This window comes from Magnolia sinica, chromosome 3 (genome assembly GCF_029962835.1).
Source record: "Magnolia sinica isolate HGM2019 chromosome 3, MsV1, whole genome shotgun sequence".
NCBI lineage: Eukaryota > Viridiplantae > Streptophyta > Magnoliopsida > Magnoliales > Magnoliaceae > Magnolia > Magnolia sinica.
Genome location: NC_080575.1, coordinates 48,307,245 through 48,451,423, shown reverse-complemented (window position 1 = coordinate 48,451,423; position 144,179 = coordinate 48,307,245). Strand labels below are relative to the sequence as shown.

The 144,179-nt window shown below is 40.4% G+C and overlaps 1 protein-coding gene and 1 long non-coding RNA gene across 3 annotated transcripts; both read left to right on the top strand.

Moving 5' to 3' along the window:
• The first annotated feature begins 77,130 nt into the window (after positions 1-77,130).
• Positions 77,131-125,830, top strand: LOC131239906 (zinc finger CCCH domain-containing protein 67-like). Of its 2 annotated transcripts, XM_058237837.1 has the most exons (7): positions 77,131-77,577; positions 77,608-77,790; positions 78,736-78,801; positions 111,957-112,076; positions 112,214-112,510; positions 124,526-124,804; positions 125,439-125,830. In XM_058237837.1, the coding sequence occupies exons 1-7, from the start codon at positions 77,380-77,382 to the stop codon at positions 125,646-125,648; spliced, it is 1,353 nt and encodes a 450-aa protein (XP_058093820.1). In that variant the 5' UTR covers positions 77,131-77,379; the 3' UTR covers positions 125,649-125,830. The 2 variants fall into 2 exon arrangements, with proteins under 2 accessions (XP_058093820.1, XP_058093819.1); XM_058237836.1 differs by having other exon boundaries at positions 77,153-77,790.
• LOC131239907 (uncharacterized) lies at positions 99,500-108,835 on the top strand. The gene is made up of 2 exons (XR_009168472.1): positions 99,500-103,240; positions 103,406-108,835. It is a non-coding gene; the product is annotated as an uncharacterized LOC131239907 (long non-coding RNA).
• Positions 125,831-144,179: the final 18,349 nt, after the last annotated feature.

Genomic DNA, 144,179 nt, shown 5'->3' with positions numbered 1-144,179 from the left:
GTTATTTTACATGTGATTGGTCTGTTCTTCGACCAGTCTTAGGTCTGCTTCGACTAGTCCTAGACTTGCTTCGACCAGTCTAAGAAAATCCTCGACCAGTCGTAAGTTTGTTACAAATTCCGGATAAAATCTATTAGCCTTCGACTAGTCACGGAACTGCATCGACCAGTCGTAGGAGCAGTGTTTCTGCATCTTCGACCGGTCGTAGAATCTACGACTCAAAGTCCAACGAGCAGGTTCTTCGACCGATCGAAGGAAACCTACGACCAGTCGTAGGTGACCTACGACCAGTCGTAGGAGGGCTACGACCAGTCGTAGAACGGTCAAAGCAAATCCCGCCGGATTTTTCAAATATCTGTTAGAGCTTCGACTAGTCGTAGAGCACTCTAGACCAGTCGAAGACCTGATCTTCTCACCTATAAATAGTGCACGAATCTCAGAAGAAATCATCGATTTAAATATAGTATTCAAGCCAATCTTCGTCGAACTTCTGAGAGATAATTCTGCGCTCCATCTAAGCTAAGTGTGCTTATTTAATATCTTCTTTCCTTAGCTTTATTTTAATTGATTTTGTTTCTTATATTCCAATCTGATTTGATAAAGAGGAATTGTTATTCCCTTTCTTTGGAATCAAAATCAATTAAGGCAAGCCCTATTTGGTTTAATTTAAAATCTATTAGAATTAGAACCATTGTAATCGAGTACTGGACATTGAACTTGGACATTCAATCATCTACTTTGATTTGGTTCTACCGGGCTGCTACAACGAAGAAGATATTCAGGTATTTTACATATTGTAAATTCCTTTCTATTATTTTGGTTTCTTTCAAGATTTGCCAGAAAAATCTTGTTATTTTGGTTATCTGAGGAAAGCCAGGAAAACTCAGAAGTGGGGTTTTTTTTAATTGTGTAAGCCCACATATAAAGACACAATTGTAAGGGTTTTGGGTGAACCTGGGAAAACCTATTTTTAGTGAACGCTAATATCCCCTGTGTGAGGATATTAGGAGTGGAGTAGCTTTTTGTGTGGCTGTTGTTTAACAGTTGGTGAACACACAGGCGAACCACTATAAACCCTTGTGTTGTGGTTGTTTCTTTTATTCTTTTAATTTTTTTTATTCTTTTTATGGGATGTATGTATGGTGGTGAATGTTGTAATTATTTCAAGCTTTGTGAGAATGTTGTAATAGCTTAGAATTTACTTTCTGCTATTCCTTTATAAGCTTGATTTTCAATTTCATTTTGAAAGTTGTTCCAGCAAGGTTGCCCTGCCATTTTTATGGTGTATGGCTGTCCCTAGAACAATACATCTTTAATTACAAGTTATTTCAATTCAGTTCATATTTGTTTTTGTATTCCTCTTCGATTTGAGACTTGATACAAAGACCTTTCTAGAAATAAGGTTGTCCTACCATAAACTCTGTTTTTGGCGTAAGGTTGTCCTTAGAATAACGTTTGTATCAACCTCTCAAGATCTGAATCTTGAGGTTGTTTTTCTTTCCTGCATTATTATTTAATTTGGCTATCATTTTCTTTATTATTCCGCTGTTATAAGTTTTTATTTGGCATTGTCCTATTCACCCCCTCTAGGACATATAGCTTGGCCTTTTCAAGTGGTATCGAGCCTAATAGCTCATTTTTAATTCTTGGATTTAATTCCCGAGCTAACGATTTAAGCTATTCGGATGTCAAATTTTGATAGCCTTTCATCACTAGGCCTCCACCCTTTGATGGCTCCAACTATGCTTATTGGAAAGCCGTAATGAGGATCTTCCTCAAATCAATGGATGAAAATGTGTGGCAAGCCACGGTGACCGAATGGAATCCTCCTATCATGGAAGTTACTGGGGTTGATGGTTCAAAGTCTATGAAAACCACACCATATTACCAATGGACCACCCTTCAGAAAAGTGAGAGTAGTGCAAATGCTAAAGCACTAAATGCAATTACTTGCGCACTATCACCGGATGAGTTCAAAAGAATCATCTCTTGTGATACCGCAAAGCAAGCTTGGGATATATTAGAAATGACACACGAGGGTACTACAATTGTCAAAAATCTAAAGTCCAACTCCTCACAAGCAGATTTGTAGAAATTGATATGGAGGTATTTGAGTTGTTTATGGACTTTTACACTAGATTGAATGACATTGTATCCTCAATGTGGGGTCTTGGCGATAAAATCCCTGTTAGTAAAGTATGTGCAAAAATATTACGCTCACTTCCTGAACGGTTCAATTCTAAAGTAACCACAATCCAAGAACTTCGTGATACGGATAATATGAGGGTTGAAGAACTAGTTGGTTCTCTACAAACCTACGAGTTAAACTTTAAAGCTCCTAAAGGTAAATCTTTCGCTCTAAAATCTTCTAAATGTAGTTCAAAAGAAATCTAATTCAGAAGATGACATGGCTCTTTTAGCTAAAAAATTTTACAAAATTTTCAAAAGCAAGAAAAGAGTTGATTTTCAAAAATCAAATGACAAAAAGAAGTTTAGACCCAAATCTCGAAAATCTTTGAAAGATAGTCAATGTTACAACTGTCTAGAATATGGGCACTTAGCAAATAGATGTCCTAAAAGGGACAAACCCAAGAAGAAGGGTATGTTGGCTACATGGGATGAATCATCTGATTCTGAAGGTTCTTCTGAATCAGAAGATTCTGAAACCAAGTCGGGCAATGAGGTCAAAGCTCTTATGACTCTAGCCAAATTCACATTTTCAGATAATGACTCTACAAGTGAAGAAAATCTAAATAGTGAATGTGAAAATGAAGATGATCTTCAAGATGCTTACAATGCCCTATATAAGGAAAGTTGTAAAATTGCTGTCAAACTTAAACTTCAAAAAGAAAAGTTTTCTAAACTCAAAAATTGTTTTGAATCGCTTGTTTTAGAAAAATCACAAATTTCAGATTGTTTTGAAAAATCAAAATGCGATTTGGAATTCAAAAACTCTCAAATTGTTGATTTAAAATTTGAAATTGAGAATCTTAAAACTGAAGTATCTTCTCTTCGAGTTTAAAGGACACATGGAAATATGCCCAAGGTGATCCAAAGTTAGAAAAACTTTTATCCGGATCAAGAAAATGTGGCGATCGATCCGGGTTGGGCTATGATAAAAATCAACCTCCTAAACAAAAGTATACTCCTCCTATGTTTGTTAAAGGAGAGTCCTCAAACTCAAAAGGGAAAAATACTTATCAAGATTTTTCTAAAAATTCAAAAACTTTTCAAAAACCTAGAAACAGCCATGTCAACTTTAATCAGAATCGAAATCCACTAGCTGAAAAGATAGTTGATTTACTCAAGGAGCTATTAAAATCTAACTCTATAGGTCATTCCTACAAATATACACAAAAGAAGACCAACTATGTTCCTAAACTCAAAAGCTTATGAAATGGGTTCCTAAAGTCACCGCTTGGTTGCTCACACCGCTTTCAAAGCAACAAGTCATTCAAAGTGGTACCTAGCGGTGGATGCTCCAGGCATATGACAGTGACAAAGCTTTATTCACCGATCGAAAGATATGACTGATGGGTCACCACATTTGGTGATGGTAGCAATCGCAAGATAATAGGCCAAGGTACGGTTCAACTTTTTAATCTTCCGTGTTTAAAAATGTTTTATACGTTGAAGGTCTAAAGCACAACTTGCTTAGTATATCACAAATATGAGATAAAAACCATAATGTTCGGTTTTCTAATCAAAGATGTGAGATATTAAATAATAAGGGTTCTGTAATATTAACTGAACGTAAAACGTCTGAAAATTACTATATTATTAGTGAATCAAGCTCATCTAATCAAACATGTTACATGGTCCATACAGACGAGACCGATTTATGGCACAAACGTCTTGGACATGTACATTATCGAAATTTATATCGATTGAGCAAACGAGAACTTGTAAGAGGTTTACCCAAACTTGAAATTAGATAAAATATGTGGTGAGTGCCGGATAGGCAAACAAACAAAGAACTCACACAAAAAGGTGAATTCAAATACCACATCAAGACCACTCGAACTTCTCCACATGGACTTGATAGGACCTACCATAACGGAAAGTCGTGGTGGTAAAAGTACATCTTGGTAATAGTCGATGACTTTACCACATTCACTTGGGTAGTCTTCTTAAGGGATAAATCAAACCCTTGAAGAAGTAAGGAAAGTTCTCAAAAGGATTCAAACGAAAAATCTTCTCAAATCAAGTAAAATTCGTAGTGATCATGGATCCGAATTTGAGAATAGCAATTTTGAGAAGTTCTATATCGACCAAGGAATATTACATGAATTCTCTGCTCCCAAAACTCCACAACAAAATGGAATTGTAGAAAGGAAGAAGAGGGTGCTTCAAGACATGGCTAATGTCATGTTGAATAGCCTGATGCTCTCTAAAAATCTTTGGGTCAAAGCAATCAACACAACTTGCTATATTATTAACCGAGTCTACACACAAAAAGATAATAATAAGACGGCTTACGAATTGTGGTTCAATAAAAAGCCTACTGTTAAATACTTTCGAGTTTTTGGCAGGAAGTGCTATATTTTACGTGATCGTGAAAATTTGGGAAAGTTCGATACGAAGAGTGATGAAGGTATTTTTCTAGGATACTCTTTAAACAATCGAGCTTATAGGGTCCTGAACAAAAGGATCGGTGTGATTCAAGAATCCATTAATGTTGTCATTGATGATCATTTAAACACACCAACTTCTAATTCAGATAATGATGAAGTACTAATCATTGATAAACCCGATACTTCATCAAATCAAACTGATTCTGAGTTGAGGACTGTTAAAGATCATCCAACCACACAAATTCTTGGAAACCCTCTCACCGGTGTTCGCACCGTAGACAACTTGAGGATATATGTAATTATGTATGTTTTACATCCCAAATTGAACCATCTAACGTAAAAGAAGCGCTTACCGATGAGAACCGGATTGTTGCGATGCAAGATGAACTCAACCAATTCATAAGAAATGATGTTTGGTATCTCGTACCAAGACCTAAAGATAAACACATCATTGGAACAAAATGGATTTTCAAAAATAAGTCCGACGAATGTGGAAATATAATTAGAAACAAGGCTAGACTGGTGGTACAAGGTTATACTCAAATTGAAGGGATTGATTTCGATGAAACCTTTGCACCAGTAGCACGTCTTGAATCTATCAGACTATTTATATCCATTGCATGTTTTAAAAAGATAAAGATCTATCAGATGGATGTAAAAGTGCTTTTCTAAATGGCGATTTACATGAAGAAGTCTATGTTGAACAGCCAATGGGATTTGAAGATTCCAAAAATATTGATCATGTATATCGGCTTAAAAGGCACTTTATGGATTAAAACAAGCACCTAGGGCATGGTATGAGAAACTAACGAAATTTCTTTTAACTCATAATTTTCAAATGGGATCTGTTGATAAAACTCTGTTTGTTAAAAAACAAAATGATCATATCTTAATGGTACAGATTTATGTTGATGATATCATTTATGGATCAACTTGTACTGACTTGACTACTGAGTTTGCAGATTTGATGAAATCATCGTTTGAAATGAGCATGGTTGGGGAATTGACTTATTTCCTTGGATTGCAAGTAAAGCAACAATCAAGGAATATTCATTTCTCAATCTAAGTATGCCTTGAATCTAATCAAGAGATTTGGATTTGAGAATGGCAAGAATTTCGATACTCCTATGAGTACTACCTTGAAACTATCAAAAGACTCTAATGGTAAAAATGTTGACTCAAAACTTTATCGGAGTATGATTGGTAGTTTGTTATATCTAACTGCTAGTAGACCTGATATTTCTCTAAGTGTTGGTATTTGCGCAAGATATCAATCTGATCCAAAAGAATCTCACTTGATTGTTGTCAAGCGAATTATTAGATATGTCGCAAGTACTGTAAATCTCGGTCTCTGGTATCCTCATGAAACCAATGTTCAATTAGCTGGGTACTCGGATGCTGACTGGGCTGGTAATCTAGATGATAGAAAATCAACCAGTGGTGGTTGTTTTTTTATTGGAAATTGTCTAGTTTCCTGGTTTAGTAAGAAACAAAATTCTATTTCACTTTCAACAGCTGAAGCTTATTGCAGCCGGTAATGCATGTACACAACTTATTCTGGATGCAACAAATGCTAAGTGATTATGGAATTAAACAGGATTCTATGTTATTACATTGTGATAATTCCAGTGCGATAAATATTTCAAAAAATCCTATTCAGCATTCTCGTACTAAGCACATTGACATTAGATTTCATTATATAAGGGAATTAGTAGAAGAAAAAGTTATATCTCTAGAATATATTCCTACTGAAGATCAACGTGCTGATATTTTCACAAAACCTCTTGATAAAAGCAGGTTCAAAAAGATGAAATTTGATCTTGGCATGTGCATTTTAAACTGATAATTTATGCCTTCTTGTATATTATTGTATATATTTGCTAGATTAAATTTCAATTTTTGTGTATATTGCAAGATATTGAATTTTTTGGGGTTTGTACGACCAGTCGTGAGTATACACGACCAGTCGTACTACGACCGGTCGTAGATACCCACGACCAGTCGTGGAGCACGGATTTCACTTCATATTGGGGATTTTTCACTTTCTTCCTCATTTCTTCTTTCTTCTCCTTGGAACCGAACTTCGACTCGTCGAACCCATCCTTCAAGTTCTTCAAGGTTAGTGTTCCAAATCCATTTTTTTTTTTTGCATATTTGTGTCAAGATTGCTTCCTTTTCTCTCTTGAAGCTTTCTATCTTGAAAATCATTGAGATTTGGGGTTGAGATTTTGAAAAATCTATTTTGAGCAAACCCTCTTCTCAATCCTTTGCAACTTCTTTATTCCTTTAAATCCTTATTGCAAATGGCTTCTAGAGGTAAGAAAACTACTTCATGTGGTCCTTCTTCTTCCTCCAGATCTACCCCTTTATCTAAACGTCATCTTCTTGTTCCCAATGATGATCCATCATTTGTTAAGGACATTAGATCTCGTAAGGTTATCGTTGAACATCCTGTTGATGCCAATCATATTGCTCCATTTGACATCCTTCCTATGCTTGAAGCTGTAGGTTGGACTAACTTATTGCATTGGGGTGGGCCTGCATACCGGTCCATTGCCCAATCCATATTTTCATGTATTAGTGCATTTTCACAGGATAATTTAACTTTTCAAATTTCTACTAGAGAAGGGCCATTTGACGTTGATCGTCATTTAATTTCAGCCCTTATGGAAATTCCTGTGAATGATGAGGGTATTCCAATTCATAATTTAACTGATAAACCCTCAATGGCTGAAAAACGCATGCTCACTAGAGACTTGTGTAATATGGATATTCAATGGACTCAAAAAGGGAATGCGCTCCCCGTAAGGTATTTGTTACCCAAATACAGAATTCTTCACAGAATCTTTGTGTCTAATCTGTATCCCCGATCGGGTAATAAATCTGATTTAACTTCATTTATGGTTCGTGTTATCCATGCTATCTCAAATGGTACTCAGATTTGTTTGCCTTCCTTAATCTGTCATTTCATTCTTCAGTTTCGACTCCATCCTGGTCATAGTGACATTCCATTTGCATACTTTATGACTGTATTGGCTACTCATATGTTAGTCGATATGCCTGTTGATGAAGCACCAATCCATCATCTGATCTTCAACAATACAAATATTAATAAGATGAAGTTGGATCTGCTTCGAACAAGGTGGTGGTGTTGATGGTGGTCCTGAAGAAGTGGTGTTGATATTAATATGGATGATATTTTTGAGGAACTGGATTGGACTCCGCTAATGATCCAGATTTTGTACCATCTGATGTTGAGGCACGTCAGAGTGCATTAGAAGGTAGAGTTGAGGATATAAATGTTAAGTTGGAAAACATGTCTGGTGCTCATGATTTGCAATTCAAGTATATGCGCAAATATCTTAGGCGCTTAAACAAAGGCATGCACCAACTTGATCCTTCTATTCCTGCTCCATCTTCAAGTTCTAATTCTGACTAGTTTCTATGAGACTTTTGGGTTGTAATAACTTTATTTCTTTGCTCTTGTTTGCTTGAGTTTGAGTTGGATTCTATGTTGGATGTTTGTTCTTAATGTAATATTTATGCTGGATATCTGTGATGCTATCTTGAGTATCTCTATGACTCTTTTGCTATACTCTATTTCCTCTTCATGTTTACTCTCATTCCTTTATTTAGTTCTCCTTTGTCATCTTGTGACAAAAAGGGGGAGAGAATGGTTTGTTGTTAATGTGATTGTGAGAGGCGTAGCATTGGTTATGTTACTCAGGGGGAGTGGGGTGTCAAGAAGAATATATGTTAATGTGATTATTTGCAGGTATTATCCAGTTGTTTTACTTTATGTTTATCTTGGTTATGTGTTTTGTCACTAATTTGACAAAGGGGGAGATTGTAAGTGCTATAGTTTATATCCCTGTTTATTGTCAAATATGTGGTGCCAAAATCACTGTTATGTTATATATAACCTGCTTAAGTGAAGCTCTCTCAAGGATCAACATACATGAACAAGCTAAGCTCACATCAAGCAAAGCTCTCAAGTACAAGACTCAAGATCTTGAATGAAAGAACTGATCACAAGACAAGACTCTTGAATGCAAGAACTGCTCACAAGACTCAAGCTGAAAAGAAAAAGAAAGTACAAGGCAAGACTCAAGCTAAACTCAAGACTCAAGCTGAAACTCAAGCCACTTTCATGATTGAGCTACTTCAAGGTTTAGTCTACATCAAGACTTCAAGGCTCATTCTTCATGGTCTCTTGTTTCAATGTCCATACTTCATGATTGAGGTTTGTTTGACCATAGGATGACCTTAGAAGTAGGTCATTTCGGATACATAAGTCGAATGTTATTTTACATGTGATTGGTCTGTTCTTCGACCAGTCTTAGGTCTGCTTCGACTAGTCCTAGACTTGCTTCGACCAGTCTAAGAAAATCCTCGACCAGTCGTAAGTTTGTTACAAATTCCGGATAAAATCTTAGCCTTGACTAGTCACGGAACTGCATTCGACCGATCGTAGGAACAAGTGTTTCGCATCTTCGACCGATCGTAGAATCTACGACTCGAAGTCCAGAGATTCAGGACCTACGACCGGTCGAAGGAAACCTACGACTAGTCGTAGGTGACCTACGAACAGTCGTAGGAGGGCTACGACCGGTCGTAGAACGGTCAAAGCAAATCCCGCCGGATTTTTCAAATATCTTAGAGCTTCGACTAGTTGTAGAGCACTCTAGACATCGAAGACCCGATCTTCTCACCTATAAATAGTGCACGAATCTCGAAGAAATCATCGATTTAAATATAGTATTCAAGCCAATCTTCGTCGAACTTCGAGAGATAATTCGCACTCCATCTAAGCTAAGTGTGCTTATTTAATATCTTCTTTCCTTAGCTTTATTTTAATTGATTTTGTTTCTTATATTCCAATATGATTTGATAAAGAGGAATTGTTATTCACTTTCTTTGGAATCAAAATCAATTAAGGCAAGCCCTATTTGGTTTAATTTAAAATCTATTAGAATTAGAACCATTGTAATCAAGACTTGGACATTGAACTTGGACATTCAATCATCTACTCGACTTAGTTCTACCGGTCTGCTACAACGAAGAAGATATTCGTATTTTACATATTGTAAATTCCTTTCTATTATTTTAGTTTCTTTCAAGATTTGCGAAAAATCTTGTTATTTTGGTTATCCGAGGAAAGCCAGAAAACTCATAAGTGGGGTTTTTTTAATTGTGTAAGCCCACATATAAAGACACAATTGTAAGGGTTTTGGGTGAACCGGGAAAACCTATTTTTAGTGAACGCTAATATCCCTGTGTGAGGATATTAGGAGTGGAGTAGCTTTTTGTGTGGCTGTTGTTTAACAGTTGGTGAACACACAGGCGAACCACTATAAACCCTTGTGTTGTGGTTGTTTATTTTATTCTTTTAATTTTTTTTATTCTTTTTGTGGGATGTATGTATGGTGGTGAATGTTGTAATTATTTCAAGCTTTGTGAGAATGTTGTAATAGCTTAGAATTTACTTTCTGCTATTCCTTTATAAGCTTGATTTTCAATTTCATTTTGAAAGTTGTTCCAGCAAGGTTGCCCTGCCATTTTTATGGTGTATGGCTGTCCCTAGAACAATACATCTTTAATTACAAGTTATTTCAATTCAGTTCATATTTGTTTTTGTATTCCTCTTCGATTTGAGACTTGATACAAAGACCTTTCTAGAAATAAGGTTGTCCTACCATAAACTCTGTTTTTGGTGTAAGGTTGTCCTTAGAATAACGTTTGTATCAACCTCTCAAGATCTGAATCTTGAGGTTGTTTTTCTTTCCTGCATTATTATTTAATTTGGCTATCATTTTCTTTATTATTCCGCTGTTATAAGTTTTTATTTGGCATTGTCCTATTCACCCCCCCTCTAGGACATATAGCTTGGCCTTTTCACCTTTATGTGAGGCCATTGGCCCACTATATGTTTGGTCGTTGGGAGCAATGTTGGTTAAATGCCCACATTGATGAGCAATGATGGTTAAATGTCCACATTATGACCTTCCCTTAGGCCCTTTTTTAGGTCGATTGTTGATACCGATTATCGATGCCAGTTATTGATACCGGTTATAAGTATATGACAGCATAGCATCATGATACATGCCCATACACATCATCTGCAAGTTTGTTATGAGACGTGATTGACCATTGCATATGCCATAGGGCAGGTTGTTTATGGAACTCCCTGAGAGACGGAGTTGCCGACATAAGCGCACGGTACGCACAGGATTGCTGCATGACTGGATGGTATGACTCATGCATCTCGCATTTTGTATATGACCACCGTACGCCCTAGCGACATCAGGGTCGTGGCCTCCATAGGCATATTATGAATGGCCAGATGGGACACCAAAATGTTTGGTTATAGTATACGGGTGCCATAGATGTCCCTGGGTGAAAATTCCTAAACCTCCGTGGCCAGGAGATGCCCCAACATCGAGACCAAGTGGATATATATATAAGCGCATAAGGGTCGTATACAAGTACGCCGCGTCTCCCACTATGTCATGATCAGTTGGAAGGGGATGTGACCTTACCCGCCTGAGTGAGGAGGCAATGTCTATGTTAAGTTTGACTAGCTTGAGGAATGGGTCCGCTATCGACGAGCCAAGCCTGATATTGGCAGGTGGATCGTCAGGTCTCTTCCACTTACCCAGTTGTGCGCTCGGATAGGGACGACAAGCTGGCGTAGAGTGTCATAGACCCCAGTGATGATCCGAGAGATGTATGGTACTGATATGTGGACTTATTAAGCAGGAGTTGCATACTCATTCATTTATTCATTCACTATCCACTTGGGCTGGTGGTGCGTAACTATTTGTTACGTGTACCTTCGCAATGGCCTAGATTTCGGTTGGGGTGCGCGACTAACCTGAGATCAGGTGTTTACCACATTGAGTCTGACTATCCAAATTTAGGTATGGGACTGGTTTGGATAGAAGTCCCTTGTGGTGGACCCCGTAACCTGTGATACTAGGTATTATCATCCCGACTTCACACTCCAGCTTGGTCATTTCATTCGCATCGCATATTGCATTGCATCCTCAACGCATAGCATTTGGTTTATTGTGCTTCTGTATTGCATAACCTAATTAAGGTTAACGGTATTCGTAAACTCGGTATCTGATGTTTGGCTTACTATGTCTCCACATTGCATAGCTGATCTACATTGCTTCCTTAGTATATGATATTGGCTTAATATGTTTTTGCATTGCATAGCCTGGATAAGCTGATAGTATTTATGGATTGCTAGTATTTTCGCTTGCTCTAATATCTATATGCTTGGCACATGCATCGCACATGCATCGCACACACTTATACCACCCTCAAAGCTTTCTATAAGCTTATGTACTATAGATGAGTACAGGTGGCATTAGGTCGAAGCAGCGTTGAGCTTAGAGCGTGCGGTTGTCTTCTGGAGCTTCGATTTTTGATATATGTATTTCCCTTTAACACTGTATTCAACTGTTTATATTAGTGGATATGTGATGATGATGTTACCTTTGTGATTTAAGTAAACTTGTGGTTATGCTTCTTATGAGATAAATGTACGTTGGAAAAAATCCTCCTTGTAGGATCCTATGATCGAAATCCAGCGTATGGGTGCTGGGAGCCGAGAATGGGGTACTACGGAGGCTGTCAGCACCAAATTCGGTGATCGAGAATTTTGTGAGCCCAGTTTCCGAGTTTGGGGTGTGACACCAAACCCAAACCAAAAGAAAAATGGACAGCTTTTGAAAAAGAATGTAAAACATATGAAGCGAGAGCTATGAATGTCATTTATTATGCGGTTTCTAAAGAGGTATTCAACCAAATCAGTATGAGTAAAACCTCTAAAGAAGCATGGGATCTATTAGAAACCACCCATGAAAGAACTAGCATAGTAAAAATATCAAGGTTGCAGTTCTTGACGACTCAATTTGAATAATTGAAAATAGAGGAAGATGAGACCTTCATAGAATTCTTTGCAAAACTAAATATCATATGCAACTCCATAGGTGGACTTGGAGAATCAGTTCTTGTACCTAAAATCTATAGGAAAATCCTAAGATCACTCCAGAACGGTTCAACTCTAAAGTAACCACCATAGAAGAATATAGGAACATTGATGAGATGAAAGTAGAAGAACTGGTTGGTTCTCTACAAACATTTGAACTACATCTTAAAACACCCATAAAATCCAAAAATAATCTTCTCAAAACCTCTAAAAACATGAATACATTAGAGGAAGAAGATAGTGAGAACAAAGATGGAGATGAGGAGGTTGCCCTTCTAGCTAAAAAGTTTAAAAGATTCTTTAATAGGAACCATGGGAGGCCATACAATAACAAAGGAGTTCAACTGGACCACAAGCGCCAAACCGGCAAAACCTTTAATAAATCTAAAGAACTTCAATGCTACAACTATAGAAAATATGGTCACATCTCCACAGAATGCCCTACAAAGTAGTCTAAAGGGAAAGCTATGGCAACTACTTGGGATGATACTGAAGACTCTAATTCAAATTCAAGTGAGTCAAAAAGTGATGGAGACAAAAAATCATTAAAGATTCTCGTGGCCTTCACCACTACAATCATTCCCAAGACTCTAGAAGAGGAAGAAGAACTTAATCTTGAGAGAATTAAAAATGGGAGAAGAATTGTTGCTAGAAGTATAACTTTTGATAATCCGATCAAGAAAATTGAACTTTTAGAAATAAAAATTGAAAAGTTAAAAAGAGAAAACAAAGAGTTAAAACTAGAAGTAAAAAATTCTGATCAAGCAGTAGAACTAAACCGAAAATTCACTCAAAGCAATGAAAAGTTTGAAAAACTCTTAGGCATGGGTAGAAATTCCAAAAATATGACAGGCCTAGGATATGAATCAGATTCTTCCTCTACTTCATTAAAAATGACAAATTCAACTACTTCAAACTAGAAAAAACAAGTTAAATTGTCATGTCACCATTGTGGAAAGATAGGACACTACAAGAGTGAATGTCTTATATCCAAAAATCCTCATACTACTTCCAAGACAAATCTGAAAGATACATCCAAATCGTCTGGAAGTCACTTAAAGAAATATTCTTCTAGCTCAAGGAAAATGGTTACCAAATGGGTAACACAAAATAGATGCAAGTGCCCTGAAATCAACTCGAGCTCTTGTAGCCATTACTCTAAGTAGATCAGTTTGTTATCTTGACCCATATTTTGATACTTTTTGTAATGGGTCAAGTACTGTATAAGGGAGATGTTGGAAGTCAAAAGAGAGCCATAGAATTTTCCGAGGAGTAATTAAAGATATTGGCCAAGAAGTAAATCATAGTTATATAAAGTTAATTCAAGAACATTTAAAATGAGATTTTCTATTGGAATCAATTTTCAATCTATCTCTTAACTAATAATTCTATCATATATGGAGTTTATTGAGACTCATACATCTCAGTAAAAAGGCCTTCATAATAAGCATCTCCATATAAAACAAGTATCATGCATAATTTTGAAATCATTCTGAAAAACATTATGTATGTTATGATACTCATTTTCAATCAGAGAAGGTTGATCTACAATTCAATACTCTTCAGAAGATCAACCATCTCTACAAATTGATAGCTAATTCAATGACAATATTTGAGGATACATTGCCTCACCATCCTTTTGAATATGTGTAATTTTTTTAACTACTTTTTGGATATACAAAATACATACATACTGATAAATATATGTGTACATCACTTGAAAAAGGCTAGCTTATCTAAAATCAAAAATGAGTTGTTTCATTAGTATCGATATCAATCGAACCACCTTCGATAACATCGAAGCATTGCAAAAATGCCCTGACCTATCTAGACTAAAATTGAAGTTTCACCTTCCATATCATCGAAAGTGTTTCAATAGAATCAAAGAGTCGTGTCCTATATATGCGACACGGATGTGAAATTTCATTTTATTCACTCTTCTTCCCTCGTTCCGCAACCTCTCGACTCCCAGACATTGGTGGACTTGCATTCGATCCATTTTCTTGAACATTTGAGATTGGTAAGTCATTTCTACTCATTCAAATTTAAATCTCATCATTCAAAATTGGCTTGTTCATCTGTTTTGGGTCTCCTTGTCTCCAATCCCTAGTTTTCCTTTTCCCTATAATACTTTCGAGTTTCCTTCTTCCAAATGGGAAAACACAAGAGCAAATCATTTGTGAAAGGAGAATCTTCTAATCACAGGGAAAAATGAACCAAAAAAGTTGCCAGAAGAAAATCAGCTCATCCACCAACCCAAACGGATTCTCCATCGCAAAGGAATGATCCGACCCCTAAAGTTCAAATCCCCATTGAGCCACCACCGCCTGAAACTATATATGAAAATTTTAGAGTAAGGAAAATGGTGTATGAAAGACAAATTGATAGAACCTATCTAACACCATATGGGATTGAACCAGTGCTTGAGGCCATTGGGTGGTCACGTATGCTTGAATTTGGTGGAATGACATGAAACGAACAAATATATAGGTTTCTAGCCTATTGTCACTCACCCGTGTCTGACCCGCCTTCCATAGAGGTCACCATTGGGCAAACCAATACTCACATCACTCTAGCCATTATTAGCCAACACATCGGAATTCCCACCAAAACTCAAGCTTTTGCAGAGTATGACTTCAACTTACTCAAAGTTCGTGTAGAAATCACTAAACATCTCTGCTATGGGAAAAACATTCCTTGGCATGAAGGTAACGCACTGTGTGGATCCCACATGTCTCCAAAATTTCATATTCTTCATACAATTTTTTCTACAAATGTCATCCTCATGGCACTAAGAAATCTGATCTTGCCCCATTTATGTTGGGAATTCTCTATGCCGTCAGTCAAGGAGTAGAACTGTGTCTACCTACTCTTATTTTACATCAATTGGTTATAGCAATCCAAGGGACTAGATATACCTACATTCCATTCCCTTATCTCATATGCCTTTTGTCCCATCATGTGGGATTACTTCCCACCACTGACCGTCCTAGATAGCCTCACAAGTGTACCAAGTCAAATCTTAAGAGAATGGGTCCACTTGATATACCAACTTTTTCTTCCGCACCCCATCATGATGATACCATGGGCGAAACAGAAGCTAAAGGAGCTGAGACTGAAGCAATGGAGACCGAGGCAGGAGAAACAGAAGATGAAAGACAATAGGCCAGTGACGCCCCGTTCACACCGGTCACACACATCCATCGTCATGGTGGCCAACGCGAGCGCCAAGCCTCAATCATACATCAACTTTGCTAGCAAGATGAATGGTTGTCACAGCTTGAGCAGATCACAGGAGCGATATAGAAAGGATTAGAGCGAGTGGAGAAGGTGATGCAGGATCTGATATCAACCATCACATGCAGACGTGATCACACTGTGCAACATGGAGCCGATCCTCCAACCTAGCATGATCTATAGAAGTGGATATATGGTCACTAGCTTGCTTATTAGTTATCTTTTTGAATAAGCAAGCCAATTTGATCAAATCATAATTCTTATCTATATCAGATTAAAGTGTCCCTTTGTTGAAAGAAAAATGTTGTTCAAGATTATGTTCTTTCTTTTTGGATATTTTATGCCCTTAAGGGCTTGCTTTTTGGATGATGATTATGAAATTGCGGTAATGACTTCTTTAGTAGAAGTAGGAATAGGTCAAAGTGTCCTAAAGGGGGTGAATAGGAATTTATAATATTTTATGACAATTTAAAATCCCATTAACCTAATCTTGATCTAATAAGGAACTATCAAGATATCTTCAATTTAACTCCAATAGCTTCCAAGCTAAATAGAGGATCTAATCACAAGACTATTCAATATTTAACCAATATATAAACTTAGTCTATGATGGATGAACTATGTGACTGTGTGTGGGATGTGATTCTTATTAGTTCTATATAATCATGTTAACATGCTTCATGAGAACATTCAAAGTAAACACAATAGAGTAATATGCAAATAACAATCCCAAACATAGTCATTTATAATGGTTCGGCTACGTGCCTACTCCACTCCCGGCGGACGCACTCAACCCTTGAGTATACCGGATTTCACTAACGGAGGTTTCAAATCAGGTTCACCTCAAACCGTTACAACCTATATAAGGTTGGCTATAGGACCTATAAAAGGTACTTAAGGCGTGCTTACACAAGACACAAATTTATACCCAACACAAGAGCAAAGGTCAACACAAAGCACCTAAGTTTTATGCCCTACACAAGAGCAAGGGATCCACACAAGGAACCTCTGTTTTAGGCCACACAGGCTAAGGATCCACATAAGGAACCTAGAGTTTATGCCCTACACATGAGCAAGGGTCAACACACAACACCCACATGTACTCTCTTGTCGGAGGCCTCCTATGAGGACTTGAAAGGGGTGGGAAGCACCTATGACCCAAACTTATACAAGGAATGATCAACAGGGTCTCTGGACTCTAATGACTTACAGAAAGTACGTGAACCCCATTAAGCACGTGGATGAAGATCTCCTCCTTGATGATGAAGATTCTTCAGCTCCCTTGATCTGCAACACTTGATGATGTTCCAATAAAGGCAACGGGTTGGGTCAAGGTTATATTAGAATCCTACTCTAATAAATGTTTTCCTATTCTAGAGGAGTGATTCTAAGCATTCAAGCATTCAAGATATCTCAGCTCAATGATTTGCCATTAAGATAGTAGCTGGATGATCCTTGAATGGGGGAGTTCATTCCTCAATCCACTCTATTGAATATCAATAATGAGGGTGGATTGAAGGATGAACTTCTATGAGAAAATGAGCTTAGGGTAGGTAATATGCAAAACTCTCTCAAAGCTCTCTCTATTTTTCTCACTACAGCAACCAAGAGCAAGCTTCCTATATAGAGGCAAAAAGCCCCAACGGTGATAAATATGTCAAAGTCTGACTGAGTTCGATCTCATCGGGCCTGACTCAATGTCATCGAACATATACTTTCGATGCCATCGAATCAGGTTCGATGATGCGAACTCAGCTAAAGCACATACCCAGAAATTTTTTACTGAAGATCGATGTCATCGATCATGCATCAATGTTATCGAATTTTGAATTCCGATCCCATCGACATGATTCGATACAATGATCTTTTCAAGGAATATTTTGAGAAAGCTTACTGGACACTTTTTGACCCAATTCGATGATATCGATTTCATCAATTTTTGAATTACGATCATATCGAGACAATATTGATTCCTTGATCATTCACATAAGATTTTCCTTTTCAAGTTTGCTAGAACAGTTTTATCCCGATTCGATCGCATCGAGTCTATATCGATATTATCCTGACTTGAATTTCGATGACATCGATGTGGGTTTCGATTCCTCGAATATTTAGATGTTTTTCTTTCAAAAATTTACTGGACACAACTTGTCCCATTTCGATGTCATCGATACCGTGTCGATAATTAAGATTTGAATTTCGATGATATCGATTGTCTTTTGATTCCTCGAGAAATATCAAGAATATTTTCCAAGCCTTTGCTGGATAGAGCTCTGAGACTTTCGATATCATCGACTATCCTTTGATATCATCGACTATCCTTCAATATCATCGATATTTGAAATTTGATGTTATCGAAGTTACTTTTAATTTATCGAATATTTTATCCAAAATACTTTGTGGTTGCTGGACAGAGAGAGGATTCAATTCGATGTTATCGAGACCAGTTCGATTCATCGAGACTAACTTTTCGATTATATCGACCAAGAATCGATGATATTGAACTTAGCTGAAAACTTAGTGAATTTTCCATTTTAAAACCAGGTTTTCAGACTTTTAACCCCTATGTTGTTCTAAGCTTTTTAAGGAGTTATATACCTGGGTGTTTTGGGACATGGGATGTGAGGCTAAGTTTACCTATGACGAGCTCTGAACATACATCCGGTTGAGGCAATATCTTGAACGATCTTCATATGGGCCCACTTGACTCATCGACTTAACACTCACACTAATTGACAAACCAGGGCACTTTCAAATTATACTACCCAAGCTTCAGGTAGTTATTTTGGTTACTTTTTAGTGAATGAATGATGATATCTAATCACCTTCTTCTTGCTAATGCTCATGCCATTTCTGTACTATCTTAGCATATTCTTAAAGTCATGTTTAACTCATATCTAGTTCTTAAGTTTTATTCCTACATTTTATGAACTTATGTGATTTCTTAGTCTCTCCCTCTAGCCTTGACTATTAACATACTTCAGTTGTATTGGTTTATTTCTAACCCTTTGCCAATCACTGACAAAAAGGGGGAGAAACATATTATGCTCTAAGTTTTTCTGTTGTTTTGTATTTCGTAAAAACTTCATACAGAAACTTAGGGGAGCATAAAGGAGAGCATGAACAATGGGGGAGCTACAATCAACTCAAGAATAGAACTACTTGAAGATCTCTATGTATTATGTTGATTGTAATAATCTACGGTTTGTTAGTTTATTTTTGTCACGTAATTGACAAAGGGGGAGATTGAAAGTGCCCTAGTTTGTCAATATACATGAGTGTTGAGTCGGTCAATTCAAGTGGACACTTAAAAGAAGACATCAAGACCAAGCCTCAACAAAAGATGAAGGCCATGTTCAAAATCAAACCTGTCAGCCATAGCCTCATCATCCAACAAACAAACCTTAGAAGGTATACGACCCCATATAATCCCAACTTACCCTTAAAATGATTTGAAACATCTTCTGGTAGAGTTGGTATATATAGCACCAAGAGTATAAAGGGAAGAAAGAAACAAAATCTGAAAAATCATAAGTCCTGGTCAGTGCATCGAACTGCAATCGAAGAAGTCTTCGATTCATCGAACATCGTTCGATATTATCGAAGATTCACTCATTATGTCCAGCAACAAATTGAAAGAAATGCTAGAATTATTGATTGCATCGAGTACAATTCGATATCATCGAACTTCACACTTCGATGACATCGAACAGACCTCGATTACTTGGACCTTGAAAATCTTCCAAAGAAATAAAAAATACCCTAAGTGCTCCTCGATGACATCAAAGCCTCCTCGATGAAATTGTTATTGATAGTATCGAAGTCTATTCGATCGTATCGGAACTTACTCAGTTTTGTCCAATAAGTTTTCAAAGAAAAACTATTTTCTTCGAGTATATCGAAGATCATTCGATATCATCGAAATTCAAACCCTCGATGAACAAAGGGGTCCTCAAGTATATTGAACATGAGACAAAATTATCCAGCAACCTTGTGTATTTTATTAAAGAACATATCGATGAATCGAGAGTCCCTTGATGAATCGAAGTGCACGTCGATATTATCGAAGGATGCTCAATGAAACACAGTCAGAATTTTTCTTGCACCCAAATATAAATCTTGCGTAGGAAGTCGATGTAATCAAAGATGGTTCGATAATATCGAAATTCAAATTTCAATAACATTGAACACCCTTCGATGGCATCGACAAGTTTAAAATTCAGCCCGTTTTTCGACCGTTGGGATTTTGCCTCTATAAATACACAAGTGTTGTTCTGGTTAAAATGAGCTAGAATCCAAGAGAGTTTGAGCCTGCTATTCCAAGATCTATCTACCCTCATACTCACTCTCTCCTTCCCATTAAAGTTCATTATTTAATCCCTTGCTTGAGCATCAACTCATATCATTCATGCTTGGATTGAATTATGAACTCTAGCATTCATGAAGTTTCCAACTAGTCATACTGTCTTTGGAACTTCTTAATGCCTAGCTAATGGGAACCTTCTCTATTGATTTAAACTCCATTTAATTAGAGAAGATCAACAACCCTAAACCTCATAACCTTAGAGACTTCGTGAAAGCATCATCAGCAGGTTCCAGTTCAAGAGAGCAAAAGATTCTTCGTCATCATCGAAGATCTTCACTGTACGAGAACGGGACTCACCAACTTACTTTGTAAGTACTTAGAGTCTAAAAGTGTCTGAAGCTCTCTCCTTGTGTATGATTGGGATTTAGAGTTTGAGAGTCAAACTCGATAAGTCCTAGTTGTAGGCCTCTGACGGGAGAATATGTTTGTGTCCTTATGTAGGCTCGTGTCGCCTTGTGTAGGCTTAGCTTGCCTTGTGTATGTTCCCTGTGTTGTGTCCTTAGGTAGGACGTGTTGCCTTGTGTAGCCATCTAGGAACCTTGTGAAGGTGTCCTAGTTTAACCTTGTGTAGGTTGTGAAGGTTCATGGTTAACCTGATTTAAAACCATTGGATAGTGAAATTCGGTACACTTTAGGAGAGAGTGCGTCTACCAAGAGTGGAGTAGGCAAGTAGCTGAACCACTATATATGATTGTGTTTAGGATTATTTTGAGCACATTTATCTAATTATGCTTATATTCAACATATGTTCACAACAATACATGATTTCATTAATGTCATGCCCCAAACTCGAAAATTGGGCTCATAAAATTCCCGATCGCCGAATCCGGTGTCGACAGCCTCCGTAGTACCCCATTCTCGGCTCCCAGTGTCCATACACCAAATTCCAATCCTGGGATCCTACAAGGAGGATTTTTCACTGTACATTTTACTCGTAATAAGCATAACCACAAGTTTACACAAATCACAAAGGCAACATCATCATCACATATCCACTAATATAAGCATTTGAATACAATGCTGAAAGGGAAATACATATATCGAAATCAAAGCTCCAGAAGTCAACTACATGCTCCAAGCTCAATGCTTCTGCAGCCTAACGCCACCTACACGCATCTATCGTGCATAGGCTTATAGAAAGCTTAGAGGGTGGTGTAAGTGTGTGCGCAAGATAAGTGCCAAGCACACAAATACAACGCCATAATCATACAATGTCGGAAATACTGGTAAGATTATGAATCATAAGATATCAGAGTAAGCGGAATCATACTGGTAAGATCATGAGTTATATAATATTAGAGTACGGAATGCAGATCATAATGAGCCAAACATCAGATACCGATGATGCAATGCAATATGCAAATCCTGAAGAGACAAATACCATCAACCTCGTCTAAGCTATACATCAAACCTGTGCGTATCACGTGATCATGTGGGGATAACTCCATTTCACAAGGAGTCCCATAAACATCTCAGCCCAATGTTATCTTCTTTAATCAATCATCCATCATAACATGCATACGAATGATGGGGGTCCACAGATGGATGGCGGATCTACTCCAAATATAAGGATAGGCTCACTGATTTAAAATGTGTCACGATAGTTAAGGAAAGAATCCAACTTATAGCCACCACAACATCGGATGATGCTCCCAATGTGGGACAAAGTTCTGCCTTTACTCTGTCCATAGTAGCCTGCTGGCACAATAGCCTGCCAATCACTAGTAGCTCGCCCAGGTCCTCATGTCCCGCCCACTCAATGTCCGCTCACGAGCCCCGCTCACATGTGATCACAGTGATAGAACGTCACAATATCCCCCACCGAGGGCAGATCCGAGTCTAAGTGCAATAACTGGGCTTCCTTACCCTCTCTACACACAATAAACTGGACTTTCCTATGTGCCCAATATATACACGAGGTGGGCTCCAAGGTGTAGGTATCATAATGCTATGCTGTCATATACTCATAATCGACATCGACCTCAATAATCGGAATCGGTCTCGATAATCAGAATCTCCCTTGACATTCAGAATTGGCCTCGACAATCGAAATTGGCCTCAATAATCAGAATCAGCTTCAATAATCAGAATCGGCCTCGATAATCGGAATCAACCTCGACAATCAGAATCATCCTCGACAATCAGCCTCGATAATCGAAATCGGCCTCAACAATCGGAATTGGCCTCAATAATCGGCCTCATTAATCAAAATTAGCTTCGACAATCAGAATCGACCTTGATAATCAAAATCAGCTTTGATAATCGGAATCGGCCTCGATAATCGCCTCGACAATCAGAATTGACCTCGATAATCAGAATCAGTAATCGGCCTAACAAAGGGCCTAAGGGAAGGTCATAATGTGGACATTTGACCATCATCGCCCATCAATGTGGACATTTAACCATCATTGCTCCCAAGGAGTGGCCCACATAGAGCCAAACGTATCGTGGGCCCATGGCCTCACACAAGGGCTTAATATACATCAGAATGGGCCTCACTCAAGGGCGTAATACACATCACGATGGGCCTCGCACTTGGACCTCATGTACATCACAATGGGTCGTAATACATGGGCCCCATATATGTCAATTGGGCCACAATTTATGGGCTGAAAAATACATCACAATGGGCCTTGGATACATCAAGTGGGCCGCATCAATGGGCCACACCAATGGGCCTCATATACATCAAGTAGGCCACATCAACGGGCCATATCACATGGGCCTAAAGGGCAACCCATGATTTAGAAAATGGATGAATGGTGCGTACATAACACATACATCACGGTGGGGTCCACGTCCAGGGATAAATGGCCTAGATAAAATAGTACAGTATGGTAGGCCCACATCTAGCCCAATGGACGGTGTGAATACATCACATACCTCAAGGTGGGCCCTACCTACCCAGAATTTAGATAGACGGTGAGGCTGAAAACACATACATCATGTGGTGGGCCTCACCGTCCAAAGGATGGACAGATGGCTAGATTTACAGCACATACATCAAAGAGTTCCCCACCCAGCAAAATGTCCCAATGGACGGCTGGATGGAACAGATGAACAGCATGGATTCAAAATACATACACCAAGGTAGGCCGCATGGGTGGGCTGTGTAGGTAAAACACTTACATTATGGTGGGCCACATGCTGTCAGCACATGCATCTGGTGAATCCCCACCGTCCAAAAACATCTGGACAGTGAGTATACATCATGTACAATAAAGGTGGTCCCACCATCCATACCACTGGATGGTGAGGATGATAGAGTGCATACATCAATGTGGCCCATCTCCACACGTATAGCATGTGTGGAGTGGGACCACAACGGATGGAAGATGTAAGATATAATACATACCTTATGTTCAGACCCATAGTCACGTGTGGAATTCACACGTGGATGGACGGTTTGGATATAACAATACCTTGTGGTGGGATCCACCATCCACATGGCTGGACGGTGTGGATCTCACATGCCTCGTGGTGGCCACATCGAAATGGATGGACGGTATGCAATGCACAACGAGTGGGTCCCACCGTCCCATGCACTGGACGGTGGGGATGAAACACATATCATGATGGGCTCACCGTCCCATGCACTGGACGGTGAAGCTAAAACACATACATGGGCAGGCCCCACCTGTCCAAATGGACGGATGGTGTAACATAGCACGTGTGCACCCCATAGGATTTCACGTATCAATGTTGAAGAAATATGTTCCTAACCCTACCCACATTATCAAATGGGAGCAAGTACAGTTAAGTGAAGATGCTACCTATGTACCGCGACCAACACATGTACTTGATAGGAAGGAACAAGTACTAAACAAGTACTACACAGCAAAGTGATCCCACTCGTGAAGGTATTGTGGATGCACCACACTGAGGAAGAGGCTACTTAGGAAATGAAAGCCGAAGTCCGTAAGAACTACCCTCAGATCCTCGAGGAGTACAAAAAGGTACTAATTTCGGGGACGAAATTCTTCTTTAAGGGGGGTAGATTGTAACGCCTCGAAAAAATTCATACAAAGACCCGAGTACCATCTCAAGCAGAAAGACCTAAGGACAGTATTCTGTAGTAATTTAGATAGAAATTAATTAAGTACTAAACTAAATTATTCAGTGGATTTAGCTAAAACCACCATTTCTGCAAATGGCAAGACCCAAAACCATCAATATCGCTAACTCAACACTACTTAAAAACCTAGGAGAAATCATGTGAGCCTGTCGCTCTCGGGAGTACATTGAAACTTCGTATCAAAAGTCCAATGACTGCAAAACTATAGGGTTATATCCGTCCTACTGGGCTTGACAACCATCGCGGGAATCAAGCCCAGATTATGTCCAGAAACGCATAATTTGAGTCTTGAGTAAAGTGTGTGAGAAACGTGAATATCTTTAGAAAACATAATGAAACTTAAATAAATTGGGCCATTCTCTTACGTGTAAAATTGAGGATTTCAGACTATCAGTTTCTGACCAAACTTCACCCATGGGAAAGGGAAATTTCGCTGCATGCATCCGTATACTTGTGGCCCCGATTGAGTAAGTATGACCGTTGATCTGACACGGGTCCTCCACGGTCGATCGGCCTATCCAATCATGATCCTGACATAGATCTAATGTCAAGGAACTTCCCCTATGATGTAAGTGAATAATGGACCTTCCTGTGAGCCCCGTTTGTCGAAAACAACTGCCCAAAGGGTGAAATCCATGTATATGGTGACCCTAGGGCCATTTACATCACTACTAGGCCTATATAAAGCCCTTATTTCACCCCACTTCTATCCCATAAGAATTTCTCCAAACCCTAGGAGAGAGAGAAGGGAGAAAAGAAGAGAAAAGAGTGAGGAGAGAAGAGAAAGTTTAGGAGATCATTGCTGTGATTCTTTCCCATGACTCCACCCACTGAATCACCTTCCTATTACGCTACACGATCTATTACAGCTACGATTTGGGTAAGAAAACCTAACCCTAGTATCATTGTAGAGATCTAAATTGAGTAATCGATAAACTAGCTAACCTATTTCACAATTTAGGTACCCAACGTTCCGTTTTCGGGAACGTAGAATTCTAACTGAGTCCGAATCTAGTATTTCGACGAAAGGTGCGGACTATAAACGCTTTGGTTATAGTTATAAGTGCTTTCAATGTCAGCTAATGATTTATGTCTGACCTGATTGCTGCCATGTTAACTTAGATACGCCATTTTTGATATATTTTATATGTATGAACTATATTGAACAGAATATGAATCTTGTGTGTTTGTTGAAATGTTTGAATGACTTAGTAAACGTGATTGAGGCTTGTCATGACTATTAATCTAGGATTCATGTTTGGCATATGCATGATGACCTCTTTGTGTAAACAATTGCCATAATATATGTCGTAACTAATCTAGTCTATGTATTTTGGTGAAGTGTAACCTACATGTTTAAGAAAATGTTTGAATGAGAAATTGTGATAATTTGTATTTATTAGGAGTATTAGAATAGGATTCTCTATCACTTTATGCATATGTATAGTTTTCTTCATGTAATTTTAATTTCATCTACGTGGTTTATGATAAAATGCAAGTTTTAGGTATATACTTAATGTGTATGATGAAATGCTCAAATGAGATATTTGTTTGGATTGATTTCCAAATGCTGAAATTATTATTACATGTGTTTACTTACTGCACCTGAGTATGATTGGGGCTATAACATAGTTTAAGCAATCAGTAACCGTCTCTATTCGGGTGGCTGAACTATTCTTGCCACATTGGATAAATTCGACGAATCCGGGTCGCATGAAGATTATCGACAGTGGTTAGGCCACGAGGGGTGCTTATGCACTCCATGTCGATTAAGTCGGTGTGTGCTCGTACCAATTGAACATGTCTAATAAACCGATTGGCCCATTATGTGTTTACCATGTATGGACACCACTACTTGAATCTAAGGTACCCCTTCCGATGTAAAGGCCCGCCCTAACCATGGTACCACGATCTGCTAAGACTCATGAGCTGAGCATGGTGGTATAGGACACTGTGTTCGAGCTATCAGCCTACACCGAGGTGATTAGCCACCCCGTAGTGACTAGTGAGCAAACACAGACTCATGAGCCGAGCATGGTGGCATGGGACACTGTGTTAGAGCTACCGGCCTACGCCGAGTTGATTAGCCACCCCATAGTGACCGCGAGTATAAACTTATGAATTTGCCTATCGATTGTTTTCCATTAGGAGTGATGACCCCACAACTTGCCTTTCGTATGTGATTGACTAGGAGTGATGAACCTAGATAGATCCTTCGGTTCGGGTTAATGATATAAAGCGAGGTACCCTAGCTTTCCAAATCTACTGTACAAATCAACTTAATTAATTACTAGGCTAACATGACCATGCATTGCACTACATTAGTTAGGACGTATTTTAAAAGCATAGAAGTTGCACAGGAGGCAGTGTTGTCATATGCGATATTGGTGTCGGTGTCGCTTATTGAGGGAGCTTTGATGTGAGGGCATGCATCATTACTTGCACTTCATTCTTACATTAATAAGAGTAGTTAGGAAGTGATTGTTATGTTGCTTTATGATTACTGCTTGATTGATTGATAACATGTTAACCTTTGCCTTATAATACCACTAAGTTGATCACTCACTCCCATTCTGGTACGGTGTTTTAAAACACCAACCAGACACTAGTTTAGATGCAGGTGATGATGAGGTCTATGAGGTAGAGCAGGATTTCATGGACGAGGAGTTCTCCTATTGTCAGCCTTCAGGTGGGTCTACGTAAACCTAGAGCTGATTCGTCGGGATACCGGGATACTTCTCTAGTTGGACATCCTACATCTTCCCATTTTGACTATTTTGAAACAAATATTGTATATATTAAACCCTGTTACACCATTACACTCTAAAAGTTGTGAATTGCTCACTTATTTTAATACATAACCTTCAGACTTCCGTATGCTATCTCTGGAGTATGATATATTGCTTTACTATAATCTCACTCATGTTTAGTGCATTCATATGAACGACATCTAAATATCATTATCCATGTTGTATAAGTGATGTGTTGGATCTCAGGAGTGGAACTTTGCCCGACCCTCGAAATTCATGGTGTTACAAGTTGGTATCAGAGCGTGATTTGGATTAAACTGGACTAGGGTTAAGGTAATGTGATGCACTCTGATGCACTCTGACTTAGGAAGGGGGCGATGGAATTTAGAAACGATCGTAGGATTCTAAAGTTTCGCCAATGGGTAAGATTGACTACTGAAGTGTAGCCCATACGCGTCCTAGATCATGTGAATTGATCTCGGTCACATTTAGGTCGTCAATCGACGGGTTAGAACCATAAGTCGATAAATTTAAAACTTTAAATACTCAAAAAGGCGTGAATACACGTTTGTCAGATCGAGAAAGTGAAGCCTATGGGCCTAGGGACCCAAACCACAAATTTTGGTGGGCCCAGGGGTTCCCACGTATACATACGGCACCCTAGGACGGGGTGACCACCACCCCAGGGAGAAGCTACCACTGGACACCCCAGGGGGGCACAGCTGTCACCCCCCAAACTCGGAAACTGGACTCACAAAATTCCCGATCACCGAATTCGGTGCTGACAGCCTCCGCAGTACCCCATTCTCGGCTCCTTGCGTTCATACGCCAGATTCCGATCCTGGGATGCTACAAGGAGGATTTTTTTTTGTACATTCAACTTATAATAAGCATAACCACAAGCATACCCAAATCACAAAGGCAACATCATCATCACATATCCACTAATATAATCATTTGAGTACAATGCTGAAAGGAAAATACATAAATCGAAAATCAAGCTCCAGAAGACCGCTGCACGCTCCAAGCTCAACAATGCTGCAACCTAACATCTCCTGCACGCATCTATCGTGCATAAGCTTATAGAAAGCTTAGAGGGTGGTGTAAGTGTGTGCACAAGATAAGTGTCAAGTATTCAATACAATGCCATCATCATACAAGACCGAAAATACTGGTGATTCATAAATCATACAATATCAGAATAAACAGATATACGAACAAGATCATGAATTATCAGAGTAAATAGAAATACTGACAAGAGCAGGAATTATCAGAGTAAACAGAAATACTGACAAAGTCATAAATCACACGATAACAGAGTAAGCGGAAATATTGATAAGTGCATAAATCATACAATATTAAAATACACAATACAAATCAGTATGCAAATGAAGAGTCGTAGAGAGCCAAATATCAGATGCAGAGGATGCAATGCAATATACATTCCTGATAAGTAAAATGAATAGCGTCATCCATACCATATGCTGCGGATGTAATGCAACATGCAGTGCAAATGGAATGACCATACTGGAGTATGAAGTCGGTATGGTAGTACGTAGTATCACAGGCTATGGGGTCCATCATAATGGACTTCTATCCAAACTAGTCTCATACCTAATTTGGATGGTTAGACCCAATGTGGTAAACTCCTGATCTCAGGTAGTCGCGCGCCCTAACCGAAATCCTGGCCATTGTGAAGGTACACGTAACAAATAGTTGCGCACCACCAGCCCGAGTCGATAGTGAATGATGAATGAATGAATGAGTATGCAACTCCTACTCACTAGGTCCACATATCAGTACGGTTCATTTCTAGGATCATCACCGGGGTTTAGTACACTCCAAATGGCACTGCCGCTCTCCCAACCGCACAGTCCAAGTGAGCGTAAGAAACCTCACTATCCGCCTGGCCAATAGTCTGTCAATACCTATCCTGCATATCGATAGTGGACCCATTCATGAGTTGATCAAACTCAGCCTAGTATTGCCCCCTACCCTCGGGCGGGTAAGGCCACACCCCCTCCCAACCGACCACGACACAGTGGGAGACGCGGCCTCCTGGTATTCGGCACTCTGGCGCTCATGTATCCACTCGGTCTCGACGTTGGGGCGTCTCCTGGCCACGGAGGTTTAGGCATTTTCACACAGGGACATCTATGGCGCCCGTATGCTAGAACCAAACATTTTCGGTGTCCCATTTGGCCATCTACGATATGCCTGTGGAGGCTACGACCCTGATGTCGCTAGGGCGTACAGTAATCATAATGCGAGATGCATGAGTCATACAATCCAGTCATGCATCAATCCTGCGCACACTGCGTGCTCATGTGAGATAACCTCCGCCTATCAGGGAGTCTCATAACAACATGCTCAATGACATATGCAATGATCAACCACATCTCATAACAAACATGCAGATGATGCGTATGGGCATGTATCATGATGCTATGCTGTCACATACTCATAATCGGTATCAACAACCGGCATCAACAATTGACCTCGACAATGTGGACATTTAACCAACATTACCCCCAAGGAATGGCCCTCATGGATCCTAACATATAGTGGACCCATGACCTCACACAAGGGCCACATATAGAACACCATGGGCCTTATATACATCACAATGGACTCCATCGCCTGAACCTCAAATGCATCACAATGGACCTCAACAACGGATCGCATATACATCTATAGGTCTCGACAATCGGCCTCGGCAATCAAAATCGACCTTGACAATCGAAATCGGTAATCAGCCTCGATCGATAATCAGTCTCGATCGATATTCTGCAATCGGTCAAGATAGATCAAAATCAATAATCGACCTCGATCGATAATCAGCCTCGATCGATAATCAACAATCGACCATGACAAATAAGAATCGGTAATCAGCCTCGATCGATAATCAGCCTCAATCGACAATCAATAATCAGTTGCGACAAATCAGAATCGGTAATCGGCCTCGAATAATCAGCCTCGATCGGTATTAGGCAATCGGCCAAGACAAATCAGAATCGATAATCGGCCTCCATCGATAATCAGCCTCGATCGACAATCAACAATCAGTTGCGACAAATCAGAATCGGTAATCGGCCTCGATCAATAATCAGCCTCGATCAGTATTAGGCAATCGGCCAAGACAAATCAGAATCGGTAATCGGCCTCCATCGATAATCAATCTCGATCGGTATTAGGTAATCGGCCGATCAAGGCCTAAGGGAAGGTCACAGTGTGGACATCTAATCAATATTGCTCCAAACGAGTGGCCCACATAGGGCCAAACATATAGTAGGCCCATGACCTTACACAATGGTCTCATAAATCAAGTGGGTCGCATCACATGGGCCTAATGCACATCGCTATGGGCCGCATCATATGAGCCAGAAATACATCTCGATGGGCCTCATCACATGAGCAGGAATATTTCACAATGGCCTCACTAAATGGGTCGGAAACACATCTCAATGGGCCACGACGTATGGGCTGAGTATATATCACAATGGGCCACGACCCATGGGCCTCAAATACAAGTAGGCCACATTAATGGGGCCCATATATAAACCTCAGGTGGGCCCTGCTCATGGGCTTCAAATACATAATATGTGGGCCCTACCCATGGGTCTTATACGCATCAAATGGGTCACGCGTCATGGGCCCAATACATGTCACAATAGGCCTTGCATCAATGGGCCGCACTAATGGGCCTCGTACACATCAAGTGGGTTGTATCAAATGGGCAGCACTAATGGGCCTCGACCCATAAGCCCTGATATATATCATCATGGGGTGCCTACCCTAGATGGCGTGGATAAAAATACATCAAAGTGGGCCTGACAAATGGGCCACAAAATACATCAAAGTAGGCCTCATAACATGGTCATACGTACATCAAATGGGCCACACCAATGGGCCCCATGTATATCAAATGGGCCACACTCAAATATAAGTGGTGATAATGATTTCCACTACTAAAATTTCCAAGGCCCGCTATAACATTTATTTCCCATCTAATCTAATCATAAGGTCTCAAGATTTCAAAGATAGTCGTTCAATCCACACCGTGCACTATGGTCCACTTGATAAATAAATCTGTATTATTTTCATCCTAAACCATAAAATCATTTTCCAAAAATGGTTGGACGGTTGGATGAAACACATGCATCGTGGTGGGTCCCATAGGGATGGAAGGCATAAATAAGTTACATATTCCGTGATGGAGGTCCACAATTGTGGACACGACACATACATAAACGAGTCTTAAGTAAGACCCACTAAAATGTTTATTTTCCACCCATCCTAGGGTCCAACATACTGTCCATCCAAACTGGGGCCAACATGATGTTTATTTTCCATCCAAACTGGTCTGGTGATAAGGTCACATGGGCCTAAGGCCCGCTATAATATTTATTTGCATCCAACCTGGGCCACTATAATATTTATTTGCATCCAACCTGTTGATAAGGTCATAGAGACCTGGGGCCCACTACAATATTTACTTATTTATTATTTTTTTTTTAACCTATTGATAGGGTCACACGACATTGGGACCCACTACAACATTTACTTGCATCCAATCTGTTGATAAAGTCACATGGGCCTGGGGCCCACTGCAATGTTTACTTGCCATACAACCTGTTCATAAGGTCACGTGGGCCTGATAGGGCCCACTGTAATATTTATTTTTCGTCCAAAATGGGCCCACTGTAATGTTTATTTGTTTACCATCCAAACTATTCATGGGTCGTGTGGACCAGGGGCCCACGGTATTATTTATTGCCATCCAAACTGACCATAAGGTCACAGTCAGGGGCCCACCGCGATGTGGTCCATAGATCCAGCCCACTCATTGGGTGAGTCCCACTTGGCTGACCGTTCAGACCAAGTTTCAGCTTCATCCAAATTTCAGGTAGGCCCCACCAAGTGTTTTTATATGTTTAGGCATGTCTTCACATGATTTTAAATGGTGTGGCCCACCGGAGTTCTGTATACAGCTGATTTTTGGGGTGGACACGTGGTCTGAGGGGACCCATCAAATGCATGGTGTTGATGGCCGAAACACATTACAATGGGGGCCCACAGCTGGATCCGTGAGGCCCAGCTGGTCGTCGGCCATCGGCCAGCGCAGGCGCTGCCTGCGCCTTCTGTTAGTGGCAGCAGCAGCGTTGCTTTGTGGTTTTTAGTAGATGGGGCCCACATCAGTAAGATCCACTCCAGCCATTGGATTCCTTGGTCCAAGACCGACCAAAAGAATCCAATATGCGGCCCGTTTTTGGCGAATAGAAGGGTCAGGATGGATTTTAATGGTAACACCGCTACTTCCTATGGTATGGCCCACCAGAAAATGGGATCAGCTTCATTTCTTGGTTCAATGCCTAAAATGAGCTGAAGAATGGAATGGATGGCGTGGATTGGCCCCATACATCAAGATGGAGCCTACATGGGTAGGCTATTTCAAAAGCAACCCCCTTTTTTTTGTTACCTTCATTAGTACACACCCATGTCAGTACATACACACTCCACGCCTTACCCGTCCAGCGTCCAGTGACGCTGGATGGCATGGATGAACACATGCATTGTGGTGGGTCCCACATGGATGTGGCCCACCAACTATATTTATATATACATGTATATTTATATGTATTAGCATGATACTAGTATAATATATCACACACATATATATATATATATATATTTCCACCGGATAGTGTATTTTACCTAAAAATGTGGTGGGCCTCACCATTGATGAATGGAGTGAATTTAACATGATGTGGTAGGGCCCACTTCATTATAGGGAGGGGAAAGAAAGAGAGAGAGAGAGAGAGAGAGAGAGAGAGAGAGAGAGAGAAACACCCACTTGATCTTCTCCTTCTTCTTCTTCCCATGGGTTCATAAGCCTTCCAGGACTCCTTCCAATGGTGGAGATGGGCTTCTAAGGGTTAGATTAGGAGGGATCTAAAGGTAAGAGAGTTGGAAATGGAGCTTGCTTAGGATGTCCATGGCTAGCAATGGAAGTGAAGAAGAAGAGAGAGAAAGTGAGAGGATAGAGAGAGTGAAAGGATGGGTTGTAAGAGGTGTAATAATGAGTTTTGAAAAAAAAAGAGAGCATTTATGGGGTAGGCTAGGTAAGGGGGGTAGGTTAGGTTGTAGAATAGGGTGATGTCACCCCTAGGATGACATCATCCTCATTATGATTATGGGGAAACGTGTACACCATGGCCCGCAACGTGCGGTCCACCGCTATGATTGTACACGGGTCATATCTTAAGATCTAGACGTCGGATTGACGCACGAGACGCGGCATCGGAATCGTAGCGATGACATGGTCGCAATGGCATAGGTCTCAGGTCGAACCGACTCGGGTGTATAGGGTGTGACTCACGGTCAAGCGCAAATGAAATCTACAGGTCGCGGGTCGCCAGAATTCGACCGGGAGGACCGTAGAAGCCAACAGAACGGTACAGACTTGGACACGGGTCTTACAACGGCGGCACCGTCGGGGCGACGGCACACCGCCCGCCTCTACAGCAGGGCACGATGGTGCACCGCCAACCAGCCAGACATGTGGGGCCCCTCCTTTAACCCCTTTTCTTACCCCTTTTGCTATTTCACCCCCCTTTCACCATTTCTAACCCTCCAAGCACCCTTAAACCCATTAAACACTCTCTTTCCCTCTCAAATCTCCTTCTCCATACACTCAAACCTCTTAAATCTTCTACATCTTACACCCATCCACCACCATTCCCCTAAAACTATATCTTACAACTCTCCATCTTCATTATCTCCACTCCTTTGAGCACAAAACCCACATTTTATGTCTCATAACCTTGAAACCTTCAAGTCCACTCCATTCTCCAAGATTTTCCACCTCCATGGCTCTCTTTGAGCTAGTCACCGCCATTTTCTCCATCTCAACGCTCCTTTCCCTTATGGGAAAGAAGAGAGCGGCCATGGATAAGGCCGGGCCCAGACGTCCAAGCTGCTCTAGGAAGCAGACGAGTGCCGAGACAAGGGCAAGCACCGAGCAAAGGTCAAAATGAGACCTCGACCCTCGAATCCTGATAGAAAGATCTCTACTGGCAGGTTCTGAGCTTGGTAAGTTCCATGATCACAAAGTTGTAATTGAAGCTCATGCTGATGAGAAATTATTTGGGTTGTATCCTGTAATCGACCTTCTTCTGGAGACCAGGTGGGGTCCCATATTCAAAGGAAAGGCCTGTGCGAGTGAAGGCACCGTACGAGCCCTCTATGCTCACATACGGAACCTAACTCTAGAGCCTCTCCAGTTCACTATTCCTTTGGGAAGGCATGAAACCAAAGTCGATGTGGATGTTATGGCCCGTATCATGGGAATAAAGCGTGGTGTGGTACATGCTAGTGAAACTCATCTCGCTAGTGGACGAGAGAAAGATCGCCGCACGCGTTTCCTTTACGGCTAACCGGTTCATTGGAGGTAAGAAAATAGCCTCGCATGGACACGTATGATGGCAGACTTCTGCCTGCTCCACCACATATGCATGTATAATGTGTATCCTAGGTGGAGTAACCGCACAGAATGCACTTGCTTCATGGTGGACTTCTTGTACAGAGTTGGACAAGGGGAAAAAGTGTGCCTGCCTATTCTTGCCTTGCTCAAATAATCAGGATTGCACGATCTACTCGGGCAGATGCATCCCTCCCATTCGGACTACTCATCTGCTAGATTGCCCCCAACTTTGGTTTCAAACTTCATATAGATAATCTTGCAACTATCCACTTCATCAGTGAGACTACACTCAATAATATGGGAATTGGCCCTAGGCAACGTCAAGCCCGACTCGATAAGTACGGTGATGAAATAGAAGAAGAAACTGAAGAGGAAGAAGGTAGTGAAGATGAGGAAGGAAATGGAGAGGAAGAAGGCAGTGAGGATGAGGAAGGAAATGGCGAGGAAGGCAGTGAGGAGGAAGAGGAGGAAGAAGAGGAGGAGGCCTGAGACTTAGATGGGGGACCTCCTACTACACATGGAGACCGCCATGATGGAGCTGCCTGGAAGCCCGCATGGCCAAGTGTAAGACCCCGTACTTTTCAATACTCGGGTGTTACCATAAGAATCTAAATCAGTTTACATGTGTTTGATAAACACACGTAGCTTTCCTTACACATCGACATCCAGTGATCCTCAAATCATCCATCTCAACCGTCTAGTACAAAATTCAGTCATATGACAAGCTGTTCACCCGATTGATTTTCAAATTTAGTCCATCATATCTTCTGAAACGTCGATTTTAGGATCTCAATCACTTCAATAGATCGATTAAACCATTCATCATCGATTGCAAACCCGAGACCTTAAGACTCACTGTTCACCAAGTTTGTGGCACCTTATTCAATGATCAAACGCCCAATCATGTGAAACCGACTGTCACATGGTGATGCTAACTATTAGGGTGCACCAAGGCTAGTTTAAGACCCATGATATCATTGAGAGGGATCTTCATCCTTAAATAAGGTGATCCATCCAACAACTTTAAAGATGGACCATCTCACCTTGGTGGGATCAATGATAAACCTCAAAGGACCCAATTATGGGGATCTAATCGTGAAGAAACTTCTCATAACACTCTGTCAGAACAGTTGAACCACACACACCAGTATCGGTACCCAACTTATTAAATCCATTCATTAGATCCACAACATCCAATTTAAATGGTGTACCACTCGATCATTACACTTAGGCCATCTGACTACTAGCCCAACCAATAAATTTTATCCAGGCGAACCCTAGAGCTCTGGTAGCCGTTAATGATCAGGTTGAATGAAATCTGGCCATTGGATCAGTACAAATCTATAAAATAAATGACAAAAACCTAGATGTATGGCCCACCTAAACTTTAGATCTGCCTGATTTTTGTCAGAAGACCTGGTTAGAGTCTCCAAGGTAAATGAACGGAGTGGATTTCGTCTAAACGCCTCAGTGGACCCCATACAGGAGTAGTGTGCACATTGGTATTGTTACACCAGACGTACACCGGACCGCCAGCTCGGTCAAATGCTATTTGACCCAAGGCTTTTTGAAAAAGAGAGAATTCTCTTTCTTCCAATCTCACCAGCGGCGCATTTGAAAAATGTCGTCCATGCGTTGATCTGTGGCCCACCATGAAGGACCATAGCGATGATCCAAGACATCCATCTTGTAGAGCCCTCAGGGACGACCAAAACCCCCCGTTTTAGCATGTTAAAATCCCCCAGCATGCACACAGTTTTAGTCAAGCTGACGTTCGATCGAGGGTGTGCTTCTTGCCTCTCCGAGATTGATCCATCGTGATCAAGGTGGGCCACCTTGAGTCAATCCAAACCGTCTATCACATGTGCAATGTGAGTCTAATCAAAACCACATCACCCATGCGAGTTCATGCACGCATGCATGTGCACAAGCGTAGGCCCAAGCAGAGTTGTGTGCAGCTCGTTCCGGGAACGGAATTTCTCTTCGTCTTTCCCTGCCACGCTGGCGATCCGCACCCTAAAATTGCAGTAATGACCACTTTAGTTGAAGTGGGAATATGCCAATATATCCTAGAAGGGGGTGAATAGGACTTTTTCAATATTTTTATAGTATATTTAAAATCCTGTCAAACCTATCCTGAGAAAATATTCATAAATCAGGATTTCTTCAAAGTAACTCTAACGGCTTCCAAGCTCATTAGAGTATCCAATCATAAAACCAATTTAATGATAAACATGATGCAATTCAGAGTTTTATGATGGATGTAACTGTGTGTGAGGTGTGATCAAAAATAAAAGCATTTAATGAAATCACACAAGTAATCAAAGACAAACATCAATCACAAACACAGTTATTTTTATAGTGGTTGGACTACTTGTCTACTCCACTCCCGGCAGACACACTGAACCCTTGAGTGTGCCGAATTTCACTAAGGAGGTTTCACAGCAGATTCACCTCAAACCGAAAGTTTTAAATCAGGTTCACCTCTAACCAGTACAACCTATACTTAGGCTGACAGTTTATGCTCCCACGAGCAAGGGTCAACACATAGCACCCAATTTTAGGCACACTGGCCAAGGATCCACTCAAGGAACCTCACTTGTTTATGCTCCCATAAGCAAGGGTCAACACAACGCACCCAAATTTTAGACCACCTTGGTCTAGGACCTATAAGAATGACCTATCGTTTATGCTCTCCACAGAGTAAGGGTCAACACAAAGCACCCACTACGTACACTCCCGCTAGAGGCCTCCTACGAGGGCTTGCAAGGGGTGAGAAACACCTTAGACCCAATCCTACAAAGGAATGATCACAAGGGTCCTCTGGACTCTACTAACTTACAGATAAGCAGATGAGTCCCTTTCAGCGCATTTGTTGATGATCTCCTCCTTTGATGAAAAACTTCAGCCTCCTTGATCCGCAACTTAGAAGATATACCAATACATGGCGACAGGTTGGGTCAAGGTTATAATGGAATCCTACTCTATTGAATATTTTCCTATATGGTATATAGAGCGATTCCAATCATCTATGCATTCAAGGCATCCCAGCTTAATGATTTTCCATTAAGGTGGTATCTATAGGATCCTTGATTGCGAAAGTTCATTCCCCAATCAACTCTATTGATGAGGGTGGATTGGAGAATGAACTTCCATGAGAGAAAGGGCTTTAGGTATAGATTTAAGATTAAACACTCAAAAGCGCTCTCTTCTTTCTCTACCAGCAACTAAGGACAAACTCTCTATAAATAGGCAAAAGGTTCCAACAGATATAAAATGGTCACATTTATGACAGAGTTCGATATCATCAAGCATATACTATCGATGACATCGACTGGTCGCTCGATGACACAAACTCGAAGGTCAAACGCTTTTAAAACTTTTTACCAGCTGGTCGAGGAAATTGAACATGCATCGATGTTATCGGATTTTGAACTCTGATATCATCGACACGAGGTTCGATTCCTCGACACTTTGAAAAATGAGAGAGACATGCCTTTAAAATATTTCAGGTCAAGGATATGATTGAGGTACACTCGATATCATCAGAATTTGAATGTCAATGAGATCGATAGTCGTGTTGATGCATCGGTAAATCTAAAGGATTTTCCAATTAAGCTTGCTGGACAGTTTATGTCCATTCTCGATGCAATCGACCCAGCCTCAATATCATCGATATTTGAATATCGATTCTATCGAGTGACCCTTGATCCAAGATAAAACCCACCTAAAAATATTGTTGGTTAACTGTGTGTCCAAGACCGATATCATCGAAGGCCTTCCGATATCATCGTCATTTGAATTCCGAGGATATCGAGGAGAACTTCGATATATCAAAGATTTTATGATTTTCCATAGAAAAACAGGGACACAATATCTCTGCTGTCGATTTTATCAAGTCAATTTTAATAGACTCTAGATTCAAATTTCGATGATATCGATACTGCTATCGATACATCGATAATTCCGTCCAGAAGTAAATGCGGTTGTTGGACAACTTATGTCCTCATTCAATACTATCGAGTGAGCTTCGAGGACATCGATAGCACTTCTCAATTATATCGATCATTCTATCGATAAATCAATAGAGGTAGAAAACTTAGAGATTTTCTGAAATTGTGAAAAAGTTTTCTAACCCAAAAATCCTAAGATATTCTAATCAATTTTAAGGGTTTTAATTACCTGGTGTTTTGGGACATGGGATGTGAGGCTAAGATTTACCTGTGGCGAGTTCGGGCAGACATCCGGTTGAGGCAGACGGATTGATTGATCTTCCTATGGAGCTTCTTTGTCTAGCTGACTCAACACTCACGCTAATTGACAAACCAGGGCACTTTCAATCTCCCCCTTTATCAATTACGTGACAAAATACCAAAACACCCTAAAACAACTTCTATACTGACACCCTAAATTGTGTGTACATGAACTTTACACAATTATACAATGCTATCTAGTTCACATACACAAACATTCAGAAGTTGCTCCCCCTAACTGCAAACTCCCCCTTTCTTGCAGGTGCTCCCCCCAACACCTGCATCAAGATTCACACACAATTTTCCTGTGGCGGGTGTAGATTTGTTCTCCCCCTTTTTGTCAGTCATTAGCAAAGGGAAATATAACAGTTGATATTGACCGAAGTATAGAATATGGGAGAACCAGATTTTAGGGATCATATGCATATAATAGATAGATGTAAGATTAACATCGCATTATAAACACCATGTATGCATAGCAGATCAAGTAGAGGACAGTGAGATACGCAGATAATATAAAGACAAAGCATCACACACATCACATCCCATGGATGATATAAACTAGGGGATCTCAAAATGTAAAACATGGCAGTAAAGATCGATGATTTATAGATTACCATAACAAAAAAGTATCCAAACTATACATATACTGCCCAAGATTGGCAATAGTATAATCATTCATCCCATTCCAAAATAAAATTCACCCCATCCATGGGCACCCAAAAAGACCAAAACAACCACCAGTGTTAAGCCCATCCATGGCCATAGAAACAACACAACAACAAAAAAAAAAAACTGTTAGACTCTGCAGGTTAGGAAGCCATCACATACACTCATGTAAACATAAGGCATACAAAAAGATACCCATGCCCTAACATTGAGATGAGAGTAGGGTATATGTGACGGCACAGAGACTGTCTTTTCATGGTGGAGGTGCAGAGGAGGATGGTGCAGTATCGTCGCGTCGGCAGGTGAGAAGATCCGCCAATTGTTGTACCATTTGTTGCACTCCATTTACCAGGCGTTCTAAGACAGTAAACCGTGTATTCACTAACTCCTTTAGCTGGGTGACATCTCGCTGTATTGCTCTAATCCTGTCTTAATGGAGCTTAAACCTTTTCGCATGCCCGGGCTCTGATGTGGATGGAGCTTGATGGGGTGCAGGGGGTTCATTCCCAACCATTCCAGCCCCTTCAGCAGGAGCATCACCTTCACCTCCTTCTCCTTCTGCATGAATTCCTTCCTCCTGTGGATCCTTGGGAAACTTGTGGAATTGTAGATCCATCCTTCGACTGTTGTTTTTGTTGAAGACATGAAGGGGAAGTTCCGGATCGTTGGAAGGTGAAAAGCCGATGGCATTGCACATAGTGTGTATAATCCAGGGATAGGGCAAGTGAACATCCTGAGATGTCTGAATGGCATAGACTAGCTGATGGACAATAAGGGTAGGGAGGCAGACATTGATCCCTGTGGTTATGGAGAAGACTATCATGGTCATAAACCCAGTGAGATCGGAACGGTTGGTACTTCTGCGATAGATGTTTGACACGAAGATACCATGCAAAATCTGAAACCGTGGTTCTATGAATTTGGATTTTAATGCATTTCTTTGGTACCAAGGAATGTCACGACCATGGCAGAGAAACTTACTAACCATGGATCAAGTTTCAATATTTTTAAAATCCATATCTGGAAGACTGACCGGTGACAAGGTAAGACCAAAGATTCCTGCAATAGACGCAGGTGTGATCTCCACGTCATCACCATCGACAGACACAGTAATGGAAGGTGGATCAGACACAAGAGAATGACAAGAGGTGAAAAAATTGTACATCCGTTCATAGTGGCATGGCCCACCAAAGTCAAGAACAGGCAACCAGTCAATATCAGCAAAAAGAGATTCCAGATTATACGATAGTAGATAGTCCCTGTCAACCTTTCTCTCATGAATAAGCTTCCTACCGGTATATTTGGATAAAGCTGGATTCACCTTAGGTGGAGGAGGTGTCTGTGCCTCGGATTGGGACCCGCCACATGTGGTCGGTCGTGTTCACTGCCGAGTGGGTGTCCTACGATCAGTAGCTCTTGCTCTTTCTTTTGAAGCAAGAAATTTCTATCGAGATGATTGCAAAGATTCCCCAAGCTCGGTTGATTTCCCCTTGTCCTTCCCCATTTTTGACATAACAGAGATTTGAGAGTTTTGGGGAATGATCGGACAAAATTTCTTCTCAAGAGTCTGAGAAAACCCAATCCAAAAACAAGATGGAATCTTGGAAAGAAGGAATGGAAGGGGTAATACCAGTTTAGAGGAACTTTGATGACTCTTGGATGAAGTTTCGTGCGAACTGATGAAAAGAGACGAGCAAGAAGAAGGTCAAACGATTTTTAGATGAAAAAAGTGATTTTTCCCGCTCGGCCGCCTTATATCGGGCAGCAATCTTCGATATCATCGACCAATGTTTTGATGATATTGAGAGACCCCACTCGATGTTATCGAAACTATCTTCAATGTCATTCTCGATCATATGACTCGTCCCATTCCAAAGAGGCATCAATGATATCGACATTTGATCGATTAATCAAGAATCCACACGACTTATCGACTGACATATTGATGGTGAATAATTTTCATTTTTCTGCAGTACTTCAATAAACACTCATGTATAATGTAGTATATCTTTGAATCAATAGTATACACAGCAAAATTTTGTACAAGAATTGTACAAATCAAAATTATAAACATTAGAATGTTTATATACAAAAAGATTGAGGTGAGGGACCTCAGATGTATCATTAGGAACTTAGCAAAAATTACATCATTTCAGCAAATATCTAGATCTTGATGCATGACCTAGACTTATTTTTCTATGCTCAATATCTCTAGGCATAGGCATCAGCTTTTCCTTTTCCTTTAATAACATAGCAATGGTTGTTTGTATGAGAACCTTTTCATTACTGATCTTCCTGAAAGGTCTAGGATCTCACATGTTTATTTATTGAATGTAACCACATGCTCATTGTCACATATTTGAGAAATGCTTAAAAGATTATGTGTTAATCTTTTTATGCAAAAGGTATTCTCATTTTTTAGCAAATTTATTCCTATAATTATCCCTTGTCCAATAACTCTAGCGGTGCTACCATCTCCATAAGTGACTATCCCATTATTAAGATCTGAATAATTTGAAAGGAGGGATTTGTCAGTTATGACATGTCGTGAGCAACCGCTATCCAGGTACCACTTAGTATCATTGCCCGTTATATGATTTGAATGAGTAATAAAGCAATTTTTCTTTTCTCTCACAACCCATTTTGTGACAGGATTATTAATTGTGGTAAATTTAGTTTTCTTGTTTAATTCAACCACTTGATTCAATAACTCCTTCATTCTGTCATTCATTCTAGGTGGTTATGGATGTCTTTTATCCATATTCCTAGGTGGACTCTTGTCGTCTTGTAATTTTTTGGTTGGTTTGAATTTACCAAAATGATTTTGACCAGAATTATGTTGCGTCCTCCTAGGTGTTAAGCATTCAAACTTATAATGACCCGAATCACCGCATAAATGACAGACTGGAGTAGTTTTTGTGTTACTTCCTGAAGCAATAGGTTTTCCAACAATTGGTGCTGCATTTCCGGTTTTTGTTTTAAATTTATCATATCCTAAGCCACTCTTGTCCTTTGCAGGTCTTCCCATACCTAAGAGTTTCTCTAATTTCTCACCACTCTGGGAAAACTTATAGTTTAGCTTAGCAATTTTTCTGGATTCTTCTAAATCAAACAGGAGTGTATGATTTTCATTTTGAAGGAGCATGTTTTTGTCTTTTAAAAGCTCAACCTGTTTGTTTAGTTTTTCAAACTCGGTTTTGAGGAAGGTGTTGATTCTTTCAAGTCTAGCATTATCTGAATGATATTGTTGTAAATCATTGATTAGATGTGTATTAATTTTTAAAGTTTTATCTAGATCTTGTTGCGGCAATTCCTTTTTGTTTTCAGATATTCCAAGTCTTCTAACAATATTGATGCTATGGATGTAGAGTTGATTGTAAGCATTTTGTAGTTTATTCTTTTCTTCTTCTTCTTCCTTTTCAGTTTCCTCATTATCTGATGGAAATGATTCAGTGGCTTGCGGTTCTCCTCGTTCTCAGTTTCAATGGGAATGATTGGAGCAGTGGAGGCCTAAGAATTTTTGAGGATTTCTGGTCTCCGTCGCTCTCTAAGTCGCTAGATTCTGAGTTTGAATCTTCTGTATCATCCCATGTGGCAACCATTACCTTACCCTTAGTTTTTCTATTTGGGCATTCAGTAGATAGGTGTCCAAACTTCTGACAGGAATAACATTGTGGTTCTTTGGTCTTTTTACCAAATTTACCTATAGAATATCTACTGTCCACCTTTCTTCCTTTAAATGGACGGCCGTGATTTTTTTGAAAGAATTTTCTAAACCGTTGAGCCAACAAAGCCACTTCTTCATCTTCATTTTCTCTTTCACTTTCAATGTCCTCATTTTTTGTAATCTTTAAAGTTTTGAGGACAGTGGTTTTGGATTTTGGGGTTTGTTTAAAGTGTAGTTCAAATGTTTATAGGGAACCTAGTAGTTCTTCTACTTTCATTTCATCTATGTTTCTACATTTTTCAATGGTTGTTACTTTAGGATTGAACCGTTCCGGTAATGATCTTAGTATTTTTCTACAAATTTTTGGGACCGGAACTTTCCCACCTAATCCAACCATGGAGTTGCAAATGATATTCAGTTTTATGAAAAACTCCATGAAGGTCTCATGCTTTTCCATTCTGAGACTTTCGAACTGTGATGTCAGGAGTTGCAGTTTAGATCTCTTCACAGTGCTTGTTCCTTCATGGGTTGTTTCTAACAAATCCCATGCTTCTTTGGTTGTCCCACACATACGGATTTGATTGAAAATATCTTGAGACATAGCACAGTAGATAGCATTCATTGCTTTAGCCTCAGCAGTTTGATTTTTCTTATCGAATGCTGTCCATTTTTCTTTGGATTTTGGTTTGGTGATAGTTGTGCCATTTTCAAGTACTATTTGTTTAGATGGTGGTACATATCCTCTTTCAACTATATCCCAAACATCATGATCCAAGGATCTCAGAAAGTAGTGCATTCTAGCCTTCCAGTATGCATAATTTGATCCATCAAATATTGGAGATCTAGAGACCGATGAGCCCTCTCCTTTGGCCATATTACTAACTTCAGTCAAAATCACTCTCTAGGGGGTGAAGCCCTTTAACAAAGACCCGCTCTGATACCAATTGAAATTGTGGTAATGATCGCTTTAGTTGAAGTAGGAATATGCCAATATGTCCTAGAGGGGGGTGAATAGGACTTTTTCAATATTTTATAGTTTATTTAAAATCCTATCAAACCTATCTTGAGAAAATATTCATAAATCAGGATTTCTTCAAAGTAACTCTAAAGGCTTCCAAGCCAATTAGAGTATCCAATCATAAAACTAATTTAATGATAAACATGATGTAATTCAAAGTTTTATGATGGATGTAATTGTGTGTGAGGTGTGATCAAAAATAAAAACATTTAATGAAATCATACAAGTAATCAAAGACAAACATCAATCACAAACACAGTTATTTTTATAGTGGTTCAACTACTTGTCTACTCCACTCCCGGCAGACGCACTCAACCCTTGAGTGCGTCGGATTTCACTAAGGAGGTTTCACAATAGGCTCACCTAAAACCGGAGGTTTTAAATCAGGTTCACCTCTAACCAGTACAACCTACACCTAGGCTAACAGTTTATACTCCCACGAGCAAGGGTCAACACATAGCACCCAATTTTAGGCACACTAGCCAAGGATCCACTCAAGGAACCTCACTTGTTTATGTTCCCACGAGCAAGGGTCAACATAACGCACCCAAATTTTAGACCACCTTGGTCAATGACCTACACAAAGGACCTAACGTTTATGCTCTCCACAGAGCAAGGGTCAACACAAAGCACCCACTACATACACTCCCGCCAAAGGCCTCCTACGAGGGCTTGCAAGGGGTGAGAAACACCTTAAACCCAATCCTACAAAGAAATGATCACAAGGGTCCTCTGGACTCTAATAACTTACAGATAAGTAGATGAGTCCCTTTCAGCGCATTTGTTGAAGATCTCCTCCTTTGATGAAGAACTTCAGCTTCCTTGATCCGCAACTCAGAAAATGTACCAATATATGGCGACGAGTTGGGTTAAGGTTATAATGGAATCCTACTCTATTGAATATTTTCCCATAAGGTATATAGAGCGATTCCAATCATCTATACATTCAAGGCATCCCAGCTTAATGATTTTCCTTTAAGGTGGTAGCTAGAGGATCCTTAAATGCGAAAGTTCATTCCCCAATCCACTCTATTGATGAGGGTGGATTGGAGGATGAACTTGCATGAGAGAAAGGGCTTTGGGTATATGATTCAAGGTTAAACACTCAAAATCACTCTCTTCTTTCTCTACCAGTAACTAAGGACAAACTCTTTATAAATAGGCAAAAGGTTCTAATGGATATAAAATGGTCACATTTATAACAGAGTTCGATATCATCGAGCAGGGTCGATATCATCGAGAGTATACTCTCGATGACATCCACTGGCTGCTTGATGACACGAATTCGAACGTCAAACGCTTTTGAAACTTTTTACCAGTTGGTCGAGGAAATCGAACATGCGCCGATGTCATCAGATTTCGAACTCCGATATCATCGACACGAGGTTCGATTCCTCGACACTTTGAAAAATAAGAGAGACATGCCTTTGAAATATTTCAAGTTAAGGATATGATCGAGGTACACTCAATATCATCAGAATTTGAATGTCGATGAGATCGATAGTCGTGTCGATGCATCGATAAATCTAAAGGATTTTCCGGTTAAGCTTGCTGGACAGTTTATGTCCATTCTCGATGCAATCGACCTAGCCTCAATATCATCGATATTTGAATATCAATTCTATTGAGTGACCATCGATCTAAGATAAAAAAAAACATCTGAAAATATTGCTGGTTAACTGTGTGTCCAAGACCGATATTATCGAAGGCCTTCCAATATCATCAACATTTAAATTCCGAGGATATCAAGGAGAACTTCTTTATATCAAAGATTTTATGATTTTCCTTTGAAAAACAGGGACACAATATCTCTGCTGTCGATTTTATCGAGTCAATTTTGATAGACTCAAGATTCAAATTTCGATGATATCAATACAGCTATTGATACATCTATAATTCCGTCCAGAAGTATATGCGGTTGCTGGACAACTTATGTCCTCATTTGATACTATCAAGTGAGCTTCGAAGACATCAACAGTACTTTTCGATTATATCAATCATTCTATCGATAAATCGACAGAGGTAGAAAACTTAGAGATTTTCTAAAATTGTGAAAAAGTTTTCTAACCTAAAAACCCTAAGATATTCTAATCAATTTTAAGGGTTTTAATTACTTGGTGTTTTGGGACATGGGATGTGAGGCTAAGATTTACCTGCGGCGAGTTCGAGCACACATCCGGTTGAGGCAGACGGATTGATTGATCTTCATATAGAGCTTCTCTGTCTAGCTGACTCAACACTAACGCTAATTGACAAACCAGGGCACTTTCACACCTGCAGCCTTCCATCAATCCCAATTGTTCCTCCCCACTTCAATCACAGCCCTGCCTCTAGCAACAGGAAAGAGTAGACAACCTTCTGTCGGGTGGAAGGCTGTCGAGTAGTTTCCTCTTATGGAAAGCTTACTGACTCGATCCAAACCATTGGACAGGCCACGTGGAGAAACCTCAACCACTCCCTCTAGGGTGGCATCGGGTAGAAAGCCAAGCGTATCTCATCTCACGAGAAGACCATACGAGGTGAAAAAACTCGTGAGGCTTGGTGAAACGCCGATGATAGGCCTAAAAAATGGGCTCCACCATGATCTAGGGTCCCATCTGACCTGTTCAAATGGACTATATCACGGAAAAACACCATGGACAAAAATCCACCATTAATGGCTACACAATCTTCTTCGTCCAATCTGATGACCCATCATCATAGCATGAGCCCCATTGGCTGATTAAATGTACTTTTCCAGTGGGCCACGGGGGCGACATTCCATCCCTCATGGCTAATCAAACCCATGCACATAAGATCAGAGATGAGACCGTAAGTATGGTCACACCTATCTGGACCGTTCGTTGTAACGGTACAAACGAACCCTAAGTTTGTAAATAGGAGTCGTTTCTCTCTGGATTCTCACCACCCTTTCAGGGAAGAAAGGAAAGAAAACGGGAGAAAGAAAGAGGGTCGATGTTGGGTTCGGGTTGGTGCTGCACCACATCAGCGGCCCGAGTTAGCTCAAAACTCGGTCGAGTTGGGGTGGCCAGTAGCCGATTCTGAGAAAGATGCAAAAAAGAGAACGAGAAGAAAGGAAGAAAAGAAGGAGAAAGGGAGAAGAGAGAGAAAGAGAAACACGAACGAGAGGGAGGATGACGTCCTCTTTCTGTTAGTCGTCCCATTGCCGAGTTCAGCCTGAGTTGGGTCTGGGCTAGGCTAGGGACCCTGCTGGTGTGTTGGTTCGAGCATTGTTGGGCGTTCCAGCATAGTAGGAGGAAAGAGAGAGGGAGTGATGGAAGAAGGAAGCAAAGAGATGAAAGAGAAGACGAAGGAGAGGGTGAGTGCGAGCGGGAGTGTTGCACACGCTACCAAGTCCAAGCCGATTCGGGCCTAGTTCGGTCCGATTCATCCCAGGGAAGAAAGAAAAGAAAGAAAAGAAAGGGAGAAAGAAAAGAGAAAGAAGGAAGAAGTGTAGTGGGTTGAGCCGAGTCAACTCGGTTTGAAACCGAGTTAGATGGGCTGAGTCGAGCATGGGCCCTCGGTTTCATACTCAAGGAAATGGAGGAAGCAACGTGCTCATTTAGTGAGAGGAACTTGCTCGGGAAAGGAGGAGAATCAACTCACTCGACTCTAACTGAGTCGACTCATTGTCGAGTCAACTTACATGGGTCAGCTTTCTCTCCCAACATAAATTGTTTGAGTCACTATTATCATTAGTGTTATTATAACTATTGCGGTTATTAAATGTGATTAGTTACTAGAAGGTTAATTTGTGCTAGTACTAGTTACTATAGAACTACAACGGTTGGATGTTAGATATTAGTATTTATTCCTAAATATTACCATTGATAATAGTCCACACTATGTATTACCATTTTTGCCACTATTCTATGAGGATTGATAACATTAGATATGATTAGCCATTGGAAAATCATTTGTGCTCAACCTAGTTATCATAAACAAATCTTAGTTATTACATAGTAGAATTCCATTTAACTCTCTTAAATGTTAGTCTCAATGGTAGATCATAGTATTTATTATCATGACCAAATCCATTATGGATAGCCATTATTATTATCATTAGAAAATATTTATCATTTTCCTTATGGGATTAGTATAATCCTTATTAATACGATTATAAGTGTAAATCCTTATTATATTATTGTTAGTAAAAGATCTTATTATTATTACTGGCATTATTAGTCATTTAAAAGAATAATGGATAATATCGGTATATTTAAATATGAACTTGTACACCGTCATTATTAATATGATGGATTAATACTCCTATCATGAATATTATTTGGTCCATGGTACAATAATAATAATAATAATAATAATAATAATAATAACATTAATAATAATCTAGAATTCAAATCCTAGAATCTAAGCATTTAACAAAACCCTAAGATGAAACCCTAAAACTTAAGTAATCCAAACCCTAGGTTAAGACCCTAAATAGGGTGTAAGCTTGGATCTAATTTTACAACTTCACGATTGATGGTAGGGAACATGCATTTTGTAGCGATGGTGGAGGAGAATCAAACATAAGGTGATGATTCTTCCCCTTGAGCTTTCCATTTTCTCATTAGCTTAAGTTATAGATTTTTTTATTTTAATTTATAATTGATATCTCCATTTTAGAATTACATGTGTTAGCTGGTGAAAATTGAATTGCTATATTTCATGCTTAATGTTTATCCTGCATACTTATTTCATACTTATAGATTATTTGTGGATTGATTATGGAACTTAAACTGGTACATCAGTGTGAAACCCCCACCTATAAATGTACACCCATGCTTGGGATGTAACTTGACTGGTTGCAATTGAAATGGACTTTCGGCTTAGTGGTTATTGAGTTGTCGTCTAGATGGATCACTAATGTGGGCCTACCATCCAGGGTTGTTGTGTCTAAGTGGTTTTCAATGATGGTATTTATTGCATGGTTTTGATGCTCTCCCTATGTGGCTTATTTTGATATTTGCCCTATGTGGCTTGTTCTGATATTGGCCCTACGTGGCTTTGTTTTGGTATTTCCCCTATATGGTTTCGATGTTTTATATCGTGTAACCATGCGATGGTAAGCCCCATATACTGAATAAGATTGGCCACTAGTCGATTGGGATTCATTAAACATACTAAGGTGGTAGCCTAATGAGCTAGGGATGGTGGAATGGGGCACTATGCCTGCGCTGTCGGCCTACGCTGGGTCTAAGCTCCCCGTAGTGACCTTTGAGCTTATTAAACCTGCTGGTTGTAAACGGACTAATAACGGTTGGGCTAATCATGCATTTTCATAACATATGGTCTTTTCGGGTGATTAATTCTCCTTGGGCGATATATACTTTATGGTCTTTTTTGGGTGATAAATTCTCCTTGGGTGATCTATGGTCTTTTCCAGGTGATTAAATTCTCCTTGGGCGATCTATATATTATGGTCTTTTCTAGATAGCTGGTTCTCCTCGGGCGTACCTTTTGTGTATTTTTCCAGGTGACTAGTTCTCTTAGGGCAACCCTTTATTTCGATAGCGGGATCTGCATCCTCAGGTCAATGGTGCATTCATGTATCCCTGCATTTAATAAGACTGCATCATGTATTGTTTTATATGACTTGCCATGTTTTTATAACTATGCTTACCTAATGTGACGGTGTGTAATCTTGAGGGGAATTTACACTGAGTTGGCCACTCATCCATCAAATATATAACCGTATAGGTAGCACAGCTGGCTTAAGTGATTTTCAGGTTCGGTCTGATGAAGATCAGAGTACCACTATTGAAGATGCATGATTGTATGGCCAAGAGTGGCTATGTGGTCTTACAGCCCCAGATTTATTATAACTTGCTTTGTTTACATGTAACATTATTTCACTTGTAATTGTAAGTATTTGGGACATTCGTTTGTATAAATCATTATCGGCAACCTCTTATATATTCTAAATGTGATTGCAATCTTCCTTTATGCTAGTTTGTCCACTCTACACTCATTTGTCAACTCTGATGAATGAATGAAAAAAATATTTATACTCAAATTTGACCACCTTTTAAGGTTAGCACTCGGGTTTTTAGGAAACGGGTCATGTACTCGGGTCCTGAAAACACGGGGTGTTACAGTTGGTATCAAAGCATAGTTTAGACAAACTAGGCCTTGGAAAATGATCTTATATAAACATTAAATGTCTCAAATTAAGATGTTTGAAAGTAGAAATTTGAACATTAGGTGAATTTCCCTTAGACTCAGAAGAATGGTTGAGAACGTAGAAATTCAAACTTAGATCCCCTTGAGAATTATTAGATTAGCCATTTGAATGTATGCAGAATTCCCTTAGAATAAGAGAAAATTAGAAACATAGATATTTCAAATTCTAGACTCCCTTGAGAATTTTAAGTTAGACCCTGGATCTTAAACTCATGTAGAAATTCCTTAAAGATGCTTAGGATGGCCATTTGAAATCAGGTGCATTTCCCCTAGAATTTAGGAAAGTTGAAAATATAGATATTCAATATTTTAGGTTCCTTAGCACATTGTTTGGATAACCTTAGAACTTAGAAATATAACTTTAGTTCCCTTGAAAACTACTAGAATTATTATGTGAACTTAGAAATTAAACTCATGTATCGTGGAAGAACAAATACCCACTATGACGTATTTGAGATTAAAAAAAAAAAAGCATTCCTTAGACTTGACTCTCAAAGAACATTTTAGAAATTTAAGATTCAAACTCTTGCTATAACTTCCCTTAGTGGACCCACAGCCCCTGCCCCTTTTATTCAAAAGCAGCTAGACCCTGCTTGCTGCAGCGTCCAGCGTCCATTCTCCTTTTTTTAAAATTTATTTATTTATTTTAAATGTGGCGTGTGTCACATGTGTGTATGTGTGAGTATGTGGCCAGCCCAATGGGCCACACTTTGGACAGTTTGGATGGCCTACAAAATTCTGGTGGGGCCTACAATCAATGGATCCCACATAGAGTCTATAAAAAAAATATTTTTATTATTATTTTTTTATATGTATTCTCCCATGAATCCACACCATTAAATGCATCATTATCATCATATCATCACCATTATTGATCATCTTTTTATATGTACTCTCCTATGTATCCACATCATTGATCACATCAAATCGTCACCACTAATAATCATACAAATAATCAAAAAGGAAAGAAACCAAGAGTGGAGTGGGTGTACTCACCTTGATGGATTAAATGGATGGTTGAGATGGATGGAAGGGATGGGATTGATGGAGTTGATGGCCCACCAAGATCACTCCTCTCTCTCTCTCTCTCATGTAGGAAATGGGGAAATGCTAAGGGATGAAGGACTATTTGTAGAGAAATTGTTAAAATGTGGTTAGATTCAATTAATGTGATCTTGGTTAGCTTAGATTAGGATTATGACAATTAATTCATGATTTGCAATTAATGGTGGGTTAAAGGAGCATGGGATAGCATGGTGTGATGATGTCATGCTTAAGGTGTGGCATGGAAAAGAGTTGACTTGAGGTGTACATGAGAGAGGGAGGGATATGAGTGTGTGACATCACACACATGGGTAGAGATTCTCTCACCCATGTGTGGCATGTACATGTATGCATAGCATATGTTGTGCACATGTGTGGAATGGAGTACATGGCACCTTGCCTACATGATACACTAATGATTCTTCACGGCGTATCTCACTAATGGAGTATCGTACAGACGCACGGGTTGTACCTCCACAATCACGGCGACGGGGCGGTTGATATGAAATAGGTTTCGAGGTCTTGAGGTCCCAGTCAGTTGGGTGTATACTATGAACGGCCAATCCAGTTCTAGCTAAGGGTGTCGATCATCGTGCACATATGCATAGAAACTGGTACAGAATGGACAGGGTGTTACATGATCCGTACAAGAACTTTAAAGATGGACCATCGCACCTTGGTGGGATCAATGATAAACCTCAAAGGACCCAATTATGGGGATCTGATCATGAAGAAACTTCTCATAACACTCTATCAGAACAGTTGAACCACACACACTAGTATCGGGACCCAAATTAGTAAACCCATTCATTAGATCCACAACATCCAATTTAAACGGTGTACCACTCGATCATCACACTTAAGCCATCTGACTACTGGCCCAACCATTAAATTTTATCCAGGCGAATCCTAGAGCTCAGGTAGCCGTTGATGATCAGGTTGAATGAAATCTGGCCATCGGATCAGTACAAATCTATAAATAAATGACAAAAACCTAGATGTATGACCCACCTAAACTTTAGATCTGCCTGATTTTTTGTCAGAAGACCTGATTAGAGTTTCCTAGGTGAATGAACGGAGTGGATTTCATCTAAATGCCTCAGTGGACCCCACACAGGAGTAGTGTGCACACTAGTATTATTGCACCAAACGTACACCGGACCGCCAGCTCAGTCAAACGCTGTTTGACCTAAGGCTTTTCGAAAAAGAGAGAATTCTCTATCTTTCATTCTCGCCAGCAACACATTTGAAAAATGCCATCCGTGCGTTGATCTGTGGCCCACCATGAAGGACCACAGCAATGATCCAAGACGTCCATCTTGTAGAGCCCTCAAAGACGACCAAAACCCCCCATTTTAGCACGTTGAAACCCCCCATCATGCATGTAGTTTCAGTCATGCTAACGTTCGATCAAGGGTGTGCTTCTTGCCTCTCCGAGATTGATCCATCGTGATCAAGGCGAGCTACCTTGAGTCAATCCAAACCGTTCATCACATGTGCAACGTGAGTTTGATCAAAACCACGTCACCAATGCAAGTTCATGCACGCATGCACACGCACAAGCGTGGGCCCAAGCAAAGTTGTGTGCGGCTCATTCCGAGAACGAAATTCCTCTCCGTCTTTCCCTGCCACGCTAGCGATCCACACTCGCTACCTTCCATCAATCCCAGTCATTCCTCCCCGCTTCAATCACATCCCAACGTCCAGCACCGGGAAAGAGTAGACAACCTTTTGTCGGGTGAAAGGCTGTCGAGGAGTTTCCTCTTATGGAAAGCTTGCTGCTCGATCCAAACCATTGGACAGGCCACGTGGAGAAACCCAACCACTCCCTCTAGGGCGGCATTGGCTAGAAAGCCAAGCGTATCTCATCTCGCGAGAAGACCGTAGGAGGCGAAAAAACTCATGAGGCTTGGTGAAACGCCGATGATAGGCCCAAAAAATGGGCTCCACCATGATCTAGGGTCCCATCTGACCCGTTCAAACAGACTATATCACAGAAAAACACCATGGATAAAAATCTGTCATTAATGGCTGCACCATCTTCTTCATCCAATCCGATGACCCATCATCATAGCATAGGCCCCACTGGCTAATCAAATGTACTTTTCCAGTGGGCCTCGGGGGCGTCATTCCATCCTTCATGGCTGATCAAACCCTTGCGCATAAGATCAGAGATGAGACCGTAAGTGCGGTCACACCTATCTGGACTATCTGTTGTAACGATGCAAACGAACCCTAAGCTTATAAATAGGAATCGTTTCTCTCTGGATTCTCACCACCCTTTCAGGGAAGAAAGGAGAGAAAACAGGAGAAAGAAAGAGGGTCGATGTTGGGTTCGGGTTGGTGTCGCACCACATCAGCGGCCCGAGTTAGCTCAAAACTCGGTCGAGTTGGGGTGGCCAGTAGCCGATTCTGAGAAAGATGTAGAAAAGAGAACGAGAAGAAAGGAAGAAAAGAAGGAGAAAGGGAGAAGAGAGAGAAAGAGAAACAGGAATGAGAGGGAGGACGACGTCCTCTTTCTGCTAGCCGGCCCACTGCCGAGTTCGGCCTAAGTTGGGTCTGGGCTAGGCTAGGGACCCTGCTGGTGTGCTGGTTCGAGCATTGCTAGGCGTTCCAGCATAGTAGGAGGAAAGAGAGAGGGAGTGATGGAAGAAGGAAGAAAAGAGATGAAAGAGAAGAAGGAGAGGGTGAGTGCGAGTGGGAGCACTGCACACGCTGCCAAGTCCAAGCCGAGTCAGGCCTGGTTCGGTCTGATTCATCCTAGGGAAGAAAGAAAAGAAAGAAAAGAAAGAAAAGAAAGGGAGAAAGAAAAAGAGAAAGAAGGAAGAAGTGTGGTGGGTTGAGCCGAGTCAACTCGGTTTGAAACCGAGTTAGATGGGCTGAGTCGAGCATGGGCCCTCGGCTTCATACTCAAGGAAATGGAGGAAGCAACGTGCTCATTTAGTGAGAGGAACTTGCTCGGGAAAGGAGGAGAATCAACTCACTCAACTCTAATTGAGTCGACTTGCTGTCAAGTCAACTTACTTGGGTCGACTTTCTCTCCCAACATAAATTGTTTGAGTCACTATTATCATTAGTGTTATTATAACTATTGCGGTCATTAAATGTGATTAGCTACTAGAAGGTTAATTTGTGCTAGTACTAGTTACTATAGAACTACAACGGTTGGATGTTAGATATTAGTATTTATTCCTAAATATTACCATTGATAATAGTCCACACTATGTATTACCATTTTTACCACTATTCTATGAGGATTGATAACATTAGATATGATTAGCCATTGGAAAATCATTTGTGCTCAACCTAGTTATCATAAACAAATCTTAGTTATTACATAGTAGAATTCCATTTAACTCTCTTAAACGTTAGTCTCCATGGTAGATCATAGTATTTATTATCGTGACCAAATCCATTATGGATGGCCATTATTATTATTATCATTAGAAAATATTTATCATTTTCCTTATGGGATTAGTATAATCCTTATTAATATGATTATAAGTGTAAATCCTTATTATATTATTGTTAGTAAAAGATCTTATTATTATTACTGGCATTATTAGTCATTTAAAAGAATAATGGATAATATCGGTATATTTAAATATGAACTGGTACACCGTCATTATTAATTTGATGGATTAATACTCCTATCATGAATATTATTTGGCCCATGGTACAATAATAATAATAATAATAATAATAATAATAATAATAATAATAACAATATTATTATTATTATTATTATTATTATTATTATTAATCTAGGATTCAAATCCTAGAATTTAAGCATTTAACAAAACCCTAAGATGAAACCCTAAAACCTAGGTAATCCAAACCCTAGGTTAAGACCCTAAATAGGGTGTAAGCTTGGATCTAATTTTACAACTTCATGATTGATGGTAGGGAACACGCATTTCGTAGCGATGGTGCCGGAAATTCAAACATAAGGTGATGATTCTTCCCCTTGAGCTTTCCATTTTCTCATTAGCTTAAATTATAGATTTTTTTATTTTAATTTATAATTGATATCTCCATTTTATAATTACATGTGTTGGCTAGTGGAAATTGAATTGCTATATTTCATGCTTAATGTTTATCCTTCATACTTATTTCATACTTGTGGATTATTTGTGGATTGATTATGAAATTTAAACTGGTACATTAGTGGGAAACCCTACCTATAAATGTACACCCATGCTTGGGATGTAACCTGACTGGTTGTGATTGAAATGGACCTTCGGCTTAGTGGTTAATGAGTTGTGGTCTAGATGGATCATTAATGTGGGCCTACCATCCAGGGTTGTTGTGTCTAAGTAATTTTCAATGATGGTATTTATCGCATGGTTTTGATACTCTCCCTATGTGGCTTATTTTGATATTTGCCCTATGTGGCTTGTTCTACATGGCTTTTTTTTGGTATTTCCCTTATATGGTTTCGATGTTTTATATCGTGCAACCATGCGATGGTAAACCCCATATACTGAATATGATTGGCCACTAGTCCATTGGGATTCATTAAACATTGTAAGGTGGTAGCCTCATGAGCTAGGGATGGTGGAATGGGACACTATGCCTGAGCTATTGACCTATGCTAGGCTCTGAGCTCCCCATAGTGACCTTTGAGCTTATTAAACCTAGTAGTTATAAACGGACTAATAACCGTTGTGCTAATCATGCATTTTCATAGCATATGGTCTTTTTCGGGTGATTAATTCTCCTTGGGCGATTTATACTTTATGGTTTTTTTCAAGTGATTAAATTCTCCTTGGGCGATCTATGGTCTTTTCTGGGTCATTAAATTCTCCTTGGGCGATCTATATATTATGGTATTTTTTGGATAGCTGGTTCTCCTCAGGCGTACATTTGTGTATTTTTTCAGGTGACTAGTTCTCTTAGGGCGACCCTTTATTTCGACAGCGGGATCTGCATCCCCGGGTCATTGGTGCATTCACGCATCCATGCATTTAATAAGACTGCATCATGTATTGTTTTGTATGCCTTGCCATGTTTTTATAACTATGCTTACCTAATGTGACGGTGTATAATCTTGAGGGGAATTCACACTGAGTTGGCCACTCATCCATCAAATATATAACCGTACAGGTAGCACATGTGGCTTAAGTGATTTTCAGGTTCGGTATGATAAAAAGCAGAGTACCACTATTGAAGATGCATGATCGTATGGCCAAGAGTGGCTACATGGTTTTACAGCCTCAAATTTATTATAACTTGCTTTGTTTACATGTAACATTATTTCACTTGTAATTGTAAATATTTGGGACATTCATTTGTATAAATCATTATGGGCAACCTCTTGTATATTCTAAATGTAATTGCAATCTTCCTTTATGCTGGTTTGTCCACTCTACACTCATCTGTTAACTCTAATGAATGAATGAAAAAAATATATACTCGGATTTGACCACCTTTTAAGGTGAGCACTCGAGTTTTTGGGAAACGAGTCTTGTACTCGGGTCCTAAAAACACGGGGTGTTACAGTTGGTATCAGAGCATAGTTTGGACAAACTAGGCCTTAGGAAATGATCTTATATAAACCTTAAATGTCTCAAATTAGGATGTTTGAAGTAAAAATTTGAACATTAGGTGAATTTCCCTTAGACTCAGAAGAGTGGTTGAGAATGTAGAAATTCAAACTTAGATCCCCTTGAGAATTATTAGATTAGCCATTTGAATGTATGCAGAATTCCCTTAGAATAAGAGAAAATTAGAAACATAGAAATTTCAAAATTTAGACTCCCTTGAGAATTTTAAGTTAGACCCTGGATCTTAAACTCATGTACAAATTCCTTAAAGATGATTAGGATGGCCATTTGAAATCAGGAGCATTTCCCCTAGAATTTAGGAAAGTTGAAAATATAGACATTCAAGATTTTAGGTTCCCTAGCACATTGTTTTGATAACCTTAAAACTTAGAAATATAACTTTAGTTCCCTTGAAAACTACTAGAATTATTATGTGAACTTAGAAATTAAACTCATGTACCGTGGAAGAACAAATACCCACTATGACGTATTTGAAATCAAAAAAAAAAAAAAAAACATTCCTTAAACTTGACTCTCAAAGAACATTTTAGAAATTTAGGATTCAAACTCTTGCTATAACTTCCCTTAGTTAAAGATAACATTGTCTCAACGTTTTGTGAATAAAATGAATTTACGCTTTGTAGGAACTTCCTTGATCACTAGATTGTGTATTTGATTTGACACGAGTGCTCTCTAAACTCAAGAATCACACTAGAAATTATAGTCGAAATCCCCTAACACACATCCTTACTTAGATATAACATTTCCCACAAGTTTCAGCACGTAAAGAGTAATTAGAGGTGAAATTATAAAATCTTAGGTAAATTTTCCACAATAGTCTAAGCATGTCGAGACTAGATTTGAAACCCTAGGTGAATTCGGCAAATTTCAAACTCAAGTTTCCACGTAGAAATTTTTATCGTGAAATTCTCTTTTTAGTTGGGCATTAGGTGACTAGAGTGCGCACTGGAAGTGTGATGGTCGCTCGCGCCTATTCAAGTAAATATTCGGGCGCTCTCATTGAAAAATTTAAAGATCACATGATATTTCCCATGAGTCTAGAATAATCGGGATCACGAGTTGATGGAACCATACTTAAGCGATGTTGCGCTGTTTAACTCAAAGTTCTAAGCACTAGCAAATCTTAATGATCTCAATGCCCTGATCAGGTAGAAGATTGAGATTTAACAGGATTATGAATTAATACCAGTAGATCCTTTGTTTTTCGTAGGTAAATGATCAATGTATCAGGCTCAAACCTACTACGACCATCTACTCATGTTACCCTAAACGCCGAAAATAGAAATTGGTGATAGACTTTGGATATAGAATTCTTAGTCGTCACCTAAAGAAAGTTGTAATCCTAGTAAATACCATAGGATGTCACGATGTTGTTAGACATTAAACCAAATCCCTAATTCTTGTAGGTCTTGAAATGGTTTCTGATAATCTGTAACACCTAGTAACATTATTCGATCCGCTAGGCAAAAGATAAAATGGTTGTACAAGACCTAGATATAACCTATCGAATCCCGATGGAAATTTTTTTTAAGGGGGGTAAATGGTGATGACTCCTGTTCTAATAGTAAGTCATGAGGGCTTGCACTTACAAATAAACTTAGTGCGGAAAACTAGCAAATGCATACGGATACTATAAGATAGATTGTTGTTCACATTCATAAAGGAAGTGCTGAATTTCGGGGGTAAAATTCTCTCTAAGGGGGGTAGTCTGTAACACCTTATACTTTTTGGTACTCGGGTGTTACCATAAGAATCTAAATCAGTTTACATGTAACGCCCCATGCTTTGGAGTACTTGGGTATTACTATTATAATCTAGATTAGCGTAATTGTTTGAAGATATAAATAACGCATATTGTTCACGATCATTTGATAAGTCACAACCCATTGCTAAATTTCAATGGTCGGAATGCCAACATCTCATACCCAACCATTAATTTAAATAAATTGATAACTAAACGTAAAACCCATGGATTTTGGCCCACTTACAAACCCAAATAACTTAATCTTTATAGTCAAGGACTTATAAGGGACTAAATGAATGGATAAATGGCCCTAATCAGGCTGTGACCCACGTGAACGATTTAGAAATATACATATATTTGTATATATATAAATCTAAATACATACGCTATGAAATGTTACCTGTACACTTCGTAAATAGTTAAAATTTCATAATACGTTGATGTGTAATTACAATCCACATTATAATTATATACTTGTGACATTATTTATATGAATTTCAATCGTAAAAATCCATCTTACATAAATTAATAAAATTTATAATAAATAACACGTTTCAAGCAATTGGGATCTTATATAGAATTTAAAACTTAAAACATATATAACCACACATAATATACAAATAATATATATGTATATATATTAATCTTTACTTACTTATGTGCATATAAATTATATTTATTAACAATCTATAACAATATAAATTATATATGACAAAATATATAAGGTAAATAATTACTACTAATAATAATTATTATAATTATAATAAAGTAAAAATAAAGCATTAAAACAGTTGATTGCTTACGAACATGTTATGAGGGTCTTGGATATACATGTGGTCTATTAGCACCTTTTAACCGTTGACGATCGAATTGGAATCAATCCGACCATCGGATCGACGCAATCGGCACAAAGGACACTAGTTTCATTAGTATGGCCCGCCTAAGCGTCGGATCTGCCACATCTTCAGTCATGACAGCCTAATTGAGCCGTGGAACATCACGGATGGTGGGGATTATGTAAAACAATCTCATGGGCCCTACTTTGAGGCAGTGCGTGTGCACAAAGGTCGTGCACTTGAGATGCACTATACCAGTCTGCACGATCAGCATGAGCTGACCCGTGCTTCTCCAAAAAAAGGAAGAATTTCCCTTTGCTTCGGCATTGGCAGCGGATGGAGGTGCGTCTATTCTCCTCGATCATGGCCCACCATCTGGGCCCCACCTTAATGATCCAGACCGTCCATCGTGCGCGCGGCATGGGCCTGACAAGAACCACGTCTCTCATGCAAGCCCCTGCACACATGTGCTCACACAACAACCGGCACAAGCAAGCCCCAAAAACATAAAAATTCTAAAAATGGAAACTGTTGCAACCTGCTGGCACGATCCGCGTGGGGGGTTTTTAGCTGATCTCAGCCGTCCGTTTAAGAGGATCTCCTTCATCCAATACGAGTGGTTTAAGCATTTCAAGCAAAACCACGACTGGTTTTCCCCTACCCATGGTATTTGAAACAGCTTCAGCTAGGACAAATCTAGACCGTATATCTTCGATCTAACGGCTCTAGGAGATCCAGGGCTTACAATAAAGGGGGAAAAACCTAAACACCAGGCCATGACTCCACTCATTTGCAACCGCTTGAGGAAACCCACCGAAATCGTCTACCTTCAAACCCACCGACTGAATCCCCTCAAAGCTTCGATGAAGCTTAACTGTAAGCTCTCTAAGGTCCTCACGGACTGTTTGATGGGGTCAGATACCAAGAAAATGTAGTGATGGTGAAAACGCCATTAATGGCCATTGTCCTCCCCCGGCGTTCAAAACTGAGTCGGGACCGGTTCGGGCGTGCCATCTTCAGCATCTCACTAGAGGGAGATGTCCCTGGTGCTAGAAGGAAGAAAAGAAAGAAATAAAGAGAGACGTGAGGGGGTGATCAAGCCCCTAACTTCACCAAGACTCGATCTGAGTCTATCGAGTTGCTAGGCCGAGTCACGTGCAGTGAGCCATCTGGCAGTCATGGTGCGGGTCCAACCTGTTGTCCTATTGTGAGGAAGGCAGTGGAAAGAAATAGAAAAGAAGAAGGAAAGAAAAGAAAGAAAAAGGGAGAAGAATGAGGAGGAAGAAGGGAGAGAGAGGGTTGACGTGGTGCAGCTGCACCACGTTGCTGACTCGAACCGAGTCGAGGCTGGACCGAGTCGGGCTGGGTTTAGTCCATCTGGATTCACTGCTGGACATCCCAGTAGGGAGAAAGAAAGTAGAAAAGAGTGAGAGAAAAGAGAGAAAAAGAAAGAAGAGGGCGAGGGAGTGAGTCAAATCGGTGGGGTAATGTAATGGCCTAGCTGAGTTAACTCAGCTGATAACTCGAGACCAAGGTTGATGTGGGGATGATGGTCATGTGTTGCTAGGAGAATGAGAAGAGGAAGGAAGAGGAGAGAGTGGGAGGAAGCCGAGTCAATTCGACTCGGACCGAGTCGATAAGGTGCGTCCACATTTACTTTTAGGTTTAATTGCTACTATTATTACCATTTTTTGGATTATTAAAATTAGATATGATTGACCATTAGTAAATTAGTCATTCGGGTATTAGTTGATGTATAAAAATTATCATTATTAAAATATTAATATTTTACCTTGTCATTCTCGAAATATTATTAACACTAGAACACACTATTTATTTTCATCAAAATAACTATTAGCATCACGTTGGCTAAATGTTAAGTATATTATTAATATTAATAATTGTTTTGGAATTATTAATATTATTATTCATCGTGGCTTGTATTAGATAAATTAATATAATAGTAGCTATTGGTAATACTCCTAAAATTAATAACCAATTCACCTAATTAATTTTATTCATTTAATTCCTTCCGTTGATAGTATCATACCACACAAAATAGGGTTCAAATCCCATAACCAAAACCTAAGTGATCCAAACAAATGGTTCAAACCCTAACCCTAAATAGTGTGTAAGTTTGGACCTAACTGTATAGCTTTACAATTCGTGATAGGGTTTGATTCTAAGGAAACTCGCACTCTCTAGCAGCACTGGTAGGCGATTCAAAGTATAAGGTGATGATTCTTCCCCTTGAGCTTTCCATCTTCCCATTAGCTTAAGTTATAGTTTTTATTTTAACTCGTAATTGATATCTCCTTTTTATAATCATGTGTTAGCTGGTGGAAATTGAATTGCTATATTACATGCTTAATGTTCATCCTGTATATTTGTTCATACTTGTGGATTATTTGTGGATTGCTTATGAAACTTAAACTAGTACATTAGTGGGAAACCCCCACTTATAAATGTACACCCATTCTTGGGATGTAACCCGACTGGTTATGACTGAAATGGACCTTCGATCTAGTGGTTATTGAGCGGTGGTCTAGATGGATCATTGATGTGGGCCTACTTCCAGGGTTGTCATGTCTAAGTGGTTTTCACGGATGGTCTTTTATCGCATGGTTTTGATACTCACCCTATGTGGCTTATTTTGATATTTGTCTTATGTGGCTTGCTTTGATATCGTCTTATGTAGTTTTGTCCTAGTATTTTCCCTATATGGGTTCGATGTTCTATATTGTGCAACCATGCGATGGTAAGCCCCATATATTGTAATATGATTGGCCGCTAGTTAACAGGTTTCCATTAAACATCCTAATGTGGTAGTCTCATGAGCCAGGGATAGTGGTACGAGACCTATGCCCGAGCTATCAGCCTACGCTAGTGACGAGCCCCCGTAGTAACCTTGAGCTTACCTAAATTGGCTTATTGTAACTGGACTAATAACGGTTTGGCTAATCATGCATCCATAGCATATTGGTGATGATGGGTGGCTAATTCTGGATGCTGTAGAACGTGCCTTTAGGATCATCGGGGATCATTTCGCTAGCTCCCATACCACCAACTATCAACCCCTGTTCCAACTGGATGATTTTCCCAGGTCGATGATTTACATGGGTGACGAGCCCAAATTCCATATGGATGAGCATCCCCGGGGCGATATGCATTCACGCATCCATCCATTTAAAAAGACGGCATCATGTGTTATTTTAATTGCCTTGTTGTTTTATAACTATGCTTACCTAATGCGACGGTGTGTAATCTTGAGGAGAATTCACACCGAGTTGGCCACTCATCCATTAAATATACAACCGTACAAGTAGCACAGGTGGCCATGATGACGTTCACATTCATATTGGTGAGGAGTAGGCTATAGTTGACAAGGGTGAATGATTATATTTGTTAAGGCTGCTACAGGATTTCACAGCTCAAGATTGTTGCAAATTTGCTTTGTTTCACATGTAACGTTATTTCATTTTGTATTTGTAAGAATGAAGACATTGGTTTGTATAAGTCATTATGAGCAACTTCTTGTACATCCCAAACATAACTGAAATATTCCATTATGAATGATTTGTCCATTCTACGCTCATCTGCTTACTCTGATAGTTGAATATATATATATATATATATATATATATATATATATATATATATATATATATATATATATATATATATATATATAAAATCTAATTTAATCATCCTTTAAGGTTAACACTCGGATTTTTGGAAAACGGGTTGTGTACTCGGGTCCTAAAAACATGGGGCATTACATTACATGTGTTTAATAAACACACGTAGCTTTCCTTACACATCGACATCTAGTGATCCTCAAATCATCCATCTCAACTGTCTAGTACAACATTCATTCGTACGACAAGCCGTCCACCCGATTGATTTTCAAATTTAGTCCATCATAGCTTCTGAAACGTCGATTTTAGGATCTCGATCGCTTCAATAGATTGAGTAAACCATTCATCATCGATTACAAGCCCGAGACCTTAAGACCCACTGTTCACCAAGTTTGTGGCACCTCATTTAATGATCAAACGCCCAATCATGTGAAATCGATTGTCACATGGTGATGCTGACTATTAAGGTGAACCTAGGCTAGTTTAAGACCCGTGATACCATTGAGAGGGATCTTCATCCTTAAATAAGGTGATCCATCCAAGAACTTTAAAGATGGACCATCGCACCTTGGTGGGATCAATGATAAACCTCAAAGGACCCAATTATAGGGATCTGATCGTGAAGAAAGTTCTCATAACACTCTATCAGAACAGTTGAACCACACACACCAGTATCAGGACCCAACTTAGTAAATCCATTCATTAGATCCACAACATCCAATTTAAATGGTGTACCACTCTATCATCGCACTTAGGCCATCTGACTACTAGCCCAACCATTAAATTTTATCCAGGCGAACCCTAGAGCTCTGGTAGCCACTGATGATCAGGTTGAATGAAATCTGGCCATCGGATCAGTACAGATCTATAAATAAATGACAAAAACCTAAATGTATGGCCCACCTAAACTTTAGATCTGCCTGATTTTTTGTCAGAAGACCTGATTAGAGTCTCCAAGGAGAATGAACGTAGTGGATTTCATCTAAACGCCTCAGCAGACCCCACACGGGAGTAGTGTGCACACCGGTATTATTGCACCAGACTTACACCGAACCGCCAGCTCGGTCAAACGTTGTTTGACCCAAGGCTTTTTTAAAAAGAAAGAATTCTCTCTCTTTCATTCTCGCCAGTAGCACATTTGAAAAACGTCGTCCGTGCGTTGATCTGTGGCCAACCATCAAGGACCACAGTGTTGCACCCTATGTTGTATATAGGGAATGCCTCCTAAAACCACTCAGAATATGGCATGTCTCCCACTTGGTGAATCGATTGATGGATCACCTCCCCTGAGCGATAGCCATACGGACCTTAGTTTGGGCCCGAATATTGAGACAATGCCGGATTCACAGCCGGCCACTGGCCCCACCAATGGGCCAACACCTAGTGCACCACCGGTTCTGGGTCAGAACCGTGCGTCTACATCGACGCCACACGTGCCTCAGGTGGCCTCTCCCCCTGATAGGTTAGAGCAGATGATGCTCATAATGCAGCAACAACAATAAGTTTTGGCTACTATTGCAGGGGCCATTGCCCAAAACATGAATGTGGTCCCGCCTATGCCACCCATGCAGCCCACTGGAACTATGAATACAAGTGGCTTATTTAAGCACTTTCAGCGCTCTCGTCCTCCTACTTTTGTGGGTACTCACCAACCCGAAGAGGCATAGTATTGTTTGGATCGTATATCCAAGATGTTGAAGTCGTTGTACTGTACTGAAGCAGAGCAAGTTGAGCTTGTTACTTATATGTTCGAAAAAGAGACTAGTCTTTGGTGGGATAGCATCCTACGAACCATCCCCGAGAGATATGTGTGGACGTGGGACTCGTTCGAAACTCATTTCCATGGAAAGTATTTCCCCCTCACTTACCATAATGAAAAGGATGGTGAATTCCTCCGCCTTCGACAAGGGGGCATGACAGTGGTTGAATACAAGAACTGCTTCACGGAGCTGGCCAGATATGCTCCATTGATCCTAACGAATGAACCAATGAGAATGTGGCAGTTTTCAGAAGGTCTGTGACCTGATATCCGCACTAAGATGTGTTACGCTAGCATTCCCAACTATACGGAGCTAGTGAACATGTCCCTATGAGCTGAGTAGGATGGTGAGAGATTGTCTCGGACACGTATGCCAATGGGCCCAAGGCCTCAGCCGGAACTACAAAACCGGCCAATTCTTGGCAAAAGGCCACGTGTGGATTCGCCTCCCAAGCTAATGGCTCCACTGACCCACCAGAGGCGAACTGACCATTGGTGTACTTATTGTAAGAAGGGGAGACACACTAACCCCTTTTATTTTACCAAGATAAAGGACAACGGTTTCACGCCACCTCAGAAGGTCAACCGCCAACCACCGCGTGTTATCGCAGCTCCACCTTTACGATCTGCACCACTGACATAGTCGTTCTACCGACCGCCCGTACCTCGAAGCAGGCCACCTCAACAACCTATGGCAGTGCAAGCAAATTGTCCACAACAAGCTCGTGTACATGCACTTGCAGCTGAAGCATCTGCGTCAGCAACTGCAGTGTATTTAGCCTTAAAGTCACTTCCTGCATTCAAGGTACACCCGTATTTCTGTTGGTGGACACCGAGTCCATTATTTCGATGATATCATACTCTGCAGTCAAGCGTTTAAGGCTGAACACTACCCCTATGGTTGGGGTGAGAGTCATTGCGGCTGCAAGAACCTTCACAGACGCCACTAAACTTTGTAAGGGTTGCTTGATAGACTTAGGAAGCAAGGTGGTGTGTATTGACCTGATTATCACCACAATATATCATTACGATGTCATCCTCAGTATGGATTGTCTCATCGAAATAAAGGTAGAGATCGACTACGATACCAAATTGGTGACAGCCCATGGACCTAAGGGCATGACTTTCACCTTCCCCATTCAGGTCAGTTGTGCTTACCGCATTCATTGTTATGCCTCCCTGTTGGAAAATTTTGATAGTCCAACGCTTGGGAACACGCCAGTAGTCCAAGATTTCACGGACGTGTTCAGAACGATCCCTGGACTACCTCCTCAATGCGAGATCGACTTTACTATCGACCTTGTTCCAGATGCGACGCCTATTTCCTTACCGATATACCACATGCCTCCGTGTGAAATGGAGGAATTGAGGAAGTAGATATATGATCTGTTGGATTCAGGTTTTATACGGCCTAGCATATCTCCTTAGGGAGCTCCTGTGTTGTTCGTGAAGAAAAAGGATGGATCACTATGGTTATGTATAGATTATCGTAGGTTAAATCACGTCACGGTGAAGAATAAGTATCCTTTGCCTAGGATAGATGACCTGTTTGACCAATTGAAGGGAGCGCAATATTTCTCTAAAATCGACCTACAGTTCAAGTATCATCAGTTGCGCGTCAGGAATGAAGACGTGTAGAAAACAGTATTCAAAACTAGCTTCGGGCACTACGAATTCCTCGTGATTCCATTTGGACTTACAAATGCACCGACTGTATTCATGAATCTCATGAACCGAGTATTTTGGCCGTATCTTTACCGATTCGTCATCGTGTTTATAGATTACATTTTGATATACTCCAAGAGTCGGAAGGATCACGAAAAACACCTGCAAGCAGTCTTTGATACCCTCAGGCAGAATTAGTTATTCGCTTAGTACCGAAAATGCAACTTCTGGAAGGAAGAAATCAAGTTCCTGGGACACGTGGTTTCCAAGGAAGGAATTGCTATAGACCTTACCAAGGTGACCGCGGTACAAGACTGGGAGCAGCCAGGCTTAGTTACAGAAATGAGGAGTTTCCTCGGACTTGCCAGCTACTATCGCCGATTTATTGAAGATTTTTCTAAGATGGCCCGACTATTATCTCAACTCACTCGAAAAGATCTTAAGTTTGCTTGGAACGAGAAAGCAGAAGCAGCCTTTCAGGAATTAAAGGACAAGCTAACGTCTACACCTGTACTTGTATTGTCAGAGCAAGGGGTCAAGTACACTATTTACACCGACGCCTCTAATGTTCGTTTGGGATGTGTACTGATGCAGAAGGATAGGGTGATCGCCTATGCCCCGTGACAGTTGAGGAAGCACGAAGAAAACTACCCCACGCACGACCTGAAATTAGCGGCAGTCTTCTTTGCATTAAAGCTCTGGAGACATTACCTCTACGGAGAGGAGTTCGAGCTCTTTTATGACCACAAGAGCCCCAAGTACATTTTTACGCAGAGAGACCTGAATATAAGGCAACGACGTTGGATGGAGACCTTGAAAGACTTTAAGTTTGAGGTCTCCTACCATCCTGGCAAGGCCAACCTTGTGGCCGATGCATTAAGCCACAAGAAAATAATAGAATTTGCAGCTCCGCTGATGATAGAAGAGTGGAATATGGTAAAGTTTGTGTGAGATTTCGAACAAAAGATGACAGTGGAGGAGCCATTTGAGAGTGTCGCACACATCTACGTACAGCCACTTATTGATGATCGAATCATTGTGACTCAGAAAGAAGATGAACTGTTAGTGAAGATGAGTGAACGAGTAAGTGACAGTGAAGAATCCGAATGGAGAATTGGTTCGGATGGGGGTTTACGATATCGTGGCTGCCTATGCATCCCGAATCTCCATGACTTAAGAAGGGAAGTCCTAGAAGTCGCGCACAATTTGAAGATGGCGATACATCCGGGCAGTATGAAGATGTATCGAGACATGAAGCGTTCATACTGGTGGGACACCATGAAGGCCCAGATAACAGATTATGTATCCCGTTGTCTCACGTGCCAGTAAGTTAAGGTCAAACATCACCGACCCCCTGGTTTACTTCAGCTCATGCCCATAACTGAATGGAAATGGGACTTTATATCCATGGATTTCATTTCAAGGTTACCCAAGATGAGAAAGGGGCATAACTCCATTTGGATGATTGTTGACTGATTGACGAAATCGGCCCACTTCCTCCCAATTAGAGTTTCTAATTCGGCTGATGACCTAGCCAAGATGTATATTAAAGAGATAGTGCGATTGCATAGAATTCCTATAGAAATTGTGTCAGACCGAGACACATGATTCACATCTATCTTTTGAATTCGAATCCAAGAAGCAATGGGTGTAAAACTGAAATTTAGTACCGCGTTCCACCCACGGATCGATGGGCAGACGGAACGGGTAAATCAGATACTTGAAGACATGTTGCGAGCTTGTGTTCTTGATTTCAAGAATAGTTGGGATGACTGTCTCCCCTATGCCGAGTTTGCTTATAACAACAGCTTCCAAGCGAGCATTAGCATGGCTCCCTACGAAGCTTTGCATGGGCGCCCATGTCGAGCTCCAATTGTTGGGCAAAGATTGGCGAGAAGAGTCTGGTTGGCCTAGATTTGGTACAGGCGACCTTAGAGAAGATTGATATTATTAGGCGTCGACTTCTTGCAGCCCAGAGTAGATAGAAAAGTTACGCCGATACGAGACGGAGACAACTGGAATTCGATGTTGGAGACCACGTATTTCTTAAGGTTTCCCCAATGAAGGGAGTCCTTCGTTTTGGCAAAAAAAGGAAACTTATGCCGCGAGTTATTGGCCCATTCCAGATTCTAGACCGAGTGGGTGTGGTGGCATACCGCCTCACTTTACCCACACCACTCGTAAGCATGCACAACGTATTTCACGTATCAATGTTGAAGAAATATGTTCCTGACCCTACCCACATTATTAAATGGGAGCAAGTACAGTTAAGTGAATATGCTACCTATGTACTGCGACCAACACATATACTTAATAGGAAGGAACAAGTGCTATGCAGCAAAGTGATCCTGCTCGTGAAGGTATTGTGGATGCACCACACTAAGGAAGAGGTTACTTGGGAAACGAAAGCCGAAGTCCGTAAGAACTACCCTTAGATCCTCGAGGAGTACGAAAAGGTACTAATTTTGGAGATGAAATTTTTCTTTAAGGGGGGTAGATTGTAACATCTCAAAAAAATTCTTACAAAGACCCGAGTACCACCTCGGGCAGAAAGACCTAAGGACCGTATTTTGTAGTAATTTATACAGAAATTAATTAAGTACTAAACTAAATTAATCAATGGATTTAGCTCAAACCACCATTTACACAAATGGCAAGACCTAAAACCATCAATATTGCTAACTCAACACTACTTAAAAACTTAGGAGAAATCCTGTGAGCTTGTCACTCTCGGAGTACATTGAAACTCCGATCGAACCTACATCGCAAGTCGAAAGTCCGATGACCGTGAAACTATAGAGTTATATCTGTCCTACTGGGCTTGACAACCATCACGGGAATCGAGCCCAGATTGTGTCCAGAAACACATAATTTGAGTCTTGAGTAAAGTGTGTGAGAAATGCGAATATCTTTAGAAAACGTAATGAAACTTAAGTAAATTGGGTCATTCGCATACACGCGAAATTGAAGATTTTGGACTGTCAGTTTCTGACCAAACTTCACCCATGGGAAAGGGAAATTTTGTTGCACGAATCGGTATACTTGTGGCCCCGATCGAGTAAGTATGACCATTGATCTGACACGGGTCCTCCACGATCGATTGGCCTATCCAATCGTGCCAAAATCACATCCTGACATATATCCATTGTCACGAAACTTCCTCTATGACGTAAGTGAATAATGAACCTCCTTGTGAGCCCCATTTGTCGAAAACAACTGCCTAAAGGGTGAAATCTATGTATATGGTGACCCTAGGGCCATTTACATCACTACTGGGCCTATATAAAGCCCTTATTTCACCCTACTTCTATTCCATACGAATTTCTCCAAACCCTAGGAGAGAGAAGGGAGAAAAGAAGAGAAAAGAGTGAGGAGAGAAGAGAAAGTTTAGGAGATCGTTGCTGTGATTCTTTCCCACGACTCCACCCACTGAATCGCCTTCCTGTTACGCTACACGATTTATTTCAGCTACGATTTGGGTAAGAAAACCTAACCCTAGTATCGTTGTAGAGATCCAAATTGAGTAATCGCTAAACTAGCTAACCTATTTCACCATTTGGGTACCCGAAGTTCCATTTTCGGGAACGTAGAATTCTAACCGAGTCCGAATCTAGTATTCCGATGAAAGGTACGGACTATAAACGCTTAGGTTATGGTTATCAATGCTTTCAATGTTAGCTAATGATTTATGTCTGACTTGATTGCTACCATGTTGACTTAGATACGCCGTTTTCGATATATTTTATATGTATGAACTATGTTGAACAAAATATGCATCCTGTGTGTTTATTGAAATGTTTGAATGACTTTGTAAACGTGATTGAGTCTTGCCATGACTATTAATCTAAGATTCATGTTTGGCATATGCATGATGACCTCTTTGTGTAAACAATTGCCATAATATATATCGTAACTAATCTAGTCTATGTATTTTGGTGAAGTGTAACCTAAGTGTTTGATAAAATGTTTGAATAAGAAATTGTGATAATTTGTATTTATTAAGAGTATTAGAATAGGATTCTCAATCACTTTATGCATATGTATAGTTTCCTTCATGTAATTTTAATTTCATCTACGCGGTTTATGATTAAATGCAAGTGTTAGGTATATACTTAATGTGTATGATGAAATGCTCAAATGAGAAATTTGTTTGGATTGATTGCCAAATCTAGAATTATTATTACATGTGTTTACTTACTGCACCTGAGTATGAATGGGGCTACAACGTAGTCCAGGCAATCAGTAACCGTCTCTATTCGGGTGGCCGAACTATTCTCGCCACACTGGATAAATTCGACGAATTCGGGTTGCACGACGATTATCGATAGTGCTCAAGCCACGAGGGGTGCTTATGCACTCCATGTCGATTAAGTCAGCGTGTGCTCGTACCAATTGAACGTGTCTAATAAACTGATTGGCCCATTGTGTATTTACCATGTATGGACACCACTACTTGAATCTAAGGTACCCCCTCCGATGTAAAGGCCCGCCCTAACCATGGTACCACGATCCACTAAGACTCATGAGCCGAGTATGGTGGTATGGGACACTGTGTTCGAGCTGTCGGCCTACGCCAAGGTAATTAGCCACTCTGTAGTGACTAGTGAGCAAATATGGACTCGTGAGCCGAGCATGGTGGTATGGGACACCGTGTTCGAGCTATCGGCCTATGTCAAGGTGATTAGCCACCCCGTAGTGACCGCGAGTATAAACTTATGAATTTGCCTATCGATTGTTTTTCATTGGGAGTGATGACCCCATAACTTGCCTTTCATATGTGATTGACTAAGAGTGACAAACCTAGATGGATCCTTCGATTCAGGTCAATGATATTAAGGGAGGTACCCTAGCTTTCCAAATCTACTGTACGAATCAACTTAATTAATTACTGGGATAACATGACCATGCATTACACTGCATTAGTTAGGACGTGCTTTAAAGGTGTAGAAGTCACACAAGAGGCAGTATTGTCATATGCGACATTGGTGTCGGTGTCGCTTATTGAGGGAGCTTTGATGTGAGGGCATGCATCATTACTTACACCTTCATTTCTGCATTAATAAGAGTAGTTAAGAAGTGATTGTTATGCTGCTTTATCATTACTGCTTGATTAACTTGATAACATGTTAACCTTTGCCTTATAGTACCACTGAGTTGATCACTCACTCCCACTCCGGGACGGTGTTTTAAAACACCAACTAGACACTAGTTTAGATGCAGGTGATGATGAGGCCTATGAGGCAGAGCAGGATTTCATGGACGAGGAGGAGTTCTCCTAGTGTCAGCTTTCAGGCGGGTCTACGTAGACCTAGGGCTGATTCGTCGGGATACCGGGATACTTGTCTAGTTGGGCATCTTACATCTTCCCATTATCTATTTTGAAACAAATCTTGTATATATTAAACCCTGTTACACCATCATACTCTGGAAGTTGTGAATTGCTCACTTATTTTAATACATAACCTTCAGACTTCTGTATGCTATCTCTGGAGTATGATATGTTGCTTTAGTATAATCCCACTCATGTTTAGTGCATTGATATGGATGACATCTAAATATCATTATCCATATTGCATAAGTGATGTGCTGGATCCCAGGAGTGAAGCTTTGCCCGACCCTCGAAATTCAAGGTGTTACAGCTTCGACTCATCTAAGACAGCCTTTTGACTCGTCTAAGGACCGGATTCCATTCCAACAAATTTTTAAATTTTGATCGTGATAAGATAAAACAGATTTTTGACTGGTCGAAGGCCCTGCTCGACTGGTCGAGGGCCCTGTTAGACTGGTCAAGCAAGGTCTTCGACTAGTCGAGGGTGCAGGAAATCCAAACTGATTCGGTTGCTGGACTTCGAGTCGAGCAACCCTCGACTGGTCAAAAGGCCACCTTCAACTGGTCATGCAGCTTCCTCGACTGGTCAAAGATATAACAAAAATTTTGTTTTACTTCAATTGGAACTAAGACTAGTAAAAAATTTCTTAGACAAGTCGAGCCACAACTTACATTAGTTGAACCTTAACCAACTATAAGCATAAAAACTCACTTAAATTATATTTTCAAAGTACCTCATCCTAATGTCTTTCTAGGATTTATTATACCTGAAATGATTGAACTTTTGAAGTAGATTGGATGCTTGAACTTCATGGAACTTATTCTTCTACTTGGCTTAAACTTTAGTAGAGTCTTGAACTTTCCATCTTGATCTTCTACTTGATTTGAACTTTAGTAGAGTCTTGAACTTTCCATCTTAATCTTCTACTTGATTTGAACTTTAGTAGAGTCTTGAACTTTCCATCTTAATCTTCTACTTGATTTGAACTTTAGTAGAGTATTGAACTTTCCATCTTGATCCACATTAGAAGGCCACTTCATAAGTTGTTTTGTCTAAACAAAATTTGACAAACAAGGTGTGCTTTATTCACTATAACACTTACAAATCCAAGCAATGAAGTTGTGAGTAAATGCTTGTGTAAATGATTGAATGATAAACTCTAATGGGAAAGAGGGAATGAGGATTTGGGTATTAACTCTTGCAACAACTATCTCAAACTCTCTTAAATTCTAGCTCCTTTTACAAGAGGCAAGCCATGTGTATTTATAAAGTTGAAATCCCAACTATAAAAATAAAGGGCAGAAATCCGACATTGTCGATGTCATCGAAGGGTATTTGATGCCATCAAAATTTGAATCTCGATGTCATCGAACCTTCTCTGATTGCATTAACCTCCTACACAAGATATTTAGTTGGGTATAGCTCTAATTCTGTCTGATCTCATCGAGCACCCTTCAATGTCATGGATGTGTACTTTGATGTCATCGAGGGGTGTTTCAATGACATCGGGATTTCCTTTGAAAAATATACAATGGTTGCTGGATAGTTTTATCCCTTGTTCGATGCAATCGATCAGTCATTTGATGTAATCGAAATTTGAATTTCAATGCAAACGAACGGTATTCAATGTGATTGAACATATTGCTTTTACTTGAAAAGCTTGCTGGACAAGCGGTCCTCATTTCGATGCCATCAATCAGTCTTCGATGCCATCGATAACTTGCTCTCGATGGTATCAAAGGAACTTCGATTACATCCAGGAGCACTTAGAGTATTTTTTATTTTGGAGGAAATAAGCACAAGGTCGATTCAATCGAAGTAAGTTCGATGCCATCAAAGCTTAAGTTTCGATGTTATCACACTATATTCGATGCAATCGACAATTCCCAGCATTTATTCAGTTTGTCGCTAGACTATGTGGACTTATTTTTTGATGCAATCGAACCAAGTTCAATTCCATCGAAGATGTTCTCGATTACATCTCGATTCAATCGTTAGGAACTTTGTTTTACCTATTCAATTCATACTTCCTCTAATACTTAAAGTGTTAGCAACCTAATCTTATTAGAAGATTTTCAAAGTAGTTAAGGGTAAGTTAGGTTCTTTTAGGGCATATACCTGCCAGGGTTTGTTTTGGGTAGATATGGCTTACTTTACCTTTTAAACATGATCGTATGCCTTCATCTTGATGAGTCTTGAGCTTGATGTCTTCATCTTGGGACTCACTTAACTGGCAGACTCAATACTCACGTATATTGACAAACAAGGACACTTTCACGACTTAATTCAAACCGAACAAGTATGACCCCAAGTGCCAAGATAGGTAGATACATAGTAGGTGACCGATATAAAATAAGATCGGTCATCTATTCAACCACTCGCATAGTATTTTAAAATTATCATGTGATAGTCAAATGGTAGGTTTCATACTCTGATAATGGGTTACACATTTGTCTTCCTTATGAAAGGACTTTTCAATATAGACAAAAGAGAAACAGGAAAGGAAACCTTATAGTCGGCCATGGAGAGCAGCTGTAAAACACCTTCCTGAATGAAGAACTCTAATTAATGCTCAAACTGAATTTAACATATGAACTTATATCCAAATTAGTACTAAAGTGAACAACTACTTGATTAACACTATAGATTACACTAAGAAATGTAAACAACAAGCCAAAGTAAAGGATTACACTACAAAATGTAATTGACTGACAGAAAAGTAAAGGGATTACACTAAGGCATGTAAATGACGAATAATTAAAATATAGATTTGGTTTGATTGGGTTGGTATGAGCCAATTTGCTTTGCTGAAATCCTTCGCTATTTATAACCTTAACCCAAACATCTATATGCTTCTCACGTTTTGACGGTTGTTGTAACCATTTTAGCACAACTTAACTCCCTTTGCTTCTAAACTTGCCATTTATCCTGTAACCGTTTCTACACGATCACTCTTCACTTAATCGCTTAGTTGATGATGTGGCATTGCTTGATGCACTCCAGCTATATTACTGTAGAATCTTCTGCATATATCCCCAAAGATCTTCAAATACACCATGCAAATCTATCCAGATCACCCACAACCCGCTTTAATAGGCTTTCACAGAAATTGACGACAATGGGAATGAACAAGCACAACATCACAATTCTACGTACATCACATTGCATGCATAACAATCAACACCTAGTCTGTTCAAACACATGATTTATGGCTTGCCGACATAGTCAGATCCTGCCCATCAAAAACTTAAACTTATTGGTTTAACGCACATCCACATCATTATGTATTTAACACAACACTACATACACACCATCGCATCATTAGTGCGCAAGAACTAATCTCAATCCTCAGAAGTTAGTTAGATCTTGTGAAATAGGAACCGTACATTTGTATGAGCAGAGTGGGTGCCTAACACTTCCCCTCTCTGTAATTGGGGTCCCTTACCTAGAATCTTTGGTTGTAGATCTAAGAGTCGTCTTAAGGTTGAGAATATTCAGGTTTTCATTCTTAAGTGTTTCTATAGTGGTCTAGCTGACTATAGGATTAAAGTAATTGTCTAGTGGCGACTCTAGTTAGCCCTTTACATGTATTAATTCAAAAGCTCTTGAAAGAGGCTACTCGTGGAAGCCGCGAGTCGATTTCGTTTGGGATCCAGCATCCACAACTACTGTTAATCATACCAAAAAATCCCCTCCTTATCGCACTCTAAGAGTGGAGTTAGGGGCCCATGCATCGTTTTTTTAGGGCATGACAATTGGACTGATTTCTTATGACAACACACAATTTTTTACCCCCATTAAATGGAAACTTATTATGTATATATTCTTTTTGTAATTTTTTTTTAATCATTGAATATACAAAATGCATGTATTTCAACATTTTATGAAGTTTCACTCAAAAATTCCACCATTTTCTCATGTTCCCCTAATGCTTCCCCACATTTTCCGGTTATCAACAATATTATCAATGATATTGATATTGTTTCCGTATCCCGGCCAACGAAACTTGTAGGGATATCGATACTTCAAATATTGAGTACAATAGCTGTCAAAGCTATGTAGATTAAAGAATTCATAATTGACTTGATAGTAAAAGAATTTCCTAAACAACCAATAGAAATTTACTGTAATAATCAAGTTGTAATAAGTGCGATTAAAAATGAGATAATAAGCTCAAAAGAAAAACATATTAAAGTACAATATCATTACATATATTCTCTTTAGAAAAAAATTGTAAATTTCTTACCATCTAAAGAAATGGTACTAGACTTATTAACAAAAGTTGTGATTAATGAATATTTTGGAAGACGTGTTTGTTATGGATTTGAAAGCTGAATAATAATTAGCTAAATAAAACAAATTAGCTGGTACAACCGCAAATAACGAAAAATAAAAATAAAAAAATCCTCACACCATAAGATAAATGAAAACAGATAACAAAGTACAATCCATGGATGATTGGAAAAAGATTCTTATATCATAGGATAAAAAGGAGAGGCACTATTAAGTAAATAAGAATTAAATTATCTCATAAAGATTAGAAGAATAAAATATCATATTTGTCGGGTAAGTTAATGGATCGATCAAATCTTATATTAGTGAACGGGAGTATCAAAAAGAAAAGAAATGTCCATATTAGCCCGGTGAGAGATATTAGCCCATAATACTGAGTGGAAGTGTTGTGGCCACATGGCCTTAATTTATTTTCTCAAGGAATCCCCCACAACAATGGTGAAAGATTCAGTCGTGTAGAGAACAGTCACACTGAGATGGCCAAATGAAAGAACTTCAACGGCTAGAATCCAATGAACTTGTAAATAAGTACATATACAGTCAACATGATCCGTTTGTAACGGAGAAGCGATATAATCCAATACAGAAAGGAAAGTGTTAATTGTGATTGATATACTAGTCCCAAGAATCAATACGAAGCAGGCACGGCAATGGTAGATAAGCCTAAGTCAATTGTTGATCTTCACGCGGGCTATCTTCACTGATCTGCCATACAAGTGTCAATCAATCAGAAACAATCTAATCTTCGCCTGTGGCTTCACACGACTGTGGCATACACCATCGGGTCGATTTCATTTGAGTTGGTATATGCCACGCGTGCAATTCTTGAGTGCCCCAGTATCAAAGGTCATTCCAACTACAGTATACCTCATCATACAACAAAGACCACATTTGAGAAAGAAAATGCCGTAATTGGATGGCAAAGATCTGTCTCGGAGGACACTTCGTCCCATCAAATCAACGGTTTCAATCAATAAGCCACATGCCCGCTTGTAAAAAAACCAAAAAACAAAATCCATCGTAAAACTCATCTTTCCTCTTCAGGCTCTCGTCGTCTCTGTAAGAGAGAGCAACTAATTTTCACTCAAAAACGTATATATCCACGTATTATTCTCTGCACGTTAAAAAACGTATAATCTATATATATATATATATTGAGAGAGAGAGAGAGAGAGAGAGAGAGAGAGAGACCTATTTTTCGAATTAGGGTTTTGAAATGTGGAGGGATAATGGGAGATTGTGAAGAAAAAGGTATCTCCTTCATGAAAGCTGAGGAATCTCCTTCTTCCAACGTCAATGCTGTCCAAACCGTATATGGAAATTTTCAGAATTTAAAGCTAGATGACACCGAGAATCCTGAAGTGAACCTAGATGACACCGAGAATCCTGAAGTGGACCTAGATGACACGGAGAATCCTGAAGTAGACCTAGATGACACGGAGAATCCTGAAGTAGACCTAGATGACACCGAGAATCCTGAACTCGACCCCGCTCCAAAGGAGGAGTGGAACAGCGGCGGAAGATCTCACCATCATCCCTTAAGACCTGGCGAGCCGGACTGCAGCTTTTATCTGCGGATGGGGATGTGCCGATTCGGATCCAACTGCAGATTCAATCACCCGCCCAGAAGGAAAAACAAGGTATTTTCATATCGGCTCAATTGTCGGGAATCCAAGCATTCTCGTTTTGTTATATGCATTCACCAGTCCTTTTCCTTTATTGGGGAAGAAATCGCATTATAGGGTTTTAAGTTAGTAAAATTCGTCTAATTTTTGTGGCTTCTACATAATCACGAATTTGATATTTTGTTGGGGAAATGGCAGTTTTTCTTAGGACTGAAGAAATTCAATGGGGAAGTCATTATGTTCTCAAAAGATGGTTTAGTAGTGTAGCATCTTCTTTAAAATTCTCAAAAAGTTATGATTGCTTTTGATCCTCGTTGTTATGTATGTGAATCATCATCATTAACCCAAATACTTTGGTGTTGGTTTATTAATCATGTTTTGTCAGCAGACTTTATCCAATGACCTATTCCTGGCAAGTTAGCCTTCATATCCTTTCTCACCACCTCAACCGCTTTTCAGGCCCTTTAACTGTGATCAATATTCCAAGCATTTCGGTATTTTTTGCACATAACCAAACCATCTCTCTCTGAGAAGAATGACCAAAATATCTCAATGTCTTTTCCATTGCTTTATATATTATTGTGACCACGCCTAGGCTGCTTTGAATGAACTCATTCTTAATTCTATCTGTCCTACTCTTTCCATACATTCATCTTTGCAACACTCAAATATCTTTTGATGCTGCTTCCCAACTGTCTCCACTCTGGCCCATATGGTATAGCCGGTCAAATGGGTGCATACTTGAATATTTTCCAAATCACTGAGCCTCACAACCTCTGTTTTTCTTTTTCAATCTTTTTATTTTAGTAAATTGTAGATAATTTCGTATAGTGTAACGACCCCTTTGATATTTCTGGACTTCCTTTTACTTCTTCTTTTGAACTAACTGCTTTGATTTGTTAGTGCTTTATGTCTGTTCTTGATAGTTCATCTTTTGGGTATTCTATATTTCTTCCATAGGTTGGTAAGGACAAGGAAAATGAAAAGGAAAATGAAAATGAAAAGGCAGGGCAGCTAGAGTGCAAGGTTTGCAGTTTCTCTATAATGATTATTTTATTTGCTTGAATTTACTTACTTTTTTCGGCGAGGAAGAATTGACTTTGTTTGGTTTTCTACCTGTCACACGACTACTGCTTGTTGCATTCATATTTTATTAATAGAACTGTAGTTGCTGCAAAGTATTGGGTTTTTGGATTTTACTTTGCTTTTATTTTGCCAAATACCAAGTTTTATAGTTTTGGTTTGAGGCTCTACTATACTCTTGCATAGACTCAATTTTTCTTGGTCTTTTGTCATCCAAATGAAACTTAATTACTCCGAACATGAGATGTCTATAAAAATTCTTGTTGCACTTTTTTGTAAAATGTCATTTCTGCAACATCTATAACCTGTTCAGTGTTCTCCTTCTTCATGCAACTCTTTTCTTATCAGTCACAACAGACATTTTAAGTATTTATGTTCTTAAAAAATTTCTAGTAGTGAAATGGGCATTTGTCTAACTTTTGCATTATAAGATCAATGATTACTGTAGTAAAAGGAAGTAACTTGCAAGTATTAGGCTTTAAAAAATTGACAACCATGAACCTATTAAAAGGGAGATGACAAAACAAGAGAATAGCAAGAAACATGGGAAGACTGCAAGACTGTCCAAAAAATGTGACCCTCACATCACTCATCCACCTCGAGAATGATTCCCAAAGGCCAAAATGCGAAGACAAAGGAATACAATAGAGATGGGGGAAGTCAGGCATCCAAAGCCTCTCCTGCAACAACCATATTCCACTCATGAACAATCTATAAGCTGAGATGCCTTGAAATTTTGTTCTCATTGAAGCACATTCTGTCAAAAGGGGGCGGTTCTTCTTGCAATAACAGTGCATGACAATGTCTTATTTTGAAAATTCCTCACATCCCTTTCCTTCCACATACACCACATAATGGCATTTGGAAGTATACTCCATAAGTTATTGCCCTTGATAGGCAACGGGTGGGGCCCGCCTCACACGAGCCACCAGCCTCACACGGGCCGTCCACCCCAAGTGTGCCCCTGCATCCCACAGGCAACCCCACTCGAGCCTGGTGTAAAAATGCCCCTGCATTAATTACCCCCGGTGAGGAGTCTCGAACACGAGACCTCCCGCTCTGATACTAATTTGATGCAGGACAATTAATTACTTGCTCTAAAAGCTCGAACTGATAGAGCATGGTGAATCAATCCCTTTATCTTATAGCCCAGGCCCCACATCGCATGGGTTAGGACATCGGCCGAACCCCCCTCGTGGGCCCCAAATCACATAGGTACCGCCTCACACGGGCCACCCACCCCGAGTGTACCCCTGCATCCCACAGGCAACCCCACTCGAACCCGGTGTGAAAATGCCCCTGCATTAATCACCCCCGGTGAGGAGTCTTGAACACAAGACCTCTCGCTCTGATACCAATTTGATGCAGGACAATTAACCACTTGCTTTAAAAGCTCGAACTGTTAGAGCATGGCGAGCCAATCCCTTTATCTCATAGCCCAGGCCCGACATTTCATGGGTTAGGACCTCGACCGAACTCCTCTCGTGGGCCCCGCATCACATGGGTACCGCATCACACAGACCGCCCACCCCGAGTGTGTCTCTGCATCCCACAGGCAGCCCCACTCGAGCCCGATGTGAAAATGCCCCTGCATTAAAGTGTGGCTCCAAACTTCCCTCATGAATGAGCAAATGCTTTCACCTTATGAGTGATTGGATTGATCCACACTCTTGGCCAAGGGGAAACTCACCAATTTTGTGGGTACATTGGCATATGAATAATTTCTAAGCTAATTGTCTGTTATGAGCTCAACCTCCAAATCCTCTGATTGGGTTTAGTCACATACAAATGCAACTTATCCAACATGCTTATTAGATCTCTAAATCTACTATTCTCCTTGTCACTAAGATTTATGTGAAAAATGTTGTTCCAGGCCACCATGTCCACAAGAATATCATAGAACTCCCTAATAAGACCTGATTAAAGTATGTCATTTGTGAGAGAGAATAGTGCAAGAAAATTTGAAGGAAGATTAGTGCAATAGAGTAGTGAATCCAACTAGAGAAAATATGTGAAATCTAACTCGAAGAAGATGGAGGAGAAGGATTCAGAGTGAGTGGTGAATCGATGAAGAAAGACCCTAGATCATAGAAATCCGACTTCAGCTGTTTGTGGGAGGATTTCTTGAAGAATGATCGGAATAAAATTTAGAAGGGTTTTCAGTTCAGGAAGATTTCCAAAATTGTGATTTCGTGACAATGTAATTCGGTGATTATTAGGGGTTTCACTTTTGTTTGGTTCCCATCAATCAATGAAGCTAAGGAAGCCTTTGAAGGCTGAATGGAAGGTGATCAAGAAGTGAACAAAATGGTTGTTCAGTAGGCAAAATCAGTGTATCAAATAGCATCCGTGGCGTACGCTACTTAGCGTAGCATACTCAAATAGCATACACTACATCTACGTAGCATGTAGCGTACACTACGATGCACCATTTTTTTTTCTTCATGTAAAATGGTTTAAAACTCATATTTTAAAAAATCTTATAATGTAAAATGGAAACTAAACATTTCTTTATTGATTTTAATTGGAAACAGTGGTGTTTTTTTGTGTGTTAAAATTGGTGTTGAACTCGCACCATAAAGAAATTTAAAGAACTTGAGCTAAAAGAAAAAAGGCTCAAAAGAGAGTTTTTTAAAACCCCTCTTTCAAATCCTAGCCTCCGATGCAAGCCCTCCTTCACTTCTTCAAATCTCTGATCTAGAAGGCCATTGAAGGGGATATTTCGGCTGATCATTGGAGCTTGCGAGAAGGTCCATTTTCTGTATATTCAAGAGCATTGGAGCTTAAATGAAGGAGAAATTAGATTTCCCTCTTTCTGCATTTGTATGGCTACAAAGCTGCAATTTTCATATTTTTGATTGATTGAATCTCTTCTTGAGCCTGCAAGAGGTATATTCTTACCCCTTAATGAGTTCCTTTTCATTTAGAATGAAGATTTATTAGTTATTTCGGGATTTTTTTTTTTTTTTTTTTTTAAATGCCGATTACTGTGCAATATTTGTAGGATAGGGGTTGCTATGCAATTTTTTCATTTTAAGGTGGTTTTTTTACGGGCGGCTATGCATTGTTTTTTATGGTGTGGCCTATGTGGGCTCTACGTGGTTTGTGTATGAGTGGCTATGCATTGTTTTCTGCGTTGTGGTCCACGTGGGGCCTTCTAAAGTGTATGGGTGGATGTGCATTGTTTTCTATGGTTTGGCCCATGTGGGGCCCACTAAGGTGCGTGATTGGTGTTTGTGTATTGTTTACTATGGTGTGGCCCATGTCAAGTCCACTGTGGTGTGTATGGGTGCTCGTGATTTATTTTCTATGGTATGCTCCACGAGGGGACCGCTATGGTGTGTTTATGGGTGGTTGTGCATTGTTTTCCAGTCCATCGTGTGGGCCACCACTCTACGATGGTGGTTTTTTACATTTTTGTATTGCTCTTTTTGATTTACTGATTTGTGAGTTTGTGACTTCATTTGTGATTTTTTGCAGTGAACTAAAAGAGAGATGTTTGAAAGAAAAAGTGAGATTTTGCTTGGAAATATGTGGCCAATAATCCGCTCGGACAATCTCATAGAAATTATGTGCACTGTAAATTTTGTGGTCAAAGGTGTATAGGAGGCGTGACTTGCCTAAAGCATCACCTGGTTAGAACCCATAATGGGATAAAGCCGTGCCCAAAAGTGATAAAAGAAGCAAATGAGGAGTGTAGAAAAGCTTTAAAAGGATATCATGATGGAAAAAATAAAAGAAATGAGGTGTTCTTAGATATAGGGAGGGGGATCGACATATTGTTACGATTCTGCGAGTGATAGTATCAATGTGGGTAATGATGTGTTTGTTGGCAGCCAACTTGGTGGCATATCTTCTAGTAACCAACCTGATGCAGGACAATTAATCACTTGCACTAAAAGCTCAAACTGATAGAGCATGACGAATTAATCCCTTTATCTCATAGCCCAGGCTCCAAAGTCATGAGTTTAGGTCCTCGGCCGAACCCTCCTCGTGGGCCCCAAATACACGTGTTCTGCCCTACACAGGCCCCAAATCCATGGGTTATGCATGCCATCCCCTGAGTGTGCCCCTACATCCCACAGGCCACCCCACTTGAGCCCGGTGTGAACATGCGCCCGCATTAATCACCCCCGATGAGGAGTCTCGAACACGAGACCTCCCGCTTTGATACCAATTTGATGCAGGACAATTAACCACTTGCACCAAAAGATCGAACTAATAGAACATGGCAAATTAATCCCTTTATCTCATAGCCCAGGCCCCAAATCCATGTATTCCGCCCTACACGAGCCACTCGCTTCACACGGGCCCCAAATCCATGGGTTATGCAGGCCACCCACCCCGAGTGTGCCCTTGCATCCCACAAGCCACCCCACTTGAACCCGATGTGAAAATGCCCCTGCATTACAACCAATGACAAGAGGGTGATCGGAAGATTTATAAATTTTTTTTTTTTGGGAATGCTTTGTCGTTTAACTAGTGTAATAACCTGCACTTTTCAGCATTGTGTGAGGCTATTGGAAAATTTGGGCCGAGATTGAAGCCACCATCCATGCATAAGATGAGGACATGGATACTAGAGGCAGTTGGTAATATTGATAATTTAATGAAAGCATATTAGAAAACTCATGGATGTTCAATTATGTCTGATGGTTGGATGGATGGAAAGAATAGAACTATCATCAACTTTTTGATTAATACTTTGGCCGGAACAATGTTTTACTAGTCTATTGATGCTTCTGATTCAATAAAAGATAGAAATTTGCTATTTAAATATCTCAATGAGATTGTGGAAGAGAATGGGAAAGAAAATGTGGTTCAGGTTAGTACGAATAACCATTCGATCTATGTGAGTGTTGGGAAGAAGCTGATGGATAAGAGGAAAAATATATATTGGACTCCATGTGCTGCACACTGTGTAGATCTAATGTTGGAGGATATCGGAAAAATGAAAATATATTATGAAACGCTCGAAGAGGAAATTATAGTGACTGAGTTTATTTATGGGCATGGAATTGTACCGAGCATGATGAGAAGCTTCATGAATAATAATGAGCTTCTACGACCGACAGTGACATGCTTAAAACATCATACCTAACCCTCTGAAGTATTACAAGCAAAAGAAGGGTCTTCAAGCCCTGTTCACATCGGAACAATAATGTTCATGTTCTTGGGTTAAAAGATCAGAAGAAATACTCGATAACTGGGTTGCACAATTTTGGTATCAGAGCGGGTAATCGTTGGGGGATGTTCGACTCTACACCATCTCTTAATGGCTTTGAAGGGGTGACACATGAGGAGTTTGTGCAAGTAACCCAATTGATCTGTTCACTCATAGAGCTAGTAGATCAACTGATGCATACGGTAGACAATTTCACTGATAAAGCTGGAGAGCTCTAGTGCGTAGGGGAAGGTTTGCACCAAGGTCCCAATCAACAAAGGGTGGCCTCGGTTTGTGAAGACGCCAACAATCGAATCCTTCAATTATTGGAACGTGATAGAATTAAGCTAAAAATTTTGGAATTTCATGGTTGGTTGTATGTTGATGACTTCATCGATTGGCTAAGTGAGGTAGAAAAGGTGTTCGAGTACAAGGAAATCACGGACAATTTGAAGGTTTAAGTTAATAGCTATGAAGTTTTCTGGTTATGCATTCGCATGGTGGGACGATCTCCAAGCCGAATGAATTTGTCAAGGTGAGGAGAATTAATTTCTTGGGAAAGGATGGAAAAGAAGTTAAAAAAGTTCCTACCCATGACTTATGCCCATGACCTTTATCAAAGATGTCTCAATCTATGTCAAGGGAACAAATAAGTAATGAATACACTAAGGATTTTCGTACATTGACATCACAAGTAGGGTTTCATGAATATGAAGACCAAAATATTTCAAGATGCTTTCCAAAAAAGAAAAATTAATTAATTCAAGATATCTTAAAGTCTTAACTTAGACCTAAAAAACGAATTAGCTTTCAAAGATGTATTTTAGATGTCTGATGCATTCACACTTGTATTAAAAGCCAAGGAAATAATTAATTGGGGACATGGGAGACAATTTGGTGCCCCACAAGGATTGTCGTGAATGGTGGGGCAACATGCAAACTTACCATGGAAAGCAACCAAAGGGCCTCCCATAGGTCGAGGATGATGGGCCAATGTCCAAAAATGAAGTCAAACCCCAATCGTTGTTCAGAGTATCCCCAATATTATCAAAATATCCCTGATATTATCCGTATCTCTAGCTCGGTGATACTGATAACACTGGTAGTGATACCAATAACACTCGTAGTCGTAGAAATTCCAGGCATCGACGATGTATTGCTAAGTATTGCCAATGTATCAATATCGCTAATGTATTGCCAATATTTTCGATTGTGTAAATTCTAGGTGTCACTCGTACCATCAATGTATTGACATTGCCAATATTTTCGATTGTGTAAATTGTGGGTATCGCTTGTATTGCCGGTGTATCAACGATATTTCGATAATATCGCCAATATATCAATATCACCAAAAATATGTTTATTAAAAAAAATTCCATTTCAAAATTTTATATGGGAACACTGTTCAATTTTTATATATATATATATATATATATATATATATATATATATATATATATATATATATATATATATATATATATTTTTTTATGGGCGTATGGTTGTATGCAGTGTTCAAATTGTCATCAATAATATCGATCATATTGTGATATTATCATCAACGCAACACGGGCAGTATCGAAACATAATCTTTCGTTTTCTTTCTAGTTGACGATTTCTTGGTGAAATATCGTGCATTGTCGATATTCTGAAATGTCGATGGATGTTTGGATGGATGGATGGGATATATGGGATGGTTGGACTGGTTTCTTATGACAACTCATGCTTTTAGTACCCCTTAAATGAAAACTTATTATGTATGCATTCTTTTTGCAAATTTTTGATTCCTAAATATGCAAATATCTATATTTTAGCATTTTCTGAAGTTCCATTAAAAAATTCTACCATTTTCTCTATGTTTTCCCAATGTTTCCCCACATTTCCGATTGTTGACAATATTATTGGCAATATCGATATTGTTTCTGTATACCCAACCAGTTAGCGATACCGATACTTCGAACATTGACCCCAACCCAGGGGGAGGTAGTTGTGGACAACGGGCTGGTACACTCATGACAGGGCAGAACAATACTCCTTTCATGTTCTTTAAGTGTGGGCAACTGAGACATTGTTCCTTTTATTGTCTTGAATATCAGTCCATAATTAAAATAATTTGGCCGATGAAGGAGAATATGTTGAAGAACCTTCCGATCCCGTGCAAATGAAAGTTGAAGATGCTATACAATATGAAGAATATGCTTATGATGATAGGGTGTATGTTGGGGAAGATGTAACAATGGGGCGAGTCATTGGCTATGCAACTAACTATACTATTGACACCTTGGGTGATTAATGAGGGGTGATGGTTATGACACTATCTTCCGCACGCTTACACTTTTGGTGGAGAGAGATGCATGATTTTGGTGGACGGGGAGAGTTGTGAGAACATTGTCTCACAAGCAATGGTGGATAAATTAAAACTCAGAGAACATAAGCATTCACACTCAATACCATATTTAAGAAAGGAGAAGTTTCTATTACGTGCAGGTAGAGCTATACATGAGCCGAGCCAAACCGAGTTTGACCCAAGTTTGGTTTGGCTTGTTTATGTGACACCCCCTGTTCGAGCTTTACATGAGTCGAGCTTTGAGCCTATCCTTACAGTTTGAGCTTGGTTTGGTCTAGATAATACGAGGTTGAGCTTGGTTTGGTCCAAGTATCTGAGCCGAAAGTTCAAACAGGGGTCGACTCATTTTTTTATTGTTTTTTTTTTTTTTTTGTTAAATAAACAATATACATAATACGAACTTGTTTTTATACAAAGATAACCCTACAAAATAACATTAAAAAAGACTAATACAAAAGTAACAACACTAAAAAATAACATAAAATTTAATATCCTCCATAGGAAAATAACAATGAACAAAAAGTTATGACTTAAAACACATGCACATATGAGTCTCAAAGTTCCTAATCATTGAAGGCCATGACCAAAGTAATATAATTACATGGAAGGAACATCTTAATAAGTAAAAAATGGACTTCATGCAGACGCAGTCTCGCCTTAACCCTCGTGCTCGTCCTCATCCTCCTCAAAATCATAATTACTACCTGTTGAGGCATAAAAAATGAGAAAGGATTGAAGAAAAGAAAATGAAAAATAAGAAGGAATAAAGGAAATGGAAGAAGAACAAGAACAAGTGTCTTTGGGGTGGTTTGCACGGGTCCGCGCAAACGATATCAGTTGTGCGGGTTCGCGCAAACCAAATACTAGTTGCGCGGGTTCGTACAACTGATTTCAGGATATGTTGTCCATGAACGGTCAAGATTGATGGAAGGTGGGTCCCATGGCACCAAGATTGAGGTTTCGCACGAGTGGCCCCCCCCTTTTCATTTGGACCGATTGAAGATTTTGGAGAAGCAGAGCAAGAAAGAAGACTGAAGGTAGGAGTGAGGAAGAGCCAGTGGCTTGTGCGGGCCCGCGCAAATCATATCAGTTGCGCAGACCCGCGCAACTAGACTGCCCTGCAGTCTATGATGATAAGAAGCCAATATGTTGCTGAAATGATCAATCCCCAGATTTTCTTCTGTCCGAGCTCCAAGAAGAGAAATCAGTTGATGATCAAACCACAAGTCGAAGCGCTACCGAATTTGACATCCGGCTTGGGTATTTGAACTTTGTTAATTCCTGTATTTCTAAATAATCTATCTTAGAATCAAGGGATATTCGAGGATGTAAATGAACTCAGTATTAATAATATGATAATTGTTTTAAATAAACTCTTTCTTTGTTATATTTAAATAAGATAATCCCCCAAATCATATGCATTTGTTTCTTGTTTGAAACACTACCTCCCCAAACCAGATGCAACCGATCTTGGCAACATATGAGGGCCTCAATTGTTTTTGGTTTATGTGAGCTACGATGCTTGCTTGCGACCCTACTCCCTGTGTAAACTTTGTGGGCCCACCGTCATGTATATGAATTGTCTATGCCATCCATCCGTTTTTACATATCATTTTAGGACATGATCCAAAATTGAGTCATATCCAAAGCTCAAGTGGACCAAACCACAGGAAACAGTGTGCATTATCCACATCGTCATGTATATGTATTATCCACGCTATCCATCTGATTTTACATATCATTTTAGGACATGATCCCAACATTGAATCATATCTACAACTCAAGCAAATCACACCACAGGAAACGTGTGTATACAATCTACAAGCTGAATCAAACCGAGCTGAATCAAGCTGAGCCGAGCGGATACTACCCTAGTTTGAGCTTGGTTTGTTTTTTTAAACGAGCTTGACTTCGAGGCTTGGTTTGGTTTGAACTTCTATTCGAACCAATCTAAGCCAAGCTTTTTCAAACCAATTTGAGCTGAGCTTTTGAGCTGGCTTGGTTTGTGTCCAACTCCAAGTCTAGGTGCTTAATTTCATTCTTTATTGGATCAAATTTCAAAGATGAAGTGTGGTTTGATGTGGTCCCCATGGATGCATGCCACATTTTGTTAGGGAGACCGTGGTTGTGAGACTAAGATATTGTGCATTTGACTCGTGCTAACACCCATGTATTTTCAATGATGGTGTTAATATCATGTTGCACCTAATGAAACATCTTCCAACACCCAAATTTGATAAAGAGAAGGGTCAGAAATTGCTAAATGTAGAAAAGTTTGAAGAGGAAAGGAAGGAGAATGACATCATATTTGTCTTAGTTGCTAAAGAACAAAACAATCAGATGTCCTGCCTCCTATGTAAGAGCTCCTTTATGAATATGAAGACTTGGTTTGGTGCTTGAAGAACTCTCAGCTGGACTTCGTCCTATGAGGAATGTGGAAACCAACAAGAATGGGAAGGCGTGAATGAGATCAGTGAGAGAGTAGTGTTAGAGATGAAGAAGAGAGATAGGGAAGGAAAGTAATGTGCTAAGGTTTGCATGTTCTTTCAGTCCTTGTTAATAAAGGAAAACTTTTAAAAAAGCCATTGGGCCAGTTGGGCCTAAATATAACACAATCCAAACCTTCCAATAATAGACCTTTAACAAGGAACATCAACAACCCATTGATTTATTGTTGTGTTCAAGTCTACCGAATCTTGCCTAATGAATGAATCCAATCGAATGTGCCAAGCTCCATAGAAAAGTTACTATGTTGCTATAGAAGGGTTTAATTCGGGAAAGCATCTTAGTTTGTTGTTCTTACATTATTAACCCCTAAAAGAGATGTGGATCTTGGAGGATGTGTGTGGACAGTCATGAGACCAACCGGATTGCAATCATGTACCGGTTTCCCATTCTTTGCTTGGATGATATGTTGGAGATGTTGTATGGAGCAAAAGGTCTTTTTAAAGATTGACTCGAGGAGTGGATATCATCAAATACATATCCGGCCTGGGGACGAGTGGAAGACTATGTTTAAGACTTGAGACGAGCTGTACAAGTGGCTCGTCCTGCCACTCGGCCTTTCAAATGCACCGAACACTTTCATGAGGTTGATGATATGGGTACTCCACCCCTTATGGGAAAGTTCTTAGTTGTTTATTTTGATGATATTCTTATTTTTAGTCCTAATCTATCTGTTTACCTTCATCACTTGCGACAAATATTTGATTAATGATGAAGGGAGTCATTATTTGCTAACTTGAAAAAGTGCTCATTCCTTGTCGTTTGTGTTGTGCTTTTGGGGTATTATGTTTGTAGAAGGGATCAAGGCTGACAAGGAGAACATAAAGGCCATTGCAGAGTGGCCAACCCCACTAACTCATTCGAAGGTATGTTTTTTCTATGACTTGGCAATATTTTATTAGAGATTTATGTGAAAGCTTAGTACAATTATTGCACCCGTCTCCAATTACATGCACGGAGGTAAGTTTGAATGGACTAAAGTGGTGGACCAAAGCTTAAGTACTACAAAAAAGAAGATGGCAAATACTCTAGTTCTTGCACTTCTGGACTTCAATAAAGTCTTTGAAGTGGAAAGTGATACATTGAATATTGGCATTGGCGTAGTGTTGTGTCGAGAAGGAAAGTTGATGGCTTTCTTTAGGGAGAAGCTTAATGATGCATGAAAGAACTACTTTGTGTATGATTTCGAGTTCTATGTAGTCGTCCTGGCACTATGACATTGGAGGCATTACCTCATTCATTAAAGCTTCATTCTATATTCTGACCATGAGGCGTTGAGATATTTTAATGTAAAAGAAGTTGAGTGCTTGTCATGCGAAGTGGATGACTTTTCTACAAGAATATACTTTCTTTTTGCATCACAAAAGCTTGAAGTTAGAACAAAGTGGCATATGCTTATGACCACTTACTGTGGAGGTTGTGGGATTCGAGGCATTAAAAGAACAATACAAGGACATCCATTTTTGGCAAAGTGTTTGAAAAATTTGTGGATGGCCGAGATTGAAAGTTTGAACTCATTTTACACGATGGTTATTTATTCAAGGGTTCTCATTTATACATTCTTGAATGATCATTGTGAGAAGAGATCCTATTTGAGCTACACGGAGGACTGAGTAGACACTTTGGAAGAGATAAAACATTGGTCGTGGTGGAGGGAAAATACTAATGGCCTTGTATGTGCTATGATGTTGAACAGTTTATGGCACAATGTTGCCGATACTAGGTCTCCAATGGTCATGTGCAGAATATTGACCTTTATATGATGCTTTCCATGCCTGTCGCACCATGGGTGGACATTTTCGGGGACTTCATTTTGGGACTTTCTAGGACTCAAAGGGGAGTAGATTCAATTTTCGTTGTGGTGGATCATTTTTCGAAGATAGCCCACCTCACTCCTTGTAAAAGCACAATGGACACCACGCATATCGCCAGCATATTCTTCACAAAAATTATGCAACTTCATGGGGTACCGAAATCAATAATTTAAAACTGTGTTTTGAAGTTTGTAGGACAGTTCTGGCACATATTGTGAAAGCGGTTGGGGACTAAGCTTCAATCCTCTAGCCTATATCATTCTCAAACAAACGGGCAAACAAGTAGTCAACAAGAGCCTTGGTAACCTCTTGAGGAGTATTGTAGGCAACAATGCATCTCAATGGGACTTGGCTCTATTCCAAAGCTGAGATTGCCTACATTAATTTGATAAATCATACCATTGGAAAAATCCCCATTTGAGATTGTTAATGGGAGAAGTCCACATCATGTACTTAGTATTATTTTGGAATAAGATTAAGTGAGCGAAGATGCTGATGCTTTTGCTAAGCATATCCAAGAATTGCACGCTTAGATGAAGAATAAGATTGAAGAGAGAAACACCGACTCGGGGTGTTCGGTACGGCTGATACGTAACGGTAACGGCCAAGACTGTTACGCGTTACGGGGTCGTAACGGCCACCCCCTCATTTTTGTATCCGTAACGGCCGTTACTGGCCAGTAATGGTCAGGGCGTAACGGTCAGAAAACGTTTTTTTTTTTGGCTTTTTAAGCTCCAATTTTTTACATTTGTAGATACTTTTCTCTTCCAAATTCTTCCTAAACCATTCTATTGCAAATTCTGACCACCCTTAGCTTTGAAATTAAGGATCAAAACAAGTTATATTAAGGATTTTCTTGATTCGAAGCTCCGTGGGCCATTTTTCAGAAATTCTTCAAAAATAGGTATTTATACGTTTTATTCAATGTATTGTTGTTTTAATGGTAGAATATGTTGTGTTAATCATAAAAGAACATATTAATGTCCATTTAACAAATTATGGTTATGATTTTATATTTTTTTTCTATTTACGCATTATTTTCGGCCATTTTTTTAAAAATTCGAGAAATTATTTTTTATTCAATTTATTGTTGTTTTAATGGTAGAATATGGCGTGTTAATCATAGTAGAATATATTAATGTCCATTTAACAGATTATGTTTGTGATTTTATATTTTTTTTCTATTTACGCACTATTTTTGGTGATTTTTTTTTTAAAATTCGAGAAATCATTTTTTATTGAATGTATTGTTGTTTTAATGGTAGAATATGTTGTGTTAGTCATAGTAGAACATATTAATGTCCATTTAACAGATTATGGTTGTAATTTTATATTTTTTTCTATTTACGCACTATTTTCGGCCATTTTTTAAAAAAATCGAGAAATTATTTTTTATTCAATGTATTGTTGTTTTAATGGTAGAATATATTGTGTTAATCATAGTAGAACATATTAATATCCATTTAACAGATTATGGTTGTGATTTTTTTTTTTTATATATATATTTTTTTATATATACGCACTATTTTCGGCCATTTTTTAAAAAATTCGAGAAATCATTTTTTATTCGATGTATTGCTATTTTAATGGTAGAATATGGAGTGTTAATCATAGTAGAACATATTAATGTCCATTTAACAGATTATGGTTGTGATTTTATATTTCTTTTTCTATTCACGCACTATTTTCGGCCTTTTTAAAAAAAATTCGAGAAATCATTTTTTATTTAATGTATTGCTATTTTAATGGTAGAATATGGTGTGTTAATCATAGTAGAACATATTAATGTCCATTTAACAGATTATGGTTGTGATTTTATTTTTTTCCTATTTACGCACTATTTTCGGCCATTTAAAAAAAAATTCAAGAAATCATTTTTTATTCAATGTATTGATGTTTTAATGATAGAATATGATGTGTTAATCATAGTAGAACATATTATTGTTCATTTAACAAATTATGGTTGTGATTTCATATTTTTTGAATTTTTTCTATTTTTGGATTAGTGACTTTATGTTTATATTTTCTTATTTTGGATAGGTTTTGGAGCTTCTTAGGGTTTAGAACATAAAATCATCTTTATTGATTAGATTTAGCAGTTCGAACTTTCTGTTATTATTCTATTTACATTAGGTTTCGAGATTTAAATTAATTAATTCATTCTCCTATAAAAAGTAAAAACTATATATAAATTTAGAGAATCGAGTAAACTCACAATCTCGCATAGACATAGGTCATATCTAATCTACCTAAGGAAATGTCTGGGTCTGGCCAACAAGTGGGGATATTGGATGGCTGCATTGTCAGAGGGTTGGTGGTACTAGGCACCAAATGAAGTGCAACTATTGTGAGAGACTAATAACTGGTGGAATTACGCATCTCAAACACATTTGGCACACCAAAAGGGTCAAGTTGCGGTCGAAGGGTAAACGTGTTGCTGGACAGAAGAAGAAATATGAGATTTTGGATGTGGCCCGACCGGAGGTGTTTGATCCTAAATATATGGGTGTTCGTGATGAAGATATTATTGATTCTGACGAAGATTCAGATTGGGAGTTAACTATAGCTAAGATAGAGAGCTTGTCTTGCTCGTGAAGAGGAAGAACGCTGCCGCATGTTTGGTGCGAGTGGGTCAATACATGGGCAGTAGGAGTGCAGCTGGGAGTGCGACTGCTTCTACAAGTGGGGGTGAGGGGGTAAGGTTTGGTTGGTTACGACGTATGTTTGGGAGCCAACAACAAGCATCTTCACGTGATGCCCCTATACATTTGGATGAAGAAGTAAATGAGCCTAGGAGACCCTTTATTGATCCAATCCTGTTTAGGAAAGAATCAACTAAACAAAAAATAATAATAAATAAATGTGGAGTAGAACTTTCGTTGAGAAGTTAGGTAGGGCAGCAACAAAGTTATTTATACATGCCAACATACCTCCTAACACTGTCAATTCTCCAAATTGGCAGGTGGTAATTGATGCAGTAGCAGAAGCAGGTGGAGGAATTAAAGCTCCCACGGCTAGGGAGATTAGGGGGAAATGGACAAATGCAGAGTATGTGGATGTGAAAGCATATGTGGCTACCTTTAAACCTGTATGGTAGGCCAGAGGATAACGACACACTCTCAATCTCAAGATTCTCAACAGCCTGAGTATGAGCACCAGTATGGCTATTCGATGGGCACTGGTGGATATCCTTACTAGGGGTCAGAGTCGTTGCCTAGTTAGGATCAATCATCCTCTGGTTTCATTAACCTGGTATTTCCTTCTGGCATTAGATATTATGGATATGCAGTGCCTCCACCTATTGGACAGCCGCAGCCCGATGATGTGGAGGTCAAGCAATCACAAAAAAGCAAAATTTCATTTTAGTGGTGACTTGTGAATTTTATTATAGTAATTGAAGTATATATTTGTATTAAGGTAAGTATTGCAGCAGTACTATTGCTTCCACTACCCACACATTCACCAAGAAAGCACACAGTTGACACTGCCGAACTTGTATTTAAAAGAACTTCCCTGACAACCAATCAAGTAATCCTTAATTAAGTTGTAGGAGAGTATATCAGACACTAATTTTTTTTTTTTAATATTCTTAACTTGAGGATGACAGGATAGGAATCACAGCTACATGATAGAAGTCTCTGACATGTTGAAGAATGAAGACTTTAAAATATAATGAACATTGTAATTTATGCAAGTCTGGACTCTAGTCTAGACTCTAGAGTAGAGAGTAGGGTCCTCACTCCTCAGGTATGTTAATAACTTAATATAGAATAAATTATGAAAAATAATTGCAAACACCTACACATGTAAGATATTTTGATATTACATTCATTCTAATATATCTATCATTGATAGTAGATAGAAAATTAAATATATGAGTTTTGCAATCAAATCCAAGTTGTCTAGTTCATAAATTCATCAGACTGTTCGATACAACTTCTCACCAATGAGTGGACCGTTATGCCACCATAAACATGTTCCAAATTATAAATGAATGCATATTTGGAATATTTAGAATATTTCGTATTTAATGCATATTTTTTCATAATTTTTTGACGAAAATTTTTTATTACCGTTACGGAACCCGTATCGGCCCCATATCAGCCGATACGGGGCGCATTTGTATCGGTAACGATGGGCACCATTACGCTCACTGATACCGATACGGAACACCATGGACTACCGAGAAGCTGTGAATTAACATTGATGGGATAGGATATATAAAGAAGGTGACTTACTAGTAGAAAACAGGGTAGGTGAAAAGCAAGCTTCAAGCGTGAGAATAGTCCGTTTAGCTAGTAGTAGGGAATAAGTTCTTTTGATCAAAGGGTAAGAAATATCTCCTAGCATTGTCAGTATGGGAAATTCCTATGAGCAAGTTCGGGAAAGGGGGATCCAAAATCATCCAAGGGGGGTATTTTGGTCTTTTTGCCTGCATGTAATCATGGTTCTGGAGGCATTCCTTTATCCAGGGGCATTATTATCCTTTCACAACGGAATTTTAGCTATAGTCGCACGTTCTTGAGAAATCATGGCAGCAATAATATCTCTATGAGGGCGGGATTGGTACTGTTTCTAAATCCCAGGGGTACCCACAAAAATGCTTGGAAGTTGAGCTATGACTCACCATCTCCCAATTGGGTAGCTTTAAACCTAATTGAAGATTCGAATGCTAGCAAGTTAGTTAGCATCAACTAGAGTCATGGTAACAATGGTTTGTATCTCAATTTACAAACCGAAGTTGAAGATTGAGAGTAACGAGTTAGGAGATTGTCATTCATCAAAATCTAGATCTAGAATCCAAATCGTAGGACTCCTTTTTTCAGGACATTAATGACATCATCGAAGCCACCCCAATCAAAGCACAAGTCATCTGGCACCAAACTGTACAAAGAACTCAGATTCTATCATGGGCATGTGATGCATCATTGGAGGAGGTAGAGGCAAGAGAAGGATCATCCCTTAATGGTGGAAATAAACTAGGATCTAGTTGTTAAGTCTAATTGAAGACGGTATTGTGGACATCACTAAGCAGGTGCTCACAAAGGTGGGACTTTTGTTCCACGAGGTAGAGAAAGGACTAAGGGGATCTAATCCGACAACTTGTGGTGCGTGACTGAATGGATATAATCCCTCCAAAGAAGACAAGCTCAAGGGGCTAAGAGAAGCAAAGGTAACATCGAACTTATGAACTTGACGTAGGAGAGGAGGATGAAGGCACTGCTATGGTATTTGAAATTGCATGTGGCGGGTTCACGGGCTATACATGCGGAAGCTTGGCGGAGCTAAGGAATGATGGCTATGTCCTAAAGAGGGGATGATTAGGACCAATTAAAAATTATAATTGATTAAAAGACAATTGCTTATTTAAACTGATATGCAAATTAAGCTAAGTAGGGCAATTAACTCGTAAGGCTTCCAAGCCATTAAATGGTCCACTCACATAGACTACAATGGATGTGACAAATAAGCAACTAGTCTATAAACATATGTATATGTGTGTGTGGGATGTCCTACTAACTCCTAATATTCATCTAATCATTCATACATATAATTAAATATTCATCACGCAAGCATAATTAAACAAGTGCTTAAATAACAATCCTAAACACAAGCATGTATAGTGGACACACTCCCGACGGACGCACTCAACCCATGAGTGGACCGGATTTCATTATCGGAGGTTTTAAATTAGGTTCACCTCTAACCTTTTCAGCCCTACACAAGGACTTTAGCGTACAATCCCGACAGAGGCTCTCGTAAGAGACTTTAGTTTTCTATTGGCTAACCAACAACCTCGGTCCTAATCTAAGGAACAACCTCGGTCCTAATCTAAGGACCTACGTTTTCTCCCGCAAGAGGCTCTCTCGGAAACTAACACATACGCACCCGTATCCGGTGGCCTTATACAAGGACTTTGATTTAGGCCCTACACGAGCTAAGGATCTACATAAGAACATAAGGAGTGTAGACAGACTCTTACACATGACAACTTGTCGGATTGAGCCCCTTTTGTAGCGCCTTCTCGGGTTGCTTGATTGATGCTCTCCCGTACTTCCATCAGCTCCCCTTTGTTCCCTCGATCATGATGCCAATGCTTTACCAGGGCTTCAACTCTAAGATCAAACACCTTGCATGTGATGCTTCGACGCAGTGACCAGGGTGATAGGAGGTTGGGTAGAATATCCTAGAACTAATGGGAAGTTGTAAAGCCTATGGGATTTTATTTGATGGACACTTTAGAGGTTGATAAATAGTTGTATTTGCCAAGAAAGATGATGTCTAAACTTTGGAGAGGGCTCAAGATCATGGTCTTCTTGTAGAGGAGCTTGGAATACTCATTAGAGTGAAAAATCACTAAGAAGAGAGTATGAATCTCATTAGGATGGAGCGTAGGAGGTTCAGTAGAGCTTGGGTTGCACCGGGGTCTCTAAAATGCCAAAATCCATAATATACACAAACATTCGGTTGCTAGATTTATAAGAAAAATGCTTCAACGGATTTATAATGGCTAGTTTTCGATCGCATCGACTGTATGTTCGGTCGCACCGATTTTGAAGTTCGATCGAACCAAATTAAACAGGAAAGCCACTGGACAGATTTGGACACTTTTAATCGCACCAAAGGTGGTCTTCAGTCACATCAAAAGTGGTCTTTGGTGAGACCGAATGTGGCACTCGATTGCGGCTGAATAACCTGGAATTTTGTCCCAACACGTTGTCCTGTTTTAGCCGTTTTCTGTTGGACCAAAGGTGGGTTTGGTGGGACCGAAGGTTGCTGAAATTGTGCAATTTTTCTAGCAACACAGGACCTCTAAATCCAATCTAAGGATGGTCAATTTAGGCTCATATGACTCAAGGGATGATAAATAAAAGGTTTTCCTATTAGGTTTAAGATCATCTGGATGTTTAGGTTGTTTCGGGTCAAGGGTTAGGGCACCAAGGCACCATATTTACCCGTTCTTTGCTCCTTGATGCTCCACCTTCACTTGTGTCTTCGGTCTTCAGCTTCCAAGAGCTCAACCGACTACATGACACAAGAACTCACATGATTGACAAATAGGGTGCATAAATCAGTGCACTAACAGTATTAAGTAAGGATTGTAAAGGAAAAGGGGTATGTATAATATCCTAATGTTAATTCTATCTTAAAAGTTTAGGGGGGCTGAGGTGACCAAATAAGGGGCCCATGTGAAAGGAGTGTGGAGATGACAAAATCAAAGGCAGTGATGCTCCAGGAAACGAACAAAATTTGGACAATAGTCTTACTCGATCGATTTGGTACGGTAGGAAAATTGCTTGGCTCAAATTGGAAGCTCAAGGAGCCTCTAGGGGAGTCATTTTTCTATGGGACGAGGCTTTTTTGACAAAATTGGATGGTCGGTAGGAAAATTTACTGTTATGGCATGCTTTAAAGATGTGGTGAAGGGAACCTTGTGGATCTTAGCCTCTGTTCATGGCTCAAACAACCGAACATCCAGGAATGATTTGTGGGCAGAACTTAATTCAATAGAAGGCAAATGGAACCTTTTGTGGTGTATAGAGGGGGTGACTTCAATCTAGTTCAATTTCCTTCTGAACGTAGTACTGTTGGTCCTATCTCCAAAAGCATGCATGGATACTTATCATGTATCCAACTTCAAGTTGACGGGAAGGGTTTTGTGCAATCCATTCAATGCAACGACAACAAAAGATTGGGTTTGAAGTTAAAGCACATGAAGCTAAAATTAAAAGAATGGAACAAGGGACATTTGACAGAATATCGATCAAGGCACTACGCTCCAAAAAGATGTCACCAGGGAAGGACTTACAGGAAGAGTTCAAGTTAAAGGCTTTAGAAGAAGAAATGTGGAGACAACGGTCAAGAGCACAACTTTCTTCCATTGTGTGGCAAATGCACGAAGGAGAGTGAATAGAATACAATCCTTAGAGATCAATGAGATTCAAGTGGAGGACCCACCCACTTTTTGTGCTTTGATTGTGGATTGTCCTTTGCCCTTAAGAATGTGGGAATTTTTCTCTTTAAACATGCTAGACCACACTAGGAAAACAAAGCTTGCCCAAAAGCGGTTCCAATTTTAGAAGAACGTTAGGAACATAATTGGTGATCTTGTTTATAATGCTATTTGCTATAGAATTGCTAAGGTCAAATTTTGATCTAATGTGTTCCTGAATCCACCTTGAGTACTTGCAAGTGTTTAGAGTGTCAGTATTGTTACACGTATCAGTTACGGGGGATACAAAAATATGTATTGATATTGTTGATATTATCGTTAATACTTAGGAAAATATCATTGACTGAGGTAAACATTGGGAAAAAGTTGAAAATTTTCATTGTAACTTAAAGAGAGATTAAACAACATGCTTACACGTTTGGTAATCAAAATGTTAAAAAACAACTATACATAACAAGTCTCCATTTTATAGGAGAATAAATCAAGTTCTATAAGAAAAAAGTAGTGCAATTATATCCAAATGAGTTCATATCATTTGAATAATACATAAATACATGCATCCCTCCATCTAATGAATACATGCATACATAGATACATAGGTACCGTCATACATCTTCCTCGATACATTTATGAAACAACTTAGATTTTTTTTTTCAAAATAAATAGATTTTTTCTTCCATTTTCTTAATTTAAAATTAAAAAATATATTTATATTTCAGAAAATGAAAGTTGTAGCCAATTGATGGATCAACCAACACTTATAAATACAAAAAAAATAACCAATTGATGGATCAACCAACACTTGTAAATACAAAAAATATATATATAAATAAATAAAAATAAAATAAAATAAATCCACATTGATTAAAAATGGAAATTAAATAGAGTTTTTATTTTTCATTTTCAAATAATTTAAAAAATAAATTTTCTGAAAAAGAAAAATCTATGGCTAATTAGTACATTGGCCTTCCCTGATGAACATTTCAAAATTTGCGCACATCCATTCTTAATAACGCAAATGTTAATTTATTCGCCACAAAGAGAACCATGTGTAAACACGATTTCTATTCCAATCTGTGCTAACAATTTAAAAATGATGAGGTTTCTATGAGTATTTTGTCACCTTTTAGTTTTGGCATGTCTTTGCTTTTGGTTGAGATTTCTCCCCCAAGTCCAAGCTTTTATTCAACGAAAACCAAGAGTGATTGAAATCACCTAAGGAACAAAATCCCTAAGAAAAATCCTAAAAAACGAAGATTTTTTTCTTTCATTTTTTGTTTTTTTTTTCCCTTATTCCCACTTAATTTTCTGACGATTTACGAAACTATCCTTGGTATCAACAATATTATTGCTAACATTGATGATGCCAAAGAACTTTTATGTTGGAGGCTGTTAAAAATTTGCCAATATACACAAGAAGGATGTCGCGAACTTTACAGAAGAGTTCTGGGAGAAAGGTTGGTTACCCAAAGGTATGGGGGCATCATTCATAGCACTTATCCATAAGAAAGAAGAGGCCGAGTCACTCAAATATTTCCAACCCATCAGTCTAATTGGGAGTCTGTGCAAGATCTTGGCCAAGATCCTTGCTTTTGGATTCAGATCGGTGTTACCTATTGTCATATCCGAGAACCAAGGTGCCTTCTTGGCTAATAGACAGTTATTAGACAATGCCTTGCTCATGAATGCATAAACTCAAGATACAAGGAAAAAGAAAAAGGGGTCGTTTGTAAATTGGATATTGAGAATGCTTACGACCATGTGGACTGAGGGTTCCTTGAATCTATGTTAAAAAAATAAGATGCAGGAATAAATGGATCTCATGGATGCATGAATGTCTTTCTTCGGCTTCATTCTCATTTTTGGTGAACGAATCTCCAAAGGGATTCTTCAAAGCCTCGAGAGGGTTAAGATAGGGGGATCTACTCTCCCATTTTTTGTCCATAGTGGTAGCGGAAGCTTTGAGTAGAATGTTGGTTATAAGGGCAAGAGGTGGGACTTGTCTCTTGTTTCAAAGGTGCATTAGAAGATCATCATGTCTCCCATCTCCAATACGCGGATGATACCATTATATTATGTGATGCAGATATATTAGTGGTGGATAATTTAAGGCAAATTTTGGGATGCTTCAAGTCACCCTCAGGATTAAAGGTGAATGAAAAGAAAAGTGAGATGTTGTGCATTGGAATTTCCAATGAGGAATTATCAGCCTTTGTAGAAATGTTCGGTTGTGAACTTGAAAAATTTCCTTTGTCCTACCTAGGCCTCCCACTGTGCATAGGTTAATTGGTGAAACACTTGTGTAAGAAGGTGATGGAGCGGTTTCAAAAGAAGCTATCAAGATGGAAGAGTCAGCATCTCCCCTCAGTAGGCTGGATCGCTCTCATTAAAGGAGCCTTATCGAACCTTCCTGTCTATTATGTCTCTATACAAGTGCCCGAAGGCAGTTTTAGATAAATTGGAAAAGTTAAGGCGTGATTTCTTATGGTAAGGAGCAGAGGAGAGACATAAATTCAACTTGCTTAAGTGGGAGGAGGCCTGCAAGCCCTTATCAAAGGGGGGTGCAAGCATAAGAGTCCTTGATTCTATAAATGTTGCTTTATTAGGAAAACTGCGGTGGTGATTTGAATCGGAAGTAGGCAGGCTTTAGAGAGAAGTTATTACACACTAGTATGGGGTTCAAGAGGGGGGTTGGGAGCTGAAAAGTACATCGCATTATTGTGCATCCGGAATATGGAGGGCCGTTATTTAGTAGGACCCTCATTTAAGCATGGGTTGACCATTCTCTCTAGGAAATGGGAATTGAATTCGGTTTTAGGAAGATCCATGGTGTGGTGATAGACCCTTGGAATTGGAATTCCCATCTGTGGCAAGCTCGCCCTATCAAAGAATATATCAGTGAGACATGTTTCTCCTGTGCTAGGGAAAGTGGAGTTTGGTGTCACTCATGTAGAAGAGCTTTATCAGATGAAGAGGTGGAAGACTTCGCACAACTACTGGTGCAACTTCATAAAATTCAACCCTCATTAGCCTTGGAAGACTGGTTTGGAATGCTTCTCTATTAGGTAAATTCTCGGTCAAGTCCTTATACAAGATGATTAGAGGCCTTAAAGGGTCCAGGGGCTCGGAATTTTTCTGTGTATTGGTTTTATGGGGCACTCCTATAGGTTGCATCCTTTGCTTGGCTGGTTAGGCACAATCGTATGCTGACGATAGACAATCTTTGAAAAAGGTCTATCATTCTCCCAAATATTTGTCTCATGTGCAGGGATGAAGCAAAATCGTAGATCATCTCTTCATCCATTGCCCCTTTGATGCAGGATGGTTTTCTAACCTAGGATGATAGATGAAATCAGATTTTCAGTTTAAATATGAGCAACATAAGTATGAAATTTCAGCAACCTCATCGTAAATCAAACAATTAATCAAATAAGCAATTATATGTAATCCTAGGTTACCACATGCTCGTAAGAAGGAACTCGTAAGATGTTAATTTGAAATAGGCCCAATGGAATTAAGAAATTCCATCTAAATGGGTAGATCTAATTTAAAGGGAATCACCTAAGTCCTAAAGGGATTTTAAAGGATTCTAGGTATAGAGAAATTAGGGTTAGGGTTAGGATTTGGAAATTGGGAAAATATGAAATTAGGGTTTATTTGAAAGGGGAATCTAGGGTTTTAGGTCAGGGTTTGATTAAAGAAGGAAGAATAAGGAAGGATGTAAGAAAAAGGGTTTAAGTGAGGTCCACAAAATAGATGGACTATTCGTACAGTCGTACGAACGTACGGATTCACACTTCTGGCTGGACTTTTTGTTTGGTTGGGATAGTTTGGGTTTAAGAAGAAAAGGAAAAAAGATGAATGAGAAGAAGATTTGAGGGGAAAAGAGAGAAGAGATGAGAGAAAATACCTTTGGAGCTTGAGAAGAGAGAAGAGATGGATAAACAAGGCTTCACACTATGGTAGTTTTCATTCGGATTCACACTAAATTGGGTTTTACACCACATTCTCCATAAACACGAGAAAGAGAAGAAAACTTCAAGCTTTTTCATTAACATGACGTTTAAAAAAAAAAAAAGGCTAGGATTGGATGTCCAAGACTTTATAGTCTAAAAGTTGATCTCTTACAAAAAGACCATTAATCAAAAACCTGTTTGCTTTTAACCCCCTACTTTGTAAATTACAAATTCCCCCCTGTAAAAGCATAAAACCAATAAAACATTTAAATAAAGTCTTAAAAATTAACTAAGTGCTCAAAAACAAAAATCTCTATATTCCGAAGAAACCAAGGCTATCCGATGAACTCTGAAGACGTCCACGATCATGGCGGGCGACGATCAATTTGTATCCAACGGTCCGATTGTGAAGTCCTCACGATTTAATGGTCCGAAAACATCCTCCATGCAACCCACATGCTATGTGGGGTCTTTGGCTCCTCCTCGGGACTCGAATGGGTACTTGCCTAGCCATAGGCGACATTGGTGCTTGGACCCTTCTCTGATATGTGCAAAATGGCGTCTGTAATGTGATGTCCCCATTAACTCTCCACGACTGAGAAGAATTTGCCTCTAGCGAAATAAAGCTCCAATACCGCTCAAGTAAGTCTAAATTGATGCCCTGAAACTCCGTCTTTGTGATTCAAGTACTTTCTGAAATCGGCATGTTCTTCCACTTCATGAGAATCTTCTAAAACCCTCATTGGCGTGTAGAAACTACTGTTCATTCAAGATACTCTCAAGTCTCAATCTCCTCTTATCTAGCAGGTATGGATGACAAGGGAGGCAAAGGCTGGGAAGATAGGTTAGGTAAAGGCCATGGTTCATGGTACAGGTTTGGATCGCTGTGATGGTAAGGTGAAATGTTGGTTGCTACAGCTGGGGACCCCGTATAAGGCACAAGACTAATCCCCATGGAAGGTGGAAGATCTATAATATGCGCATTGAAACCAATTGGTTTCAGTATCTTATAAGGTTCCACACTACGAGCCTGTTGTTTTTTAATGGTTCAACGAGGAAACTGCTTTGGCCTAATGCAGATCATCACATAGTCGCCTACTTGATACTCTTTGAATCTACGATGAGAATCAGCAGAAATTTTATAATGTTCATTGCTCATATTAATCATTTATTTGATTTCATCATTTAATGCATGAATGTGCTGTGCAAAGGACTCTGCAGACTCTGATGGCCTATGTGATAATGACATGGGAATGAGGTCAGTAGGTTTTCTAGGCTTATAACTGTATACAACTTCAAACGGACTCGTGCCTATGGACCTATTAATCGAACTATTATATGCTAACTCCACAATAGGTAATACTGCATCCCACGTCCTAGTGCCATCGCCCATGAGACATCTCAACAAATTACCGAGACTCCTATAAACCACCTCTGTCTAGCAGTCAGTTTGGGGGTGGTAAGCCAACGCAAATTGGACCCTCGTGCCCATCATGTGCCATTGTCTTCCAAAAGTAACTCATGAACCTAACGTCTTAGTCAGGCACAATGGTTTTTTGTCAAACTGTGCAAACGAACTACCACCCCAAAGAATAGCTTTACGATATTGTAGGCATCCGAAGTCTTAAAACATGGAAGGAAGTGGGTCATTCTAGAAAAAAACGATCCACTACGACAAAGATGGAATTGTGCTTCTTAATAGTCTTAGGAAGCCCAAGCAAAGAGTCCATGTTAATGTCCTGCCATGACGCGTGTGGCACTAGCAAATGTGTATACAATCCTGTATTTTGCCTCTTCTGCTTTGCCAACTGACAAGTACGACACTACCCAATAATTTTGGCTCCGTCCCACTTGAGACTAGGCTGATAGAATCTATCTTCCATGAGGGGGACTGGTCTTGTCACGACCAAAGTGACTTGCAACTCCAGCATGAAGATCCCAAACGAGGAAATCGCGGAGAGAGGTATGGGAAATACAGAGTTTGTCACCTTTAAATATGAAATTATAGTTCAAGAAAAAACCATTGTCATTCCTCGACTGGCCATCCAAGATCAACACATATACCTTCCCAAAATCTGGGCAAGCAGGGTATTCATCTCTAAGTTGCTCAAACCCAGTAACCTCTACACTCATGGACTGTAAAAGCATCACTCTACGACTAAGGGTGTTGGCAAGTTTGTTCTCGACCTTGACCTTATGTTTCAATATGAATGAATACTCCTGGAGAAACTCAACCCACTTAGCATACATTGGGTTTAGCTTCTTTTGGGACTAAAGATAACGTAAGGCCTCATGATCAGAAAATAAGACAAATTTCTGCGGTAGCAGATAATGTCGCAAATGTTTCAAAGACTGGACTACCACATAGAACTTGTCATAGGTAGAGTAACATTGCTTTGCATCATTCAACTTCTCACCAAAGTAAGCAACAGGGTGCCGTTCTTGACTAAGCACTCCACATATACCCACACCTGAAGCATCACATGCAACTTCAAGACTTTGGAAAAGTCTGGAAGGTGCATGACAGGCGCCTCACTCATTTTGCCGTTAATCTCTTTAAATGCTATAGAGGCTACTTTAGTCCATGCAAACTCACATTTCTTTATGCAATCAATGATGGGAGTCATGATGGAACTAAATATTCTGATGAACCACCTATAGAAGATGGTTAAGCTGTGAAAGCTTCACACTTCTTGAATATTGTGCGGTTCAGGACACTCTATTATGGCCCTGACCTTCTCGAGGTCCGCTCTCATGTCCTCAAATGAAACGATTAACCCTAAGAAGATAACGCTATCTGACATGAATGTGCACTTCTTCAGGTTGGCATAAAGCTTTTCGATTTTGGGGACCCTGCAAACTTGCCTCAAATGGTGGAGATGTTGTTCCTTGGAGGTACTATAGATAAGAATATCGTCAAAGTACACAACTAGGAACTTACCCATAAAAGGTCTCAACACCTAGGTCATCACTCTCATAAATGTGCTCGGGGCATTGGTCAAGCCAAAGGGTATGACTAGCCACTCGTATAGCCCATCCTTCGTCTTGAAGGCTGTCTTCCACTCATCTCGTGGGTATATATGTATTCGGTGATACCCACTCTTGAAGTCTATCTTCGAAAATAGTGGCATTAGTCATCATGTCTAGCATATCATCAAGACACGGTATAGGAAACTGGTACTTCACCGTGATTTTATTAATGGCTCGATTGTCCACACACATGCGCCAAGTGTCATCTTTCTTAGGTGTGAGAAGGGCAGGCATGGCGCATGGACTCATACTCTCTTGAATGAACCCTTTTCTCAGAAGCCCATCAACTTACTTCTTTAATTTAGTGTGCTCTGCGAGGTTCATTCGGTAGTGAGGAAGGTTAGATAGTGTCGACCTAGTGACTAGATCAATGGCATACTCGATGTCCCTCATGGTGGAAGCTCATCTAGTAGATCATTGGGAAAAACATCACTAAACTCATCTACCATCGGAATTGCCTTAGATGACAACTCTACTCTTGCCTCGGGTATAACTTCTCTGTCCACAAGGGCATACACTGTCGAATCTGTCTCAATCTCTTTTTCAAACTCCTTTGCATTTATAATGTGGAGAGACTTGAGCTGGGATTTACTCACTTTTTTGGGATCAGCCTTTCTAATGTCCTCCTTTTCCATAGTACTTTTGGGCGGGAGAGGATTTAACTTTACCCTCTTGCCTTTGTGCATAAAAGAACACGTATTCGAGCTATTGAATAGTGTCACAACTCTATTGTAGAACCAAGGCCTACCTAAAATGATGTGACCCACATCCATAGGCACAACATCACATAACAATGTATCTCTATAAGATGCGAATTGGATAGGAATGACACATTGCTGTGAAACCGGAATAGAAGACGCATCAACCCATGATACTCTATAGGGCTGAGGGTGAGGGATGGGTGTCAAACCCAACCGGCTAATGGTGTTAGTTGAGACCACATTGGCGCAGCTGCCACTGTCAACTATCACCTTGTAGTTATTTCTCCATAATTGGCGTAAGTATAGAAGATAGTGTTTCAATGCCAATCATCACTAACCTTAGCCTGAGTTAAGGCGCACCTGACTATTGCAAGTGGCACGGTCTCAACTCCTTCGTCAGTAGCACCTCCTTTGGGCTCATACACTTCTTCTTCGTATTTGCCATGGTCATCTGCATCTTCACAAGAGTCATCAATGAAGAGTGCCTTGGTTTGCTCTTTTGTGGGGCACTAGTATGCACAATGACCAAACCCTTGGTAGTTGTAACACCGCATGGGCCCACCTCCTCTTGCATTGATACTAGCTACACCTTGACCCTTAGTATCCCCAGGGTTAGGTTGCGCACCAGCTGGGGCCCGGGACTAACTCCCAAAGTTAGGTTTGGTCCCCTAGGGATTAGCCTTAACATTGATTCGCGGGAGTCAAATCGCCTCGTGAACTGCAGTTTCACATACTGCTCTAACTCATGCACCACCTGATAGGCGTGCTTGAGGGTATCGATGGCATGAGGAATAAGCGCCCACCGAAGATCAGATTTGAGGCCCATCCTAAATCTGGATAGGGTGACTAATGGGTCCTCCTAGATGTTGCATCACATCATATACTCATCAAACTTTGCGATGTAATCAGCCACGGACATGGATCCCTGACAAAGAAATTGCCACTGATCCAAGAGCTTGTTGTGGTAAGAGGGGAAGATACTTCTCCTTCAAACCTCTTTCATCTCAACCTAAAGGGCGATAGGTTCTTCTCCCGTCCTCGCCATCTTACGCTCGATGTTTGTCCAAAACAGTTTCACTTGGCTTACCAATTTCATCTCGGTGAATCTTACTTGAAGGGGATCAAACATTTCTTACCACTCGAAGTGGTGATCTATGTCTGCTAACCAATCAAGGAACGCCTTGGGATCCAAGCGATCATCAAAAATCGTGCATCTACCTTTACGTTCTTCATAACCCGCTCATCTGGATCATAGTGGTCATGGAACTCTCTCTGGGGTGCCTGATAATGCCCCCCACCAAAACCACTACCTCAGGCCTGGATTCCTCCACGTCTTCCAGCATGACCTCCTACATCATTTTGCACAGGGCTTCTTTCTTGGGACTAGCCATCCTCTCCCCAGTGTTGGGGTTAGCTTGTAGGGAGGTCTCTAACTTATCAATGCGGTTATTTTGGGCTGCCAATTGGTTATTGTTGGCTCGACCTTGCACCTCTATGGCTGCCAGACAAGTGTTCATAGCTTGCATGAGCTAGGTGAGCTGTTCTAAACTCATCGTGGGGTGAAGACCAAAATCACGCCTAGATTGCATGGGCATGCATAGGGAAAACTAATGTGAAGACCCTACACGACCCTATATGACCCTAGACAACTCTAGATGAACCTGCGTGACTCTATATGGCCAAGGAGTTGGCTAATCCTAAAAATCAAGCAATGTAACTAATGAAATATCCTAGTAATAAAATTCAGCAATGTAGCAAGAAGAATTAACGAGTGTTAGGAGAATTCAGCAATGGGATAAAGGAAATAATAGTGCTAGTTTTTCAGCAATAGGTCAAAAGAAACACTAGCACTAAAATTCAGCAAAATACCACGAGATATAACTAACACTCGAAAATTCCAGCAATGCAGCATGTGCATTAACTAGTACCACAAATTTCAGAAGTACACAGTGAAATAACTAGTTCAAAAAAAAATTTTAAAAAAATCAGCAAGATGCAAACTATGTTGAGTATGATGATGAACACCCTAACTCTAAGATCAATCTATCCTATGTTTAACCTTTGCTCTGATGCCAAAATTTGATGCAGGATGGTTTTCTAACCTGGGATGATAGATGAAATCAGATTTTCAGTTTAAACATGAACAACAAAAGTATGAAATTTCAGCATCCTCATCATAAACCAAACAATTAATCCATGAGCAACAAAAGTATGAAATTTCAGCAACCTCATAATAAACCATACAATTAATCAAATAAACAATTACATGTAATCCTAGGCTACCACATGCTCGTATGAAGGAACTAGTAAGATGTCAATTCAAAATATGCCTAATGGAATTAAGAAATTCCATCCAAAACATGAGAGTAGAACTATTTTAAAGGGAATCACCCAAGTCCTAAAAGGATTCTAGGTTCAGGGAAATTAGGGTTAGGTTTAGGGTTTGGAAGTTGGGGAATTATGAAATTAGGGTTTATTTGAAAAAAAGAAAAAAAAAAAAAAGAAGGGGGAATCTTGGGTTTTAGCTTATGGTTTGATTGAAGAAAGAAGAATAAGGAAGGATGTAAGAAAATGGCTGAAGTGAGGTCCACAAAACAGTCCGTACAGACTGTCCATACAGTCATACAAACGTATGGATTCACGCGTGTGGCTGGACTTTTTGTTTGGGTATAGGTTTGGATGGTTTGGGTTTAAGAAGAAAAGGAAAAAAGATAAAGGTGAAAAAAAAAAGATTTGAGAGGAAAAGAGAGAAGAGATGAGAGAAAATACCTTTGGAGCTTGAGAAGAGAGAAGATATGGATAAACAAGGCTTCACATCAAGGTAATTTTCATTCGGATTCACACCGAATGGGGTTTCACACCACATTCTCCATAAACACAAAAGAAATAGAAGAGAACTTTAAGCTTGTTCATTAACATCACATAAAAAAAGGCTAGAGTTAGACGCCCAAGCCTTTATAGTCTAAAAGTTAGTCTTTTACAAAAAGACTATTGATTAAAAAAAACCTGTTTGCTTTTAACCCCCTACCGATAAAAGTTTTTGAACAGTGAGGTTGTGATGAAATATGAGCAGTGACGATTAGCATGAGTCGAGTATGTGACTTTTGATGACTTATGGGATATGAACCACACTTCACTAGGACTGGCGAATAGTTTAGCGGTTCTTCCAGTGGTTTGGATTTCAACCATTGCTCTTCCTGAGGATACACACTTCTGGTGGCCGGGGTTTCAACCACTGCTCTTTTGGTGGCTTTAGAATTTTCCAACAACAAACTGGGGATGGAACTGGTTCTAATTAAAAACACATCAAAGAGCAGGTCCTGTCATAAGGGCAGCACCAAAGAACAGGTGCTGTCAAAAAGGCTGGCACTAGGAAGATGCATCGTGGGAGATGGAGAAGATTATTGGCGTGAGGGCAAGAAAATGAGATGATGGAGACTAAAGACCAACATAGATCCAGAGAAGGTGCACTGGACTTTGTATTTATGATGAAGGGAAGTAGGTGCATCAGATTTGGTGCTCCCCAGAATTACCAAGGACCAGAAGAAGGGGTTTTACAAACCCTTGCTTGAAAACTAGGGTAGAGTCGGATCTAGCCAATCGACATTGCTGGATTTGTAGAGGAAGATGACAGAGGCTAGGACGATGATCTCGCCTGAGATGGCAGAGCGGCTGAAGATAGATGGGTTCAAGCAGGCGGTAGAGAAGAAGATGGTGATAGATAGTGATGGATTCGGATCGAGATTGTATTTGAATGAGTGATCAATTAGGGATTATGATCCATTCACAAATGGTTGCAGGTTGTTGGAAACGAGGAAGATGGGTTTGGCTGGAGTTGGGTTGGTTTTAGATGGTGGTGGTTGCAGAGATGATGATGATGGTGGCATGATGGCAGCAACAAAAGTTGCAGCAATGATGGGATGAAGGCTGTTAGTAGCTGATAAAAACACTGAGAGAGGCAATCCGATGATGCAGAGCAGAGGTGGGTTTGGATATTTGACAAATGGACAAACAACAGTGACAAAGTTGCAACGGAAGATGATGGTGGAGCTGAAGGTGGTGAAGCAATCAGAGAAGATGACCCAAATCTGACAACCGAGATCTGTCAGATTTGATGGTGATGGTGCTGGACAGGGTTATAGAAGGGAGTGGGGGATGCGGTTTGGTAGATCAGGGCAATAGGGGATTGAGTTGCGGTGTGGGGGCAGCGGTGTGTAGTAGTGGTGGTGCAACAAGCGACGACGATGGGAGGGTGGGGGGTGCTGTTAGTGTCTGTTTCAGGACAACGACAAATGGGGGCAACAATTGGAGAAGAAGATGGCTGTGCAACTAGTGGTGTCAATGGTGAATATTCCTGTGCAGATTTGGTGATAAACTTGGCGTTAGATCCGGCAAAGAAGATGGTGTCAATGGGAATTTTTTTTTAAGTAATGAGCAGTTGAGATTTGGGGTTAGGGGTTGTTGGAAACAATGGTGAGTGCGGCAGTGTGCGTGCGGGCTAATGCTGGCGTGTCAGCATAGATGGTGCACAAAATGGGTGGCGCACAAAACAGGCAGGTGCCGGATTTGAAAGCGGCTTGTGGAACGATGGTGATGAGACTAGCAGGGTGACCCAGGTATGGAGGCAACGGAGGGGGTTAGGTACGGCGACAACAGAGGGAAAGAGCAAGAAAGAAGGATGGGGAAAATGGACGGTTAGGATCAGGGCCTAATCATTGCTCTGATACCAAGTTAAATTTTCAGGGACTACATTTTAGAGAATGTATCGCTTATTTTTCATTGAAAATGATAGGAATATATAGAACATATGGGATATCTCTAGAGGTCTACATGAGATCTTAACAGATTTACATGAATCCATCTATATAACAATCTAAAGTATTTAGTACAGCTGTACATACATATCTTATACCTCTAACACATATCTTAAAGCCGTTCATGCTTTTTGGTCAAGGTTTGGGTTGAAAAGAAATGAACCATGAAAGAGGCCTAATTTTACAGTGGTAAATTGACATAAAGATAGACTGAATTCTATTTTGGCGTTAACATATTTGTTGCAAATTGAAATACAACCTGCGGAAATAAAGTAAACATGAAACGGCATAAGATATTCTTGGGTCCTATTGGTGGACCAAAAGATCTTACACATACCTTTGTTTCTAAGTTAGTGGTAAAGGAATCCCATTTGTTGCTCTACTCTCCTCTTTTGTTATTCTGTATTGTTGTATTTTACGTGACAATCATTGGCAAGGGTGAGTAATGGTTATGTTACCCACCCATGCTCCTTTGTTAAGTTCCTAACTAGCATGGGAAGTTATCGTTCTAATAAAATCTTCTATTTCAAGTTTCTACATGAATAGAAATTTATTGGTATTTTCTTCATGTATTTCTTTTCTCTTCTTTTCATTTGTTTGTTTCTCTTTTTCTTCTTGGAAATAAAGGTAATGACAAATTGACCCTATTTCACATGACTACTGCTAGTGATGATTTTTGTTTCTTTTGTAACTTTCTTAAGTGTAAATTGCTTGGTAGGTGTTTTAAGAAGTCATTGCTGTTGGTATTTCTTTTATCATTTTCTCTCCTTAACCCGTATTTTTCCCACATTGTATTAATAATGGATGCTACAGTATTACCTAAAAACAGGTGGTTGTAAGTTTGGAAAATCATGTAGATACAATCACCCTCAAGAGAAAGCTGTGGAAGGAGAACTACTGGAGTTGAACTTTTTGGGCCTGCCAATTCGACCGGTAATTCTGTCATCTTTCAAGTTTCATTTGTCTTTGCTGGTATACTCCATGGAGGTGGGCATGTTTGAAGATCCATTTATATCTCGGTATTATGGAGTTTATCTCGGGCCTGTGTAATGAACTTCCCTTTATCACAGGGAGAGAGAGAGTGCCCATTTTACATGCGGACAGGTTCGTGCAAATTCGCAGCCAACTGCAGGTTTCATCATCCTGATCCTACGGCCGTTGGAGGGTGTGATCTTCTTTCAGGATACCATAATGACAGAACGCTTCCATTACATACATCAGCAGCATTACAAGCACCTATGACTTCATGGTCTTTGCAGAGAGCCTCAAATGAGTCGGTTCCTTATATGGATGCTTCTCCACCTTATGTACCAATGATGCCTTTACCTCCTGGGGTCCATCCCAATCCAGAATGGAATGGATATCAGGTGAGTTATATTGCATCTTTTCCCATAACAATCCAGATCTTTACACGAGAGTTTACCGATTTATTCTCACAGGCTATTGCCAAAGGCTTGAGAAGAATTTGCTGGGTGGCTTTATCTGAGCCCCGTTTTCATCCATACTTGCCTTTGTTAACTGATAAAAGAAAGATGCATTTTTCTGTATGGGATGGCTATGGAGAGGGTTAGTGTGTGAAAATCTAGCTAACATGCATTCAACAATGTATATTTTCTATTGATGCGTTGTGTTAAGTTGCTCAGTGTCTAAGTTTCCTGTCTGTCATCAATCTATCCTTAATGTTTGAAGGGCAGAATAGTATTTTAGTATTTTAGAATCCTTTAGTTGTGGTTAGAGGCTAACCTTTGAAAGTTTCATTATTTTCCTTTAATTGCTACAAGATAATCCATACTAAAAGAAACCAAGATCAGTATTGTTTCTGTTGGTGGGGAATTTGAACGAATTAGAGAATGTAAAATAGGGGCTTTTGCTTGTTTGCTTGTTTCAGAGCCAAAAAGGGCTTTTGTGCAAAGCCAAAAGGCAAAGGTGGGCCTGGAATAAAATCTTTCGAACTTATGTTATTGAGGAAATGGTTATCAAGTGGTTTCCAAAGTTGAAAGTTTGGGAGGATTGTTCATAGTATTGGGGATGGCTACCATACACTCTTCTGGCCAGATGTTTGTTATGTATAGCAGCCCCTTGATAGAATCTACCCCAGGTTGGCTTAGAGCTTTTGATAGAGAGGTGATGATATCCAGGTGCCACTCTGTTGAAGGTAACCTGATAGTGTGGTTGCCTCTGTTCCATAGGAACTTGAGCCAAGGCAAAATTAAAGATTATGTCAGGTTCATGGAGCAGTTGCAGTGCTGCATGCTAATGATTGGAGAGAGGGATCGATGGGGCTAGAAACCTGAGTGGCCTAGTATTTTCTCAATGAAATCCTTCTATTCAGCCTTATCGGGTGGCGATCCTTGTCGGAATGAGATTCCGACCAATTGGATTTCTTAGTGAAATCCTTCTGTTCAGCCTTACATGGGTCTACCAATGTTAATTGCATTCGCCTGGTTGGTGGAGGATAAAGTGTTGACAATTGACCACTTGAGGAGATACATTTTGATGAATAATTTTTTTATTTGTGAGTTTATGTGGGCTATTTGTTATATATTTCTCAATCTTTTAAGTTGGATTGGGTTCCCTGAATCAATTGGGGCCATGTTCCTATCCTGGCATGTGGATGTTCAAGTCCAAAAGGGAAGATGCTGTGGAGGCTTTCCTTGCTCATGCTTGTGGGAGATATGCACAGAGCTCAGTGGCAGACTTTTTTCGCAACTCTGCAAGCACAAAATAAGAGTGACTTTTGAGGGCTACCAGTATGGTTGGATGGTCCATGTCTTCATGTTTGTTTGGCAGCTGCCAAGTTGAGTTGGGATGCAAATTCGATTTTGTATCAAGTCCAATGATTCCTCATCAGTGATCTCCTTAGCTTGTATTTCTCCTTTTCCCTTAGTAGAGTTGAAGTTTCCTCAAAAAAGAAAAGAAAGTAAAAAAGGAAAATGAACAAGGCATACATTTAATTTTGAATAATGAAGATAAAAGAAAACTATATCTGCTGATCACATGGTATGACGAGCTTGTTCGTGCAAAATGATTTGTGTTGGTAAGTATGCATGAATGTGTTAGTGCTTCAATCTTATGACAGGAAAATGTGTTCACTCTTGTGCTATCAATCATAAGTTTTGGTTTGAATCTTTGCAGCCATCTCAGCAAGAGCGTTAAAAAAAAAAAAAAAAAAATCAATCTCAAGGGCATGAATGCCAAAACTAATGATGTGATTTGAAACCCATCATGTCTAATCTACTTTTGGTGCGAGTTCAAGTTTGGAGGTGAAGCGAAGATGGGTGATTTGAGTTGCAACACCAGAGAATTAAGGGGCATTTGGTGCAACTTCAAACCGGGTGCACATGGGTTCACCCAACGTAGTAAATTGATATATGGTTGCTCGGAAATTGAGGTAGGTTTATGACATGGTATAGATACCTCGACATTTTGAGTGGCTGCAACTTTTGATATCATTCTAGAGCTAGTCTCGGTGGTTCTGATGAGATCCCAATGCTTGTGGAAGCACTAGTTTTGTGCCTCTACTTTTTGTCATAATATGACATGCATATTATGATCTAAACCATTCATTCATCATAGTTTACATAACTGTAGAGCAAAAGTCATTATGATTGAGTTATCCTTCTAAAACTGCATACAGAAATCACTTACTGGATTTTAGTGAAAATTTTCATCATTCTCTAAATGGTTAGGATATGCCTATTATTTTGGTTGTGCTATGAGACCCATTCATTGTTTTCTTTGGTGAATGAATGGTTTGGATCATCATATGCACACCATATGTGCTCTATAGGAGTGGAAGCACAAAAAAAATTCATACTTACAGGACATTAGATCTCTTCCCTTCATGGTTTCATGTTTTCAGTTAATTTCCTAATTTAGTATGCTAGGGCTAAATAAGAACAAATTTGTTCTAGATGTTTCTTTCATAAACCCCTTAGGAGATCTAGAATTCTGTGCATTGTCGTGTGTCAGGTTGGAATACTTAAATCCAAGGTGTTGCATATCAGTAATGGTGGCCATAACGGCCACGGTCATTACCGTTAAGATTTGGGCCATAATGGCCATTACGACCTCTAAAAAAGGAAAGAAAAACATTTGTTACAGGACCATTATGGGGCTGTTACAGGTCATTTTTTCTGTAACAGCTATTTCAGCCCCGCAATGTGTTTCTGTTACCACCATTACCATTACGGCTGCTATGTAACCGTTTTGGCATACCCTGCTTAAATCTCTAAACAAACAACGGAGATGCATCTCACAACTTTATTGTAATTGATGCAAATCTGAAGTATTTAGTTACAATGGCTAGTTGTAAGGTAATTAAAGAACACATTGTGATGCCTGCTATAACCTGCATGTTCACTCTACTCCCATGGTGTGTGTTGTGCTAATGACAAAATTTTGATTGACAAGATGAGGGAGGGGGTAAACACAAAGCTAGAGTTAAAGAGGGATGCTAGCGTGTTTGGATTGATCATATGCCACCATAAAGTAATGTTAGATGTAACGATGATAAATTACAATACTTGTTAGGTGGAAACTAGGTAATTTGATTGAGGATTCCTGTGTTTGGATAGGCGTGGTAAACTTCCAAACACAGGAATCCAAACATTCCTGTAATGCCACCATACAGGAATCCGAGTACCAAGCCAGCTTCTCGATTTCAAGATAGCCCATCTTGATGTCTGCCATTGCCTTGCTCAAATAATAAACAGGTCGCTGGGCACCCCTGTCCTCCCTGACTAGGGTCCCAACTTTTTTTCTTTTTTTCTTTCTTTCTTTCTTTTTTTTTTTTTTATTTTTATTTTTTTTTACACACGCACACACACTCACGTCGTAGTGGGATTTCACCGCCTATCGATACTCGAACCCTTGACCAGGTGTTGAGACTCTTGAGAGTCTACCGCCAGAGTAAGAGTAAGGATCCAAAGGTGGTGAAACTCCTGACGGTCGAACTAAATGCTATGGGTGAGACGACCAGGTACAGCAGCAGTTCCTCCCCTCACACAGGTTTTGAGAGCAGGGGTCGAGACCCTAGGTAAACTTTGAGTTGTCGGAATGTCTGCTCGCACTCCTCTGTCCAAGTAGGCTTCTGGTTCCCTTTTATCTGCTTTAAGAAAGGTAAGCACTTATTTGAGGCCCAGGAGATGAACGTATTCAACGTTGCCACTCTGCCTATAAGTCGTTGAATCTCCTTTGATGTACTGGGCGAGCTCATCCCTATAAGAGCTCGGATTTTGTAGTGGTTTGCTTCGATCCCTCTCTGGGGGACCATGAAACCCAACAACTTGAATGAGCTGACGCCGAACGCGCACTTGCTCAGGTTGAGCTTCATCCGGTTTCTCCTCAAGATACCGAACATCTCCCTCAGATCGGTTACATGATCCGTTGCCTCGACGCTGTTGACGAGCATGTCGTCGACGTTGACTTGCATAGTCTTCTCGATCTGATTGGCGAACAAGATGTTCGCCAACCTTTGATAGGTTGCTCCGGCGTTCTTTAGGTCAAATGGCATGACCTGGTAGCAGTACAAACCTCTGTCTGTGATGAAAGCAAATTTCTGCTTGTCATGCTCATTCATTCTGATCTAATTGTACCCTGACTATGCATCAATGAAGCTGAGGAGTGCATACCCAGTTGTAGCATCCACTAGCTGGTCTATCTTAGGCAGCGGAAAGCTATCTTCGGGGCAGGCCTTATTTAGGTCGATTTAGTTGACACAGGCCTGCCATTTCCCATTGGCCTTTTCCACCAGTACCACATTGGCGAGCCAGTCAAGATAATGGACATCTTCTATGAAACCGGCCTGGAGGAGCTTGCTGACCTTTTTGTTGATTGCATCATACCTCTCCGCATCAAATGCTCGTCTCTTCTGCCAGATGGGCTTGTGACTAGAATCCACGTTTAGGCGGTGAACCATAACTTTTAGATCTATCCCGGGCATGTCCTGGTAGGACCATTCAAACACGTCCGCATGTTCTCTCAGGAGGTCGGTCATCTCAGCTCGGAGCTGAGGGTTGATCAGTGAACCGATTTGGACTGTCTTCATCGGGTCTGTCTCAGAGAGTTGTACATGAACAAGGTCTTCTACGAATACTCCCCTCTTTGCAGCTTCTTCCCTAACGTCTAAGGAATTGATCTGCATTGTCTGTTGCTGAGATCTTCCTCAGAGAGCAGTCGAGTAGCATTGTCGGGCTTCATGCCGGTTGCCCCTAACTCTCCCGACCTCATGCTTAGTTGGGAACTTCATGCAAAGGTGATAGATGGAGACTACAACCCTCATGGCGTTTGGGGATGGTCTGCCCAAGATTACATTGTATACTAAGGAGTAGCCCACCACAAGGAAATCTACCATGGTGGTGGCCTAGTTGGAACCTTCTTCTGCCATGATTGGCAGCAGGATGCTTCCTTCAAAGGTCACTCTCTCCTGCAAAACCGAGCAGGGGGTTCGCACAAGCCATAATCTTAACCTCCCAATCCCCATCTTATTAAAGGTAGCAACATATATGATATCTGCCGAGCTCCCTGTGTCCACCAGTATTCGGTATACTTTGTGGTTGGTCACAATCATGGTGACTACCAGAGCGTCATCATGGGGGTGTTGGATCCCTCTAACATCCTCCTCGGTGAAGGAGATCGTGCGTGACTCTATTGTGGGCTTCTCAGGTCGACTTGTAAAGTTGAGCTGATGGACCCCATCAATGAGCTTGGTGCTCCGAGCATGAGCTGGACATGCTCTGTTCGAATCTCCCCCTCCGACCGATCTGCCAAAGATGGTGCGGATTTTCCCTGTCGGTTTATTGTCATTGCGCTCTTCGTGCAGTTTTTGTCGAGGAGCTGATCGGTCTTCCTCGTGCTTGGTGACGAACTCGCTTTGGTAACCCCTCTGGATGAGCGACTTGATTTCCTCCTTGAGATCAAATCAATCGGCTGTGTCATGGTCATGATCCCGGTGAAAACGACAATATCTCGACCTGTCTCTCTTCTCGGTAGTGGATCGCATTTTGTTCGGCCATTTCAAGATCATCTTGTCTCTGACCTCTATGAGCATTTGCTCAGGCGTGGTGTTCAGTGGAGTGTACCGATGAAACTAGCTCTTAGGGATTCGGGGGGCTCAAGGTGTGCCACTCTAGTCGTCTTCTATTTTTTCTTTTGGTTGGCACTGGATCCCTCTTTCGCCTTCTTGTCTCTCACTGAGTTGCTCTCACCCTTGTCATCTTTACGAGCGCCGAATAGTTCCTCGGCATGTGTACTTCTAAGCCTTGTTCATTAGATCGGCTAGGGTCTTTGAGGGGTTCTTGCTGAGCAAAAAGAGGAATCTCCCCCATTTAAGCCCGGCCATCATAGTCGTGAGGGCTACCTCGTCGGAGTAGTCATCGACCTGGACAGCTTGGGCATTAAATTGGATGTACTTTTTTTAATGACACGTCCTTTTGAGTAATTGTAAGGTGGGTTGCCTGCTTACGAATGTCTCTAATAGTGTGGCGAAAACCCTACTAAGTTGGGCGAAGGAGCTAATTGACTTGGACTTCAGGTTTCGATATCATTTTCGCGCTGCTCCGGTAAGAGTCAGGGAGAGCAACCTGCACATTACGGGTCTAGAAGGAGCGTAGAGTTCTATCCATGCTCGGAATGATTCCAGGTGCTCGGCAAGGTCGCCTAAACCCAAATAGGGTTGTATCTGGGGCATCTTGAACCTTGGTTGTAGATGGGCTTGTATGATGTCGTCGGTGAAAGGAGGATCAGTCTGCTTAAGGATGGCGTCAACAGATACAGGAGCCTTCGCTCGGTACGTTTGTTGAATGACGCCAAGCTAGATCCTGATCTCTTTGATCTCTATCCCCAGGGCACCTAATTTTCTGCCACGGCTTCATGGTTCTTTCCTCGAGCCTGTCGCCTCTCATCAAGGATATGGCGTAGGTCAGATGTGTGAGCTCGGTAGTTGCCTAGGTATGGGTTGGGGCGGTCAAACTCTCCCGCTCGCACCTGCCTCTAATGCCGCTCAGGGCGGGATTACTCGGTTACCGCTTCTGCTGCTCCCTGCGGGGAGGCTTGTTGCCTTTCCAGTAACTTCATGATACGATTCAAAAATATTGGCCGGTGCTCCAACCTATTTCTCGAGGGAATCGAGCCGGCCTGCCCGATTTCGGGATTTCTAAATTACACCTACGAGAACAGCTAAGACAGAGGAAGTGACTGGGAGGCTTGGTCCTCCACGAACAGGATATGGCGGGAGGATTTGGCTAGAGCCTGCCCTTTCTCTTTTTTTTTTTTTGGCCATCAGAGGTAGGGCTGGAGATGGTTATCGCTGAGAGTGGTGAGAACACGACTCATTGAATCCCACAGACGACGCCAATCTGTTGATGCCAGAATTTGGTCAACATACGAGGTTGATGGGGAATTGTGCTCTTCGATGGATCCGCAAAAGCTAAAAGAAAATATAAATACGGGCACTAGTGGCTGGCTGTGGACTCTCCTATGCCTAAATTAGGGCTTGTAGATGATGAAAGCAAGGATGAAAGTTAGGGCATAGGTGTGTCACCTCTCTCTCTCCCCTTGATTGAAGGCTTATTGTTGTTTATATATAGCGTTGGAGTACATTAGGGCTTCTGAATCCTTCTCAGTTATGCTAGAGGATCATTGATTGTCCGAAATTTTTATCCTTGATTTATCGGAGAGATATTTGGCCAAGATCAGGTCAGATCCTGGATTTCTTGCGCCGCCTCTAGCAGGGGTCAACCTGGTTAGCTCAGGATGTGGGGGAAGATCGAGGCTCTGAACCTTAGCTTCTCCCCCACGGTTCTCTTCCCGTGCTGTAGACAGTCCTATCAGGACGAGTCCTTTCTACTAAGCCAATCTTCTGACAGTTCGGCTCGACAACCCGTCTCTGAGCTAAAGGAACTCCTCGTCCCGGGTTTATGGTCCTTATGCTTAGACTTTGACAACCCCTAGAGCCTAAAGGACCTGGCTTAGCTTAGGAACCTACCTCTTGGAGATGGCATTGATTTCCCCGTGTGAGGGACTAGTTCGGTTTTCCCCACTACATTTTCAATGCTTTTAGTAAAATAATATTATTAACAGTATAAAAAATGAGGTGCTGCTGAGAACGTAGGCACCACCGAGTTGCTAGAGAATGGAGGCGTTGTTGAGAACGCAGGCACCGCTGAGGAATGGTGCTAGATAATGGAGGTGTTGCTGAGAACATAGGCGCCGCTGAGCTGAATGGAGTCGCTGAGTCAAATGTTGGAGATGCAGAGACCAACAGTGGGAGATGAGACTATTGGAGTTGATGATGGCAATGGCTAGATATCCGTAAAGGGGAAGAAGCAGGTCAACATTGGTAGGTAGGTGATTTTGCCTTGTTCCTTAGGGGAGCTTCCAACCCTATTCGTCAAAGGGCACCCTGTTGGATGGCTTTTGGTCAATTTCGCTAGTGTTATTAGGAGGGCGGGGAAATTTCAAGAGGTGGTCATCCCCCACTACTGAGTTTTGGGAGTGCCACAAGGGTTTGCTTTTGTTTGAATGGGATCTAAGGGGGAGTTGGAAGAGGTGATTAGGGTTTTGAATGGGGAAAGCTTTGCTGGGAAGAAGCTGTTGGTCCGAAGAGCTAGTTCTGACCTGACGTGGTTAATCGAGAGAAAGGAGGAGGCCGGTAGGAAGGAAAGGGGTCTGAAGGTGCGAAAGACAGAGATGCAATCTGCTAGCAGAGCGGAAGACCCATCGATGAAAGAGATGGGAGCCAATTTATCCAGCTTAGAATCGATGGGGGAGAGGTCCAAATTGTTTAAAGAAGTCTTGAGAGGGAAAGGAGAGGATTACCCCCAACTGGGGAAGGCGGCTTTTGATAAGGTGCAAGAAACCAGTTCTTCCCTGGCTAGATGAGCAGAAAGGAGATCAAGTTGGGGATAAAGATCAATGTCAGCCCAGAAGTAGTGGAGATGGCAAAGGACAAGTTCCAGTGGCTGTTTACAAGGGAAAGGGGCCCGACTCTCTCAGATAAGAGCTTGGCTAAAGCCTGAAGGTATGTTGCAGGATGGAGGAATGCGACTACAAGTTGAAGCCGTTGGGGGCTAATGATGTGTGGATTGCTGCAAAGCCAGGGACTAATGTCGACCAGATAATAATGGCAGGGGCGATGTTTAACGAGGGGCCGATTTCTGCACTTAGTAGATGGGAAGATGGTTCGATCATTGGAAGCGAAACCGCATGCTACCTATTATGGGGGGGGGGGGCGCGGTGGGGGGCTTCTAACTATTGGAGATTTTATTGGGGAAATTAAAGTTATCGATGTGGCAACGGAGACCGGAGAAGAGATCAGTGCAGCACGTATTTGCATTAGGAGCCCTACTGGATATGAGATTCATCATGCTCAAGATCAAGGAAATCTCTTTGTGGCTAACGATTGTCTGAAATCTCTTAGTCTATTTATTTTTTCCCACCTTGGTTACAATCTTTTATTAGTGCTTGTTTCTGATAGGTCAATGCTGCGTCACAAGGACCAATAGGAATTGATTCAAGTTTTATTGGGATAAACTAGATGGCTGATGGAATTTACTTCTACAGTCTGTTGTTTTGGTATTTATTTGAATCATATGGCAATTCTCGTTCTAGATTTATCAATCTTGTTGCATTAATTTTAGTATTAGAGCAAGTTCTTTTCTTAGGAAGTTTGTTTTCAAATATATATATATATATTTGAAAACAAACTTCTCCTTTCTCCTGATTTGTCCAGACCCTGAACGGCTGAACCGAACCTAAATCTCAACTTTCCAAATCCCAAGTTTCCCTTCCAAATCTGTCAATAAGCCTTAACCCCAGTCTTAGCTCCAATTTGAAACCCTAATCTTGGCCTAATACTTCACCATAATTGATCTCCCACTGTGAATCCTGCTCCTCGACGTAAATATCCCAAATTGCAGGTCCAAACTGTGACTTCAGCTTTAAATGGGAACCCCTAAACAACCTCTACCTCAAACACACTATAATTCCATCTAAAATCATCTCTTAACCATAACAGTCCCCATATCTAATTTTCCAACCCCTCAAACCATCATAAAAAAGGTCATTGCACCTATACCATCCCTTAATTCCACATCCAAACCTGTAAAGTCCCTACGTCCAACTTCTAGCTCTGAGGTACACCTTACTCCAAATTCTAGCATCTATACAAGCTACAAATACCACCATCCCCTATCCAATCCTTCAAATCTTAACCCATTCTACTACATCTGCAGCCTTTATACGACCTCCAAGAACTAAATCTGGCAGCTCAGCCTGCTTCACAGCCATCAACCCGATTCCTTTAACTCTACACTAGCCCATTTTCTGTCCAAAGCTGTCCACTGTCTTGTTCCTATTCCTTGGCCCTTAACTCACATCAACCATGTATTGGACCATAAAACCTGTCCCCACCTGCAGCCCTAGCAGCACACAGCTGAAACCATAACCAGCCACCATAGCACCTAACCTGTCCCAAAATTGTCCCAAAGCTCTCCACATCCTGTCCGCTGCCAGTCTATAACCCAGCCATTAAACAGTCCATAACCTGTTTAGAAATTGGTTCAGAATTTGTCCACCTTCAGTCTATTTCCAGCCGATAATCCCAGCCTAAAATCTGCCCCAAGTTCACTTCCAACTGTCCACAAGCTGTCCCCTTTCAGCCCCAAATCCAGCACCCCTTATCTGTCCACTGTCATAAACCAGACGTGCACATACCTGTCCCAATTCCTTTCAACTTCTTGCCTATTAAACAGTCCTCACTGATGCATCCAGATGGCTCTGCATTCAGTCCCATCACAGATCAGGCCCTCTGGTGATATCAGTCCCATACACTTGGGCTGTCAGTGGACCAGGCTGGTTCACCAGCTTTGGGCCTGGCCTGCTTTGGGTCAGGCTTGGGGTTCTCTATCAAGCCTAGGGCTGGTCTGCTCCTGAAACTTAAACCTCATTTCCTAATGGTGCCTGGTTCAGGCTGAGTTTAAAAGCCCTAGTGCCCGGCCATAGTGCAGCCCAGACTAAGCCTCCTCTTATGATATGTGGCATTTATCAGGGAGGATCATTTCTGTAGATAACAAGCATATGTAACTTCTTCCTGCCTACCCTAAATCTCCACCACTACTCTCAAAGTCCTTTTATCTACCAGTGTTTTAAAAAGCGCGTAGCGTATAGCATAGCGTTTGGCCCTCAATAGCATGTAGTAAGCTGCACAATACTTAATATTTTTTAATTAAAATAATAGAAATAGATAATAAAATTTAGAAAATGCATAAATCCTATGAGTTTTTTACTGTGAATGTGGATCATCAACCACATATTTCCTTGCAAAATCTGTCTCTTTGCCTTCAGACGTCTCTAAGTGTGACCTTTTATTTATTTATTTATTGAAACATTACAAATTCACAATATGGACCACAATTTGGATGGTTTGGATTGATCTAAGTGCTTTATCCACGATATGGACCACAATTTAAATGGTCCAGATTGATCTAATGTAGTGCCACGTTTGATGGGGATGATTCACCACCATTTTAAAATAGGTGTTGAACTAGCATAGAAGAATAACTAAAAAAGGAGAGGAGATTTTAGGTAGCATACACTGCTCAACATGCTCCCCCCCCCCCCACGCCCCACGTGCTGCATTTAGGGAAATAAGAATTGAATTGTTTCTTTTTATTTTAAAGGTTAACAATAATTTATTAGAAAGAGCTGAAATACTGGCTAAAGGCTCAAATGACAATCAGCTAAGGACCCAATACAATAAGCCTACCCAATCAGCTAAGGATCCAATTAAGGAAAAATGCCTGGCCAAAGGAATATTCACATCTGAGGCATGCCTGGTCAGCCTTGGATATTCCTCTTTAAGAGATTTCTGCCCTGCCTACATCTTCGAGAAGTGGATCCTGCTTCCAAGTGTTTTTCCCTTATCATATTTTAAAAGGAAAATAGGAAACAGAAGAAAAGAGTTACAAACACCAAAAGGTCAAAAACTCAAAATAAATGTGCATTGGGGCTGAAAACTAATCCGGATCGGTAACCCTTACCATGAGACTGATTGGCCAAGACTGGATCAGCGGATCTGTAATTTTTCAGTCTGTGGATCAACTTCCTCGATCACTTCATTCAGTAACCTGAGAACTGGTTGAAACAATAAATAGATGATTGGCAGGCAAATAGTTTGTAAATTTTGGGATGGGCTTCATGCATTCATAACTTGTGTTGTTTACTTTTCGTTTGTGCACTAGTTCAAGGAAAAGAAAGCATTAATGGTAAGTCCATTTGTTGCTTGATCAGACACCAAAAATAATTACATTTCATAGAAATTTGTTATTTGCAATTTTGTTCTTCTTTTTCTTATCATCATATTCCATCTATGACTTGTTTAGGTTCCAGTAATAAGCACAGTGTTTCCACCCAAAAGGAATGTACAGCCACCATCTGCTTCAGTTGTGAATGACCTGATAAAGGAAGCAGATAACTCTACTCATCAACAGAAAACAACGGTCGATGAATTCCCTGAGAGACCTGGACAACCTGATTGTCAGTATTTTATGAGAAATGGGGACTGCAAGTTTAGATCAGCATGTAGGTATCACCATCCTAAGACCCGGGCCTCAAAATCATCTGTATGCGATCTCAGTCCTATGGGCCTTCCTTTGAGACCTGTGAGTTCATTTCTTTCTACTATCTTTTTCAGTAAATAACTGTACCCATTCGGATTGGTTAAACCTCAGCAACTTGGAAGGAGTATACAGGGTCTGACTTGCAGTGACGCTGTGTGCTGATGCTCAGGATTCTGTACATCTGGAGAATGGTTTAGCATTCCAAACCATTGGTCTGATGGGTCTCAACATTGTGTGGGGCCTGGTGGTCAGCGAGTTGGAAAATCCCAATCCATTGCTTGTTCAATTACTTCCTGTTATAGGCCATTTGGTCAATTGGCCTGTATTTTCCAACATTGAGCATTTTCAGGGATTCCCCATCGATGTTGAGGTCCATCAGGTCAACAGTTGGACTTCGAATGACTGTCCATCACATGCAAATTCTGCACATCGCCAATCTAGATTCTGTACGTTGCAGTTGAGTAGGACCCTATAATTCCTCTTCCATGCCTTATTACAAGGGCAACGAATGGTCTCTTACCTTGAAAGGCAGGGTTAGGAAAATCTTCTTCTTTTTTATTAATGAAGTTTGAATTCTACTAGTACGAATTGCACTGCATAGATGGTTTTCTTCTATCCTGCTGCAGTATCAATGGCATTCTGATATGTTATCAATTTCCTTCTAAAACTTGTCCAGGATCAGGTGATCTGTACATATTATAGCCGCTATGGTATTTGCAAATTCGGTCCTGCCTGTAAATTTGATCATCCAATAAATAAGGGCTATTCAGATTCTCCAACTTCTCCAGTGGTGACTGCACCAGCTTCACCTCCTTCGTATGAGCCTTTGATGTCTAAATTGGACAGGGTACCTGACTGTGGAAACAGTAGCGATGATCTATCTTAGGCAGCTGCCTATGTAAAGATTTTCATGTTCACATGTCTATCAACCAATTCAAAACCATGCCACAAGTTGTAGTCTCTCTCTATTAATGTTATAGGTGAACAGTGTAAATGCATGGTTGGGATATTGCTAATGTCTCCCCTTTCCATGGTTCTAAGAAAGGAATTTTGAGTTATTTTACTCAACCTTTCTCTGTTCCCATTTGTTTCTTTTCTTTTTGCTAATATATGAAAGGGTTCTCTTTGAATGTTACTCAAAAGGAAGAGCATGGACAAGGTAACTTGCAGGACTGGCCCCTCTAATAGGCCTCGTGCCTGATTGTTATCTCCATTTTATGTTGATTCTGAAGATTTGCTGCAAATAGATTCATGCGTAGGCATATTCTGAAAATTAGTTTCAGAAATCTAAATTTATCAGAGATGCTATTTGGATGACACAGTTTTCTTTTTCTCCTTATAATGTTGTTTAGATGTTAATGTTTAAAAAAAAAGAAAAAAAAAAGAATCATTATATATTAAAACAATGCATCAGTTATCCACACAACCCTCTCCTTGTCTCATTCCCTTCTTCTCAATGGTTGCAATAAAGGTGGCGTCCGCATCATGGACAGTCTAAATCAATTGGACTATTTTTATTTTTATTTCTTACCATTGATCGGATGGTCAAGGATCATCCAATCAAATTGACTTTAAGATTGATGGGCAATTAAAGGCAATATCACATGATAATCAGTTCAGATCATTGATTAGACCTCATTTAGGAACAATATATCTCAGATAATCAATCAGATTGGATTTAAGATGGATGGACAATCAAAGGCGGGACAACATGATGATCAGTGGGGACCAATGATCATACCTTCACGATTATATACAATATTATGGGTTTGGATAATCCGATCCAATTGGCTTTAAGATGGATGGTCAATCAAAGGTGGGACCACATGATGATCACTCCAAATCATTGATCCGACCTTCTCAATTGTCACCAATATGGTCTCTCCATTTTCTTAAATAATAATTGACTGGGTGGGATCATCCTATCGAGGTGATTTTTCATAAGGCATAGGATAGCATAGGTGGGCCCTGCACGATGGACAGTCCAAGACACTCGTAAGACTTCTTATGGTCTAGGTCACTCATACAAGTGCTCTATTATAAGTAGTATAGATAAAGCTCTTGGATTGTCCATTTCTGATATTTCCCATTTTTATTATCATAAGCTTAAAGAGACTTGGGTGCTGTTTGGTAAACTGAAAAATAAGGTCCGAAAATTAATTCAAATGTTAAATTTTTAGTATTTATAAGTACTGAAAAAATGTGTTTGGTAATTTATCCGGAAAAAAAAAAGTCATAATAGGTGGAAATAAGTATTTTTTTATTTTATTGTTTACAAAAACTTGTTTGGTAAACACAAACTATGAATGTTTGAAAAATGACATATTGTCATAGTTGTCCAGATTGTCCCAATTTCTGTCTTTTATAGACTATGACATGAAACATGTTATTTAACATGCCTCCAAGTTTGGCATGCCTATGCCCATTTTAATAAAATTTTAATATTTTCCTACCAAATAAAGCCAAATAAATGAATGGACTGGATCTTTTACGTTTGCCACGTACAGATGATACTAGTCCCAACGATATGCAGGGTATAGATTTTCAATTTCTACATGTGTGGCCTTTAGTTCAGCAGTCAGCAGGAAAAACACATAGGTGAGGTGGGCTACACCATTGATGGACTCCATTTTAGATCGAAAAATAACTCAAATATCATACTGATTGGATGATTTTAATCCATCCGAATTAGACCAATGATATTGTACCCTAACCAATTTAGTTTTAGCCATCCATTTGATAACCACGAATTGAATTGTTAGATCTCTAGATGACTTTGATTTTGAGGCTATGATCCGTCTACAACAGGATCCACAGCTTGGACGGTCTGAACAGACATACAACAATTACCTACATCCATGGTATGTACATAAATCTTTTTTCTAGGCCAGATTTGAATTTATCATCATAGTTGCCGGATTTGCAATTCAGTTGCCCACTGAGACAATCAATTGCATTGATCCAGACTGTTCATTAGATCTAACATGCATTTCATGAGCCACCGTATCTGATAAATACTAATTGCTTGATTAATGATCTTTAACATGGACGCTCCATGTTGTTTGAAAAAATATACGCAAGCAACAATTTAATCCATCTATTTGTTAGGGCCCATCATGGATGGCTTATGATTCTAAAGAAACACTTTTTAAGGTAATCACAACCATCCCATCGATGGCTTGAAAAGGGAATGGCCATAGAAAATAAAGCTAAATAATGGATGGATTGGATTATATGATTAGTGCAGTTCTACATGGTAAACCATGAAATGGATTGAATCATCTATTTTAGTACTGAATAGGGTCCTGGGTGATAGAAGCTAACATTTGCGTTTCCCTTCATCCAAGTCTGTGCCATATTTAACAGGTTGGATAGGAAAGTTCAAACAGCCCCACCATGATGTGCGTCTTATATCCACACTGTCCATCCATTTTGTTAGATACTTTTAGGGCATGAGCCCAAAAACGAGGTAGATCCAAACCTCAAGTGGATCACACCACAGAAAGGTGGGGATTGAACGCATATCATTGAAAACTTCTCCACGGCCACAGAAGTTTTGGATCGAGCTGATGTTTGTATTTTCCCTTTACCTAGGTCTGTGTGACATTATGAACAGATTGGATGGCAAATTACATCACAGTGGACCCTAGGATGGCTTCAATGGTGGGTGTCATTGTCCCCCGTGCTTTTCATGGTGTGGTCCACGTAGCTTTGGATCTACTTCATTTTTTATTTTTTGGCTCATGCCTTAAAATAATCCTGCAAAATAGATAGATGATGTAAATATAATACACATTATGGTGGGACCACAAAACTTTCCCTAGTCACCACGTAGTAATACGTCTGAGCCTAGAGAAGTAATATTGCCTTTTCAAAATATTAATAGGATATCTTCGTCAACAATTATCTAAAATTAAAAATAAAATACTAATAATAAAAATCACTTATTTGGTTGGTAAGAAGGAAAACCCACCAATTTTAAGTGATTTTTAACACGAGGTGATTAATCTTTTAGGCACCTTAGGAGGGATTGACAATCAATAAGAGATTTAAATCATTCATTGAATAATATAGCATGGAACGTCTAATTCTTCCTATCTCATATGGTTAAAGCGAGTTTTAAGGAAAAAAGAAGAAACAAGTTTTAAGAGGAATTTGCAGTTGAAGATAGTGACACATGTTGTATTGTCCACATCAATACTTGAGCCTCTATTATTATCAATATGGATTGACCAATTTCTTGCTCATTGATTAGATGGTAAGTATTACTTATGCGATTTTCTAGACGTCATGGTAATCAAAAGTGGGCCTTACACGATGTTTGTGATGGGATTTCATTGAATTGCGCAATAGAATTTGAATTTCTCCAAATTCAAAATGAAATTCTAATCCCAAGATCTCCCTAACACGATCATGTACAATTGCTCGAATCAAATAATTAACTCGAGAAAATTATATCATGCCTGAATCTAACGATATGTATCAATGCAATACTATTAATGGTCTTCCAAACTAGGAGGTCTCTCCTAGATTTATCCCCCGGTACTGCAGAGATATAGACAACCCAAGAAATTTTCTCTGATAGGTGATAAGGAATCCCACAACCATCCAAAAGAATGAACCACACAAAGATGGAGGAGATGAAAACTCTTTTGCTCTCTCTACATAATTTTCTCTCTTTTGTTTAATTCATACACACAAGGGGAAATGTGTCTAGGGCTTCTCTTATCTAGTCTTGATCAAATAAATAAGGAGTAAGGATTTCAAGGGAATACCAATATGGTACTTTGCCACCCTACATACAACTTTGGAACCTATTGTGAGGGAAGCGCATCAATTCGACTCATCTATGCATATACTTATGATCTAATCCTTCCACTGCCATGGCCATCTACTAATAATCATATATCCCATGTCAATCAGAAATGGATCATCAGATATGAACCATAAAGTTATTATCAAGTGCAACAAAAGCAGTTTTAACAGTTAAATGAAAACTTTAATGGTTAAAAACCTTTGAAAAGTCAATTAAAAAAATCATAGTTTTGGGCTTAGTGAAAAGCCACTTAGTTCCAGATATATCTAGATCAAAGGCATAAACATGTTCCTAGGCAAACCCATGGATCTGTTATTGGACTGTATAAGAATTAACGGTTCCTGATGGAAGTACCCAACCACATCCACTTTATTGGCCTTTGCATGGACCTCGTAAGAAGAGACAAAGCCGACTAATCAATATTGTGTCCCTTACACATCCTCAGGATAAGGATTAATCAACTTTCATGCATCATCAACTCTGGATCTCACAATCACAATCTAGGCTAATGTGCTTCAAGGTTGTTGACTTGATCTTGATCCACCAATGTAAGCAATGAAAAGTCCGAACCTGTATCCTTTGTTTATGACACACACTCCTGTGTAGGGTAAGGGTAAGGCATAAACCGACACCAAGTTGGTTCTCGATGGTGGAGACTGTCCATCCTCCCCTCACACAAGATGACAATACATCTCATGAAATAATGTCCACAGGTATGTCTAATACACCTGTGGCGGTCATGATCTAACAGGGTATTGAGATCCATGGACCATGACTCTCTCAGATCAATGACCATCATGCCCAATTTCAAGTTCCTAATGACTATCAGAGGAATTACTCCTCAATAAACCCATAATGAAGATTCAAGGCAACACTATACATTAAGGATTAATGGAATGCCCACCAAGGACTCATGGTCACTGTTGATGCAGTTTTCCGATAGACCCTTCTTAGACCCTTATGTAGCTGCACATAAAACAAACAAGGAAGACCCTGGCCAATGCAGGGGACTCTCCGATGCCAAAGTCAAGGATTTGGGTCTTTGTCCAAGTGATCTTGGAGAAAAGGGGTTATTAATGTGTAAAAGTTTATGTGTACACTGTTGGAGGCCCTCCCTATTTATAATAGAGGGAAGATCATACCGTGAACGATTATTTCTATTTGACAGGTAAGTATCATACTCGAATTAGAACTCCTATCATATCGGAGATCTTCCTGAAATCCTTGATCCCCGAGATCTCCGGGATTCTGAGCTTATCCTTCGGGATCTCCGAAGAAATCTTCGAGTAGTTTCCTTGGATAAGATCGAAGGTTAATTGGAAGCCGATAACCTGTTCGACCCATAGATAACGTTGGACGATAGAGGTAGTGGCGCCTCAAAGGTGAACAAGGTTGAGCTATCGAGAGGTCGGCGTCGTTCCGATGATAATACCGACCAAGCAAGCTTGTGATGTCCTTGTGATCATTAACTTCAGTAGCCCTTAGCTTCCTTCGCCGGCTTGAGAACCCTATTAAGTTGTTCTTCTAGGAAGCCCATTGAAGGTCATGCTGACCCATGGTCGTGCCAACCTATAGTTATCCAGCTCTAACCTTAATTATACTCTGAGTAGTTTGGCCCAGTGGTTCGTGCTGGTTGTTAGTTCGACATTCTCTTATGGATCGGCCCATTCTTCTGATAACAGTAAGCCCCCATGCTTTCGAGTTGGTAGCACTAACTTGGAAAGTAGGTCTGAAATTCCTAAGTCGGACTGTTCCACCATAAATGTTGTGTATGGCGGCCAGCACGGGAGTTGAGGCATGTCAGTAATCATATACGGCGTAGTCGAGGTGGCATGTCGTGGCTTGAGGCCATGTGACCTATAAGGCCGCCTTTTTGGTATTTGACCAATGATAGAGCGACGCATGGCCATTTCTCGGTATCGAGGTCGAACAACGAGTGAGGATGCGCCACGCGTCAAGACAGGGTAATCGGAGGGGCATCATACGGACTTGCATTAACGGGAGCGTTTAAACGCAGCCATGTGGCTCCCCTATATAAGGAAACCTTAACGCACTGGTTAAAGTCCATTTGTGTCTTTCCCTTTACATTTGCCCCTTAGTCGCTACTTGCGGAGGAAATTTTAGGCAACTCATCTTGTGAAATCACTGGTGATAGGGCGACATTCTTCCTCCAATGATCCATGCTCTTCAACTCACCCCCTCCCTTCTTTCCCTTCGTCTTCGTTACCGATTTTCGGCATTTTTTAACTAACCGTCATGTCGGATTCACTAAGTTCGTGGGAGGGGGCCTCCAGCGGTGATAGTGGGGCGAGTAGCCTTTTTCCGATGTCGAACCCACCATCGCCGCTGTTAATGATGAGCGATGCCGATTTTTGGGCATCGCAATCATCGTGAGTGCTAGAGACATCCCTGGCAAAATGGCTAGTTAGGGCAGAACGCAATCTGGCTGTTGAAGGGGAGTTAGACGAATTCCCTAGGGAGGATGAGGAAGAGGAGTGAGGTCCCATAAGGTCGACCCTCAAGGAGGCTGGCTTAGCTCAAATTAGGTTAGGGTATCATATACTCGAGTCAGTAATCCTCTGAGTTCCTTCACCAGACAAGCTCCCTACTCATCCTCCAGAGGGAGCAATTGCCATTTTTCAGGTTGTCCTTCAGTGCGGCCTGAGGCTCCCTCTACAAAATATAATAAGACGAGTGCTTGTTCGTCTGGAGTTGGCCCCGGGGCAGCAGATCCCTAATGCATAGAGGGTGTTGATCGGCTCTCCATCCTTTGGTGTAACTTTGAGCAACCCAAGCTTACTATCAACGAATTCCTCCAAATGTACCAGCTGAAACCCAACCGTTTTCATAAAGGCTGGTACTACTTCTCTGCTTGGAGGGGGACTGGAGAGGGTATGGTCACAAACATCCCGACCTCCAATAAAAATTGGAAGGACAGGTGGTTCTGGGCTTCTGGCAGTTGGGAAGTACGGGGCTTGACCTTGCACCGTGGCTTGGTCCCTACCGCATTCACTGCTCCAGGTCGGCTTTCTTTGGACTTAGCTCTTTTTGGTTGTCTCTTTATTGGTCAATCTCTAGTGTCCTCAATCGTTTATGCATGCCTTCTTTAATGCATCTATTCCCAAGCATCCTTCCATCCTCGAGGACGAATCACTTGCTCGAATTTAGGGAGCAAGGTCGTTAGGAGAGGAAGACTGATCTTGGAGATGACTTCTACAGCTAAAGCTTCTTCTTAAGTCTGGTCTTGATACTGAGCTTACATGTAAGAGCTTTGGCCGACCTTATGACTTAGAAAATTTATGAGTTTGTAGCTAAATCTCTTTTTGTTCTAACTGATGTAGAAATTCCTGAAGCTCGTCCCCTGCTAAAACTTGTCTCAAAGCGTAAGGCACGTCTCCTCGAAGAGACTGTGCCGAAGAAGAAGGCGAAGAAGCCAAAGACAACCTCCAAAAGCAAAGGGAGAGTCGGTCCTTCATCTCCCACTATCGTGGAGGTTGAGGATGAGGTGGCGGTCACTGAGCCTGCCCCTGTTGCTACTGAAGCGACGGTCAGGGCGACCGTTTGCGAGGGGGCTCATCCAGCGGAGACCCAAGGAGCTGCCGAGCCTTCTATCAAGGCTCGGCCCGTAGAGGCCAGGGAGACGAGTGAGCCTTTTGCTCGGCCCTCTCAGGTTCGACAGGGGGGACAACGTCCTTCTAGGACGATACGTTGAGTCATAGAGGAGCTGATGCCCTGGGTAGAACAGCACAGTGCTGAATTCCTCGCCATGCTGGACTCTTCACCAGACGTGATCCTTGCGTCCACGACGAAAAGCTTTTTAAGAGTAAGTCGATCATCCAAGTACTTTTTGTTTTCCCTTTCCCTGTTCGACTTCTGACATCTTCTCTTACTCCTTTAGTAGTTTGCCCCTTGCTTTCTAAGGGTACACTACGAGATTGTACGCTTGCGGAAGGAAGTGTGGGAGAACGAGAATAAATTCTTGCAGAATGGAGCTGAAGCTGAATAGTTCCACATTGCGACTATTGTGGCCGACCAAGCTCGCTCTGCTTCTGAGGCTTGGGCTACAAATCTGACAGCTAAGCTAGAGGCGACAAAGAAGCTTCTCGCTTAGGCTTCTGCTAAGTCGGCTCGATGGGAGGCCGATAATGCGGAGTTAAAGGTGAAACTCAAGGAGGCTGAAGTAGAGGCCAAGGCGGCTATCTCATCGGCTCGCGTGGCCGCTGTTAAGGAATCCAAGTCTTCCGAAGAGTATTTGGAAGACAAGGATGCCTTATACCAGATGACATTCATGAAGTGCATTGAGGAGGTTAAGGAGGCCTATCCAGAACTAAACCTCTCTGGCTTTGAGGATGCTAGCTCTAAATCCAAGGCTCCTGCTGAGGACGTGCCTTCAGCAACCCCCCGAGGCTTAAAGACAAGCCCCTTTTATCTCTTTTTATTTTTTGGACTAAATGTAATACGCTCCTTAGAGCTTTATCAATACAATTCAAATTTTTTTTTTTTTAGCATAGTCTTTGTATGCGAATTTTTCTAAGTAAAAAGTTCGGATCATGGGAATGGGGTTAGTTCGTCGAAACCTCCGTTGTAGTAGTTGTCGGAAGTTTGCTCCTTCTTTCATGATCCGACCAGTAGATTAGGTTTTCACACATTCCTCAAAATTTCTTGTTGTCGAACTACTTCCTGTTATTAGAAACGATCGTGCGGGGAATTTCAAACCTACACGATGCTTTTCCAAACAAAATCGATTATCTTCTTCTTGGTAATATTTGCCAGAGGCTCGGCTTCAGCCCACTTTGTAAAATATTCGACCGCAACTACTGCAAACTTGGTCTGGCTTTTACCGGTCGGGAGGGCACGGATGATGTCAATACCCCATTGAGGGAATGGCCATGGTCCAGCCATAGGAGTCAATTCTTTGGGAGGTTGTTGAGGGATGTTTACAAAGCGCTGGCATTTATCGCACTTCAGGGTATGCTGCCAAGCATCAGCCTGAATAGTCGACTAATAGTACCCCTTTCGAATGACCTTATAGGATAAGGCTCGGCAACCGAAGTGGTTCCCGCAAATACCTTCATGAACTTCCCTTAGGACATACTCTACTTCATCTGGTCAAAGACATCTGAGATAAGGGAGATAGAACCCTTTTTTGTATAAGATATCGTTAACCATGATGTAACGAGCTGCCCTGGTTCGCAGCCTGCATACTTCCATACGATCTTCAAGTAGCTTATCTCCCTTATAGAAATTGATATTTAGATCCATCCAAGTTGGTTCTGAGCTTATCAGAAGAGCTATGACAATTTCAGATTTGCTAATGCTCGGTTTGGTGAGGAATTCAATCGGAATTGATCTTGGGATATCATCTTCTTGGAGTTCTTTACTCCAGGGATCAAGCCGACATTGCATTTCTGAAACCCACTAATTAGTTCTTTAACTTTCCGTATATATGCTTTCATGCATTCCTTCTTAGCTTGGTATTCCTCGGCTATTTGATTGACGACTAGCTGTGAATTGCCGAAAACTTCAAGGTGTTGGCTCCCATGGTGGCCGTCAACCTAAGTTCGGCGAGCAGAGCTTAATATTCTGCTACATTATTGGAGGCTTGGAATCCAAACTCAAGGCATATTGCATACATACACAATCTGGAGTCTCTAAGACTATCTCGGCCCCACTGGCTTTAGAGTTGAATGAGCCATCAACATATAACGTCCACCTCAGCAGGTTGAGATTAGCCTGATAACCGGATGTTTGCTCAAGAAAAATGCTCGGAATAAGTTCTAGCCTGAGTTGAACACTCAGGTCGGCCTGAATGGTCGGATTAGAGATTTGTTCGGCCTGATGGTTTGTCTCGGATCTTTATTCGAACACCAGGGTGAGCTCGACGATAAAGTCAACCGCTGCTTAACCCTTAATAGTTGTTCGAGGTCGATACTTGATATCAAACTCACTTAGTTCGATCGCCCACTTGGTCAGCCTTCCCGAAGCTTAGGATTTTGCAGCATTTAACGTATAGGTTGATCGGTCAAAACGATGATGGTGTGGGCCTGGAAGTGTGGTCGTAATCGACAAGAGGAAATGACCAATACCAAAGCTAATTTTTCTAAGTCTGGATACCTTGTTTCAGGTGAGACCAAGGCCTTGCTCACGTAGTACACCGAGAATTATTTTCCTTCATGTTCCCTAGTAAAGGTCGAACTGATTGTTGCATCTGAGACAGCCAAATACAACAGAAACGGTTCTCCTTGTTCGGTTTTGGAGAGCAACGATGGCGACCCCAAGTATCGGTTGAGTTCCTGAAAAGTTGTCTCGCATTCCTCTATCCTGTCTACAACCTGCTTTCCTTTTAATTATTTAAAGAATGGGAGGCACTTGTCTATAGCTAGAGATACGAAGCGATTGAGAGCGGTGATCCTTCCTGTAAGGTGTTGGATATCTTTAATCATTTTTGACGAATTCATGTTGAGCAAAGCTTTGATCTTTTTAAGGTTCGCTTCGATTCCTCGTTGATTGACCAAGAAACTGAGGAATTTTCCTGAGCTAACCCCAAACGCACATTTATTTGGGTTTAACTTCATCTGATATTCTCGAAGAACCAGGAATATCTACTCGAGATCGGATACATGATCCGTGTCTTTAATGCTCTTGACGAGCATATCGTCTACGTAGACTTCCATTATCTGCCTGATCCGACGGGCGAACATGTTGTTGATGAGTTACTGATAAGTAGCTCTGGCATTCTTTAATCCAAAGGGTATGACTCGATAGCAATAAAGACTTTTGTCAGTGACAAAGGTTGTTTTTGACCTATCATATGGATGTATTACAATCTGATTATAGCTAGAATAGGCATCCATAAAACTTAACAGCTTGTGCCATGTCGTACTATCAACAGACTGATCAATTGGAGGAAGAGGGAAACTATCTTTGGGGTAGGCTTTGTTCAGGTCAATGTAATCGACACAGACCTGCCACTTTCTGTTGGACTTCTTAACCAAAACGACGTTGGCTATCCGGTCTAGATAGCAAATTTCTTTGATGAATCCAGCTTTAAGGAGCTTGTCAACTTCTTCTCTGATCACTGCATATCGCTTGAAGCCGAGTGGTCCGGGCTTCTGTCGAATTAGTCAGCGATCGAGGTTCACATTCAGCCGGTGAATAATAATAACCTTTGGGTCAATGTCAGGCATATCTTCATGGGACCATGTGAAGACATCTGCATATTGTCAAAGGAGGTTCACAATCTTGTCCCGCATCGGATATGTCAAAGACAACCTGATCTGGACCATCCTAGATGGATCGGAGCTATCGAGTAGAATGGGAATGAAGTCCTCCACGAGATAATCCCTTTCTCCATAATCTTCTCGGGGGTCCAGAGAGGCAATGGTCATCATCTGGTGCGACGCTCTTAGCGCCATCGTGTAGCACTATCGAGCTTCATGTTGATCTCCTTTGACTAAACCGACACCCTGCTCGGTCGAAAATTTCATTGCCAAGTGATAGGTCGAGACTACAGCTTATAGGGCATTGAGGGAGGGTCAGCCAAGGATTGCATTATAGATAGATGGGCAATCCACCACTCAAAAGTCGATCATCGTGGTTACTTGGTTCTGTCCATCTTCGACGGTGAGCGGGAATTGTATTGATCCTTCGGGTATGACTCTACCTCCTGAGAATCCGAGCAAATGAGTTTTGATGACTTGAAGTCGGGACCAACCAACTCCCATCTTATTGAACACATGCATGAAGAGGATGTCAACCGAGGATCCAGTATCCACGAGGATTCGGAACACATTACGGTTGGCTATGGTCATTGTGACCATAAGCGCATCATCATGCGGATATGGACTCCTCGAGCGTCCTCTTCGGTGAAGGTCAGGCTGCAGGTTTCTATTCTTTGTTCTTTCAAAGGCCTACTGGTGGTAAGGATTTCTCATTCCGAGTCGAGGTGAACAATGCTTCTTGCATGGGCTCTCCAAGCTTGGTTTGAATCTCCTCCACTGGCAAGACTTCTGAAGATGGTATGAATTTCCCCGATTGGTTCATTATTGACGGGCTGATCATCTTTTGAGGTAGCCCGATCTCCTCGATGATTGACGTATTCTCTAAGGTGCCCACTGTGTATGAGCGCTTCGATCTCCTGCTTGAGGTCGAAACAATCGCTTGTTGAATGGTTGTGGTCTTGATGAAAATGGAAATATTTATTTTTACTTCGCTTGCCAGGATCGGATTTCATCTTGTTCGGCCATTTAATGATGCGTTTGTCATGGATCTTCATTAAGACTTGTTTAGGTGTTTTGTATAGTGAAGTGTATGACTTGAATTTACTGTCAGGTCGCTTGGTCGGACGTTAATTATCACGTGATTGGTCATTCTTCCTTTTCTTGCTTCCACTGGCCAAGATGGGCTCTACCTTTGGTTGTTGTTCTTTGCTTTGGATGGCCTTACATAGGGTAGAGGCTTCCTTGGCATTAGAATATTTTTGCAACCTGTTCAATAGGTCGGTCGTTGTTGTCGGGGGATCTTATCCAGTGAGAAGAAGAACTTGGGATCCCTTAATCCTCCCATTATCGCGATCAGAGCAAGTTGATCGGAGTCTTTTCATACTTGTATCACTTCGAGATTGAAGCGCTTGATGTAGTCTTTCAACAGCTCTCCTTCTTTATGGACAACGTGGAGAAAGTGAGAGGTTGGTTTGAGTGTCTCCTTCTCCCCGATAAAGTTCTGACGAAAACTTGACCGAGTTAGGAGAACGAGCTAATGGAGTTTGGCTTTAGCTGTCTGAACCACAATCGGGTAGCTCCAGTTAGGGTCAATGAAAATGCTCGATACATTACTGCAGCGGATGCGTTGTGGAGCTCCATCTATACCCTGAAGGACTCCATATGTTTGGACGGGTTGGTAGTTCCTGAGAAGGGAGTGATTTGTGGCATACAAAACCTGTCGAGCAGTTGCGCCTGCATAATGTCAACAATGAATGGAGGCTCAGTTTTCTTCATTACTACTTCCATTGGGGTTGGAGCATTTGTACGGTAGGCTTGTCGTATGTCCCCAATTTGACCTCGCAAGTCCTTAAGTTCAGCTTCCCATGGTTCGCCGCTCTCGGTCGTAGTTTCGATCGGAGCTTTGTCGCGCTTCTTTCTGTCCAACTCATGGCATAGGTCGAAAGTGGGTAAAGTTGTAGTCTGAGAAATGTGAGAAGGGGCCGGCCTTGTCGATTCAAGCTGTCGGCTCCTCCAAGAGGTGGCAGGCATGTTGGAAGGCTAAGGAGGATTGTGGACTACTTGCTTAGCTTTCTGGGTGGTCCTCTGTACTTATTAGGGTTGTAATTGTTCCAACAACTGTCTCATGGAGTTCATGTTATTATTCAGCATTTCAACCTTTGCTCAAGGGAGTTTAGCCGCCCTCCTCTATTACAAGATCTCTGAGCTCGCCTTGTAGGACCAGAGTCAGCTTGTTGTTGGGAGGTGGAGCCCCGGTGACTGTCAGGCTACACCGATGGCATAAGATCAGGTGCAACAGGGGAGACTCGGGCTTTCTTCTTCCCTATAGTCATTATAGTTATCTTGGTAAAGCAAGAAATGACTTTGATGTCGCTTCCTAAAGACGGCGCCAAACTATTGATGCAGTTTTCTGATAAACCTTTCTTAAACCCTTATGTACCTGCACATAAAATAAACAAGACTCTAGCTAATGCAAGGGACCCTTCGATGTCAAAGTCAGGGATCTGGGTCTTGGTCGAAGTGATCTTGGAGAAAAGGGGTTTAATATGTAAAAGTTTGTGTGTGTACCTTTCACCGTTGGAGGCCCTCCCTATTTATAATAGAGGGAAGATCACACCATGAACAATCCTTTTTGTTTGACAGGTAAGTATCATACTCGAATTAGAACTCCTATCATATTGGAGATCTTCCTGAAATCTTTGATCCCCGAGATATCCGTGATTTTGAGCTTATCCTCCAGCATTTCCAGAGAGATCTTCGGGTAGTTTCCTTAGATAAGATCAAAGGTCAATTGGAAGCCGATAAACCCATCTGACCCGTAGATAAGGTCGGACGATAGAGGTAGCGGCACCCCAGAGGTGAACAAGGCCGAGCTATCGAGAGGTCGGCGTGGTTCCGATGATAATACCAACCAAGCAAGCTTGTGATGTCCTTGTGATCATTAACTTTAGTAGCCCTTAGCTTCCTTCATCGGGCTTGACAACCCCATTAAGTTGTTCTTTTGGGAAGCCCGTTAAAGGTCACGCCGACCTATAGTCATGCCAACCTATGGTAGTGCCGACCTATGGTTATCCAACTCTGACCTTAATTCTACTCTGAGTAGTTTGGCCCATTGGCTCGTGATCGTTGCTGGTCCGACCTTCTCTCATGGATCAGCCCATTCTTCCCATAACAGTCATCATGATCTGCGGTTGAGATCTCCCTAATCACATCCACATGGTTAATATATTAGAGCTCACATTGGTTTTCTAGGGCACTGGCTCCAACAATCTCCCACTTGCCCTAAAACTCATACATACTCAAATATCTTAAGCATGCATGCGGATTAAGAACTTAAAAGATAAAAGGATTAAGGAGCCATAAAGTCCTCTAGCAATCCACACCATCACCATAATGGTCACTCACACTAACACGAAGGACTACGTTTTCCAATAGTTTCACTACTTCATGTAGGACTTGCCTTTTAAACTTTGTAATCTAAACCCAATAACATGATAGTTCTGAGTTCACTTAAGAACTCTATGATCCACCAGAGAGAGAAAACATGTGCATCTCGACATATGGATCATTTAAAAACACCTAGCACATCACATGCTAAACTGATAGTGTCACTATATGAGTGAAATGCCAGTATCAGATTACATCCCCATGAGAGGCAACACATCCAATTTGTGGTTTGTTCTAACATGAACTTCTTCTAAAATAGACTATGCTTATAACAGTGTCTCATTTTCTTCCCACCGACTAAGACATCTTGTCATAAGTCTGATAATGTGCATATTAGAGCATTGTGAGATTCTAGTGAGCAGTTAACATACCTCTTGGCATTAATCCCTTAGTCACACACTTAAGTTCATGTCATTTGACTAATGACTTAGATCTATCTATACACAGGGTGGAAAAATGGTCACAAAAGCATAAAACCTCCATTACAACCACTGTGACAAAATTTTGTCCTTTCAATGCTCATAAATAAGGTAAGATAAACATGTCATTCATATAATCATCAATACTACAATTGTGGGCTCAACTAAAAACTACTGATTCAACGAGTATCACAAAATTACAACCAGAGCTCATGCTCACATCATCACTATCAATCACATGGGTGGTGACAATAATCTTTTTAAAATGGATGATATGTGTTTGGTTAAAGGCCAACATACTGCGCACGAACATGAGCCCATTTTACCGTACATCCTACTGAAGCATTAACACAAGAGTACATTTAGATGTCTCTATAAGGTCTATATCTGGTATCCTATTCCTAATCCGTAATGTTGGATACCCCAGAGAGTCATATTAACCAATTACAATACATCCTATCATGAATCACAACGTGGGTAAAAGCAGTGTATAGGGTAGTTTCACAAGAATGAATAAAAATATGCCTATGACTAATAAAGTGATACTTAAGCGAATAAATTATATCCATGAATTGAAGTATCAAACTAGGTCTAAGCCCTAATATTATTCCTTCATAACTACTCTAGACTATGCTTATATCCATCCTACTGAAGCTGCTCCTGGACGATGCACACTTGGCCTCTCTTCATTTTTCATTTTGACCCTTCTAATTTTTCTACGTTGGCCTCCTAAACAATAAATTTCTTGTAGGCCTCACACTTATTCCTAGAGTGCCCTAGCTTCCCCAGTGCCAACTGCCTTTTCCTCTTTTGCCTCTTCCATTTTTCTTACCGTTTTAGGCCAGTCGAGGCACCTACACCCTTCGGGATATTTCCCTTACCATGGTCGTGCTTGCGCTTCTTGACATTGGGGTTACCACTAAAGGATTCCTCAGTCAATATGGCCACTGCCCCTTTTGACGTTTTGTATTATTGGTCTTGTAAAGAACCTATTGTGTGTGGAGCTTCTGCTCATCATACTTGAGCCGATTCATGTTATAGTTGTCTATGACCTGTCAGGCCTCAAAATTCGGTACTCGAATTGGCCAGGCCCAAACCCAAATTCCACAACTGCGAGTTATATTTAAACAAAATATATCACAATCCTAAAAAATTCCATATATTTCCAAGGCAATTCGAGCAGCTAAATGGAATAAAATATGAATTTCTCATTATATAGATATTGTTCATCAATCCATTCCACATTTTCATTAATATTTTTCATTACATTGAAATTTGATAATCAAACTGTAAACACCCCACCCAGGCTAACATCTTAAAAAGGCAAGGACAATCCGGACCATGATCGATACCTAAACCCCGAACCCTAATTAAAACCCTAATCCAAACCTAAAATCTTAATCTAAACCTTAAACCCAAAACCCCACAACCTGACTCATTAGAGCCAGATCATCACAAAAACCCACCTATTCGAACCCAGAAGCCCGAAAGAAGACTATCGGGTGAACCAGTGCACCAAACGAGGCCCACACGCTTAAGCCCGGCCCAAGTGGTAGTTGGACTACCCCCGGCGGTAGTTAAACTACCGCCGGCGATACTCTAATTACCTCCACTCGCGGGGCGCGTGGGTCCTTCGAGCAATAGCTAGCCCAGCGCCCGAAAGTCAACTTTCTTCAGAAATTAACCCCTCATACGACCTTATTTACTATTTTACCAAACCCAATAGCCAATAGGAGTGCGCCACGTGGCGTTTCTCTCTCCTCAACCACTCATAACTTGTCACATCAGCTTTTATCCCTCCTAAACCCTACATTTACCATAAGACCATTGGGGAACGTTATAAATAGCCCTCTCCTCTTCACATTTTCAACAACAACTTCCACTTTCCAAGTGAGAGAGAGAGAGAGAGGGAGAGAAGAAGAGAGTGAGAGTGAGCTCCCAAGCCTCCAAGATCAGATTTTTCTAGCCATCTCTTAGCCTCCTCCTAACCTTCTCAATCCCAAGTCTAGCCCGGATTGACCATGGTGCAACTCATGTTCTAGCCACCTCAAGTTCAGGCCAAAGATCCATTCATCTCATACCCAAGTATTCATCATGATATTTATTCCCTTCTCAACCCCCCTGCTCCTCTAGATTGCTAGTAAACGTATGCTCTATGACTTGCCGTACATCGGATCCTGTCACATCAGAAACTCCTAGCAGTCTAGTCCACTTTTCTTACCTCTTTGCATAAGCAGTATCACATCTGCCTTCTAGACACATCATTGGACATATGCTCTGTGGCTTGCCGAAATCTCAGATCTTGCCGCATCAAAAATCCACGCATATGCCTAGTTCCATCTCGACCATAGCATCCATCATCCCTTGAGATTATATTTTTTCCACATCAAGTAGAGACCGTACCTTTATATGTGCTGAGAGTGTGTCTAACACCTTCCCTCTTTGTAACCAAGGTCCCTTATCTGGAATCCCGGATCGTAGACCAGGAGTCAATCTAAGGTAAGAGAGTCTTCAGATTTCTCCAACCTTACATATTTCGCGGGTTCTAGCCAACTGCGGGATTCTGAGATTAATTGGCTAGTGGCAACTCCAACATCCACAAATCAGTCTACTAACTCCCACCTTTCACAGCCAAAAACATTTAAATTAGTGTGGGCACCGATTTCCAGTGTTCACAGAATGGCGACTCGACTAGAGATTTTTACTAGTTCCCACTAGCCGAGACTCGACTCGAAAGGGTGTGGTACTTTAATCTCAAGGGGTATCATCACTGCATTTATAAAAAAGAAAAATCAGTCTTTGGCTTACACTTGTTTTGAGCATCAATCCGAGCTATGACTACTCGATCCCAAGCTGCCTTGGTTACCCATGAAGAAGAGTCGGCAACTCCGCCAGCTCTTGAAGCATCAGCATCAGAACCAACACCTATACCAGCACCGGCACCGGTACCGATAGCTCCAACAGATGTGCTAGTCGCAACGGCTTTGAATGAGATGTCTCAGAGCTTCAAGGCATTACAGGAGTTGCTACTTCGATTGGTACGAAGCACCATACCAAACACACAGGCAACACAACCTAATGTCCAAAATAGCTTAATCCCACAAACTCCTTTTGCTCTCCCTCATTCCTCCAGCTAATCCTGTTCTCTCTCTCCCAGAGGAGTCAGCACAGCCACAACAGCAACCAACAAATGGGAGCAATCCTCCCACACATCACTACTCAACACATCACAATAATCAGGTTACAAACAGGTTCCCCCTAACGGGAATCACGAACAAGAACTGGCGGATGCCCATAAAGAGGGTCAATTTTGAGTCCAACATACTCCCCCTAACGGGCGTAACATTCCAGAATTGGCAGATACCCCCGAGCGGGAGCCATATCCATACATCACACCCTCCCCCAAAAGGGAGTGGAGTTCAATTTCAGATACCTCCCACCACTGGGAGTCCAACTTCTTTCCAACAAACCCCCACTCTTAGAAATCAAAGGGTTGAAGAACTTGACCCTTATAA

Bases quoted from the DNA above. Each gene is read 5' to 3' on its own strand.
- LOC131239906 (XM_058237836.1), top strand. From the start codon at position 77,380: ATGGGAGATTGTGAAGAAAAAGGTATCTCCTTCATGAAAGCTGAGGAA. The intron at 112,511-124,525 runs GTGAGTTATATT...TGACTTGTTTAG, and splicing joins CAGAATGGAATGGATATCAG to GTTCCAGTAATAAGCACAGT. The intron at 124,805-125,438 runs GTGAGTTCATTT...AAACTTGTCCAG, and splicing joins TGGGCCTTCCTTTGAGACCT to GATCAGGTGATCTGTACATA.